The sequence below is a fragment of the Jaculus jaculus genome, chromosome 11 (assembly GCF_020740685.1).
Source record: "Jaculus jaculus isolate mJacJac1 chromosome 11, mJacJac1.mat.Y.cur, whole genome shotgun sequence".
NCBI lineage: Eukaryota > Metazoa > Chordata > Mammalia > Rodentia > Dipodidae > Jaculus > Jaculus jaculus.
Window position 1 is genome coordinate 25,759,011 of NC_059112.1, and position 119,729 is coordinate 25,878,739.

Below are 119,729 nucleotides of genomic sequence, written 5' to 3' on the forward strand. Positions count from 1 at the left end.
GTCATATTTTAACAATTATTTTTTATTTATTTTTTAATTTTAGGGAGTGCGAATGAGCATGAGAGACAGAGACAGAGAGAGAATTGGTGTGCCAGGGCCTCAGCCACTGTAATGGAACCCCAGACACTTGCACCACCTAGTGCACATGTTTGACCTTGAGCTTGAAACCTTTGTGCATCTGACTTACATGGTGTGGTGGCTTGAATAAATGGCCCCCAATATATTCAGTTTTTTTATTTGTAGTTTGTATCTGCAGCCACCTGGCTGGAGGCAGTGTCACTGGGTGGATCTTAAGGTGTGGTGGTGGGTTTCAAATTTCAATCTAAAGATATGCAAAGTGTGCCTAGCTGGAGTTCCTGAAGTGTGCCATGGCTTTTGGCTGTTAGGCTTGTGCTTCTCTCTCTCTGCTTGGTCCTGTGAAGGCAGGCCAGCTTCTTCTGCCAGTTATGGAACTGTAAGCTTCAATAAATCCCTTCTTCCATAACTGTGCTTGGTCTGGAAGTTCACCTCAGTGAACCTGAAGCTGTCTGCTACACATGGGATCTGGAGAGAGATCAAACATGGGTCCTTAGGCTTTGCAGGCAAGCCATCTCTCCAGCCCTAGTTTCTAATTTAGTGCTTCTCCAAAGCTAATCCTCATTACCTACTCTGAAACAGACATGGGCCCGTCCCTCCTTTGCTAGGTGCCACCGTCAAGCTTTATCAATGGAGGGCCATGGAGACATTGCAGGAAGAAGGGGAGAAGCACTCGGTCACTGGGCCTCAGTGTCCCTGCCCAACGGTTTACCTGGGTTGTGTCTGCGGGGAGCAACCTTGAGGACTCTGGCTGAAAGGACTGGATTCCCCAGCTCAGTGTGTACCACTTCCTCTCCTGGGATCCTTTGCATAGTTCCTATGGGACTTGAGGAGCAACTGACCCAAACATGATAACTGTACAGATAACTCTATAGAATGCGTTCTTTGTCTCTACCCCACGGGGTTCCTCTCTAGCAGCCATTAAACAGTAACTAACCTATCATCCGAAGTAGGGCGAGGCAAATCCAACACTCAAGCCCTGACAACCAGCCCGTCCACGCGAATCCAGCCTTCTGTTGCCTCCCACAATTCTTTAAAAAATTTGCATTTGGGCTGGAGAGATGGCTTAGTGGTTAATCGCTTGCCTGTGAAGCCTAAGGACCCTGGTTCGAGGCTCGATTCCCCAGGACCCACGTTAGCCAGATGCACAAGGGGGCGCACGCGTCTGGAGTTCGTTTGCAGTGGCTGGAGGCCCTGGTGCGCCCATTCTCTCTCCCTCTCTCTAACTGCCTCTTTCTGTCCCTCTCTGTCTCTCTCAAATAAACAAACAAACAAACAAAAATTTGCATTTATTTATTTGAGAGAGGGAGAGAGAGGGAGGGAGAGGGAGAGAGAAAATTGGCACACTAGGGCCTCCAGCCACTGCAAATAAACTCCAGACACATGCATCACCTTGTGTATCTGGCTCACATGGGTCCTGGGGAATTGAACCTGGATCCTTTGGCTTTTCAGGCGAGCAGCTTAACTGCAAAGCCACTCTCCAGCCGCACACAATTCTTTGTGGTAAATGTTCCTTGTTCAGTTAACTGTGTGGTTTCTGTCTCCTGATTTGCCTATTATGGATAGGCAGAATTATCTCCCTCACATAACTATGTACTTTCCTAGGAATGTTGCAGCATTTGCCTTGTTGAAGTTCTATTACGCTTCTAATAATAGATTTATGACTTCTTGCTAGTGGCTCGTTTCTATTCATTACGGCTCTCCTCAGCAGCCATACTCTTTTCTCTATTAATAGCAGCAATGCTTCTCTGCACCCGGGTCATTAAGTATGCCATCCTCTCGAAAATGCCCTTCTTTTGTCCTTTACCACAGAAAGGCATGTATTAAAAAAGGTTTGTGTGTGTGTGTGTGTGTGTGTGTGTGTGTGTATGTGCGTGCGCATGCGCGTGTGCGTGCATGCGCCTATTCACACACATAATGGGCAGAATTATAGCCTGTTATTACTCACAGAAAGTAAAAAACTTAAAATGGAGCACACACGTGTGGGAGATCACAGTTCCAATATCTGACCTTGGCATCCTATCTGCTCGAGACAGCTTATGTTCATCTGCATGCAAAAGTCTTGCCAAGATTTTGAAAAGCCTCTGAGGTCACGTAAGTCTGGTTGTTCATGAAATTTGGCACAATCGTTTGCTAGCTAGTTACAATGCCATTAAGTGGGAATAATCCTAGCTATCGAATTGGGCCATTGTAAAGATTAAATGAGTTCACAGATGCATGAAAGGCTTAGGAAAGACTCAGCCACATCATCGAATTGATGAAACTCCCTATATTATAGTCAACAGATGATGACTCTAAGATGATTTAATCAAACATTAATTTTTTAGTATAATTTTGTGGAGATGCCTTACCAGCCAGGAGTCCCTAATCTAATCTGCATAACAATAAGAATTTATTTGTGCCAGGCGCACTTGGGAGGCAGAGGTAGGATTGCCATGAGTTCAAGACCACCCTGAGACTACATAGTGAATTCCAGGTCAGCCTGGGCTAGAACCAGACCCTACCTCGAAAAACCAAAAAAAAAAAAAAAAAAAAAAGAAAGAAAGAAAAAAAGAATTTATTTGAAAAATAGCTCGAGGGGGCTATTTACTGGCCTCACATCTATACTTTTCTCTCCCTCCCCTCCCTCTCTCCTTCCCTCCCTACAACTCTGATTTTTGGTGTGTGTGTAGTATGCATGTTGTGTGTATGCATGTGTGCACATGCCAGAGGAGGCCAGAGGAGAATGTTGGGGGGGGGGGTCTCCTCTTTCCCTTTGTCCCTGTGTTTCCTTGAGACTTCCGTCTTTCACTCAACCCAGGACCAGTGAGCCCCATTATCTGGTCTCTGTACCCACACCCCACTGGGGTTACGCGTGGCTATGCCCAAATTTTTATGTGGATGCTGCTGAGCCAAACTCAGTGCTGATCAACCCCTCATGCTTGCCTAGTAAATGCTCTTACCTGCTGAGCCATTTTCAAACACCCCAATCCCCGAATTTTTACGGACCTTCGTTGAATAGTTTCACCTGGCCTCTACATTGTCCATGTGAAGTCTAGCCTGTCCTAAACTCTGAGCCTCTTGCCTTAGCCTCCCAAGTGCTGGGATTATGGGCATGCACTGCCATGCCAAGCTCTTTAGCTCAATTTTTGTGGTTTTTTTTTTTTTTTTTTTTTTAATTGAGAGAGAGAGAGAGAGGCAGAGAGAATAGGTCTGCAGCTGTGAACGAACTTCAGACACGTGCGCCCCCTTGTGGGCATGAAAGGTATTGCACATTTGCGTCACTGTTGCGTCTGGCTACACAGGAGGAGATCCCAAGGTTTCCAACAGGAATTCTGGGGCTTAGCAAGAAAGCGCCTTAACCGCTAGGCCATCTCCTCAGCCCCTTAGCTCTTTTTATTTTTTTGATTTTTCAAGGTAAGGTCCCACTCTGGTCCAGGCTGACTTGGAATTAACTATGTAGTTTCAGGGTTGCCTCGAACTCATGGTGATTCTCCTACCTCTGCCTCCCTGGATTAAAGGCATGCATCACCACGCCCCGCCCTTAGCTCTATTTTAAAGAGCAATGTAATTAATGGAAAAGAGGATAGTGTGCTAAATAACATTAAACCCTACAGTGTTAGAAAACAACCTAGAATCGTGAATCAGCATAATTTTTAATAATTTGATGTGATATAAAATGTCACTGGATGCATCACAGGAAAATTGATATGAACAATTTTTATTACCAACAAAGCAGAATGATTAAAAATTGTCATGAGAATGTTTAATGCTACTAAGTCATTATTTGCCTAGGTCAAAATGCTTGCCATCATTCTGCAGTCACAGATGTACTGTAACTTTTGATTCCTGAGAATAAGTTATTATTTGATATTTTGTATGTTTTGTGACACTTTCTAAAATGAGCAAACCTTAAATGTCACAATAACAACAATGGCAAACAATATGTGTGAAATATAGAACAGAGAGTTGGGCTTGGTGGTGCACGCCTTTAATCCCAGCACTTGGGAGGCAGAGGTAGGAGGATCGCTGTGAGTTCGAGGCCACTCTGAGACTCCATAGTAAATGGTAGGTCAGCCTTGGCTAGCGCGAGACCCTACCTTAAAACAAAATTAAAAAAAAAAAAGAAAAAACAAAAACAACCCCCTCCCCCAAAAAAGACTAGTCAAAATTGGAGAAAGTCTTCAATTTGTTCCAAATTGTTGCAGAATTACCCAATATAATGTAAGTGGTAAGTACTAGCTAGCATTGTTGAAGGTAGTGTGATTTAGAGAAATGCTTATTTTATTTTATCTTATTTTTTGGTTTCTCGAGGTAAGGTCTCACTCTAGTTCAGGCTGACCTGGAATTTACTATGGAGTCTCAGGGTGGCCTTGAACTCATGGCGATCCTCCTACCTCTGCCTCCCCAGTGTTGGGGTTAAAGACGTGGACCACCACGCCCGGTGAGAGAAATATTATATTGAAATTGTATGAATATGTCACTCATGGGAATTTCTGCATATAATTTCCTGAACACTTATGCTGTTCAGATATCTGTCAGAAAAGACAGTCCTGAGCTGGAGAGATGGCTTAGCAGTTAAGTGCTTGCCTGAGAAGCCTAAGGACCCCGGTTCAAGGCTCGATTCCCCAGGACCCACGTTAGCCAGATGCATCTGGAGTTCGTTTGAGTGGCTGGAGGCCCTGGCGTGCCCATTCTACCTCTCTCTCTCTGTCTGTCACTCTCAAATAAACAAATAAGTAAAATTTTTAAAAAGCCTTTTCCTTTAAAAAAAAAAAAAAGATAATCTTAGGCCTGGGGAGATGACTCTGTGAATAAAGTTCTTGGTGTACAAGCATGAGGTACCGGAGTTCAGACCCCGGCACCCACACACATGCCAAGCAAATGTGGCTGCTTGCCTGGAATCCTAGTGCTTGGGAGGCAGAGACAAGAGCTCCCCTGGGCAAGCTAGCTAGCTAGATAGATTAGCCAAATCCACAAGCTTTGGGTTCAAGTCCCATGCCCAACCTCGCTAAATAAGGGTAAGAAGGATCAAGGAAGACACTCGGTGTCAACCTTTGGCATCTGCATGCATGCACACATGTGCAACTATGCGTGCCACACAGACATATACGTTCGTGCAGAAAAAACAAGGAGTCTTCCTTGACTAATAGAATCACCAATGGAAAAAAATATGTAGGGGGCTGGAGAGATGGCTTCGCGGTTAAGGCACTTGCCGGCACAGCCTAAGAATGCTTGTTTGCATCTCCAGGTCCCAAGTAGCCAGATTCCCAAGTGACATAAGCATGCACTGTTGCACATGCGCACAAGGTGGGGGGGGCACGGGTCTGGAGTTCATTCAAAGCCACTGAAAGGCCCTGCCGCACCCATTCTCTCTCTCTCTCTCAAATAATAGGGGCTGGAGAGATGGCTTAGCGGTTAAGGTGTTTGCCTGCAAAGCCAAAGGATCCTGGTTTGACTCTCCAGGCCCCATGTAAGCCAGATGCACAAGGGGATGCACACATCTGGAGTTGGTCTGCAGTGGCTAGAGGCCCTGGAGCACCCATTCTCTCTCTCTCTGTCTCTTTCTCTTTTCAATAAATAAATAAAATACATTTAAAAAATATGTAGGCCTAGAGGTGTCTTTGTGGGAAGAGGGTCTTTAAATCAATAATGGACTATTCAGATTTTCTATTTCTTTTTCTGTATTTGTCAATCTATAGTTTCATAGCCATCCTGGCTTGTGGTTCCATCTTCTTAGAAGCTCCAAAACATTTGTGCTGTGTGTGTGTGTGTGGATCCTGACAATGGAGCCCATTGGCTGTTTCCTTTGCTTGCCACTGCCCTAAAGGTATAGTGTTTGTAGGGTCCAGCTTCACTTAGGTGAAATCTCTTCACCTTGAGCATGCCATAGGTTTCTGCCTCTCTATTCTGTCTTCCGGAGCCAAGAAAAGGGACAATGTGTGTTTATGGCCAATACTCTCAGGACAAGAGCTCCGTGTTTTGCTTATCTTTCTCTTTTTTTTTTTTAACCTAGATTTTTAGCCTCCTAATCCTGAAATTCTGTCTGTTCATCAGTGCTTTGTAGGAAACATATTTTATATTTTCTCTAGAATTTTTGGTTATTTTAATTAAGCAGGATGATCCATTAAAAATTTTTACTTATGGGCTGGAGAGATGGCTTAGCGGTTAAGCGCTTGCCTGTGAAGCCTAAGAACCCCGGTTCGAGGCTCGGTTCCCCAGGTCCCACGTTAGCCAGATGCACAAGGGGGCGCACGCGTCTGGAGTTCGTTTGCAGAGGCTGGAAGCCCTGGCGCGCCCATTCTCTCTCTCTCCCTCTCTCTGTCCTTCTCTCTGTGTCTGTCGCTCTCAAATAAATAAATAAAATTAAAAAAAAAATTTTTACTTATATCTTATCCCAAAACAATGTCTTCTCTGCATTATTCATGTTTTTAAAATTGTATTTTATTTTATTTTTTCAAGGTAGGGTTTTGCTCTAGCCCAGGCTGACGTGGAATTCACTATTTAGTCTCAGGTTGGCCTCAAACTCATGGTGATCCTCCTACCTCTGCCTCCCCAGTGCTGGGATTAAAGGTGTGTACCACCACACCTGGCTTTTAAATTTTACTTTTTGTTTTAGACTATCATAAACATTTAAAGTATCTCTGATAAAAGTATTCTGCTTGTTCTACAAAAATGCTTTATTTTTCAGCTTCATAAGTTTGGTATGATTTGGGTAAAGTTATCTAAGTTAGTGAAAACCCCTAAATAGCATGGTGTTTTAAAAGAAGTTAAACTTCTTGGCTGGAGAGATGGTACAGTAGTTAAGTGAACTTTCCATGCAAATATAAGGGGACTTGAACCCCCAAGTTTGAATCTCCATTCCATGTAAACAGCTGGGCATGGCCACCCTAGTAACCCTAGTCCTGCAAAGGAGGGCAGGGAGCAGGCAATCACGTGGGTTCATGAAAAACTACAAGTTCCAGTATCAAGAAGAGGCTCTGGGATGGCTTAGTGGTTAAGCGCTTGCCTGTGAAGCCTAAGGACCCTGGTTCGAGGCTTGATTCCCCAGGACCCACGTAAGCCTGATGCACAAGGTGGCGCATGCATCTGGAGTTCGTTTGCAGTGGCTGGAGGCCCTGGTGTGCCCATTCTCTCTCTCTCTGCCTCTTCCTCTCTGTCACTATCAAATAAATAAATTAAAATAAAATAAAATAAAAAGAGGCTCTGGCTCGAAATGAGAGTGGGGGGAGAGATGGAGTGGGATGCCCAGTGTTCTGTTTTGGCCACTGTAGGCAAGCAACCCCCTTGTAGGTGACCTCATAGGGAAATGCACACACATAACACACACACACACACACACACACACAAGCAAATACATGGAATTAAACTTCTCACACATGCTTGATAAAATTTGTAAGGTAACTGCCAGTGGTCCCCAGGAAACTTAGGCAGATATAATGATTTGTAATCTCATAGTGATGTGAGCAAATAACTCTTCTCAAAGTATTTGGGGGTGCTTGAAAAAAAATGTGCATTGGAAACCTTGGTCTGAACAATCTGGTGGGTCAGTGTGGTGGTTTGTTTCGGGTGTTCCCCCATAAATTTAGGTGTTCTGAATGCTAGGTTCCCAGCTGATGGAGATTTGGGAATTAACACCTCTTGGAGGCAGTGTATTGTCAGGGTGGGCTTATGGGTATTATAGCCAGTTTCCCCTTGCCAGTGTTTGGCACACTGTCCTGTTGTTATTGTCCACCTGATGTTGGCCAGGGGATGATGCCCACCCTCTGCTCATGCCATTGTTCTCCCTGCCATCACAGAGCTTCCCCTTACAAAGCCTGTAAGCCAAAATAAACCTTCCTCCCCCCCCCCACAAGCTGCTCTTGGTCAGGTGATTTCCGCCAGCAATGGGAACCTGACTGCAACGGTCACACTGTCTGGAAGGAGCATGTGCCACTGTTGTGTGGCAAAGGGTGGGGCATGGATCTCCGCTGTGCTTGCATACCAGAATCATCCGGGTTCTAGCTGAGGCTGACATCCCGCGATGCCAGGTTTGGCATGAACCTCAGCCATGTATTTCAGAATTCTTCACTACTGCTCACGTGACACCGCGGTGAGGATCACAAGACTAGGCTGGTGAGGCAGTGGGAGGAGAACTCCTAGAACATTCTGGCTTCCAGCTGGGTGTGATATTCAAATACCGTGATGTCATCGCTGGAGGGCTGAATTTACCGCATGTGATATCCAACCTACATTTCAAAATACTGGAGCCTGAAAGGTTCTGGAGCAATCAATCATCTAGTATAATCTTGGTAATGACTATTTCTTATTGTGACTTCCTTATTCTGTATGTCACACAGGGTAACCAATATTCCTACTACTCAAATATTGAGTGAAATGGACCATACATTCGAAAATGTATTGTAATATTACTGTGAGGCAAGGAAACAGACCACCTTGCTTATATATGCATCATATATATATCCAAGAAGTCTTAATAAAACTGAGCCACTGGGGACGCCCATTCAAGCTACCACAGTGACCATCAGCAGTGTCTCCATATATTTTGAGTCATGTGCAGACTGAAGGGATGACAGGCATCCTAATTAAAAAAACTTTTTTTGTTTTTATTTTTATTTATTTATTTATTTTTATTTTTTATATTTTTTTTGTTCATTTTTTATTTATTTGAGAGTGACAGACACAGAGAGAAAGACAGATAGAGGGAGAGAGAGAGAATGGGCGCGCCAGGGCTTCCAGCCTCTGCAAACGAACTCCAGACGCGTGCGCCCCCTTGTGCATCTGGCTAACGTGGGACCTGGGGAACCGAGCCTCGAACCGGGGTCCTTAGGCTTCACAGGCAAGCGCTTAAGCGCTAAGCCATCTCTCCAGCCCTTATTTATTTATTTGAGAGCGACAGACAGAGAGAGAAAGAGGCAGATGTAGACAGACAGAGAATGGGCGCGCCAGGGCTTCCAGCCTCTGCAAACGAACTCCAGACGCGTGCGCCCCCTTGTGCATCTGGCTAACGTGGGTCCTGGGGAACCGAGCCTCGAACCAGGGTCCTTAGGCTTCACAGGCAAGTGTTTAACCACTAAGCCATCTTTCCAGTCCCTGACATTCCTAATTTTAACCAATAATCCCAGACTTAGTTAACAACATGATGGATTGGTAAAGTAAGAAGTTAGCAGGCAGTTTCCTCCCCCGCCCCTCCACAGATGTTCTCAACTGCCCCTGGCTTCCTGACCATGAGCTGGCTTCCCCATTCTTGCTTCCCACCCTCATCCTAGCCCACCTCCAACCCCAGGACACAACAAGGAAACCATATGATTTCATTTTTGGGAACCTCTAAGGCCACATACCTCAGGTATGTTACACTTCAAATACCATCTATTTATGGGCCGGAGAGATGGTTCAGTGGCTAAAGTACTTGCCTGAAAAGCCTAAGGACCCAGGTTGGATGCCCCAGTACCCACATAAAGCCAGATATACAAGGTGGTGCATGTATCTGGGGTTTGTTTACAGTGGCTGTAAGCCCTGGCGAGCCCATTCTCTCTTTCTCTCATAAATTTATTTTATTTTTCTCATTTATTTATTTATTTTTTTATTTTACAGAGACAGACAGGGAGACAGCCACTGCAATCGAACGTCAGACGCTTTCGCCACCTAGTGGGCATGTGTGACTTTGCGCTTGCCTCCCCTTTTTTGTGTCTGGTTTATGTGGGATCTGGAGAGTCCAAGATGGGTCCTTAGGCTTTGCAGGCAAGCACCCTAACCACTAAGCAATCCGTGAGGCTCTTTCTGATCGGACAAGTGAATGGTGTGACTGATATAGGGTGTGAATGGGTGTTAGAAACAAAGGATGTCGTGGGCATCCAAGTAATGAGAAACTCAACTGCATGACAGAGTGCTATTTTTGGATGAGTGACAGCTGTTTTGCACAACACGGTGGAGGTCTGCTGATGTCTTACAATCAATGAATGATGCCTCTCATCATAGTTCTGCGCTCCACCCGCTCTCTCATGAATTAAAAAAAATACTGTCTATTTCATATTTGTGTTCAATGAAAATTAAGGAGAGTTTTTTATTCAAAGACATCGCAGATGAAAGCTAAATGTCCTAGAGTATAAAACATACCAAGTAAGTGACCCCAAGCAACTAGCAAGCCCTCTGCTCCTTTGCTCTGTGATCTGTTCACGTCAGATCTCAGCCTTCCTGCTGTTTGGCTCCATGTCTTATTGAGCAGAAAGCCTGAATCCTCTGTTGGATTCATTCCCTCCCTCACGTACTTCTCTGAAAACTTTGCTACCGAGTTTCTGAGACAAATAAATAGGTCAGTTTTTGCCAAACTCACTACCCAGCGCTTTCTCTATGACGTTCTCACACAACGCTGCTATTCTTGTTGTTGTCCAGACACAGGTCTGTCCATGACAGCTTTCCCTGACTTCACAGCTCCGCTTGCCACAGAGCAACCACACACGTCTTCCCACAAAATACGCTTTTCCTGTGCCTTTATTGAACTCGGTGTATCAAATATTTATAAAGATGTCCAACTTCTTTTTTTGAGGCAAGCCCAACAGACTGGCCTTTTTTTTTTGTTTGTTTTTTAAAAAAATATTTTTTGGTTCATTTTTATGAGAGTGACTGAGAGAGAGACAGAAAGAGGCAGGTAGAGAGAGAGAGAATGGGCGCGCCAGGGCCTCCAGCCACTGCAAATGAACTCCAGACGTGTGCGCCCCCTTGTGCATCTGGCTAAGGTGGGTCCTGGGGAATCAAACCTCGAACCGGGGTCCTTAGGCTTCACAGGCAAGTGCTTAACCGCTAAGCCATCTCTCCAGCCCTGTACCTGCCTCTATTTTCTGTATCTTTCTCTTAAAAAAAAAATACATTTTTAAAAAAGAAAGTAGAAAGAGGGAGTTCAGCACTTGCCTGTGAAGCCTAAGGACCCTGGTTCGAGGCTCAATTCCCCAGGACCCACATTAGCCAGATGCACATGGGGGCGCATGCATCTGGAGTTCGTTTACAGAGTCTGGAAGCTCTGGCGTGCCCATTCTCTCTCTCTCTCTCTTTCTCTCTCCCTCCCTCCTTCTCTCTGTCGCTTTCAAATAAATAAACAAAAAAAATTTAAAAAAAAAGAAAGTAATTTGTTACTTATTTATAACTGAATGGCCCTGTTTAATCTGTGATTTTTTTTTTTAGCATTTTCTTTTTTATTGACAACTTCCATCATTGTAAACAATATCCCATAGTAATTCGCACCCTCCCCTACTTTTCCCTTTGAAACTCCACTCTCCATCATATCCCCTCCCCCTCTCAATCAGCCTCTCTCTTATTTTGATGTCATCATCTTTTTCTCCTATTATGATGGTCTTGTGTAGGTAGTGTCAGGCATTGCGAGGTCATGGATGTCCAGGCCATTTTGTGTCTGGAGGAGCACGTTGTAAGGAGTCCTACCCTTCCTTTGGCTCTTACGTTCTTTCCGCCACCTCTTCCACAATGAAACAAAGGATGTCCTGGGCATCCAAGTAATGAGAAACTCAACTACATGACAGAGTGCTATTTTTGGATGAGTGACAGCTGTTTTGCACAACACCGTGGAGGTCTGCTGATCTCTTACAATCAATGAATGATGCTTTGGAAGGTGTGATAGAGATGTTTCAGTGCTGAGCACTCCTCTGTCACTTCTTCTCACTGTGTAATTTTTTGTTTGCTTGTTTGTGTTTCGAGGTAGGGCTTCACTCTGGCCCAGGCAGACCTGGAACTCACTATGTACTCTCATAGTCTCAGGGTGGCCTCGAAATCTCACCTCAATCCTCCTACCTCTGCCTCCTGAGTGCTGTAATTAAAGGCATGCGCCACCATGCCCAGCTCACTGTGTGATTTTTTTTACACAATTTTATTTAATTAATTTATTTGAGAGATAGAGAGAGCTCTACATGAGTCCTGGGGAATCAAACCTGGGTCCTTTGGCTTTGCTGGCAAGGCCTTCACTGCTAAGCTATCTCTCCAGCCCCAGTGTGACTTTTTTTTTTTAAAGGCACAAACTTATTATACAAGCAGTATTAATGTAAAAATATGCAGACTATTTTTTAAACTTTTGCAAACATCAGAGCCGGGCCTTTAATCCCAGCACTCAGGAGGCCACCCTGAGGCTACATAGTGAATTCCAGGTCAGCCTGGGCTAGAGTGAGACCCTACTTGGAAAACAAAACAAAATAAAACTTCAAACATCGTTTGTTATCTACAACGAAATGTGATCCAATGGAACTAACCTTAGCACCAACTTTGTTCCCTAAACGTCCCTGGTTTTGCTCTTCAGACTGTACCTCATTGTTCCAGAGGAAGTTACCACCTAGGAGTGAGAGAAATGAGGTGTCAGGACAGGTAGTCATGATGCCACTCCCCTCAGCCATCACTCCTGCTTCTTTTCAACAGTCAGAAGGCAGGAGGAGAGACTGAGTTAGAGAAGCGGGTGCGTATCTGTAAGTCTGTAGACGTTAAGACACAGAAGGATTAAAATATCCGAAGTATGTTTCAATTTTTCATGGCATGTGTGTTTTACTCCAGTTACAATGTGAAATATAGTGAAAGTAACACATGGGAATGTATAATCCATTTACCAGATGCCACTGTATTTAATATTGGTTCCTAAGAGGTATTACCAATAATTACAAGTAAGAGGATGGAGCGATGGCTTTGCAGTTAAGGAGCTTGCCTGCAAAGCCTAAAGACCTCAGTTTGATTGCCCAGGACCCATGTAAAGCCAGATGTACCAAGTGGCCCATGCGTCTGGAGGTTACAGTGGCAGGAAGCCCTGATGCACCCATACTCACTCTTTCTGTCTGCCTTTTTCTCTCTCTCTCTCAAATAAATAAATAAAAATTTAAAAATAATTGCAAGTAACATATAGAATTAGGAAATGATATCTGTTGTGACTTTAAGATCCCATACTGAGTTCCAGGTCAGCGTGGGCTAGAATGAAATCTTAACTTGAAAAAAAAAATTCTGTTTGGGATGCCTATAAATCCAAAAAATTTAAAAAAATTTTTATTTTGTTTATTTTTTATTTATTTATTTGAGGGTGACAGACAGAAAGAAAGAAGGGGAGAGAGAGAGAATGGGCTCTTGAGGGCCTCCAGCCACTACAAATGAACTCCAGATATGTGCACCTGGCTTATGTGGTACTGAAGAATCAGGTCTTAAATCAGGGCCCTTAGGCTTTACAGGCAAGCACTTAACCGCTAAGCCATCTCTCCAGTCCAATCCAAAGTTTTAATCCTAGTAATGTGTATTATTATGACATTTAAAGAATAATTTATAGTTTAATAAAACTTTTCAAGAATTATTTTAACATATGTATAAAAGTTAAGTAGTGACATTTTCAATATATTATGAACCTACTGCCACTAATTAATTCCAGAACATTTCATCATCCCCAAACGAATTCCTTACTTATTCCTACTCCTCCTTCCTGTTTGAGAACCACAAATCTGCCTTTGGTACTGGTTTGTCTATACTGGTATTGGCTAGAAAAGGAATTATACAAAGCACGGTTTTTGGTCTGGTGTCTCCAGTTAGCATAATGCGTTCAGGGTCCGCCTGGGTTGTAACATCTCTCAGTACTTCATTGATCTGCGCGGCTGAAGAGATTCCATTGTATGTCTGCACACTGTTTACACAGCCATTAGCTAGGGAACATTTGGGCTATTTCAACCTTTTGGTTGTTGTGCCTAGTGCGATGTTTTTGTCTGAACATGTGTTTTCAGTTCTTTTTGACACATGGCCAGGAGTGGAATTACTGGGCTGTAGTTTCATGTTTAATTTACTGAGTTGCTGACAAACTGTTTTCCATAACAGCTGCACCATTTTTCGTTCCCACAAGTTCCAACGAAAGCCCCAATTTCTCCACATCCTCTCCAAGACTTCTTTTCTGTTTGTAAAATTATAGTCATTCTAGTGGGTGTGAAGTGCCATCTCATTGTGCTGTTGATTGGCATAATGATCAATGGCAGTTGAGTATCTTTGTGCTGGGCTGTCATTTGCATCTTCATTGGAAATGTCTATTCAACTCCTTTGCCCATTTTTAATTGGATCATTTGTCACTTTTTGTTATTGAATGTGGGAAATCCTTTTATATTCTGGATACTAGTCCCTTACCAGATATATAACTTGAAAATATTTTCACCTTTGATATACTGCAGGTTTTGTAAATATATATATATTATAAATATATATATAGTTACTGATAGTTTTGGTGTCTTATCTAAATGTGTGACCTATTACATAATAAAACTTTAAGAGAAAGAAAAATCTGTTGACTGAGAGCTAGGTGTGGTGGCACATGCCTTTAATCCCAGCACTCAGGAGGCAGAGGTAGGAGGACCACCGTGAGTTCAAGGCCACCCTAAGACTACATACATAGTGAATTCCAGGTCTGCCTGGGCCAGAGTGAGACCCTACCTCGAAAAACAAAACAAAATCTGTTGACTGTAGTGTATGCACTTAGGCTTACTTCTGGACTCCTAGTCCTGATCTGCATGTTTATTTACATATCAGTACCACACTGCTTTGATTACTGCAGCTTTGTAAAAGGTTCTGAAATTGGGAGATGTGAATCCTTCTAGTGCTCCTTGTTGTTCCAAGACTGTTTTTGTCCTTTTTGGGTCCCTTGCAATTCCTTATGAGTTTTAGGATTAACATTCCCAATCCTGCAAAAAGGTTATTTGGGATCTTGATAGAGATTGCATTGAATTTGTAATTTTGTAACTGGGTGTTAGGGGTTCAGGAAAGTCTTTGATCCACAATCCCTGGATTTGTGCCTATTTTTAATCAAAGAATTGAATAAAATAAGACTCAGAAGGATAATTAATTATTAAATTATTATATTTATTTAGGGAAATACAGAACCAAGGGAAGGAAAATGAATACATCCACATGACTTGAAAGCCCCACATAGTGTGCCTGGGAAAACCATGGAGAGGACAGAAAAGAAAGTTCAAAGAGCTCCTGCCATGTGGCATTCAGGAGGGGTAAAGAGCCCATGTAAAAAGCAGGGGTTTTGTGGGGGGTCACCCCTTGGCTTGGCCCAGCTGAGCTGAGCTGAGGGGAAACTCACCAGAAGAAATGAATGGGCTGCAAGAAAAGGAGGCTTGTCCCCTTGCCCACATCTACTTATAACCTTATGGTGGAGGGCCCGCCCTACCCGTGGCTCAGGTGAACCAGAGAGACAATGACTGGTCTGGGCTAGGGGCTGTCTCAGCAAGAGGCTAGCCATGACAGCAAGTGCTGGGGGCTGAACTTGACCAACCACAATGTTTAATTTAAATCCTAGGAAAGACCTTCCTCCTAGGAAGGGCCCAAGTTGTTAGTGGAAAAACAGATCTAGGGAAGAAATAGGAAATTAGATCATCCTGGGATCTCCAGCAAAGTGGAGACTGCAAGGATAGGCCCGAAGACATTCCTGCTTCTTACTTTCAGGGACACAGTCACCCTAACTGACTAACAAAGCAACCTGACTCCCTCCCATTCCCCCCACCGTTAAGAAGACACTCTATCAGCTGTTAGAGCAAAGAGGACGACTGGTCAGTCTTTTACTGCTTCCAGCTGAACGAGCGTGTAGAAATATGGCAATTAGACTCTCCCAGAGAGGGGAACTATTCTTTTTAATTTTATTTTTATTTTTATTTTATTTGAGAGTGACAGAGAAAGTGGGGGCGGGGGGGGGGGGAGACAGAGAATGGGCACATCAGGGCCCACTCCAGCCACTGCAAATGAACTCCAGATGTATATGCCACCTTGTGCATCTGGCTTATGTGAGTACCGGGGAATGGAGCCTCGAACTGGGGTCCTTAGGCTTCACGGGTAAGTGCTTAACCACTAAGCCATCTCTCTAGCCCTTTTATTTTTTAAAAATATTTTTGTTTATTTTTATTTACTTGAGAGGGACAGACAGGAGGGGAACTATTCTAAAAAACTTTGAAAGTATACTGATGGAGTGCAGGAAGGCAGTCTTGGAAGAAAATGTTGGGGGAAAAGAATAACAGCAAGGAGTTCAGGGGTAAAGTAGGCATACAGCAAACTGGTAGCCCTGACTGCCTAACCAAATTTCTATCTCCTATCAATTTTAAGAATAGTGGCATCTTAACAGAATTAAGTTTTCCAACCTAGGAACATGTTCTCCACTTAATTTAGGTTTTCATTTCTTGTGGTAATGTTTTATAGTTTTCACTATACAAACCTCATGCCTCCTTGGCTAAATTTATTCCCAAGTATTTTATTCTTTTTCATATTGCAAACAGAATTGTTTCCTTTCTAGACTTTTGTGAGTGTAGAAATACAACTGACTTTTGTGTGCTCTTGTATCCTGCAATATTTTAAGTTAGAGGTTTTTTTTTTTGAGTTTTTGAGTTTTCAATATATAGGACTACATTTTCTGCTAATATAGATTTACCTGTTTATAACTTGATTTCCTGTTTCTTTTCCTAATTCCTCTGGCTAGAACTTGGAGTTCAGTTTGACAATCACCAGAAGGGTCATGATGTCAGGGTGAAGTCTTCATTATGTTGTAAGCTGTGGGTGTTCATCAATGCCTTGCATCAAGCTAATGAAATTACCTTCTCTTCCCAGTTTACTTTTCTTTCTTTCTTTCTTTGTGTTCCCTGGAGGTGGGTTTCAAGGTAGGGTCTCATTCTAGCCCAGACTATCCTGGAATTCACTATGTAGTCTCAGGTTGGCCTCGAACTCATGGTGATCCTCCTACCTCTGCCTCCCGAGTTGCTGGGATTAAAGGCATGCGCCATGCCTGGCTTTTTCTTTTTAATAAAAAAGCCAACTGGATGTTGTGACACACACACCTTTAATCCCAGCATCCGGAGGTTGGAGAATTGCTGTGAGTTTGAGGATTTGTCTAATGGTTTACTTTTTTGTTTTGTTTTTGTTTTTTGAGGTAGGGTTTCAGTCTAGCCCGGACTGACTTGGAATTCACTATGTAGTCTCAGGGTGCCCTCGAATTCATGGCAATCCTCCTACCTCTACCTCCCCAGTGCTGGGATTAAAGGCATTTCGTTGATTCCTCAGATCTGTAGTCATAAGGGACATTGGCCTGTGAGTGTCCCGTGAGGTCTTTGGCTTGGGTAGCAAGGTAATGCCTACCCTATAGAATGTGTTAAAAATGTTCTCTCATCTTTATTTTCAGAAGGGTTTGACACTTGGTGTTAATTCTTTCTATGTTTGGTAGCGTTTACCAGTGAACCCATATAGTTCTGGACTTTGTTAGTTTTTTTTGTTTTGTTTGTTTGTTTGTTTTGTTTTTCAAGGAAGGGTATCACTCTAGCCCAGGCTGACATGGAATTCATTATGTAGTTTCAGGGTGGCCTCAAGCTCATGGTAATCCTCCTATCTCTGCTTCCCAAGTGCTGGGATTAAAGGTGTGTGCCACCATGCCCAGTTCCTCTTTGCCAGTTTTTTTTTTTTTAAATCCTTTATTCATTTGAGGAGAGAGTGAGAGAAAGTGAATGGGCACACCAGGGCCTCCAGCCACTGCAAATGAACTCCAGACGCATGCGCCCCCTTGTGCATCTGGCTTCACATGGGTACTGGGGAACTGAACCTGGATCCTTTATTTTACTCCCCCCCCCCCCCCCCCGAGGTAGGGTCTCACTCTAGCCCAAGCTGACCAGGAATTCACTATGTAGTCTCAGGGTGACTTCAAACTCACAGTGATCCTCCTACCTCTGCCTCCCAGTGCTAGGATTAAAGGTGTGCACCACCTCACCCAGCTGAACCTGCGTCCTTTGGCTTTGCCACCAAGTGCCTTAACCATGAGCCATCTCTCCTGCCAGTCTGTGATTACTGACTGGAGCTCATATGTTTCAGATGTATTGAGATATTTCATTTCTTGAGTCAATTTTGATAAGTTATATATACCTATGAGTTTTGTTCATTTCATCCAAGTTATCTAATTTGTTGAAATTAATACTTATCGTTTAGTTTTTTGAGATAGGGGCTCACTCTGTCCCAGGCTGACCTGGAATTCACTATATAGTCTCAGGGTGGCCCTGAACTCACAGTGATCCTCCTACTTCTGCCTCCTAAGGATTAAAGGCGTGTGTCACCACACCCGGATTAATGCTTATTTTTACAAATTTGTTTATGATTAACTCAATATATTATGCAATTTAATATTTACAGAATTTGAAATGCCATGCTTTATGCATTTACTTTCCCTAAGGCAAACTGTATAAAATTCTATAAAAGACTTAAATAATGTGTTTGCTTCTTCTTTTTTGGTTTTTCGAGGTAGGGTTTTACTCTAGCTCAGGCTGACTTGGAATTCACTATGTAGTCTCAGGGTGGCCTTGAATTCACAGCAATGCTCCTACCTCTGCCTCCCCAGTGCTGGGATTAAAGGTATGTGCCACCACGCCTGGCCAGAAATAGGTTTCTTTAATAGTATCTGTGAGAGGAAGCCCTACTGCAAAAAGAAAGAAAGAAAGACAGACAGACAGACAGACAGACAGACAGAAAGAAAGAAAGAAAGAGAAAGAAAAAGAAAGAAAGAAGAAAGAAAGAAAGAGGAAGAAAGAAGAGAAAGAAAGAAAGAAAAAGAAAGAAAGAAAGAAAGAAAGAAAGAAAGAAAGAAAGAAAGAAAGAAAGAAAAGGAAAGTGTGCTAGCCAGGCCTTTGCCAGAGTAGCAAATCCACAAAGGAAAGCAAGTCCGTGAGAGAAGCCAGTTCCTTCACTTTAACATGAGCCTGACCTTCCCTGTGGGCCTTAGGGAACCAGAGTGAATAATGAGTGTTCCAGGAATGATCACAAGTTTTCAACCTCCTTAAGGAGGTAAGAACTGAGGACTGCACTACTGAAAGTTTTATTTTGTTTCTCACATCTTTCCCCCATCTCCCTTGCCCTAAATACATACATATACTATACCCCAGGCTGGTCTCTCCTTCTTGGGAAAAGAAGTGAATTTATACCCATTATATAGTGAACGTATGAGAGAATTATTCATAAGAAACCCCCACCACTGTAACTTTCTCGGTAATCACGCGGTGGAGCGACTACAAGATCTGATGTGGGAATACTCACTCCATACTTCCCGAGGTGGAAACTTTCATGTACTTTCAAAACCAGCTCATTACAGAAAGACGAGACCTTGTTTCTGTTTTTAAAGAAAATAACTGAAATCAAGGCTATACTGATAGAAAATAATCATATATTAGTTATAACATTGTATTTTTAAAGATGGGAATTTAGTTTATACTCATTTTATATTAAGTTAATGATTTATACCTTATAGGAAATTTAACAAAATGTTACTGCCCAGTGCCCTTTTGCATACAATAAACAATTCATGGAGAGAATTAACATTCACATATGTGATCAGAGTTTACAAATGTACAAAACTTTAGGTAACAAACACTTTAAGCTTATTTTTCAAATATTCACTTAGCCCATTCCCCCAAACTTTTTGATAACAAAGCACAGTGGATTACTAACTATGGCAAAAATTTAAGAAACAAGGCAGGAAACATAAACCCAGAAAGGAGAACATAAGATTATCCAAACAATTTTGTCAGTATCAAAAGACAAGAACAGACAATCTTTTGTAATAGAAAAAAATCCATATAATTAAATACTAGTTAGGTGAAACAATATTATAGATTATATTATATTTATTTTTCTACATAAATTTGCATATCTTATACTTAATGTAAAACATTCTATTTTAATTTCAATTGTAATCTATCACACATAGAGTTCTTGGTTGAGTTCAGATGTAATGGAATGGATACTTAAGTAGGACTCAAATATCATAATCAGATTTTTTTTTTTTTTTTTTTTTTGAGGCAGGGTCTCACTCTGGCTCAGGATGATCTGGAATTCACTACATAGTGTCAGGGTGGCCTCAAACTCATAGTGATTCTCCTACTTCTGCTTCCTAAGTGCTGGGATTAAAGGCATGTGCCACCATGCCCACTTCATACCAGTTTTTATTTGGTCATTTTTGTTTTAATGCCTTAGTATTTTTGCTTATTCTGTCTTTCTCTAGGCCAGTTTTAACAGTAAAGCATATATAATGTTAGGTGTTTCTAAAAAACTGAACAATATAATCTTTAGTGTGTCATTACAATATGGATTGTAGTTAAATAAAAATTATTGCAACTCATATATGATAAACTTATAAAATAATATTTTAGAAGTATGATATGCATGCACTGTCATAAATCTGGAGAATGTGAGAAAAATGTCTTGACTATGAATAAATGAAGTTCCCAGTCAGGACTGGATTGTTCTGGAAAAGTATATTTCTTCTCATATTTTCTATCAAGAAGATATGTTCATGATCCACCACTATGGTTTGATTTACTAAGAAATGAAAGTATTTCATCCTGGTCCCTCCACTCCTTCCTCCTTTCTCTTAGCATCTTCATCTTGAGATGAGGCACTTTGTGCCTAGGAATGTGGCATTGCACATTTGCTAAAAATGCATCTACTGGTTGTAGAATAATTGTACTATGTTAATAAAGGAAGAAGATCTCTTCATTTAGGAAATGAAGCACTAAGTTATAATTTCACAGTCACAACGCAAGCTCCAGCTCTTCCTAGGCACAGTGGAGCAACCTGAAAAACAAATAAGAGATGCATTTTGGAGTTAGAGGGAAAACGTGGCTACTATCACACCGTTGGTGCAATGCTGAAGTAACCAGCACTGGTGACCGAGGCCTACTACTGCCGGCCCCTGGCCAAGACCCCATCTCACACCTTCTCTTAAAGAAGAAATACTTTTTATTTACTTACTTATATGTGCATGTGTGTCGGGGGGCGGGGGGAGAAAGGGAGGGAGGAGGGAGGGAGAGAGAATGAGAATGAATAGGTGGCTTCTTGCTGTTGCAAACAAATTCCAGATGCATATACCAGCTTGTGCATCCGGCTCTATGTGGGCACTGAAGAATTCCTCAGTACCTTGGGCCGGCAGGCTTTGAAAGCAAGTGCTTTTAATTGCACAGCCATCTCCCCAGTTCTACCCTTTTCTTGTTGGCAGGGTCTTGCTTTAGCCCAGGCATTCTTAGGTACTTTGATGTAGCAAGTGACACAGCATCTAAACAAGACAGTTATGCAGCCAAGGTCACTGACTTTACGTTCAGAGTGATTAGCATGAGTGAGTATTTATAACTAGCCTCACGCTGGCCAGTGGGCTGCTTATAAGTGGCCTACAGGCATAGTAAGTTAGGTACATCTTGGAAAGAGAGTCTTGCATCTCTTTTTGGGCTCCATGACTGTCATTCACATCTACTTCTGGCACGGTCAGAGTCCACACGAGGTAATCAGGCGATACTATATGAAATCCTACAGTTTTAATTCAAGCCTCCAGTTTTACCCCTTCCAGCTTCCACCTGTCACTTAAGAAATGAGACTGAAGTCGTATGACCTAAGTCCCTTTATCCTCTGCTTTCTTTCACCTGAAAACTCGCTGTACCTGTCCACACTTGTGTTCCCATCTTTTCCTCAAGTCTGGTGTGAGGGTGCATCTTCACTGTCACCTTCAGTGCATTTCAGAGTCACCTAGGAAACATACTTCAGGGGGAGCCTGTGAGGTTGTCTCCAGAAGTTTCATGAGCAGACTGGCGGTGGATGGGGGTGAAGCCACTGCATGGGCTGGCACCCTGGGCTGAACTAAAATGGAGAAAGGGAGCCAAGCACCAGCACTTACTGCTCTCTGCTTCCTGCCTGCCACAGGACACACTGTGACCTGCTGCCTCACCCTCGAGCCACCATAGTGGACTGCCACCCTTAAACTGTGAACCAAAATAATCCTCCCTCCCTCCCTATGGAGTTTCAGGTAGCTCGTCACAGCAACAAGAACAGTAACTGATCCAATCTGCGCCCCAGTTCTGTTGTCTCTCCCTTCAGGAGGTGCTCTCCTCCGGTTTGTCTGTCACGCTGGAGCAGCTGGAACGTCTCCACACTCTCACCCTCAAGTCCCACTGCATACTGAATCAAAACCACCTGGACTTACATGCTCCTCCGGCACTTAAATTTTTTAAAATACATTTTATTTATTTATTTCAGAGCGAGAAAGAGGTGGGGGGCAGGGTAGAGAATGGGCGCACCAGGGCCTCCAGCCACTGCAAACAGACTCCAGACGCATGCGCCACCTTGTGCATCTGGCTTATGTGGAACCTGGGGAATCGAACCAGGGTCCTTTGGCTTTGCAGGCAAGTGCCTTAACTGCTAAGCCATCCCTCTAGCCCCATCACTAGTATTTTTAGGTGCTGCACACAACAGGCAGGTATTCTACCATTGAGTTATATTCTAACCCAGAAATTGTCCTTTCTCTACAAACTTTCTGAATTAGATAATTTTTTTTTCAAGTAGGGTCTCACTCTAGCCCAGCAGACCTGGAACTCTCTCTGAAGTCCCAGGCTGGCCTTGAACTCATAGCAATCCTTCCACTTCTGACTACTGAGTGCTGGGATCAAAGGTGTGTGCTACCATGCTTGGCAAATTAGATTGTTTTTTACCAAGGCTTTGTTTAAAAATCCTACTTTCTAACTGAAGCCTGTCTCCTACTAAAATAATGGGGTTTTTTGGATTGCTCTGAAAAGATATTTAATGTCAACTGCTTCTAGGTTACCCTCTTACGGTGCTGGGCGTCTGCATGCTAGGGAAGCATACTACCACTGACCTACAGTCCCAGGTAGTTTCTACATTTTTTTTTTGTTTGTTTTTTTTTGGTTTTTTGAGGTAGGGTCTCACTCCAGCCCAGGCTGACCTGGAATTCACTATGTAGTCTCAGGGTGGCCTCGAACTCACGGTGATCCTCCTACCTCTGCCTCCCAAGTGCTGGGATTAAAGGCATGCGCCACCACACCCGGCTCATTTTTTTTAGTTTGGAGACAGGGTCTTGCTTGTTAAAACTGTCAAGCCTGACCTTGAACTCACTCTGTAGCCCACGCAGACCTTGAACTTGTGGTCCTCTTGCATTAGCCTCCTGGGTAGATCCAGTTACTTTTATATAACTTACATAATTTGCCCATCTAAGAAGCCTAATTCTGTGACAACAGGGACATCTGTTTTCTTAAAAATATCTAGCACTGCTCTCCTTAATATAAAAAAAAATCTTGGCTCAGGTAAACATTTCTTGAGTCTTTTATGTACCATGTATTGAGTTGGGCATTACAAGCAAAAATCCTGTCTAGTCTTGTGATGAAGGAAGCAAAGGTCTCAAATGCTCATTGTTACATGCAAAGGCCCTCTCAGAAAGAGATCGTTGGAAGTCTTTCTGTCAATGAACTTGCCAGGTCAGGTTTCTTACCTGTTAGTGAAATGTAGGGTTTCCATTTTCATTAGGTTATAACCAGAAATGTAATCTGTTCCCAAACATCAATGATTTGAGTATTTAGAAATTATTGCTCATGAACAGCAAACTGTTAGACACTGTCTGACCACTGAACTTGCTTATTTTCCAGCATCTCCCTCCCTTTTGTGCAGCTCTTCTGTGATCCTAACAGCTCACCAATGCCAGAGCATTTCACTAAATGAAGAGTGAGGAGTCAATTAATAATCTCTCTGAATACTAGCTTACACTTCAAAAGAATCTGGGTTTTAAGCCAGATGTGGTGGCACACGCCTTTAATCCCAGCACTTGGGAGATAGAGGTAGGAGGATTGCCACCCTGAGACTACATAGTAAATTCCAGGTCAGCCTGGGCCAGAATGGAACCCTACCTCAAAAAAAAAAAAAAAAAAGAATTTGAGTTTTGTTATAACATTAATAAAATTAAGTATTTCCTTTAGTATTCTCATTTAGTTAGAGATGACATCATCTACTTGTGTGACCGTGTCAACACTGGTTAAAAGTGGAAGGCTCTTCCTTACTAGAAGTGCCTTTGTGATAACTGAGTGTGACAGTGAAAAAGGGAAGGCCATACCTGGGTCCATTCGTTTGTCTGGGGGTCGTACGCCTCCACTGTGTTAAGGTAAGTCTGTCCATCATACCCTCCAACGGCATACAACTTGTCTCCAAGTAAACAGACCCCCACTGCGTCTCTGCTGATGCTCATAGATGCCACGGCCGTCCACATGTCTGTTTTGGGATCATATCTGAAAGAAAATTTTAGAACTGGAGTTGACACTGCTCTTGAAATAATTCACGTCAAAATAGTTTTGTCCTTCAAATCTTTCTTCTGTCCTATTTTCTGCTATATCTATAAAATATATTGAATCAGATTAACATTTTCCTACAAACTTCTAACTTGAAGTATTATAGATTCATGTGATAGATGTACAACACTTAAAAGGACCTCACATAAACATAATACTGAAAATTGCTTCAAGGCTTGACAGCGGCTGTTGAAACTTTGGGCCAATCAATATACTAAGCTCTGTGCAAGATGACTTAAATTCTGTTATTGTAGTGTCCATTTTTGGATTTTCTTTTTTTAAAGAGTTTTAATATTTTATTTATTTTTATTTTATTTGCAAGCAGAGAGATAAAGAGGGGGGAGAGAGAGAGAGAGGATGGATGGGTATACCAGGGCTTCTAGTCACTGCAACAAGCTTCAGACACATGCGCCACTTTGTGCATCTGGCTTTTAGGTTGGCACTGGGGAATCAAATCTAGGTTGTTAGTTTTTCAGGTAAGCACCTTAACTACTGAACCAGCTCTCCAGCCCCTGTTTTTGGACTTTGTTGCTCCTTTCATGAGTACCATAACTAAGGCTTCCCAGTGCTATCCATCCAAGATTATATATGTCATGCCAAGATTACTTGTATAGCTTCTGTTACTGCTGGCATTGGTAACAGCCTTGTCATTGGATACAGTAGTACAGTGAGCCGAACTTATGGGGCAAAACACATGAAAGACTTCCCTATCCCTCCTTGGATTAAAACATGTAACAAGCATAGTCTGAATTATTTTCTCCCCACTACAGGTGAAATGTGGGTGTAACTTATCTGCTTTTTCAAGTCTGGGAATTATTCCAGAGAATATTTAGAATCATAACAAACCTTATTCTTCTAGTTAGTTATAATATACTAATTAACGTCACTATTGACTATAAGATACACTGCAGCTTTAGAGATGGTGGACCCTGAGAGTTGTATAACTGGCCAGCAGGCAAGATGGGCCACTGGTGCAATAGTGGCATGATCATTATGGAGAAAGCAACTGCTCTCTGATCGGTTCTGAGGCCTGCTCTATGGAGGGCATTTATGCTTGGTACTGAGAACCTAGTAACAAGTCTATGGCTGGAAAGGTCATAGAACCCCAGGCAGAAAACAACTACTATTGTCTGGCTAAATGGAAATGTGCCCACCACACTGCCCTCTAAAAATGCTCCTGCCCACCAGTTAGTGGTGCTCTCACTTTTGGGCAGAGACCCTTCTCTTTGCAAAGGGGAGGAGACTCAGCACTCATCACAGTGCTAGAGTAAGTGACTGTGGAGTGCCAGCACTAAGTAAGACTTGTCCCTCACTCCCTCCAAGGCTCAGGGACACTGCAGAAGAGGGGGTACAATGAATGCTGGAGACAGAGGCTGGGGAGGAGTATTTAGAAACTCTATCTTCTGGACATGAAATGGTCACTGTTTCTGACCTCACTATGACTGCCACTGCCTGCACGAGGTCTGCATAACTGGACCCATCAACATGTCACCATGAATGATGGAGGAGAGTAAAAAAGGAAAAAAAAAAAAAAGACATCAAAGTGGGAGAGAAACTAGTTGGAAGGAAGAGGGCTTCAGTGGCAGGTGGAGATGGAAGATGGGGTGGGAGGCAAAAGAATGTAATGGGTAGGAGTTATGATCAAATCATTATGTTTATGTATGGAAATGGTCAATAAAAAAAAACTGACCTACCTTTTCTCTTTGGCGCTCATTAACTTCCTACAGCTCTTTGAAATCCAAAATCTTTATTTATTTTTAAATTTTTATTAGCATTTTCCATGATGAAATCCAAAATCTTGAATAAGGCCTCGACACTATGTGATCTGCCTCCTTTCCTGCCAGACTGCCCTTCACTCTTTGTTCTATGGCCACAGCAGCTGCCTTTCCATTTCGTCTTCCATAGGCGCTATATTATTTTCTGTTTTGATATGTCCATACGTGCCTTTACAGATTCTTTCTCTAAAATGCATTCAGTTCTCTCCATGTCTTGAGCTAGCCTGAACTACTGGATGGAAACCTGACCTACCATGTACCCATGTAAGCCACATGCATCTGGAGTTTGTCTGCAGTGGCTGGAGGCCTTGGTGTGCCCATTCTTTACCCTCTCTGCCTGTCTCTGTATCTCTCTCAAATAAATGAACAAATGAAATATTTAAGCCGGGTGTGGTGGCGCACACCTTTAATCCCAGCACTTGGGAGGCAGAGTTTGGAGGATCCCCATGAGTTCGAGGCCAGCCTGAGACTACATAGTGAATTCCAGGTCAACCTGGCCCAGAGTGAAACCCTACCTCAGGAAAAAAAAAAAAGTATTTATTTGAGAGGTGGGGAAAAGAAGGGAGGGAGAGAATGAGTGTACCAGGGCCTCTAGCCACTGCAAACAAACTTCAGATACTTGTGCATTTGACATATGTGGGTACTGGGGAATTGAGCCTGGGTCCTTTGGTCTTGCATGCAAGCACCTTAACCACTGAGCCATCTCTCCAGCCCTCCTTTTCATTTTAAATATTTTTTTTCTGAGTTATTTATTTTATTTTTATTTTTTTTGGTTTTTCGAGGTAGGGTCTCACTGTGGTCTGAGTTATTTATTTATTTACTAGAGACAGAGAAAAGGAGAGAGAGAGAGAGAGAAAGAGAGAGAGAGAAAGCGGGGGGAGAAGATGGGAGAGCCAGGGCCTCTAGCCACTGCAAACAAACACCGGATACATGCACCATCCTGGGCATCTGGCTTATGTGGGACCTGGACAATCGAACCTGGATCCTTAGGCTTCCCAGGCAAATGCCTTAACTGCTAAGCCATCTCTCCAGCCCTCTTTTCACTTTTTATTTGGGTTCCAGTCCAGAATTCATTCTCTCTGAAATTCAGGGTCTCTTTCCCTTTTCTGATGAGGTGTACTGTTCAGTCCAAAATAGGCACAAGATAAATGCCCATTATATGATTCAACAAATCCATTATCATACAATGTATCCCAAGGTAAAACTTGATACTTTTGTTTTGTTTTGAGGTAGGGTCTTACTCTAGCTGGAATTCACTATGTAGTCTCAGGGTGGCCTCAAACTCTCAGTGATCCTCCTACCTCTGCCTTCTGATGGCTGGGATTAAAGGAGTGTCCCACCATGCCTGGCTAAAAATTGATACTTTAGGTGGGTAAACATGAGGATAAGGATCCAAGTAGGCTGTTTTGAGACAGATGGAGAGATGGCCAGAGCAGACAATCTAATGTGCACAGAGATCTTTAGAGAACAACTTGCATGAGACTGATGCTCATTAAAGGGTCTTTAATTTGTTTAGAAAGTATATGCTCTGCGTATTTCTTCACAGAAAATTACCTCTCCACACAATCTGAGAGTCTGGAAGTCAAGTTGGATGCAGGGGCATCATGTCCTCCAATCGCATACAGCAATCCATTCCAGGTCGTGACTCCCACTCCACCTCTCCTTTTTGACATTTGTGCACACAGAGTCCACTTATTGGTATGAGGATCAAAGCATTCTACCGATTTGAGACAAGAACTTCCATCACGACCACCGACTGCATAAAGTCTGTACAAAGAAGAAATGAAGGGACACATAGGAAACAGTGCTGTTACCACACTTAACACAGAGGCCGTTCACAGCGTATCACTGAATTTAAGGTGTCAACTGCATGACATGCTGAAGTTCGTGTCATTAACAAAGAAGACAGGGGTGGCAGAAATGTCTCCGTGTTTTGGTAAAGCACTTGCTCTGCAAGCCCAGAATCCACATAAAGCTGGACGTAGTAGCACATGAGTCTGTAATCCCAATGCTCCTCCAGCAAGATGAGAGGTGGGGCAGAACTCCTCCTCACGTGCAGAAGGTGAGCATCGATCCAGAGGTTGTGCTTTGACCTTCACCTTCGTGCCACGACATACCTGCCTGTCCTCACTTGTGAGCACACACGTGTCATGGATACACATGCATACCAAATTAAAAAAAATATTTTTACTTATTTTCAAGCAGGGAGAGAGGGGAAATAGACACATCAGGGCCTCCTACCACTGTAATGAATTCCAGATGCATGTGGCACTTTGTGAATCTGGCTTTATGTGGGTACTGGGGAATCGAACCCTGCAGGCTTTACAAATACCTTTAACCACTGAGCCGTCTCCTCAGGCCTACACCAAGTTTTTTTTTTTTTTTTTTAAAGAAGATATAGTACCGATTAAATGACACATGTGACATTATATGTTACTTTGTGTGTACATGAAAAGGAAAACATAATGAACATGAAGAAAGTGACAACTATTTAAAACCTGGGTAAGTCACCATTGATTGTAACATGTACTGCAATTTTAGAGATATTAAAATGTGCCTTAAAATAGATAAAATACAAACATACAACAGCCTTTAAGGACCCATCCCTACCCTATTAACATGGGTCTTCACTATGAAAAGCAGCAGTCCAACTGTAAGCCTTATGATTGGCCAGCCAGGCCAAATGAGCAAATGGGTGCAATAGTGACATGTCTGTCATAGAGGAAACCAACTGCCCTCTAATTGGACTGGAAGCCCGCCCCATGCACAATATTGAAAACCTAAAACAAGGGTAGTTATGACCCCTAGGGGTGTAACGTCTGCTGTGTCTGGCTAAATGTATATCCTATGCTCATCAAACTGCCCAGTAAGCACTTCTCTTAGTGTTCATACCTATATATTAATGCTATTCTCACTTTTGGTAAAGAACCTTCTCTTTTCAGATGGCAGTGACCTTGGGATGACTCAGAAGGCATCATGGTGTTGGAAAGAAGTGACCGGAGTGCTCAGCACTGCAATATCTCTATCACACCTTCCAAGGCTCAGGGTCTATTCCGGAAGAGGTGGCAGAAAGAATGTAAGAGCCAAAGGAAGGGTAGGACTCCTTACAACGTGCTCCCCCCAGACACAAAATGGCCTGGATATCCATGACCTCACAGTGTCTGACACTACCTACACAAGACCATTATAATAGGAGGAAAAGATGGTGACATCAAAATAAAAGAGAGACTGATTGAGAGGAGGAGGGGATATGATGGAGAATGGAGTTTCAAAGGGGAAAGTGGGGGAAGGGAGGGCATTACCATGGGATATTGTTTATAATCATGGAAATTGTTAATAAAACAAAAAAGTGGTAGTCCAATGATCAAGAACATGAACTCCTGAACCACACTCTCTGGGTTGAATACCTCTGTGACTGTGGACAAGTTACTGATCCTTACTCTGCTTGCAGTTACACTTACAAGCCCTGCCTCCCAGGATTATTGATAACCAAACTTAAAGTACTTTGAATAGTGTGTAATATGTAGTAACCATGGTATAAGTACTCAGACTGAAAAAATTCTTTGTATTCTTTCAGGGATCTTAAAGTAAATAAAACAATGAGTTAATATTAAGAGTTAAGTTGTATTGGTAACACTTTTTTTTTTTTTTAAGGCAAACCCAACAGATTGGCCTTTTTTTTTTTTTTAATGTAAGAGAGTGAGAGAGTGACAGAATTGGTGTGCCAGGGCCTCCAACCACTGTAATCAAACCCCAGATGCGTGTGCCACCTTGTGTGCATGTGTGACCATGCATGCTTATGTCACTGTGCGTCTGGCTTATGTGGGATCTGACTAGTCAAACATGAATCAGGCTTCACAGCCAAGAGCCTTAACTGCTAAGCCATCCCTCCAGCCTGGTAACACTTTTTGAAGTGTGTTTTATGTCAAGCAATGCTTTAGCCTTTCTTCTTTCAGTACTGGAGCTCAAACCTATGGTCTTGCACATGCTAGGCCAGTTATCACCAGCCACTGCAGTCAGTTTTAAACCATGTTCTAAAAATAGATCCTGTTGAGGAGCTCAAAGAGTCCTCCAAATGGTTAACTTGAAATTCAAGGTTTTAATTTTCAAAAACATCACTTGGGTCAAGTAAATGCCGTGCAATGCCAAGAGCTCACTTCTCTTCCCTATCACAGTACCTATTACAATAAAAACCATACATAAGGTAGCATCAGCTACCTTAAAATAAGGGTTACATCTTGGCTGACCTCTCTCTCCTGCACTCCCCTTTCCTCCCTCTACTTCTTCCTCCTCCCATCCTCTCTATCCCAGGCTGGCCTGGAACTATAGGCCTGGCTTGCCTTGAGCTGATGGCCATCCTCCTGCCTCAGCCTTCTGAAGGCTGAGATTGTGGGTATAAGCCTATCTTTTAAAAATATATTTATTTATTTGCAAGGAAAGAGGCGGGGGGAAAGAAAGAAAGAGAGAGAGAAAGAGAGATGGGTGCACCAGGGCCTCCTGCCACTGCAAATGAACTCCAGATGTATGCACCACTTTGTGCATCTGGCTTTACATGGGCACTGGGAATTAAACCCAGGATGTCAGGCTTAGCAGACGGGTGCCTTTAACTGCTGAGCAGTATCTCCAGCCTCTATCTATGACTTTTAAAATTATGACCAGGAATACAAGTAGTTATTACTGATAATATTTGAGACTGAATTTAGAAAATAAGTTTTCTATTGCTTTAACACGAGCTAATTAGGGCTGGAGAGATGGCTTAGTGGTTAAGTGCTTGCCTGTGAAGCCTAAGGACCCTGGTTCAAGGCTTGATTCCCCAGGACCCATGTTAGCCAGATGCACAAGGGGGTGTATGCATCTGGAGTTCGTTTGCAGTAGCTGTAGGCCCTGGCGTGCCCATTCTCTCTCTCTCTTTCTCTCTCTCTATCTGCCTTTCTCTGCCTGTCGCTCTCAAATAAATAAATAAAAATAAGCAAAACAATTTATATAAAACGAGCAAATTAACGAAAAAATTTTCAAAGAATCTAATGATACTTCTCTAGCAGGTAAAATAATTGTTAATCATTTCAGTCTCTTATCTATGAGTCAGGATTTTTGTTATACTGGACAAAACAGAAATAAGTTGAGTGCTCTTAAAACTCATTCTTTGCCGGGCATGGTGGTGCACACCTTTAATCCCAGCACTTGGGAGGCAGAGGTAGGAGGATTGCCGAGAGTTCAAGGCCACCCTGAGACTACACAGTGAATTCCAGGTCAGCCTGGGCTACAATGAGACCCTACCTCAGAAAACAAAAAACAAACAAACACTCATTCTTTTCCCATTAATTCTTATAACTAAAACTTATGAACTTAACTGCATGCCTTTAATCCCAGATCTTAGAAGGCAGAGGTAGGAGGATTGCTACGAGTTTGAGGCCACCCTGAAACTACATAGTGAATTCCAAGTCAGCCTGTGTTAGAGCAAGACCCTACCTCAAACAACAAAAACAATCAACCAACCAACCAAAAAACAAACAAAAAACTTATGAACTTAAAAGTTTAAGAAAGTTTAGAAAAAGCAACTCCCCTTTGTCATAAATATTGAGGCTTTGAAATATTTCATTTAAAAGAAAAATTCTATTTTTTTAAAATATTTTTTGTTCATTTTTTATTTATTTATTTGAGAGTGACAGACACAGAGAGAAAGACAGACAGAGGGAGAGAGAGAGAATGGCCGAGCCAGGGCTTCCAGCCACTGCAAACGAACTCCAGACGCGTGCGCCCCCTTGTGCATCTGGCTAACGTGGGACCTGGGGAACCGAGCCTCGAACCAGGGTCCTTAGGCTTCACAGGCAAGCGCTTAACCGCTAAGCCCTCTCTCCAGCCCAAAAGAAAAATTCTATTAAAATATTTGACAGCAGTGATTTAAAGGTAGCCCAAGCAAGAATAAGTTCAAATAAAGCTTTCTTTTAAACATGATAGACATGCTGGGCATGGTACCTTTAATCCCAGTACTTGGGAGGCAAAGGTAGCAGGATCACTGTGGTGGTTTGATTCAGGAGTCTCTCATAAATTTAGGTGTTCTGAATGCTATGTTCCCAGCTGATGGAGATTTGGGAATTAAAGCCTCCTGTAGGCAGTGTATTGTTGGGGGTGAGCTTATGGGTGTTAAAGCCAGTTTCCCCTTGCCAGTGTGTGGCACACTCTACTGTTGGTATTATCTATCTGATGTTGGCCAGGGGGGTGATGCCCACCCTCTGCTCATGCCATTGTTTCCCCCTGCCATCATGAAGCTTCTTTCCCTTTGAAGCTGTAAGCCAAAATAAACCTTTTTTTTTTTTTTTTCCCCTACAAGCTGCTCTTGGTTGGGTGATTTCTACCAGCAATGTGAACCTGACTGCAATAACCACCATGAGTTCAAGGCCACCCTGAGACTACATAGTGAATTCCAGGTCAGCATGGACTTAAGTAAGACCCTACCTCAAAAAAGTGAAACAAAACAAAACAAAAAACAAACATTGTAGAAACACCAATGTGATGGTGCATACCTTTAATCCTAGCACTTAGGAGAATGAGGTAGAAGGACTGCTGAATTCAAGGCTAGCCTGGGCTAGAATGAGACCTTGGTTCAAAAGAGTCAAACATGGTAGAAACAACAATACATTTTTCTGATCATTAAAAAACATTTTGGGGGGGACTGGAGAAATGGCTTAGCAGTTACAACATTGGCCTGTGAAGCCTAAGGACCTGGGTTCGATTCCTCAGGACCCACGTAAGCCAGAAGTACAAGGGGGCACATGTGTCTGGAGTTCGTATGTAGTGGCTAGAGGCCCTGGTGTGTCCATTCTATCTGTCTCTTTCTCATAAATAAATAAATAAAATATTTTAAAAATTTTTATGTGTTGCTGGGGACTGAATCAAGGCCTAATATATGCAAGGCAAGCACTGTTTCAAGAAAGCTATATATTCCCAGCCCTCTAATGTTTTTAAATTATTATTATTATTATTTTTGGTTTTTTGAGGTAGGGTTTCGCTCTAGCCCAGGCTGACCTGGAATTCACTATGTAGTCTTCGGGTGGCCTCAACTCTTGGGGATCCTCATACCTCTGCCTCCCGAGTGCTGGGATTAAAGGTGCGTGCCACCATGGCCAGCTTTTAAATTATTATTATGTGTGTGGTGTGGATGGCATATACATGTGTACAAAAGAAGTCAGAGGAGAATGTCAGATATTCTCCCCTATTGCTCTTTTGCCTTATTTCCTTGAGAAAGAATCTCTCATTGAACCCGAGCTGACATCTTATAGTCAGACTGGCTAACCAGTGAGCCCCAGTGATTCTCCTGTTTCCACCCTCCTCTGCACTGGGGTTTCAGGCACATGTGGCCACATTCTGCTTTCTATATGGGTGCTGGGGATCAACTTAGCTCCTCGTGGTTATGCAGAAAATGCTCTTACCTCCTGAACCGTGAAAATGCAATGAGTTTTAAAGCTACTTCTTTATCCTGAACAAATGAGGGGGATGGAAAGCTGACACATCTATGAATAGTTTCCACTATCTATCAACTGTGATGGTGTGTACATAAACAACAAAAAGCAGAACTTAACTGATAGGCCTCAGGAAGTAAGACCTTAAGCCATACAATATAAAAATGCTTTCTCAGCATTAATAAGCAGGGGACCCTGCAGACTATGAAATCAATCAGCCAGACAAGAAGTACACACTTGTGCAATAGTGGCACACAGCCTCTATGAGTAACCAACTGTTCTCTGACTGGACATGAGGCCTGCTCTGTGGGGGAGCAGTCATATCTGGTACCAGAAGCCAAGTCAGAATCCCACTGTCATGAAACTCAGACTCCAGGAAAACCAAAACCAAAACCAAAACCAAAAACACTGCTCTCTGCAGAACAAGAGTAGGTTCTCAAGTAACCTTGCATACCCCCTTTAATTAACCTAAGCTGCTCTCACTCTTGGTTGGAGAATTTCCTTTACTTTATTTTATTTATTTTTAAATATTTTATTATTTGTTTGACAGAGAAAGAGGGAGAGAGAGGTACAGAGAGAGAATGGGTGCGCCAGGGCCTCCAGCCACTGCAAATGAACTCCAGATGCATGCGCCCCCTGTGCATCTGGCTAATGTGGGTCCTGGGGAATCAAACCTGGAGCCTTTGACTTTGCAGGCAAACACGTTAACTGCTAAGCCATCCCTCCAGCCCTCCTTTATTTTATAGATGCCAGAAAAAATGAAGACGAACCAAGATCCGTTGATAAGGCAGAAGACAGCTGACTGCCCACCACGAGATGTGCCACCTCTACAATGCTGGCCTGTGCCCAGGAGAAATTGTAGAGAAGTGGTGACATGAACACTGCCCTTACTGCTAGCCTGACATCCAGCTCCAGGGTGATGACAGACATGGTGATCAACCACGACCTATCAAAACAGAAATCTAAAAACTCAACACTGAATCAGACTGCCAGTAGGCCTGCCATAGCACAGAGAACATTGCTGAAGAGGGAGTGGAAAGACTCTAAGAGCCACAGAATAGGCAGGAATACCCTGAGGCACTGCCCCCCACAGCCCAACAGGAACTGAGGCCTCCATGACCCCAGCAGTGAATACTATACCCACTGAGGAGGGCACCCAGGGCAATGGAGCAGGGGCAAGGAGATAAAAGAGCATAACCTGGGGCTGCAGAGATGGCTTAGCGGTTAAGGCATTTATCTGTGAAGCCTAAGGACTCAGGTTTCATTCCCCAGAACCCATGTAAGCCAGATGCACAAGATGGCACATGTGTCTGGAGTTCTTTTGCAGTGACTAGAGGCCCTGGCATGCCCATTCTCTCTCTTAAATAAATAACTATTTTAAAAAGACTATAATCTGTTATAATATATATAATAAAATGAAAAAAACTTTGCTAATGTTTTCTGTATTTTCTTATAACACAGTTCTATAAATAATTTTGTCTCTATTTTGATTCCTTTGTCTCTAGATTGATTCCTTCCTCTTTTTTACATACTTTTGTTTTTGAGGTAGGGTCTCACTCTAGCTCAGGCTGACCTGGAATTCACTATGTAATCTCAGGGTGGCCTCAAACTCTCAGCAATCCTCCTACCTCTGCCTTCCAAGTGCTGGGATTAAAGGCTTGCACCACCACACCTAGCTGCTATTTTATTTTTAGAGAAAGAGAGAGGAGACAGACAGACAGACAGACAGACAGACAGAAGAAGAGAGACAGAATCAGCACACCAGGGCCTCAGCCACTGCAATCCAACACCAGATGCTTGCACCTCCTAGTAGGCATGTGCCACCTTGCTCTTGCCGTACCTCTGTGTCTGACTAACGTGCGATCTGGAGAGTAGAACATGGGTCCTTAGGCTTTGCCGGCAAGCGCCTTAACTGCTAAGCCATCTCTTCAGCTCCCTTTCCTCTTTTTAAAAAAATATTTTAGGGCTGGAGAGATGGCTTAACAGTCAAGGCACTTGTCTATGAAGCCTAAAGACCCAGGTCTGATTCTTTAATACCCATGCAAGCCAGATGCATATGGTGGTGCATGCATCTGGAGTTTTGTTTGTAGTGGCTAGAGGCCCTGGTGTGCTCATTCTCTCTACTTGCTTCTTTTTTTTTTCCTCTCTCAAAAAAAGGAATATTTTATTTATTTGCAAGGAGAAAGAGAGAAAGGGACAAAGGAACATGGGTGCATCAGTGCCTCTAGCCACTACAAACAAATTCTAGATGCATGTGACACTTTGTGCCACTGGCTTCATGTGGGTCCTGGGGAATTGAACCTGGGTCATTAGGCACTGCAGGCAAAGGCCTTAACTGGCTAGGTCATCTCTCCAGTCCCAATTTCTTCCTCTTTCTGGAAATGGTATTACAAAAAGAATGAATCAAATCATTTTCATTACCAACCATAATGGGCTTCTTTGTATGGTGGGAAAGAAGTGTTGTAAAGGATTCATATTTAGTTTTTGAGTAACTAAGAGGAGGCCCTACTTAAATCTGTTCATTTAGAGTAGATAAGAGGCAAACAAGTGCCTTTCCATTCTGGAACCACCAGTTTACCAAGATAAGAGAGAAGAGAAGCAAAAGTAAAGATGCACCAGGAGGAAAAATGGAAAGAGGGCTGGGATGGCCAAGTAAAGTGCTTGCCACCAAACGTGAACACGGGAGTTGAGATCCTCAGTACCACATAAATACTGGGCAGGCGAGCCCACCTGTAATCCCAGTGCTAGGAAGCTGGAAGCAGGATCCCCAGGGCAAGGTGTCTATCTAAAGTAGCCAAATCAGAAGCTCTGGGTTCAAGCAAGATGCTCTGCTCAGTAAATAAAGAGAAGAGTGATCAACACAGACACCCGACATTAACTTCTGGTTTCCACATGCACACATGCATCTCTGAGTACACACAAACATGGGAAGAAAAGAATAAAAAGGGAGGGATAGAGGGATGGCTTAGCAGTTAAGGCACTTGCCTGCAAGGCCAAAGGACCCAAATTTGATTCCCCAGGATCCACATTAGCCAGATGCATAAAGGAGTGCAAGCATCTGGAGTTTGTTTGCAGTGGCTGGAAGCCCTGGCGTGCCCATTCTCTCTCTCTTTCTCTCTCTCTGCCTATTTCTGTACCTCTCTCTAAAATAAATAAATAATAAAATATTTTTAAAAAGAATAAAAAAGGGAAACATTGAAAGAGATTATATTACTTTTAAAAATAAATAAAAAGGCCTGGAGGGATTGCTTAGTGGTTAAGGCATTTGCCTGCAAAGCCAAAGGACCTAGATTTGATTCCCCAGGACCCACATTAGCCAGATGCATAAGGTAGTGCACACATCTGAAGTCTGTTTTCAATGGCTGGAAGCCCTGGTGTGCCCATTCTCTCTCTCCCTCCCTCCCTTTTTCTCTGTCAAATAAAGAAAGAAAATATTAAAAACAAATAAATAAATAGATTTTTAAAGTCCATTTTAAAGGTATTTAAAGCAGTAGAATCTTACTGTACAGTATCAGATAGCTACATAAACTTTCTTAACTCATAATAACAACTAGAAACAACATTGAGTTTATATTTAGAACTATTATAAAATAGTTATTTATATCTACCTTATATAAAATAGTCATATTTTAAATTCTTCTTCAAATCAAAGGATTTTTTTGTAATAATGAATTTCATTTACTGGGATTGAAATGGGACTTCAAATAGCTCCTTACTTTCCACTCAGTACTGCCACACCTACTGTGCTCCTGGGGGTGGACATAGGGGCAACAAAATTCCACTGGCGAGCCTGAGGGTCCCATCTCTCCACTGTATTCAGATAGCTCCAGCCATCATGGCCTCCTACTGCGTACATGGGGCCTTCTAATACAGCCACGCCTACAAGGATAGGAAAGAGACAGGACTTAAGGTTTGCTCAAAAATCATATTTTAATTAAAATATAGGCACAATAAATCTCAAGCATGCGACTTAACTAATCCAAGACTTATGCTGTAGCTATTTGAATCCTCATTGCTCTTCTTAGTGGGTAGAGCTGAAATAGTACTATAGTTCTATTGCAAAATGTTTCAGAGGCAGTATTTTGTGGTATTAACACACAGGAGAGCTATTTTAAAACTATACCACATGCATATATTACCACAATTTAAATCATTTTTCCAAAACTTGGACTTAAGACATTTTAAAGAACAGTTTTATTTTCCCTTCTAATACTTCAAATTCATAAATTTTACCAGAGTTAAATTTGATACCACAACTTATCAGGCATGAGTTATCATTGGAGAACTAAGCCAGACTCATTTGTTAATTTATTCAACAAACATATATTAAGTTCCTACTAAGTACCAGGCACTCAACAGAACATAAAGATAAGGACTGTACCCTCACGGATCAATCCTGCTTTAGTCAGGAAACAGATACCAAACACATGCCAGGTATTGAAAAGTGCTCAGTTAAATAGTGGAGCTAAGTAAAAGAGCAGCAAGAGTCAGAAGAGAGACGATAAGGTGACATGTGAGCAGAAGTGTGACGTCGTTAGGAGATGAGGTATGATAATGTTTGGGGAAGAGACGGTGAGGCACAGAGCAGCACGTGAAGTCCTGAGCTGTCCATAATGTGTCTGAGGTACAGGAAGACGCTCTACTTGGCTGAGCAGTGTGACTGAGAGGGAGGGGGAGGAGACGAGGAAGACTGAGAAATACGGAGTCTGAGCTTATCACTTGTAAGGGCTTGCTATGTAGCCTAGGCCAGCCTTGAACTATCTATGCAGCCCAGATAGGCCTTGAACTCATAATCTTCCTGCCTCTGCCTCCCATGTGCTGGAATATAGGTGTGCATACCTGGCCAACTAGAGGTTTTTGAGAGGTATGACATAATCATTGTCAGCTGAGATACGCATCACTCAAGGGCCAGCAAGCACATAAATGACTCTTCTAATGTGTGCAATCAAGGGAGGGTAAGATAACATTATTCATCAGTTATATATGACCCAAACCACACATTATTTCACTTGTGTCCTGTATATTGTGCCCCAGCAGTATTGGCTACTGAAGACACACACATATACACACATCACATTTATGTACAGGTTGCTAATTTTATAGAAGATATAACCAATTATATGTACATGCATATATAAACCATGTAATTAATCAAAATGCTAGAAGGGTCCATGTAGCCTAACCTCTTACAGCAATGGCTTTGAAAATATAATTCAGCAATGGAATCCCTTTTTCGATGAAATCTTCATATAATTCCCACATATGAAGACATTTAAAAGTGCTTGAGTTTATAAGTTTAAATTTATAAAATTATTGTAAATTATTGAAGTGTTTACTGAGTGAAAGAAACAAAAATTTTAAATTTTGGCTTTAAGAGGAGTTTGAATTATTGACCTCTGACCATGCAGCAGTTTGATGATGTCTGTCGCTGGGCACTTAGAGCCTAATGATAGCGTGCCGCATACAGTCTAATTGCTCAAAATAGAGACCACAGCAATCACATTCTATGAGGATCTATCCTAAGTTAAAATAAAGTTCCTTTTCCCATGGTAGGGGAGGGGGAGTATGCAGCTGAGCTATAATGACCCTAAGTTTTATGGTGAACTCAAATGGATAGGCTTTTTTCATCTATAATATATACTTTGCAGGCTGCAGGCCTGTGTCAGGGGAGGAGGGCTTAGCATACACACTATCTCTGAGCCTGAGCCCCAGCACTGAAAAGCAGAAAGACTGGGAGTGGGATGGGGTCTCATCTCGTAGGTTACATCTAATCCCCATCCCGTTGGCCTTGTCCTCTACCTGCCAATACACTGAGCTTTGTTCCTAGGCAGTTTTCACTTCTGGCCACTAGCTTTTTCTCAGCTTCCTCACTCGCGCACAACGTGGCCTAAACTCAGCTATGCTGTTACTGCCCCTCTCCCGTATTTTATGATGATCTAGCAGATTCTTCATCGCAAAACTGAGTTTATGTCTTTTCACAGTGTGGCTGCAGCTCCTCCCTGAAGGCCAGGCATCCATTTCTTCCCTTTGGAATCTGGGCTTGCCCAGCTGGCTCGTTTTGGCCAGGGAGACATTAGCAAGCAAGATGCAAGCAGAGGCTGGAGAGGCCTTGCAATGGGGCGTGCCTTCACCCACTGCTTTTGAAACCCTAGGCTTCCACTGCGTCAAGGAGACTCAACCAGCCAGCCATGTGGCCTCACTGCCTCTGAAGCCCCGCCTACATCTAGATGTGTGGGCGATGCCATCTAGATCATCCAGCCACGTACTGCACAGATTCATGATAACCCAGCAGATACTACCCAAAGCAACAGTTTGTGGAAGGCAGCCAAGACAGACAAACTGACCAGCTGACCCGCAAGCCCATGGACGATGGATCGTGATGCTGCCGCTGTAAGCTTCCCAGTTTCGGAGTGTCCTATCACGCAGCAAGAGCTGGGAGATACACAAGCCCGAGCCGACTTTATTTCCACACTGCTCTCATGCAACAACTTTCTCTCCTAGTTCACTGAGGGAGCTCTGTAAATCCACACACTTAAATTCGTGCATGTTCACTTCCTCCAGGATAAAGTGCCTTCCTCATTTGTACACCTACAGACCAAAGGGCAGGTGAACTAGTGCTGCTCGGCGAGGTATTGAACAATACCAAAATGAACCTCTAGCTGGGTGTGGTGGTTTGTGCTATAATCCTACCACTCAGGAGGCTGAGGCAGGCCATCACCATGAGTTCAAGGCCAGCCTGAGCTAGAGTGAAACACTGTCTCAAGAAAGAATAAAAAAGAAACTGAAAGTCTGTATTTTTTATGTTCTCTGTGTCACTTAAAATTTACAGAGGTGGGGAGGGAGGTTTCTAATCATTACTGCTTAAAAGCCAGAATATTGGGCTACAGAGATGCCTCAGTGGTTAAGCACTTGCCTGTGAAGCCTAAGGACCCTGGTTCGAGGCTCGATTCCCCAGGACCCATGTTAGCCAGATGCACAAGGGGGCGCATGCGTCTGGAGTTCGTGAGCAGTGGCTGGAGGCCCTGGTGTGCCCATTCTCTCTATCTATCTGCCTCTTTCTCTCTCTGTCTGTCGCTCTCAAATAAATAAAAGTAACAAAAAAATAAAAAATTAAAAAACCCAGAATATTATGTAGCTTTTAGGATTTTACTTAGGTCAGATAACATTAATTGCCAACATGAAGCACATACCTAGAAAGACGGCTTTCCAGGCCACCATGCTGAATACCTTACACAGTCATGCTTTCCCTGTACTGACTGAGCCACGTTTAGGTAAGTGCTTGTGATCTCTGCTCTGCTGCTTCTCAGGTAATAGGAGCACGGGAACGAGTGCTTGGTTCTGCCTGGTAGGAACAGCGAAATGCTGTGGAAGCCTACAGTATGAGTGACTCTGCAGTTACACTTACCAAGGCCATGTCTATGCGTGGACATAGGAGGCATCACACTCCAGGTTTTTGTTTTGGGGTTGTAGCACTCCACGGTGTTCAAGGTCTTCAGTCCGTCTCTCCCTCCAACCACGTACAGTTTATCATCTAACACTGCAACACCGAACTGCAGTCTCCTCCCATTCATGTTGGCTACAGGCGTCCACATATTTGTACGAAGATCGTACTTTTCAATGCTGGTTGCTCCTTAATAGTAACACACAGAAGTTATGTGAATAAAAGACAATCTGATGGAATTATACATACAGAAGTATGATTTGAATTAGCAGGGACAGCTACACTCTTATATCCCATGAAGACTGTGCATAGGCTGGGCCTGGCCTACTTCCAGGACCTCTTCTCCCACCACTCTCCCAGGCATCGTTGTGGAGAGGTTGAGAAGCAATACTTGGAAGTGGGGGAGACGCAGGAGCTTAGTACCACAGAAGCCAAAGGCACATTTACAGCAGGTGGGTCGGCTGACGGTATTAAACACTGTTAGAACCCCAGACAAGGCAAGGACGGAAGCACTACGGGATTCAGCTGCAGGGCTCACGGAGGGCTTCAGGGAGAGTGCTTATTTGAGTGGCTCAGAGGTGACGGCAAGGTGAGGAAATGAGACTTCTGAGAAGTGTGGCCATAAGACGGAGCAGGAACAGACAGAAATTTCTAGGTGAGTTGGGGTTTTGTCTTGCTTTTAGTTGGAAAAGGTTGGATGGGTTTATAAATGCTAATGTAAAGGATTCTAGTTGGGAGGAAGACTATTGAAAATTCAGGAGCTAAAGGAAATTGTAATTAATATGAGAGTTTCTGGAGGAAGTAGGAAAGGGGTGGTTGGCTTTCATGGGAAGAGCGGGGGAGCCATCATCTATTACAAGGAGTAAGGAAAAAAGGTTATTTCCTAGCTTTTCCTTTTCAATTTTGCATCTTAAATTGTTCCTTTTAGATCTAGTTTACTAAGTGGTGGTATATTGTTATGAACTAGGAACTAGAACTTTTGCTAATTTCATATATAAAATGGTAAAATCACAACTATGTATCTTTAAAGCTGTGTGTGTGTGTGTGACATGTTGTTGGGTACTGAACCCAGAACTTTGCACATGGAGGTCAAGCACTCTACTGCTGAGCCACACAGTCCAGTCCCAGGTAAAGATCTTATAGTCTTTGCTCCTATGATTAAGTAACAACACAACACTTTCAAATATTTTATTTTTATTTTTTTTATTTGAGAGAGAGAGATACAGAAATAGGCAGGTAGAAAGAGAGAATGGGCACACCAGGGCCTCCAGTCACTGCAGATAAACTCCAGATGCATGTGCCCCCTGTGCATTTGGCTTACGTGGATCCTGGGGAGTCAAACTTGGGTCATTTGGCTTTGCAGGCAAGTGCCTTAACCACTAAGCCATCTCTCCAGACCCACAACACAACACTTTCAAACACAGCTCATAATTTTATGTTCCCTAAAAGCTACCACACTGGAGAGAAATCTTTACATGTGATTAATGTATCAAGGGCTTTAGTTATCAAGTGATCTGAGAAGTGGCAAGGGAAATATACTAGTGAACAAAACAAACTCCCTGCTTTTCTGGAGCTTATGGGGTGGGAAGAAGTAGACCATGAACACATGCATCAGATGCTATGAATAAAGAAGTGGTTGGCAAGAGGCAGCTATCAGAAAGTGGAGAAAAGAAGTCTGAGTGACTAGTTTCTGCTAGGAATTTCTGGTATGCAGTAAGACATTTGGCATGTTAGCTGAACAAGAAGGCCAATGGGGCCAGGCGTCGTGGCGCACACCTTTAATCCCAACACTCGGGAGGCAGAGGTAGGAGGATTGCCGTGAGTTCGAGGCTACCCTGAGACTCCATAGTGAATTCTAGGTCAGCCTGGGCTAGAGTGAGACCCTACCTCAGTAATAAAGTCAATGGTATAAAATTAAGAAAAATGGGAGACTCAGACTTTGTTCCAAATTTTGGTAAGATAAAGAGAAATACCAATTATTAAAACATACCATCTTGGATGTTTTATTACTATAGAGGTCATAACTGATACAAATGGGAAAATGTTAATAAAGTTTATAGAGTAAATACTAGCATTGCAAAGTGTTAATTTCTGAATTTCAATGGTTTTATTGTGGTTTTATAAGACAATTTATTGTTCTGAGGAAGATACACTAAAGTATTCAGGGATGCAGAGTCATCATTTCTGTGACTTACTCATTAATGGTTCAGGAAGAAAAAAAAACACATACCTAAAAGCATACACAAGACTTCAACATTCAGAAACTCTTGGTCAAGACATCAAGGAATACTTTATGCCTTTCTTGCAACAGTTATTACTTGTGGTAAAATCTACATGGGCCATCCACATTGCCCTCTGGCTGCCAGTGATTATGCTAGAAACTTTCTGTATACGTTGATCTCTATCCATACTCCTAGCGCTAGTAGTCCGCAACCCTGAACTCACTCTTTAGCCCAGGCTGGTTTTGAACTCATAGCAATCCTACTTCTGCCTCCTAAGTGCTGGGATTATAGGCACTAAGCCTGGGTGATATTGACATTTTGAATGCTCCAGACAGACAAGTGATTTCATGGGCTGCCTGGCGCTTAGCTTTATTGCCCCTCGGGACTCAGGTTAGGTTTGTGGCAGGCAATCACGGACTGCTGCCGAGCTCTGCAGAGAGCATCTTTTTGGAGTCACGCGCTGCTGTTTGCTCTCATCACTGGCAACACCCGCTTTCAGCATTTGGTTAAGAGACTGCGTGTCAGTTTTCACCACAGTAAAAATACTATTTTACATTCTGTAACCAGCAAGCTAGACGATACTTTGAGCCTAAATATCCTGTTCTCAAAGTCTCACCCTTTCTTACTCTTGACTGAATTAGGCATTACAGGTTGACCATCTCTTCTCTTATTCTTATTTTTTGGGGGGGGTGGTGGAAAGGGTTTATTTTGATTTACAGTCTTGAGGGGAAGCTTCGTAATGTTAGGGGGAAATGCCAGAGCAGAGTCTAGACGTCACAGTCGTCTGACAGCAGGTGAAAAACACAGCAAGAGAGTGAACATAAACTCTGGCAAAGGGAAGCTGGCTATAACACACCTAAGGCTACCCCCAACAACAAACACACCTCATCCAACAAGGCTCCACCTCCCATATTGCCACCAGCTGGGAACCAAGCATTTAAAACACGTCTTCTCTTATTCTTTTAAAAAAATATTTTATTTTTATTTATTTATTTGACAAAAAAAGAGGGGGGAGAGAAACAGAATAAATGGGTATGCCAGGGCCACCAGCCACTGCAAATGAACTCCAGCCACATGCGCCCCCTTGTGTATCGGGCCAACGTGGGCCCTGGGGAATCGAACCTGGGTTCTTTGGCTTTGCAGGCAAACACCTTAACCGCTAAGCCATCCCTCCAGCCCTCTTCTCTTATTCTATGTATAGGACCAGAAGTGTTTCAGGTGATGTTTTTAGAGTTTTGAATATTTTCATAGACCTCCCTGACTTAATATCTCTAGTCCAAAAATCCAAATTTGGAAGTACTCCAAAATCTGAAACTTTCTTTTTGGTTGTTGTTGTTGAGACAGAGTCTCATATAGCCCAGGCTAGTCTTGAACTTGTTATGTAGCTATTGATCTCCTGATACTTTTCCTCTACTTCCTGAGTGTTGAGATTATAGGTGTGTGCCACTGTGCCTGGTTCATGTGGCACTGGGGATGAAACCCAGGGCTTCCTGGCCAGGACTCTACTAACCGAGCTTCAACCCTAGAAACTTTTCGAGTGTCTTATATTGTCCAAGTTTCTGACTTTGGAGCACTTGGATTTCAGATTAGGGATACTCGGCTTGTATTTTGATAGTTGTCAAATGGTGATATTTTTCTCATCTCATCTCACCTCTCCTTTTACGTTAGTTGGTACTATGATGAAGGGAAGGGCTTCCCTTTCCTTTTTCTGTGTCAGTATGAACTCATAAACACTTACTGGGTTAACGTTATATTCATCTACTATCACTGCATACATTGACGTCCAAATTCCCCCAGACTTAAGCCAATGGAATCCCCTAACAAGAGACTTCCTGCATCTTCTGGCTCCTCTCCACCATCCTTTGAGCATTGTCTTACTTTCTGGAATTAGAGTTGTATTCTAGGCTCACCTTGTACTTTTCCTGCCCTTGCCCTGCAACCAACCACATTTCTCTAAAGTGCTCTTTGCTCATAAATATTATTTGTTAAAATGCTCCCCCCACCAAGTTCCTCCAAATAAAAGATCATCCAATACCTTTGGTTGAATCCATTCCTCCGACAGCAAATAAGGTACCAACAGTTGATTTCCTAGGTTTTGTCCGAGGACTCTGTAACATAGGTCGTCTCTCTGGTAATAAATGATACTTCATTGCTTCCATAATAAGTTTCTGACATTCTATGTCATCCCGGAAAAGTGTATTATTTTCCATGTCTGCCAAGAACTAAAAGAATAGTAAGTATTATGTATACTGAGTGACTAACAGTAGGTTAAGAAAGAAAATAAGGGCTGGAGTGACGGATTAGCGGTTAAGCGCTTGCCTGTGAAGCCTAAGGACCCCGGTTCGAGACTCGATTCCCCAGGACCCATGTTAGCCAGATGCACAAGGAGGCACACACATCTGGAGTTTGTTTGCAGTGGCTGGAAGCCCTGGCGTGCCCATTCTCTCTCTACCTATCTAACTCTCTCTCTCTCTCTCTCTGTCACTCTCAATAAATAAAAATGAACAAAAAAATTTAAAAAAAAAAGAAAGAAAATAAGTGATACAATTTGCAAATGGAAATTACACAATTAAAAATTCAAGTCTGGGGGCTGGAGAGATGGCTTAGTGGTTAAGCGGTTGCCTGTGGAGCCTAAGGACCCCAGTTCAAGGCTTGATTCCCCAGGACCCATGTTAGCCAGATGCACAAGGGGGCGCACGCATCGCATCTGGAGTTCATTTGCAGTGGCTGGAGGCTCTGGCGCGCCCATTCTCTCTCTCTCTCTGCCTCTTTCTCTCTATCTGTTGCTCTCAAATAAATAAAATAAAAATGAACAAAAAAAATTGAAGTCTGAATAAATTTTAAACTAAAGCATGATAGCTACAGATTTACATTTAATCTCATGGAAAACAAAGGATCCTAGATGGTATTCTCTGAGACCTTAACAGTATCACTATGAGGAGCAGGAACACTAGGACTTTTTAATGATTTAATGGAGGGTCCGGGAGATGCACTTCAGGGCTTCCCAAACTGACCATACTCGCAGCTCTTATTCAGTTTCAGGCAGTCAAAGCCATGGGAACTCTGAGCATAAGACAGCTCACAAGTGTGCATCAGATCACATCATGAGTTGTTTGTTTACATTTATCCAGAAATTTTTGGAGAAGCTGTGAGTTTCCTGTCTCCAAGAAGCTCCACCCAAGGGACATAGTCTTCTACGTCCCCAGGCTTAGCCTGTGCAAAGATTAGCCTTTTGCCAATCAGCTTGATCTGCACAGAAATCACAACCAGTATTAGCTTCCACCAGTATTGGGCCAGCTATTTATTGTCCCTCTGCATGATTACATTTTCCATTGCAGTAATGTTGAAAGGTGGCAGAGGTGTACTTAGATTACTAGGGAGTACCTTTAATAGAGCTGGAGAGATAGCTTAGTGTAAGGCACTTGCCTATAAAGCCTAATGACTCAAGTTTAGTTTCCCAGTACCCAAGAAAAGCCAGGTGCAGTGGCCATGCATCTGGAGTTCAAATGCAGCAGCTGCAGGCCCTGGCACACCCATTCTCTCTTTGCTTGCAAATAAAAATATTTTAAAAATTTACCTTTAATAAATTTCATCAAATAAGGTGACCATGGCTCTTTTAAATAACCTTAAAGCTAGCTCAGTGGGTCACAGAAAAAGAGAATCAGGGCTGAAGAGATGGCTTAGTGGTTAAGGCATTTGCCTGAAAAGCCTAAGGATCCAAATTTGATTCTTCAGTGCCCATGTGAAACCAGATGCACAATTGAACCTAGGACCTTAGGCTTTGCAGGCAAGAACTTTAACTGTTAAGCCATCTCTCCTGCTCTGCATCTTATGTTTTGAGACAGTGTCTTATGTAGCTCAAGTAGGCCTCAAGTTTGCCCCGCAATTGAGGATAACTTTGAACTCCTGTTCTTCTTGTTTCTACCTCGGAGTGCTAGGGATCAAGCCCTAGGCAGGCACTCTACCTACTGAACCACATCTCCAGCTCTTTTTTTTTTTTTGTTGTTGTTGTTGCTCATTTTTATTTATTTATTTGACAGTGACAGAGAGAGAAAGAGGCAGATAGAGAGTGAGTGAGAATGGGTGTGCCAGGGCTTCCAGCCTCTGCAAACGAACTCCAGACCCGTGTGCCCCCTTGTGCATCTGGCTAACGTGGGTCCTGGAGAATCAAGCCTCGAACTGGGGTCCTTAGGCTTCACAGGCAAGCGCTTAACCGCTAAGCCATCTCTCCAGCCCTCCCCAGCTCTTTTTATATTTTGGGCATTCATAATATTTTTCTTCCTTTGTTTTCTTTTTTCTATTAAGTTGCTTAATTTTGGAAAATGTCAAAAGTTCCTTATATAGAATACACATACGCAAACCCTGTATTTTTCAATCATGTTTTTCTAGGTTTATTACTTCTCTATGAAGTTGTTTCACAATACTTTAATGTATAAGCTTCATTTTTAGTTCGTGGATGTTTCTTAATTGGGGCTGGGGAAATGACTCAGCAGTTAAAGGCACTTGCTTGCAAAACCTGCCAGACCAGGTTTAACTCCCCAGTACCCACATAAAGTCAGATGTAGAGTGGCACATGCATTTGGAGTTTGTTAGGAGTGGCAAGAGGCCCTGGCACACCCATACTCATCTCATTTTCTCTATTTCTCCAAGTAAATAAGTAGATTAAAACAAAGAAGAATGTCTTTCTATTCATGGTCTCTGAATCTCCAGAAAAATGTCCTTTTGTATCAGCTTGTAGATACAGTCTTTATGACTATCTGCCAGGATTTTACTACTTTATTTCTTTCATTTAAGTCACTGATCCATTTTAAATTAATATTTATGAATTCAATTTTTAAATAGAGTATGAGTGGAGGAACATTTTATTTTTCTCCAGATAAATATCCAATTTTGTATCATTTCCCTCACTTCAAATGAACTGAACCTTGACCAAATGATATTACATTCTGATAAACAGATCTGAACACATATAAGATAGAAATTTTGAATCATTACTTTGTTCTATGGATTTACTTGTCTATTTTATTTTTTAGAGAGAGAGAGAGGATTGGTATGCCAGGGCCTCCAGCCACTGCAGTTGAACTCCAGATGGGTATACCACCTTGTGCTCTTGCATCACCTTGTATGTCTGGCTTATATGGGATCTACAGAGTAGAACATGGGTCATTAGGCTTCACAGGAAAGCACTCTAACCACTAAGCCATCTCTACTTGTCTATTTTTTTTTAAATTTTTTATTTATTTATTTGAGAGTGACAGACACAGAGAGAAGGACAGATAGAGGGAGAGAGAGAACGGGCGCGCCAGGGCTTCCAGCCTCTGCAAACGAACTCCAGACACGTGCACCCCCTTGTGCATCTGGCTAACGTGGGACCTGGGGAACCGAGCCTCGAACCGGGGTCCTTAGGCTTCACAGGCAAGCGTTTAACCGCTAAGCCATCTCTCCAGCCCTACTTGTCTATTTTTAATAAATCTATTTTCTTTCTCTCTCTTTCTTTCTTGACAGGATCTCATGCAGCCTATGCTGGCTTTGAATTTCTGATCCTACTACCTTAGTCTCCCAAGTGCTGGGATTATAGGCATGAGCCATCACACATAGCTAATTAGTGACTTTATAGTATATTCTAGTATCTGTTATGATAAGTTTCCCCTCAATGTGAAGTTTCATAAATTTTTGTTTGTTTTTCAAGGCAAGGTCTCACTCTAGCCCAGGCTGACCTGGAATTCACTATGTAGTCTCAGGATGGCCTTGAACTCACAGCGATCCTCCTCCTTCTTCCTTGTTGGCTATTTTTGAGCTTTTATTTTTCCATATCAACTGAAGACAAATTAATCTAGTTTCTTTTCATTATCTTGATTCTCTTGGTATTCTAATATGAATTGTACTATGTTTTTTAAATTACCTTTTTTTGTACTGGGGGGATGGCTTAGCAGTTAAGGTATTTGCCTGCAAAGCCAACAGACCTAGGTTTGATTCCCCAGGACCCACATTAGCCAGATGCACAAAGTAGCGCATATGCCTGTAGTTTGTTTGCAGTGGCTATATGCCCTGGCATGCCCATTCTCTTTCTCTCTCTCTGTCCTTCTTGCTGTCAAATAAATAAATAAAAATATTTTAAATTATTTTTTTTAGGCAGGGTCTCACTGTAGCCCTGGCTGACCTGGAACTCATTCTTAGTCTCAGAGTGTCTTTGAACTCATGGTGATCCTCCTACCTTAGCCTCCTAAGTGCTGGGGATTTAAGGTGTACGTTATGACGCATGGCTAAAAATTAATTTTGAGAGAACATATGTTTTATGATGTTAGGTCTTTCTGTTCAAGACTTTTCCATTTGATGGGCTTTCTCCATTGTCTTATGCTTTTCTTTTATTAAATATATACTTACACATTTTATTATTTTGATTGCTACTTTTCATTTTTATATGTTTTGCTAGAGGAGAGAAAATCTATTGATTATTATACTTGTATTATAATCTATCACTTTGCTATAGACTGTGGTCAGGCTCTAGCTGCCACATACCCACTCATCACCAAACAGAATCACTTGACACCTTCTCCTGCGTGGATGCCAATAATTTTAGTTCATGTTCTAACCACTCTGCCATGATCTTCAAAGCAATGTTAAGTGGTGCTGTAGAAGCCCCTCTTTCTGGATAGAGCAGATATGGTAGAAATGCTTCAGCATTTCAGATAATAGTTGGTGTAGCACTGGGCAGCCCATATTTACTATATTTTGGTTGTCTCCTCTCCCTATTTCACTTTAAAGTTTGCAGTTAGGAATGGTTGCTATGAATAGTATGTTTTATAAATTTATTGATATGATCATATGTCTTTTTATAAAACAATATTTATTTATTTAAGACAGAGAGAAAGAGGTAGAGTAAGAGAGACAGAATGGGCATGCCAGGGCCGTTAGCCACTGCAAACGAACTCTAGACACATGTGCCACCTTGTGCATCTGGCTTTATGTGAGTCCTGGGAAATCGAACCTGGGTCTTTTGGCTTTGCAGGCAAATGCCTTACCCACTAAGCCATCTCTCCAGCTCCTATGGCCTTTTCGGTTGGTGATGTGGTGACAGGTTTTACGATAATTGCTTTTGTCTTTTTCCTGAAAAAAGACCTTCCTGGTCATAGTGTTTTATTTTGTTTATACATTTATGGGTTGTATTTGACAATATATATTTTTATAGTTCTACTAAAGCATATTTAAAATATTACAATTGATACCTTTCAAGTAAACAATTTAATGAGTTTTAGCTTATTTACCAAACATTACCACAATACATTTTTGGAAAATTTGTATCACCTCAATTAGATCTCATATGCCCAATTATGTTAGCCCCCATTTTCCATCTCCCTACCATCTGTCCCAAACATTAATGTATTTCTATACATTTCCCTTTGCTGGAGAGTTCATACAAATAAAACCATACAGTATGTGGTCCTTAGGTCTTATCTGATTCTGCATTCTTTTAGGTTTACCCATGTTATAACATGGATTCTTATTATATTTTCATTAATTTTATTACTGCATACTATTTAATTATATAGCTTAAACTGAATTCATTCTCTAACTGATGGACACTTAGGCTGTTTCTGGTCTAGGGCAACTATAAATAAGACAGCTAAGAAAGTTTGTGGGGGGCTGGAGAGATTACTTAGTGGTTAAGGCGCTTCTCTGCAAATCCTGAGGATCCAGTTTTGACTCCCCAGTGTACCCACATAAGCCAGATGCACGTGGTGGCACATGTGTCTGGAGTTCGCTTGCAGTGGCTAGAGGCCCTGGTGCACCCATTCTCTTGCTCTTATGTTCAGATTTTGGTAATTGCAGAGTACAAAGCTTCAAACAAGTTACCATAAAAAAGCTTGTGCCATTTGGGAAGTAAGCATAGTGAGCCAAAGCAAGGAAAAAAAATTCTAATTAAGATATGACTTTTGTCAGAGTATAAATTCTAATGTTTCCAGTTTTCTCCATGCATAAAAATATAGACATGCCACAGAAGCCATTAGTGAATATACACTGAACTGGCTCATTTAGATTAATATTAATGCTTATATTGCTTCTATTATAATTACTTTAGTCCTTTCTAAATAAAATAAATGCGAAATAAATGTAGAAAGTAAAGTCTCTGGAGACTTTATAGTAACTGTAACTTGAAATAAAATATATATTTCTTGGCATACTAATAGCCTCTATAATTTATTAAAGTGGATATTTAAGTAAAGAGATGAGAATAATAGAATAACTGCAAAACTATTAATTTAGGAATAACATTAATCAACTAAAGTATAATAGGTATCATTCAGAAAATTATTCAGTATGCACTGACAGAGACCTATGAAATATAGATTCAAATATACTTTTGCATTTTTGATGAATTTGAAATAAAAGAGTGGAAAACCATTAAAATAAAAGTAGTTTGAACAGAGGAATCTTTTTATTTTATAAAATTTTTGTCCTCAGTTTTATACTTAATTGACATGAGCATTTCATTAAAATTGCCCCCCCCCCAATACATGTGGAATGTGAATGGGTTATGAACTGTATAGACTTTTAAAAAATGCTTTGTAATCCAAAATGTATTAACTACAGTGATGCTAAAGATAAATACTGACTCAGTTATACTTCTGACTTTTAGTCACGACAGAATGGCAGAAACCAAGATAGTTGCAATTTAAGCTATCACAAAGTTGCTAATAAACATTAACAATTAATGTGTCGAGATCTTTTGAATAATGTGTATATATCTGGTTATTTATACACTGCTTAAAACTTGATAGATCAAGGGGATGGAAAGATGGCATAGCAGTTAAGGCGCTTGCTGGCAAATCCAAAGGACCCAGGTTTGATTCCCCAGTAACCATGTAAAGCCAGATGTGAAAAGTGGTGCATGCATGTGAAATTCCTTTGCAGTGGCTAGAGGCCCTGGTGCACTGGTTCTCTCTCTCTCTCTAAAATAAATAAAATATTAAAAAATTGATAGATCTAAAAGTTTCTCTTCTCTATAGTCTGATAATTTTAGCACTTCCTATTTCTTGAACTTGAATAATTTTTTTTTTTTTTTTTTTTTTTGGTTTTACGAAGTAGGGTCTCACTCTAGCCCAGGCTGACCTGGAATTCACTATGGTGTCTCAGGGTGGCATCGAACTCACGGCGATCCTCCTACCTCTGCCTCCCAAGTGCTGGGATTAAAGGTGTGCGCCACCACGCCCGGCTTTTGAATAAATTTTTAATAGGACTCAAAGGAAAAGTAAAACAAAATGACCATAAACAGCTGTCTTTTTTGATTATTCCATTTCTATTTGTGTCTGTGTATTGTGTATGTTCCGGCACATGTATGTGCTTATGTGTGTGTGGAGGCCTTTGGTGTTAGCTTCAGGAATGTCATCCACTTTGAGGCAGAGTCTCTCACTGTCTTGGAGCTCACTAATTAGAATAGAGTGGCTGGCCAGTGTGCTCCAGACATCTGCCTGTCTCTGCCTTCTTAGCACTGGGATTACAGGCATATTATCACTGTGCTTAGCATTTAATGTGGGCACTGGGGACGGAACACAGATTCTCATGGTTACAACCTCAGGTGGTCTTCTTCACTGCTCTTACCTTATTTTTTGAGAAAGGATTTCTCGTTGAACCTGGAACTCACCAATTCAGCCAAAGTAGCTCACCAGCATCACTGCTACTCTTGGAATTTCAGGGTGAGTCAAGGTCAGTGAGTTCATTAATTAAATCACAAGTTGCTAGGGCCCACCTCAGAGTTTCACATTCAGCAGTTGTGGGGTAAGGCCTAATTCCCAGTTGTTGCTGATCCCATACTTTAGAGAGCCATTAGGTTGCTCTACTGAATTTTCCTTCCTTAGTTTATTTGCCTCTCTGTAGCATTTGATGTTAACACTTCCTCCTTTTTAAACTTGGAATCAGTTTTTTCAAAACACTCTAGTCATTCAGCTAGGCTTGAGAGTAACCACGAAGTATTCATGTTTTCTGGGCTCCATCCCTAATACTCTTGTGTTCTCGGCCAGCATCATTCTCTCGCCCTTGGCTTCCAGTCTAAAAACTCTTATTTTCAAATTTGTTTTTAGTAAATTCTGAGGATTGATGGTGCAAAGAAGTTTTGGGGAAGATGATTTCACAACTTCTTTCTCCATTCCACAAATGAGCTCCTCATCTATATTCCTTGTCTCATAACCTTACTGCACAAATTAGAATAATTCTGGGTCCCTCTTGTAATTTGTACCTGTCACAATTTAGCCAGTCATTAAGTTGTGCCACGGTAATTTTTTCCTAGCGCTGTCTGAGATTGCCTACTTCACTTGGCTGAACTCCAACTGCCTTCCTAACGGGTCTCTGGCTTTGACCTTCCGGTCTGTTCTCTGCACTGCAGTTATAGTTGTCTTCCCCAGACAGAAGTACAGCTATGCCATTCCTATTGTCAAATCTTTTAGTTCTTCCTAGCTGCTTTTGGGATAAAGCCAAAATTCCTTGGCATGACTGGGGTTCTTCAGGAGCTGCTTAATTTCCCCTCCACTCTCATCTCTTGATGTTGTCCCCTTTATTTCTGCCCTCTTGTCAAGCAAATTTCAAATTATACCAACAATATACCCACCCACCCACTCGTGATTCTCTCTTCGGGACGGTGAGCCTCTCCTTTAGGTGGTTAGCAGAGGCACAGGTCAGGTGGCACTTAGGAAGTTCTTCCTGCTTCCCTACCATTTGGGGTTTTGGGATGCTCCTGTCACTTTTATGTCAAGTTTATAATCTGTAAACTATATCATAATCACATGCAATGTGCTTTCTGTTGCTTCCTTAACCTTCCCACATCCAGCAACTTTACACATAGGACGTTCAACAGGCAGAATGGTTTAGTGGAAAAGGCACAGAAACGGACTTGGGATCAAACCTCAAGCAAAACTACAGTCAAGGACAAGAATTTATGCAATTACTTTAGGATTTGAATCTCTGATTTTATTTTTTTCCTGCTACTTAGGTGTTGGACTAAAATCTCTAATGACTTATAGCTATGTTCTGATTCCTAAGTTCCTCACAACAGGAATTTTAAAGGTCTATGAGAGTCATGCAAATAGTTATCATAAATACCTAAAACTTCAGAATGAAAATAAATTTCCAGTTTCCTTAATTGTACAGGTTCTTTTCAATATAAGTTTTTTTTTAAGTTAGAAAAAAATCTGCTAGGAAGCAGTAAAACCATTAAAAGGTCTTTTTAAATCTGATTAAGAGAAATATTTTATTGTTAGTGAACTGACATCAATCCATGCAGTTTCACTCCCATGAATTCACACAGTATCCTATTTCTAGAGAGAAGGGTCTCTTTATTTGTTTATTTTTTTTTATGAGAGAGACAGAGGGAGAGTTGGTGTGCCAGGACTTGTAGCCACTGCAATCAAACTCCAGATGCATGTGCCACCTTGTGCCCATGTATCACCTTATGCTTCTGGCTTACATGGGTTCTGGGGAGTCAAACCTAGATCCTTAAGCTTCACAAGCAAGCGCCTTAACCACTAAGCAATCTCTCCAGCCCAAGAGGAAGTTCTTTCTTATAAAGCATTAGCATTGAGTTTTATCTTTGTAGAGTGAAAACAGGAACTTTCATTCATAATAGCAGGAAATAAATTATCTTCAGAATTAATATAAACAAGGCAACATTAATGGTACTTTATATAAGGGAAAAGGAAAATAAAGCATGGCCTTAAATAGTAACAGCTTTCTCTCTTCTTTGAAGGCCTCATCATAAGTGACAAAACATGCTATATATTCTTGTAAAAATGTGAAAAGATAGGCTGGAGAGATGGCTTAGCAAAGGAGCTTACCTGCAAAGCCTAAGGACCCAGTTTTGATTCTTCAGGCCTCATGTAAGCTGGATGTACACAATGGTAAATGTGTCTGGAGTTTGTTTGCGGTAGCTAGAAGCCCTGGCACACCTATTCACACACACACACACACACTCTCTCTCTCTCTCTCTCTCTCTCTCTCTCTCTCTTCCTCTCCATCTCTAATAAATAAAAATTAATCTTGAAAAAAATGTAAAAAGATGGGGTGTAGAAATGGCTTAGCAGTTAAGGCATTTGCCTGCAAAGCCAAAGGTTCTCGGTTCGATTCCCCAGGACCCTTGTAAGACAAGGCGGCGCGTGCGTCTTGAGTTCATTTGCAGTGGCTGGAAGCCCTGGCGCGCCCCTTCGGTCTGTCTCTCAAATAATTAAATAAATATATAAAAAAATTTTAAAAGATGTGAAAAGAGGAAAGTAAGCATGTAACTGTGTTAGGCTTGATGGCTTTTAAATAAAAGTATTACTTCTAGCATATTTTATGTCATAGAACACATTTCTGACTCGAATGATCCTGTGATATAGTCAGAAAATTTATTGCCTCTACTTGATCAGAAATGACACTATCTCTAGTTGACCGATGAAGAAACTATGGTGAATGAGTCAGTCAAGTCACAGAGTTTAAAATGTCAGAGCTGGAACTATTGCCCTAATTATTAATCTAAGATCATAGTATCTAGTAGTTAGGACACTTAATAAAAGTGTGACAAATGAATTCACCTCAAATTTCTGGTTATGAAGAGTCCAGTTTTTCTTGTATAACTGTTCTCTAGTTGACAGAATAACTTTCTAGCCGAGTGTTACTTAACTGCTACAGTTTAGACAGCTACTCTAGGTTCAAAACACAACCAGGAATTGGGTAGTTTACTATCTTTTCACCTACATATTTCCTAGAGACTGATGTAAAATTATTCTGATAGAAGAGGGAAGAAAAAGACCTACGGAGCTGGAGAGATGGCGAAGTGGTTAAAGGTACTTGCTTGCCAAGCCAGCTGGTACAGATTCACTTCTCCCGTACCCACACAGAGCTAGATATACAAAGTGGTGCGGGTGTCTGGAATGTGTCTGGAGCAGCACGAGGCCCTGACATGCTCCCTCTCCCTCAAGTAAATAAATAAAAGTGATTTTTAAAGAGAAAAAGGCCGATCAACAAGAGCCTATGAATTACCTGTGGTGCAAGAAGAGGTAGCCTAATGTAAGCCAACAGTTTACTGAGATCTTTCCGCCTCTGCTCCAAATCGTGACGCACCCAGGTGAGAAGAGCGTTCAGGATCGTCTCCTCATTAGGGATGTTCATGTCATCACTCGCCAAGAGCTTTGCAATTTCACTGGCTGGAAGTAATACAAATTCCTGGTTTCTGATTACTTCCATGAAATGTTCCTAGGGAGGAAAATAAATAATATTGTTCCTTTTAGCCATTGCAGTTTATGTAAAAGGTTAAATGATCTTTGTTTTTATTTTAAAAAAATATTTTTAGTTATTTGCAAGTAGAGAGAAGAAAGAGAGAGAATGGGCATATCAGGACCTCTAACCACTGCAAATAAACTCAAGATGCATGTGCCACTTTGTACTCTGGCTTAGTGTGGACACTATTGAGTCAAACTCAAGTCATTAGGCTCTACAAGTAAGCAACTTAACCACTGAGCCATCTCTCTAGCCCTCAAATGGTTTTTCAAAAAATATTTTATTTATTTATTTGAGATAAAGAGAGAGAAAGAGAGACAGAGAAAGAATGGGCACACCAGGGCCTCCAGCCACTGCAAATGCTCCAGATACATGTGCCCCTTTGTGCATCTGGCATATGTGGGTCCTGGAGAGTTGAACTGGAATCTGTTGGCCTTGCAGGCAAACGCCTTAACCGCAAAGCCATCTCTCTAGTCCCCTTAAATGTTCTTTACTTTTAGGCATCCAAACATAATTTTTTAAAATTGTTTTTGTTTATTTTTATTCATTTATTTGAGAGTGACAGAGAGAGAGAGAGAGAGAAAGAGAGAGAGAGAGAGCAAGAGCGAGGGCGAGCCAGGGCCTCCAGCCACTGCAAACAAACTCCAGATGTGTGCACCCCCTTGTGCATCTGGCTAACGTGGGTCCTGTGGAATCAAGCCTCGAACTAGGGTCCTTAGGCTTCACAGGCAAGTGCTTAACTGCTAAGCCATCTTTCCATCCCCCAAATATAATTTGTACTTTAGGTCTTACAATGTATTACCACCTGGTAACCAGAAAGAAGTAGCAAAAAGAAATATTTAAACTACAATTATCTTTTCTTTCTTCAATTTTGTTGGGGTAGGGTCTCACACTAGCCCGGGCTGACCTGGAACTCACTCTAGTCTCAGGCTGGCCTGGAACTCAGGTGATCTTCCTACCTCTGCTTCCTGAGTGTTGAGATTAAACGTGTGTGCTACTTTGCCCAGCTTAGACCAAAATTATCTTGTTAAACCTGCATAAGTAGAATTAAAGTGTTATTTTATTTACTACAAATAAAAAAATGGACTAACGTCAGAAGTTTGTTTGGATTTCGGCTGCTGAGGAACATAGACAGCAGTGAAGCCAAACTATATGGGTGAGTGTCTAGTTATTTCTCGTATCCAGTAATCATCTCCACACTGCAGAATTCTCAAGACGATTCTAGATCAAAGCTTTCCCATGCCCTGCCAAGGCACAGTGTTTCCAAGGTTATTCTAACAGAAGATGGACCTTTAACTGCATGTCCTGCTTTGTTTTAGACACAGTCTTGCTATATATCAGCCCATGCTGGCCTTGAACGTGAGCTTCTACTGTCTCTGCCTCCTGAGTACTGAGATGGTAAGTATGCTACCACACGGTGCTCACAATTATTTCAAGGATGGGATACCTTTCAGTGAGTTGTTGGCCAGGGAGGTCACTAATACCCCCAAAACATTACAGGCCATTGCCAAGGCCCTTTGTTTCCCACCAGGAATAGATGATAAAACCCTATTGCTGAAGACTCCACATACTTGGGCTGCAAGGCCACTGAGAAATCCTTCTGGAGCTGAGCTGTAAACCTCCTCCATGTAGACCAGCTGACAGAAAGCTGGAAGAAACCATTCTGCATGCAGTTCAATGGGAGAGAGAGAAATCACCAGTGAAGATACTCAGCAGTGGACATTGCAAGCCTTAAATTTATCCAGCCAGGTCAAATGAACCAATGGGTGCAATAGTGGCACATCTGTTATGAGGGAAACCAGCCACTCTCTAATTGGACTGGAGGCCCACTTCATGGGAGGGAATACATGCCGGATACTGAAAACCTACAACAGGGGTAATCATAAGCCCTTGGGGTATAATATCTGCTGCTGTCTGGCTAAATGTATATACTATGCTCACCAAACTGCCCAGTAAGCACTTCCCTTAATGTTCATACCAATATATTAACATTCACTTTTGGTTAGAGAACCTTCTCTTTTCAGATGGCAATGACCTTGGGATGACTCAGAAGGCACCATGGTGCTGAGAAGAAGGGACAGAAAAGTGCTCAGCACTGAAATATCTCTATCACACCTTCTAAGGCTCAGTGTCTATTGCGGAAGAGGTGGCGGAAAGAATGTAAGAGCCAAAGGAAGGGTAAGGACTGCTTACAACATGCTCCTCCCCAGACACAAAATGGCCTGGATATCCGTGACCTTACAGTGACTGACACTACCTACACAAGACCATCATAATGGGAGGAAAAGATGATGACATCAAAATAAAAGAGAGACTGATTGAGAGGGGGAGGGGATATGATGGAGAATGGAGTTTCAAAGGGGAAAGTGGGGAGAGGGAAGGAATTACCATGGGCTATTGCCTACAGTTATGGAAGTTGTCAATAAAAATAATAAATTAAAAAATTATTTTAATGATATTTATACGATCACCCAGGATTTTAGGTTTGTTTTGAAAATCTGAAACTCTTACACACAACATTCTTTCATTTATAGGAAAAGAAACCAAAGCAAAATTGTTAACCTAGAATGTACTAAGACCAGGAACTTGGACCAAAGATGACTCAGTCCTGGCTGTATACCGGCATCAAGCCCTCTATCATTAACACGGGATATTAGAAATTCCCTTAAGTGTGAGATGTCTGTTTCTTTTTTTTTTTTTTTTTAAGGTTGTGCTAAGTAATCTGGAGAGAAGGAAATTTTACCTTCTCATTTGAAGTTTACAAGTCTGAATGTATAGTAGTTTACACTGAATATAAATGCAAATTGTAGACATTTGATGCCATGATGTTTTTCTTATACTTCCTGATGTATTATCCTTGTCCCAGCATACAGTTTTAGTACAATAGCTAATGCTGTTTAATCTACAGTGAGAAGTAAGGTCTATCAATAACTATTTTCACATATTAAAATTAAGAATTAGCCTGTGGTAACCCAAGCAAGATACTGAACTAAAACACACTGACATTCCTTTAAGTGGAAAGTTTTAAGGGAAAATCCACTCATGAATAATTAACTAAGTTCAATTGCTCCAATTCATCATGATTTGTTAAAAGATTATCTAATGCATCCATTTTAAAATTTTATTTATTTATTTATTTATTTATTTATTTGAGAGCGACAGACACAGAGAGAAAGACAGATAGAGGGAGAGAGAGAGAATGGGCGCGCCAGGGCTTCCAGCCTCTGCAAACGAACTCCAGACGCGTGCGCCCCCTTGTGCATCTGGCTAACGTGGGACCTGGGGAAACGAGCCTCGAACCGGGGTCCTTAGGCTTCACAGGCAAGCGCTTAACCGCTAAGCCATCTCTCCAGCCCAAATGCATCCATTTTAAATGATTATCATTTTCAAAAATATATTTTAATAAAATTTCAGTACTGGAATGGCAAGCAAACTATTCTACTTAATTGGCATACAGACATTATAAAATGATTTGGCAACAAACAAGAGATATAAAATATTAAAACTGGTCTGAGCATGTAGCTCAGTGACAAGGTGTTTACCTGGCATGCATAAGACCCGGGGCTCAATTTCCAGCAATCAATCAACCTCTCTATCTGCTTCTTTTTATTATTATTTATATTAGTTACATAGCCAATAGTGTGAGTGTATGCGTAACCCAATTCTTTGTATGTTAATAAAAATAATTTAAAAATACAGCTTAAATGTCAAACATAGGAGGTTATAACTCAGAGGACTATTAAATAGGCAACAAAAGCTTGAAGGACAAAGATTATAAAGATCCTTGTAGTGCTGGGAAGATGGATCTCTGGGTAAAATGCTAGCCATGCAAGCATGAGAGCCTGAGTTCAGATTTCCAGCACCACCTTAAAAGCCAAGTGTGGTGGTACACGCCTGGAATCCCAGTATCTCACAGAGACAGAGGAACTCCAAGACTTGCTGGCTAGGTAGTCTAGCAGAATTGGCGAGTCCCAGGTTCAGTGGGAAACTGTCTCAAGAAAATAAGGTGAAGATCTGGGAAGATGGCTTAGCGGTTAAGCACTTGCCTGTGAAGCTGAAGGACCCCGGTTCAAGGCTTGACTCCCCAGGACCCACGTTAGCCAGATGCACAAGGGGGCGCACGCGTCTGGAGTTCGTTTTTTTTTTTTTTTTTAAATTTTTTGTTCATTTTTTATTTATTTATTTGAGAGTGACAGACAGAGAGAAAGACAGATAGAGGGAGAGAGAAAGAATGGGCGAGCCAGGGCTTCCAGCCACTGCAAACGAACTCCAGACGTGTGTGCCCCCTTGTGCATCTGGCTAACGTGGGACCTGGGGAACCGAGCCTCGAACCGGGGTCCTTAGGCTTCACAGGCAAGCGCTTAACCGCTAAGCCATCTCTCCAGCCCTGGAGTTCGTTTGCAGTGGCTGGAGGCCCTGGCACAACCATTCTCTCTCCCTCTCTCTATCTGCCTCTTTCTCTGTCTGTTGCTCTCAAATAAATAAAAATATTTTTTTACAAAAAGCAGTTCGTTACAAAGCCTACCAGCAAGCCGGGCGTGGTGGCACACACCTTTAATCCTAGCACTTGGAAGGCAGAGGTAGGAGGAGGACCACTGTGAGTTTGAGGCCACCCTGAGACTACACAGTGAATTCCAGATCAGCCTGGGCCAGAGTGAAAGCCTGCCTGGAAAAAATCATAAAAACAAAAACAAAACAAACAACAACAACAACAAACAAAGCCTACTAGCCCAGGTTCAATTCCCAAGCTACTCATGTAACTAGTACAAGCCTTGGGGCGCCTATGCACACTTACACACACATGCGCACAAACAAAAACATATGCATGCACACACAAATAAATAAAAAAAGGTGGAAGAGCAGCTGAAGAAGACTCTTGACAACAACCTCTGGCCTCCAGATCTTGTGCACACAGTGCACATACACCCCCACATGAATCCATATACACAGAGAGGCACACACAAACCAAAAAATACTTATATATTGTTAGGTAAAGAGTCTCTAGACATCAAAACACTATACGCCCAGGCTTGGTGCCACTCACCTGTACCGTCAGCACTCAGGAGGCCGAGGCAAGAGGACTGTGCACTTGAGGGCCGCATGGGATATACAGTCCCAATCTCAAAAAAGCATATTCTATAAAACTAGTATCAGTATTGTTATATTTTCTAATGGCATTAATTGCATTTTATTAGGAAGAAAAAAGGCTACTATGTAAATATTCACTTGATGAATTGCTGATTATCTATTTTAGAACAATGACCTTTCCACTCCAGTATTATTTATCTTTAATGAAAAATAAATTTTTCAGTAAATTATGAATACTACCATACTCAAGTTTAAACATAAAGTTGTTTTTAAAAGCATTTTGTTTCAAAGCAGCTAGGTTAGCACAGTTCAATGATTTTGTAAGTTTTCTAGACAGAGAACAAATTTTAACTTGAAAATTAAGTGTTTATAATTGTTTCATAAAACTATGACATTAAGTAGTCTTAATGAAGTCAGTCTAGACTTCTTTAGGGGCTTGAATGAATTGTTCCAGGCAATCCATCAGAACCAAAGCAGAGCTCCCCAGGCTGTGGGATTCTGGAAGGAACTCCTTACCGTCTCCTACCTGTGCTTGTGTAGGACTGGTGAACATTGCTGGCAATGCACCACTCACTACGGGGAACTGATGGGCACAGCTTATGTTTACCTCATAATTTAAATCTCTTTTATGATTCTAGCAAATGTCAGGCTACCAAGCACTCACCAGAATCGCCCTTTCCCCCTTCCAAATAGTTGTTAAGCAAATGAAATTACTGATGGATTTACTTAAACTGAAGATTGAATTTTGCTATACATTTTTATTCAGTTTCCATAGCAACAATTCAAGTCAGACAATCTGTCTCTAAATTACTTATTGTTATTAGAATTCCATTTCATGTCTCTGTTGAAACTAAGTAATGTTGAGTAATGACCTTGACAAAAAAAATTCTACCATAACTAATTGGCTATGAAAATAGCTTTAAAAACATTCAGCTAATTTAAATTTCATTTATGTCTAAGCCTTAAAGCAGCAATTATGCCTCTACTGTAAACAAAAGGAGTGACCTAAATGCATATAAATGCTTGCACATGAATAAAACTCCCTCATATGAAAGCAATTAAATTATATACTTATTAGGAAGACAAAAAGAGAGTTTGATTTTATTTATATATTTATATTCACCTTATTCCTGAATGTATTTGAAACTGCAGGTATAAAGTTAAAATGATAAATGACATCTACAAATAAGTATAAAAAGATTGGTGATGGACATTCAAATGATTTAGTTTAAAAACATTACCTATGCTGGGCGTGGTGGCGCACGCCTTTCATCCCAGCACTGGGGAGGCAGAGGTAGGAGGATCACTGTGAGTTCGAGGCCACCCTGTGACTACATAGTGAATTCCAGGTCAGCCTGGGCTAGAGTGAGACCCTACCTCAAAAAACAAAACAAACAAACAAAATCAATATATTAGCTAGGTACCATAATATTTTGTCATGTTACTCTCCTTACACATCCTTTATTTTTTCATTTGAGGCCCTTTATAACAATCATAATCAAGAATCTTTCCTGTGAAGTGATTATACCACAAGGAGAAAAGCCAATTACAGACGTTGGGGTTTTGTGTGAGGGCTTCCATTTCTAAAGATCCTTATAGCTTTTCCAAATTTCTATTTCTCTACTGAAAATTCTCAGGCATGGCCAAGCTCTTCCCAGATAAAGCAGATCAACAGAAGCGTGGAAGATGAAGGAAAAAAGGGTAGACAAAAGAGCATTTTCTAAATCTTGATGAGATTGGTTATATGAATTAACTGCATGTATACTTGTGAATGTTCATATTCTTTCTTCTCTTCGGAGTTATATTGCCCTAGTTGAAACACTTACAGCACTCTTCAGCCATGGCCTTATACTATGGGAACATGGTCACTTCTTAAAACTCCACAATTCTCCTCTGTATTTTCCTCCTCTACTGAAACTGTGAAGATTGGTCCCAATGAGATGCCATCAATATACTTTGATTTTGTTCTCTGGATCAATATATATTCTATTATCTTTCAGCTACTTAATCAGAACCTCCTCTATGACTTTTTAATATTTCATTTTATTCAATTTTTTGAGAGAGAGAATGGGCACACCAGGGCCTCCAACTGCTGCAAATGAAGTCCAGACACATATGCCACCTTATGCAACTGGCTTATGCGGGTATTGGGGAATCAAACCTGGGTCTTTTGGCTTTGTAGGCAAGCGACCTCAACTGGTGAGAAATCTCTCTAGCCCTGTGACTTATTTCAAGCACATAATTTGTAACAATTAATAAGAACATTGTTCTGCATGGCAACAAACACTTCTTGCATGTAATGAGATTCGTACTCTAATCTTTTTTTTTTTTTTTTGGTTTTTCGAGGTAGGGTCTCACTCTGCTCCAGGCTGACCTGGAATTCACTATGTAGTCTCAGGGTGGCTTCGAACTCAAAGCAATCCTCCTACCTCTGCCTCCTGAGTGCTGGTATTAAAGGCGTCGCCACCATGCCCGGCTCATCCTCTAATCTTTTATATTAGTGCTGTACCAGTACACTACAGCCATTATCACCACTTCCCATCAGTGAATATGGGGTGATTATATAATAACTTAAGGCTTGACTTATCTGTTGGGAGAGATATTGCTTGTTTACTTTTCCCTCATAACACAGTGAAAATAAACCACCTGAAAACAGTAACATGTAGATTAGTGGTCAATAAGAAGTAAGACCGGACTAGAGAGATGGCTCAGCAGTTAAGGTGCTTGCCTGCAAAGACTAATGACTTGGGTTCAATTCCCAAGTACCTACGTAAAGCCAGATGCACAATGTGGCTCATGTATCTGGACTTTGCTTGCAGTATCTAGAGATCCTGGCTTACCCATTCTCATTCTTTCTCTCTTCTCTGGCTCTCTCTGCTTACAAATAAATAAAAAACAAAAATAAACAAGTAAAAATAAATAGGACCATGTTTTTTTTTTTTTTTACTTTCAAAATATACATACCATAGTGTAATTGTGAGCCACCTTATGTAAATCTGTACAACCTTGGGCATCAGCAAAAGAGCGGATTCCGAGACAGTTGGATGGATGAAGCTGTCTCATTAAAAACTTGCAGCATGCTTCTACAACCTGAGAAAGCTGGAGAAGGCAGGCTGTAGACAACAGGCACTCAATATTATCTTCTTTTAATTCAAGTCGGCCTTAATGAAAAAAAGAAATTCCATTAGTTACGGGCCTGCATGAACCTTGTTTTTATTAAATAACTGATGCTAACAGCAATATTTCTAAAGAGCTCCTTATATGTATTATAGATTCAGGAGGCTTAAGACATTCAAAAAAATTACTTCCTTATGACCTTTACTTGCAAAATGAATAGTTTAGCACTGGAGAGATGGGTTGGCGGCTAAAGTGCTTGCCTATGAAGCCTAAGGACCCAGGTTCGATTCCCCAAGTCCCATAAGCCAGCTGTACATGGTGGCGCACGCATCTGGAGTTCATTTGCAATGGCTACAGGCCCATTCTCTCTCTTTGTCTCAAATAAAAGTAAATACAAAACAGTTTATTTTCAGAACTTTTAAATGGTGCAATCATTAGTAACTATATAACTCAAGTTTTAAGTGTTTTTTTTTTTTTTTTTTTTTGCTTTTTTGAGGTAAGATCTTGCTCGTTGTAGCCCAGGCTGACCGAAATTCACTATGTAGTCTCAGGGTGGCCTTGAACCCACAGCAACCCTCCTACCTCTGCCTCCTGAGTGCTGGGATTAAAGGTGTGCACCACTGTGCCCAGCTCTTAAATGTAAAATTTTGAGTACATTATATAATCCATATAATTATACTAGTATTTTAATAAATCATTCAAGTGTTTAGTTATGATAATCATTAATTTTTGGCAATTATTATTTTTTTGAGGTAGGGTTTCAGTTTAGCCCAGGCTGGCCTTCAACTCATGGTGAACCTCTTACCTGTGCTTCCTGAGTGCTGGAATTACAGGCGTGTGCCACCACTCCCAGCTATATAATTGTTTTTAAAGGCTTTAATTATGGAGATTTTAACCTATACAAGGTATCATCAAGGGCAGAGGTAACAAGAGCAGAATTAACTGGGCCACAGCATGCTGTGTTAGAAGTAATTTATGAGCTACTATAGTCCCAAGCTGGTGTCACCATACCTCAGCATAGCGTTAACTGCCTTTCAGATTTCCTGTCTTGATGAGCTGATTACTTGCCACTTCTACCTCAATCATTTGTTAATAACACTCTTCATGTGTGTTTCAGATACAGTTCCAAAAGCCAAAAGCACTACGGAGACTCCAGGACCCAGAAGAGGACCACTGGGCCAAGATGTTTTACAACGGGTTCCTGGATACTGCTCTCTCCAGAAAAACCCTAACTGCTCTGGCCTAACATCGCACCCATCAGCATGAAGCAGTTTTGAGTGGTCAACGCTCCATTTCCCTAATAGCAGTAAGGAGGGCTTCTGAGAGGGGGATGGGCAATATTGACAGCCCTCTGTGTTAGGCAGATCAGGGAAGAAATCCTTGGTAATACAAGATGGTGAAGGGGCTGGGCAGTGACTTCCTCTTCTTCCAAACCTGCCTTGGTGGGCTGACCTGACACACTCCGAGACCCACACAGTACTAGATGCACCATAAGCTAGTGAGCACATCTCACCTTTACTCAAACTGACCAATCATATACTTGGGATTGGGCAGGCTTTCCCTTTTCAATAAAGGTTCAGTTCCCATGGAAACTGTGGGTGTTCCAGCTCTGGAAGCCCCCTCCTCTTCCAGGATCTTACTTGCTTTCCCTTTCCTTTCCCTCATATGATCTAAAATAAACTTTATTCTTACAAAGAAAGGGGCTGGAGAGATGGCTAGTGGTTAAGACGCTCACCTGCAAAGCCTAAAGACCCCTGTTCAACTCTTCAGATCCCACGTAAGCCAGGTGCACGGGGTGACAGAAGCGCACGAGGCCACACATGCGCAGTGGCTGAAGGCGCTGGCGCCAATCCTATCTCTCTCATAAAAAAACACAAAAAGCAGAAATCTGAAATATAATAATATAAATCTTGTATTTTTCTGACTTATTACCTGTATATGCATACTGAATCAATGACCACAATGAGTTTGGTTCGACACCTTCCATTTTTATTTCTTCTTGTCGTGCCTCTCTGACATCATTAGTGAACATAGCAGCAAAATAATCTGAGACAGAGGAGAGCACCAGCCTGAAAACACGTTAGGAAAAATAATCTGAGACAGAGTATAACGTCAGATTGAGAATATAGTAGAAAAAATAATCTGAGGGCTGGAGGGATTGCTCAGTGGTTAAAGGTGCTTGCTCGCAAAGCGTGATGGTCTGAATTTGATTCCCCAGTACACATCGTAAAGCCACATGCACAAAGTGGTGCAGGCATCTGGAGTTCATTTGCAGTGGCATTTGTTGCAGGCCCTGGCATGCCTATATTCTTTCTCTTTCTCCCATTCTCTCTCTCTGCTTGCAAATAAATAAAAAAAAATATACATTAAAAATAATCTGAAAGAGGAGAGTGCCAACCTGAGAACACTTTAGAAAAAGAAATCAATGACCCCATTAAAGTTGATGCTCATTAATAACTGCTTTTTTCCTTTCTTTTGTTACAGAGCGTACATGACACTAGGAAATGCATTTTCAGTTTGACAAAGCACTTTATACTCTACTTCCTTCCTCTGAATAATAAATTATCATTAATGAAAATATTGTGCTGAGATAAATGATTTATCTGCTCAGCTCAACTGCCACTTTATGACACCTAGAACAAAAAAGCTGCAAGCCTTTAATAGTTAGACAACTATATAAACAAAGGAAAAATGTAAAGGCTATTTTCTGTTTATCATTTAAAAACGTAATATAGTTTGAGTAAAAGTGAATATGTGGGATTAATTTGAAAATGATTTTGCAGGCAAGTGCCTTAACCACTAAGCCATTTCTCCAGCCCTAGCAAGTGATTTTTTAACTTTTATTGTATTTTTATTGTCATAGTATATTATAATAAAATTATAGTATTACAAAGCTGTTTTAGCACATACTAGCTAAATCTCTGTCCAATTAAAAAAAATTTTTTTTTAAATTTATTTATTTGAGAGCGACAGACACAGAGAGAAAGACAGATAGAGGGAGAGAGAGAGAATGGGCGCGCCAGGGCTTCCAGCCTCTGCAAACGAACTCCAGACGCGTGCGCCCCCTTGTGCATCTGGCTAACGTGGGACCTGGGGAAGCGAGCCTCGAACCGGGGTCCTTAGGCTTCACAGGCAAGCGCTTAACCGCTAAGCCATCTCTCCAGCCCTCTCTGTCCAATTTTGAGTCACATTTACATATTTACAAACACACACACCCCCACACACATATATATACACAGAGAAACATGTACTTTCATTTATTATATGTCTTGACATCCTAAGATTTATTTATTTACTTTTAGTAACACTTAAAATTTGTTTATTAATTTATTTGCAAGGAGAAGGAGAGAGAGAGAATGGGCATGACAGAGCCTCTTGCCTCTGCAAATGAATTCCAGATGCATGTGCCACTTTGTGCATCTGGCTTTACATGGGTACCGGGGAACTGACCCCAGGCCATCAGGTTCTGTGAGTGAACAAAGGTCTTAATTGCTGAGCTACCTCTCCAGCCTCATTTTATTTATTTCTTAAAGAAATAAAAAACTATGGTACAACTAGTGAATAAAGCTTTCTCCCTTCTTAGGAGATGCACTTCTGAGCCATTAAGATTTGCCAAACTGTTTTCCACGATGCCATACCAATTTCAACCCCCAACCAGCACTGTCAGATACGGAAGTCTTTGGTTACTTGCGAAATGTCAAATGACTGTTTTAATTCTTATTCATCTGATAGCTAGTGTGATTGAAGAATCCTTCAACTATTCGCTATTGATGCACCTTTTCAAAGAACTGTGTATTCACTGATTCATTCATTTTTTTCATTCATTCATTCACCAAATAAGTACTGGTGTACACCTAACAAGCAGTGAGTGCTGCTCTAGATAACTGAGATCTGTCTGTACACAAAATAAAGATCCTCTGCTACTAGATCTTATGTTTTAGAAGGAAGGAGAACAAGCAATGAGCAAAATAAGAAAATGCTATAATAAATTAAAAGGTGAAAGAGCCACAGGGAAAAAATATGGGTAAAGACAAATGGTGAGTGGATGGTGAGTTTAATCAATGGTCTCAACTGGTCAAAGGCATTATTATTATTGCTGCTGCTGTTGAAGGAGGTAAAGAACTTCAGGTACATGGGAGTTGGTTAAAGGCATTATTGTTGTTGTTGAAGGAGGTAAAGAACTTAAGACATTCAGGAAAATGGGAATTGGTCAAAGGCATTATTATTGCTGTTGCTGAAGGAGGGAAAGAACTTTAGACATTCAGGACTTGGGCAGAAGGAGCAGCCAGTGCAGTAGGCCCACAGCAGAGGATCCATAACGGGCCCATGAGGCACCTGCAGTGAGCAAGGACAAAACATCCTACAGATAAAGCCACTGGGTGTATTTCAGCTTTCACACTCAGTAATATGAGGAGTTACTGAAAGGTCTAGTCATGGGAGTGTCTGGACTTGGGTTCCATGTTCAAGAATCACCCAGGAGTTGTGCTGAAAACAGAATGCAGGGTAAGAGGTGGAAGCAGGGAGACGTGTGTGTGTGCAATCTATGTGAGATGGTGATGGTTACACAGGTGTGTCAGTGAAGGTACCGAGGTCAGTCTTAGAAACACTATAGACTTTTAGATGCTGCTATGAAATTCTAATAATCTCATGCTCATAACAGGAACTTTCAATCATAGTATATTAGAAATGTGTCAATAAGTACACAGCAATTGACAAGTATAAATCTAAATTTATTCTTTCTAATGATTTTCTTTTTACACTGGAGCATTTTACAAAAACCTTTGGAACAGTATTAATTACTGCTCAAGATCATTAAAAGGCTTTTGGACCACAGTAATGATTAACAATGAATAACTGAACAAATGTAGAATTATCAGAAGAAAATGAACTATTCTTTGTTGAAGTTCTTTTTAATTTTTTTATATGAACAAATAGTGTATCAGGCTAAAGTGATGGCTCAGCAGTTAAGGTGCTTGCCTGCAAAGCCTAGCAACCCAAGTTCAATTCCCTAGTACCCATGTAAGCCAGATGCACAGAGTGGAACATGCATCTGGAATTCATTTGCAATGGCTGGAGGTCCTGTGCATCCATTCTCTCTCTCTCTCTCCATATCTCTCTGCTTGCAAATAAATTTTTTTAAAAAATTTTTATTTATTTATTTGAGAGTGACAGACATAGAGAGAAAGACAGATAGAGGGAGAGAGAGAGAATGGGCGCGCCAGGGCTTCCAGCCTCTGCAAACGAACTCCAGACGCGTGCGCCCCCTTGTGCATCTGGCTAACGTGGGACCTGGGGAATAAATTTTTTTAAAGTTGAAAAAAGATAATATATCATTTGGGTTAATGGCTTTTATCCCTATCCCTAGTACCACCTTTCATAATTCATAGCGACCATCAAACAAAAACTGAATGGATGGGGCTTTAAAAAACTTGCTAGGGGCTAGAGAGATGGCTTAGGAGTTAAGTGCTTGCTTGTGAAGTCTAAGGACCCTGTTCAAGACTATATTCCCTAGGACCCACATAAGACAGATACACAAGGTGGCGCATGCATCTGGAGTTCGTTTGCAGTGGTTGGAGTCCCTGGTGTACCCATTCTCTCTCTCTCTCTCTCTCTCTGTCGCCCCCAAATAAATAAACAAAAAAATTTAAAAACTTGCTAGTGGGTAAGGGTGTGACCAAGTGGTTAGGGAGCATGCTAAGTGTGCATATACTTGGGTTTTTATTCCATAGCATCAAAATAAACAAACTGTTAAGATTTTAGAAACTCTATTTCGCATTTGTTTTTGCTTTTAACTACCCACAGATTCTAATTCTCACTATACTTATCTAAAATATTTAATAATTGCCAGCATGGTGGCATGCTCCTTTAATCCCAGCACTTGGGAGGCAGAGTTCGGAAGATCCCTGTGAGTTCGAGGCCACCCTGAGATTACATAATAAATTTCATGTCAGCCTGGGCTAGAGTGAGACCCTATCTCGAAAAAAAAAAAAAAAATAACAAGAAAAAAAAACTATTTTAATAAGACAACTACGGCATGAAAGCTGTTTATAGTAACTGAAATCTATAGCAGATAATACTGACTGATCTGAACCTGTGTGGTTTTTGTTCTACTATAAAGAAAAACAAGGAACATTTAATATTTAGTAATTCCACAAACACTGTATTCTTTGTGGAAATGCTATAAAATATACTCTTTCCCAAAACTATAATAGTCAACTAGAGTAAATTACCTTACCACACATAACTAGAGTACCTGAAAAATCTTTCATTTATAGAGAAACTTTGTAAACAGTTTACCTGTGAGCTGGAATTCTGCGATCACCAGCAACTAAAATGACATCACATAGCTGTTTATGTCTCAAGTAGTTTTCCATTTTTTTAAATGTTTGCTCAGCATGGTTCAGGGCTTGAAAAAATTCATCTGACGAGCATGGCTCCATAGTCTGGCACGATGACAAGGTCTGGCTACTGTTGGAAGTCCTGAAAGAAAAGCACTCAGGTCAGCGACAGCAGAGAAACTGTCTCCCAAGTCCTTTCAAAGCTCTCACCTATAACAGAGGAAACAATCCAACCTATGTATATCCATCACTTTTCCCCCCGTTTTGCTTCAAACCTAGTCATCCCACCTTACTATACCAAGTCCTGGTATTAAAGGCATGCACTCCCATGCTGAGCACTTCCTCCTTTAACTATATATATTTTTTATTTTTATTTATTTATTTGAGAAAGGAAAAGATACAGAGGGGGGAGGGAGGGAGGGAGACAGGGAGGGAGAGAAAAGGCATATCAGGGCCTCCAGCCACTGCAAATGAACTTCAGATGCATGGGCCACCATGTGCATTTGGCTTACGTGGGTACTGGGGAATCGAACCTGGGTCCTTAGGCTTTTTTTTTTTTTTTTTCGATTCCCCAGTACTCACATAAGCCAGATGCACAAGGTGATGTACAAGGTGATGATTTAGAGTTAGTTTACAGTGGCTGGAGGCCCTGGCATGCCCATTTTCTATCTATCTGCCTCTCTCTCAAACAAATAAATAATATAAAAAAATAATGATGACTGGGGTTGGGAAGATAGCTCAGTGGCTAAAAGGTACCTGACTACAAAATTAATTATAGCTCAAGTATGTGTAGTGTGACCTTTTAACAGTGTAAATGAATGTGTAACCTATCAGTTAATAGCCACACTTATTCTTTGCAGTGGTATTTTTATTTTATTTATGGGGGGAGGAGGCAGATAGAAACAGAATGAGCATGCCAGGGCCTTTAGCTGTTGCAAACAAAGCCCAGATGCATGTGTCACCTTATGCATCTGGCTTATGTGGGTCCTGGAGAATCGAACCTGGCTCCTTTGGCTTTGCAGACAAGCACCTTAACTGCTAAGCCATCTCTCCAGCCCTGTAGTGCTATTTTTGAGGTGCCTGTCAAGAGTGGCAGTCTGCTCATGGCCGCAGGGACAGCTACATGTTTAACAAACTCCTGAGAGTATAGCCAGACTACTTTTCCCAGCCTCTCTTGCAGGTAGATGTGGTTTTGGGGGGAGAAGGGAGGTGACACCACACACACATTTATAACCTATGAAAGAAAATCCAAGTTTTTTTTTTTTTTTTTTTCTCCTGCTAGCTCAGGCTGACTTGGAATTCACTATTTAGTCTCAAGGTGGCCACGAATTCATGGCAATCCTCCTACCTCTGCCTCCCGGTGCTGGTATTAAAGGTGTGTGCCATCTCGCCGGGCAAAAATCCAAGTTTTTTAGTCACAAATTCTTTCAATAACAGAGTAATTCAAGCACTTCTTTTTTAGGGTTCCTGTATTTTCTAGCACATTTCTTTATTTTATTTTAAATTTTGGTTTTTCGAGGTAGGGTCTCACTCTAGCCCAGGCTGACCTGGAATTCTATGTAGTCTCAGAGTGGCCTCGAACTCACAGTGATCCTCCTACCTCTGCCTCTCAAGTGCTGGGATTAAAGGCGTGCACCACCACGCCCGGTTCTTTCTAGCACTTTTCCTATCCTTCAACTTAAAATAATGGCTAACCAATGAGTTAGTTGAATGCCGCACACGTGTGTGTGTGTGTGTGTGTGTGTGTGTGTGTGTGTTTCTGTGTGCACATGTGCATGTGGAAGCCAGAGGAACTTAGTGTTGTTTCTCAGGTGTTGTCCACAATTGGTCTCTCACTGGTCTGAAACTTACCTAATTAGACTGGTTGGCTGGTGAGACCCCCAGGGACCCACCCTGTACCCATCTCTACTCACACCCCTCCTGGAGTCTAGGCATTGGCTGAGGTCCTCATGCTTGCGAGGCAAGCGCTTTGCCAACTCCCTGCATGTCTTTTAGTGTTGCACAGGCATCATCCAAACACAAACACTAGACAATGTCAAATTTTGAAGGAATGAGACTTTCTGATACGATCACCAGACAACCACTGCCACCTACTCTGACGTTGCTATAAGCCCAAGTAATAAGCAGACATACTGTTGATCCTGTCAGGAGCTCTCAGGGCATTTTCATTCAGAGCCTGAACCAAATCAGGATAAACTGCAGATGGTCTGTATTCAGGGCCTTACTCCCTGAGACTATTTCACTACGTTGAGGTGAGGTACAGACACACTCGTTTTCAGAGGCCCTGCAGGTGGTCCTAACCCCAGTCACAGGCTAAGGACCACTGGGGTACACTTTGAGGAAGAGGGTATGTTACAAAAATCTGTGTACGGTGAACACACAGTTCAAAACGCTGATTAACACAAATGGGTAATTCAAATATATGTAAACCAAATTTCCTAGCATAAAGGTTTTTTTTTTTTTTTTGAGGTAGGGTCTCACTTTGGCCCAGGCTGACCTAGAATTCACTATGTAGTCTCAGGGTGGCCTCGAACTCACAACGATCTTCCTCCCTCTGCCTCCCAACTGCTAGAATCAAAGGCGTGCACTAACATGCTCGGAAGCAGAAAGTATTTTTAATGCACTAGTGGAACTTAATGGAATATTTACTTTCAATATGAGCATATAGGCAAAATATTTTAATTATGCATGTGTATAAGCATTAACAAAAACTTATGCTTCTACGGTAACACTTCAAATGAGTACATTAATTCACTCAATTTTTGGGTATATAGCACTCATCCCACTGTTCCAAATGAGAGGTCATAAGAAGTTCAGGATTCTGATTTGTATCCCAAGGAATGTAAAGCCATGTTCATAAACTGTGAACAAAAGAGTAACAGAACCGGGCATGGTGGTGCATGCCTTTAATCCCAGCACTCGGGAGGCTGTGAGTTCGAGGCCACCCTGAGACTACATTGTGAATTCTCGGTCAGCCTGTGCTAGAGTAAAACCCTACCTCAAAAACAAACAAATAACAACAACAAAAACAGAGCTATTTAATAGATTTGAACAGCTGTACAGGTACCAATTATTTTTACATATTTTTATTTTTACAAATATTTATTTATTTGAAAGCAGAGAGGGGGGGAAGAGGAGAGAGAGAGAGAGAGCAAATGGGCACACCAGGACCTTTAACTGCTGCAGATGAACTCAATACATGCACCACTTTATGCATCTGGCTTTACATGGGTGCTAGGGAATTGAACCCAGGAGTTAAGCCTTGCGGGCAGGTGCCTGAACCACTGAGCCATCTCTCCAGCCCTGCTTTTATTTTTTAAGACATTTGTAACTTCACAATTTTTTTTTCATTTTTTTTTTTTTTCGAGGTAGGGTCTCACTCTGGTCCAGGCTGACCTGGAATTAACTCTGTCATCTCAGGGTGACCTTGAACTCATGGCAATCCTCCTACCTCTGCCTCCCGAGTGCTGGGATTAAAGGCGTGCGCCACCACGCCCGGCACTTCACAATTTTAATAGAAATCTTTTTCAAAAAGACAAATTTAAAAAACATACATTCAACTACAGGATATTAAACTATATACATTAAAACTGCTATACACAAGAGTTTCAAACTAGAAGAAACATACTCAGGTGTTTAGTCCAATTATTTCATTTTGCAGATGAGAGAATTTGAGGGCCCGAAAGGCCAATGTGACCAACTGAGCACACAGGGCAGCCAGTGACAAGGCAGGATCAGAAGGTATTCAGAGCTAGTCAGAGCCTCCACGAAGCAGTGGGGATTTGCATTTACCATTACACAAACCCAGTGAGTCCAAAGCCTAAGGGGATGGAGGAGGAGGACAATTCAAAAGATGTTAGATGGAAGCCCCTGTACATGACTGCTCCTTAACTAAGTGCAAGCAAGAGTCTCTCAGGTTCCTGTGGGATAGAGATCACATCCCTGGCTCTAGCTAGAGAAATTGCTTTGGGAGGGGGGGGGTCAGTAATTAAAAGGCACTTGCTCCACAAGCCTGCCAACCTGAGTTCAATCCCCAGCAACCATGTAAAGCTGGACACAAAGAGAGCATGTGTATGTGATCCCTAACTGCCCATGGCAATGGAAGACAGATCCAGAAGAAACCAGAAGCTCAGAGGCCAGCCACACTAGCCTTTCAGTGGCAAAAAGCAAGAGACCCCGTCTTAGAATAAAGTGGACAGAGAGGATTGACACACCGAGGTTGTCCTCTGACACATGCACCAATTTAACAAAGAGAAAATGTTTGTCTCTCTGGTCCTTCTCACAGACTGGATTGCCAGGGGAGCTGATGAAGCGCTAGCCATCCAGAAAGGATAAGACGCCACCAGGCACGTTGAAAGGGTACGACCCCACCAGGCACACTGAAAGGGTAAGACCCCACCAGGCATATTGAACCTGTGGCCCACAGGCCACATCCAGCATAATATAGATATGAATGTGGTCCAACACAAAATCATAGCCCTACTTAAAGCACTATGAGCTTTCTTTTCTTTCTTTTTTTTTGTAAGTTCATGGCACAGCTCATGAGCATGAATTTTGTAGACAAGGTTGTATCACAAAGTCAAAACACTGGACAGGTCTGTGTGACACAATGGAGAAAAACATGGAAGGAATATGGGCCTATCAGTGAATCTGCGAGATGGAGCTGCCTATCTGCCTTTGACCATTTTCCACTTGCCACCTGCATTTCTCTGAATTGCTTTGCTATATCATCTTAGCCTATGACCTACGAATATAATGCTTTCTATAGTTAAACATCCAATGATATGGTGTTTGTCTATGTGGTGCTGATAGAGTGTTGTACATGTATGTGTGCATACACAGGTGTACTATTGTTTTCATGGCTATTGCTGCTAGCTTCAAATGGAATACAAGTGGGCTGGACAGATGGCTCAGCAGTTAAGGCAATTGCATGCAAAGTCTAATGACCAGGGTTTGATTCCCCAGTGCCCACGTAAAGCCAGACGCACAAGGTACATGCAAGTGGTTTATGTGCAGTGGCTAAAGGCTCTCTCTGTCTCCCTATGCTTGCAAATAAATAAATGAATAAAAATAAACTCAAATGAAATACGAGTAAAGTAAAATGTGATTAGTAAGTGTCATACATACACTGGTTTTTCTTCTTTAACAAGTTTGGAGTTAAGCCAAGTGTGGTGGTGCACACCTTTAATCCCAGCATTCGAGAGGCAGAGGTAAGAGGATTGCTATGAGTTCAAGACCACCCTGAGACTACATAGTGAATTCCAGGTCAGTGTGAACTACAGTGAGAACCTACCTTGAAAAACCAAAGGAAAAAAAAGTAGTTTAGAGTTAAAAGATCAGTTGTAGCTGGGCATGGTGGCATATGCCAATAATCCCCACACTCAGGAAACTAAGGCAGAAAGATCTTGAGTTCAAGACCAGCCTCGTTACATATTAAGAATCTAAAAAAATCAGTCTAGACAGATGGCTTAGCAGTTAAGAAACTTGCCTACGAAGCCTAAGAACCCAGGTTTGACTCCCCAGAACACATGTAAGGCAGATGCACGTGGAGGTACATGCATCGGGAGCTAATTTGCAGTGGCTAGAGGCCCTGGTGCACCCATTCTTTCTCTGACTCACTCTCCAATAAATATGTAAAAATAAAGTATTTTAAAGTAAAAGAATCTAAAAAACAACAAAAGCAAACAGGAGCCAAGATTTCTTTTTTTATTTTTTGTTTTATTTTTATTTATTTGAGAATGACAGACAGACAGAGAGAGAAAGAGGCAGAGAGAGAGAGAATGGACGCATCGGGGCCTCCAGCTACTGCAAATGAACTCCAGATGCATGCACCACCTTGTGCATCTGGCTTACGTGGGTACTGGGGAATTGAGCCTTGAACCGGGGTTCTTAGGCTTCACAGGCAAGCGCTTAACCACTAAGCTATCTCTCTAGCCCCAGCAGCCAAGATTTCTAGAGTTGAAACAAAGGGTTTAAGATGATCAGTAAGATATTTCTGAAGACTAGTTAAAGAGTTGTATGCAGGTAGCTAAAAAAACTATATCTGTAACCCAACAAGGTTTGGCTTTCTCAAGCCAGATGAAGAGAATTAATTAGGGAAAGAAAGTAAACTCATGAGAATGCATTATTAGATATTTAAGGTGAACAATGATGGAGAAGTATGTACCTGTATGTAGGAAGTACTGGGTATTTGGTAAAGTGCATGAAATCTCTAACCCTTGTTTGGGTTAAAAAAATTACCAAGTGATCAAGTGATAAGTTACTAGTATATACTCTTGGTAAAATATGTGAGGACAACGATAGTTTTTAGAAATGGTATTCATCCCCAAACTCGTAAACTGTCTAATCATGAGAAAATCATCAGACAAAACTACTGTTTAAAGTTCCTCATGACATTAAAAAACAAAGTTTACATTTCAATACCAAAGCTAACTCCCACAGAGAAAGAGCAAAAATGTATCATTTAGAAGGATGGCAGCAAAAATTACCAGAAGCCTAATACGCAGGTATTTCTCTTTGCTAGACAGAACGTGTCACCTGCATATGATGCTTGTCCAGGAAATCATCCAGATTCACTGTGCTTATGACTATTTACAGAAGAAATCAGTCTATCATATGTATTTCCCCATTATGCCTTTAACATATTCAGTCACCACTTTTCCTATTTTCAAGTATATAATTACTGTCAAGTATATAATAAAAATAGTTGTTTCCAAGTTACATGCAAGAATTTGCTGAACGTCACTGTCACTTCTTTTGACACTAACATTGACGGGCTTTAAATGGACAACCACTTAGAGGTCTGATTGCTCACTTAAAAAGCTGAGGGGCAAATAAATGTATCCTTATGACAAAGGTTAAAAACTCAGAACCACAGGACTGACAGAAGATAAACGAAAAAGATAGATTTAATTTAAAATATGGAGAAGTGAAAGACAAAAGACATTCTAAAGTCTTTTTTTCCATTTGGCAATAAGATGTTAAGACTGAAAATTTAAACCATCAGGAATTTGGAACTGCTTTTACATGTTTCCCTTATATCAAAAAAAATCAAGAGATATTTTCCTTTATTACATTTTATTTTATTCTTTAGATTGTTTTTTTTAAAAAGTTTGGTTTCTAAGGATGTGAAATGTCTATTCTCATCTTTTACCAATATTCTTGATTGGCATTAAAAATATATTACTTTTAGATTTTTAAAGGATTTTATTTTATATCACCTATAAATAAAAATGGCAATTTAAGATTTTTGAAGAATGCACATATTCTCTCAATTAAAACAAAAAAAATCTTTTTTTCCACAATGAGTACTCCACCAAGATGATATTTAAATGTGCATACCAAAAACAGAATAAACTACACTAATCATTAGCTAATGCAAACTATCTCTGTTGTATAAAAGTAAATTATAGTGACCAAGATGTGTATAATTTTTTAACATTATATATGTATATAAATTTTATATTCACACAATTTCTTTAGACATTACATAAAGAATTTTTATAATCTACGCTGGTAAAGAAACAAATAATTTGTTTTCTATTTTTTTTTACAAATATTTTTGATATTTTGGTTTTCAAATAGATTGATGATTACTCTAATTTCCCACAAAAATTATAAACCATGAAACTTAATATAAGTTATTCTTTGTATGGCAACAAGTCCCCAAAGGAAATACAAAATAATATGATTATATTGCTCAATTGATCACTACATTAAAACCATTAGTGGCTTGTATTCCCTGAAGATGTCAAGTTATGACCTAGTTTAAAATTTTTCACAATTAAATGCACTGTTTACCTAGGTAAAGACACTTCCCTCTCTCGAGTATACAAATGACCACAGATGACTGGTATATGTTTTTTAGCATTCCAACACCACAGCTCAGAGTTCCATGTTATGAAGGTTAGAAAAGGAAAAGGGGGTAAGTATCCCCAAGTAAGCGACACCTGATGATATGAACTCATTTTATCTTCACCCTCTATGGGGCCTATGTTAATAACTTACAAATTATAAGTATAATCAAACCCTGCAAAGAAATTCTAAGAGAAAAAACCAAACTGCCAAATGATAAGCTTCTATGCCTTGAAAGAGTTAGAAATATTCTTGAGTAAAGATGATTGAGAGATGATTTTCATGTCCTAACTTGTTATCAAACATGTTAAAGTGATTAATAAGAAAATTCATTTCAGTGATAAAGACTCCAAGGAGGAATTAAGTCATTATGAAATTGTCAGGTTTTTTCTTTATTTTTTATAACTCTTCCCCTTCCTGTCTCTTTTTTACCAGTTGACCAAATCTAGTTCCTCTACGTTCCCTTAAACTCTCCTAAGAATATCCTTTATTTCCCTAAATAGTATGAATTTCAGTGGCAGTGAAGGTAACAGTAGTAGGTGTCATCTTAGAAAGAGACATGTTACACAGAATTCTCTGTATTAGTGTCTAAGAGCTGCAAAATAGACAGGACAAAGAAAAGTAACCACAGAAAAGCATTATTGACAACTAAAATGGTGTCAAAAAATTGGCAACTATAATGTGTACTTCTGCAAAACCTTTCATTTTCACTAACTTAAAAATTATTCTATAATCTGTTATAAATCAAATTATCACAAAATTGTATACTATAGAAACATCTTTTATAGTTTTGCTATAATATAGAAGGTAAATGAATAAAGCAAACCTCCAAGGATGCATAAAATTGCCACCATATATTTTCAAAGCAGAGCCAGATCTATGCATGAAACACAAGGTATTTCAAAATGAAAGGTATTTGTTGTCTTTAAGTTCCAGAATGCTAGAACGTTTTTTTAAATCCCAACAAATGTGCATGTTCATACCATGATACTATGAGTGTAGATACCACATATGCATGCAGAAATACGGATAATGCCAGACTGTAAATAATCAATTACTGTAACATGTTATCGAGACTATACCCCACACCCCACTGCTAACAGTAAGAAAATAATCAACCTGCATGAACTGGAATCAGATTCATTTTCTTCTTCACTAGTGCCATCATCCACTTCTGGTCTATCCAGCCAATGTGCACCGCCACAAGCTTCTGCTGTAAACTCAAGTGCGGGGACTTCAGAGGTGGATGCCATTGGCCAAGAAGGTGAATTCTGAAAATCCAGTTGGCTGGACCTTCGGTAACCAATTGAAGCCAAAGGCAATTGTAGGCTACATGGATCTAAAAACTTTCTCCCAACGTTTGCTCCAGTCTGTCCTCGATTCCAAAATTCTCCCTGCTGGCTGTCAACCGTAGAATTAGGAGACGATGCTTGATGGCCAAACCACCTCCATCTGATTTTCAAAATCTGTTTCACATCAAACTCTTTACGAGAACCAGACATCCTCAGAGAAACCAAGTGATCGTCTAGGCAACGGGCAAAAAGCACTGCACACAGATTTGTGCATCCAAGCAAGACAAGAGAGGTATCTGCCCTGCTGTACACAACAAACAGATTTAAAGGAAAATAAATCACATTCACATAGATCTACATTTACTTTTATGCCAATATATCAGATTATAAAGAACAAAGGAAAATGAATAAAGATGAGACGCGGTGGAACATTCCGTTCAATCAGAGCAAACTCTGATCCACCTATCCGGAAGCAGCTCCACCACTTTCCCTGCTCTCCTTCCCATACTGACCATTAGTCTCACAAACACTGACAGCATTCATTAAAGGTCCTTTCAAACGCAGAACGCCACCCCCTTTCCTAAACCACAAATGACAGAGACAGAAAGCACTATCCCAGTGCAGAATCCCCGGCTCCACAGCGTAGCATGTTAACTCTTTGATTGCTGAAACATTTTCCTTTGTACTTAAAAATCACCTTGCCACTAAAACATTTTAAACCATGTTCCTCAATGAGATATCACAAAATAAGTTTTCAGTCACACATTTATTTGGGTTAGTTTCGATGATTCTCAGGCTGTGCTCCCTGGGTGAGGGTGAGGAGAAAGGAGAACAAGGTGGGGCTCCAGACCATTTCCTCCCTCCTCAATCATCTCTCTTCAGAATGTATGCAACTAATACACTACATCCTGGGACGGTTTCACCTGAATTAGGAGAAAAAGTTTCAAAACTAGGAAGGGTCAAAATATGGTACTACTTACTCTTTTTCAAAGAAATAACCTGATGCAATATTGCTGCATAACTGAAATAAGGCCACTTCCATTGAGTGTAATCTTCAAATTCTCTCAGACACTACTTAGGAAAGGGCAAGTGTATCTCCAGAAGGCTGCTAAGGACTGAAGCAGGACTGTTTCTCAGTTGTACAGTGCCCTAATGGTGCCCTCTGTTGTTAGTAAAACAAAGCAATAGTGTGAATATGGGTACAGTTAAGGAAAATTAGTAATGTAAGTAAAAATCAATCACTCTTATAATGCCCAAGATAGTTACTGTGAACAATATATTCTGCCAGGAATTGTGGGAGACACACAAATACACACACATTGGTTCTTAAGACTCTGCAATGTTCAAATCCAGTTATGAAAACAAAACTACTGGGCTGGAGAGATGGCTCAGCAGTTAACGATGCATGCATGCTTACAACAAAAATAATTGGCAAGTTAAAATAGAACATCAAAAATGTTGCAAGTTAAAACTTGTGGTTTACAAATGCAGAACTTTGTTTTTCAGGGTGCAGATCCATTTCTGTATCAAATAATTTTCATACCTATATTGGTTGATTAAAAAAGACAAAAAGCTACTTCAGACACTTAACAAAAATATTGTGGGGTGTGGATCTCAACCTCACACAGCAATGTGAAATAAAAATTATTCTGGAAAACAGCATAAGAAACATGGAAAGCCATATATAGTTGTGTGCTAAGTATGGTGGGTAAGAACAAAACAAAAAAACAAAAAGAACCAAAAAACAAAATAAAAAGTGAAAGGAGGCACCAGGCAGGCGTGGTAGAAGCTTCTAAGAATGGTAACAAGTCGTTTAGGCAGAATGATGGCAGAGCTATATGAACTAAATGACAGTAGTAAAAGCAGGAAGCAAGCATACTGACAAGGAAGGCAGAGGGAACACCATATGGATCAGCCAGCCAGCCATACCTAATTAATTTGAAGGAACAGGAGATAAAGCAGATGAATCAATGAGATAAAATGCTTTGAGCACCAAGTAAAGGAGTTATTAAGTAGACCTGATGAGAGCGGTGTTTGAGCAAGTTAATTTGTTGTGGTACACAGGATGATCTGGGCAGTTCATCCACTTTCTGCTCTCCCCTCAGCACGGTGCTCCGTTTTACAACACAAACACACGGCTTCCTTACCCAAGACAGTCTACATGTTTGTTTCTCTTCTTTTGTAATGCTGTGTTCCAGTTGCCCTGTTTTTTGAAATCCTCATCCTTTAAGGTTACTCGAGACTTGCAGTTCTGAACAGTGGTAGCAAAATCCCACCACAAAGACTTCTGGAAACTGGGGAGGAGGAAGATTTCAGTGGTTGGAATGACCAGTGTGCTGTAAACACTGAGTGGGAAGGGATCAAATGTGAACATCATCTTGTAAAGCATGCCACAGGCTGACATAATGAAAAACTGCCACTACAATAACTCAAGTGACCCTCTTGATTCAGGTAAGAATTTGCCAAACATATGTATGTACAAGGCACCACAAGAGACTGATCAATCAGTAACTTTTTTTTGGATTTCTGAGGTAGGATTTCACTGTAGCTCAGGCTGACCTGGAATTTACTATGTAGTCTCAGGGTAGCCTCAAACTCATGGCAATCCTTTTAACTCTGCCTCCCGAGTGCTGGGATTAAAGGCTTAAAGGCGTGTGCCACCACACCCGGCTAATCACTAACATTTAAAAATGTTTAATTTAGGGCTGGAGAGATGGCTTAGCGGTTAAGCGCTTGCCTGTGAAGCCTAAGGACCCCGGTTCGAGGCTCGGTTCCCCAGGTCCCACGTTAGCCAGATGCACAAGGGGGCGCACGCGTCTGGAGTTCGTTTGCAGAGGCTGGAAGCCCTGGCGCGCCCATTCTCTCTCTTTCCTCCCTCTGTCTTTCTCTCTGTGTCTGTCACTCTCAAATAAATAAATAAAAAATTAAAAAAAAAATGTTTAATTTATATACATATTATTTGCATGTGCAAGGAAGTGGGGAGAGGCAGAATGGGCACGCCAGGCCTCTAGAAACTGCAAACAAATTCCAGATGCATTTTGTGCATCTGGCTTAACATAGGTATTGGGGAATAGAGCCTGGGTCCTTTGGCTTCACAGGCAAGCACCTTAACCACTCTCTCCAACCATTAAATTATATATAAATATAAATATAAATATATATATATATATATATATATATATATATTTAATTTTTTTAAATATTTTATTTATTTGAGAGGAGGGCTACAGAGAGAGAATGGGTATGTTTGGGGCCTCCAGCCTCTGCAAATAAACCCTAGACATATGTGCCACCTTATATATTTGACTTTATGTGGATACTGGGGAACTGAACCTTGGTCCTTTGGCTTTGCTGGCAAGTGCCCTAACCACGCCCTAACCACTAATCTCTCCAGCCTAATATAAAAACCACATATATATATGTATGTATGTATGTATGTTAGTTTTTCAAGGTAGAGGCTGACCTGGAATTCACTATGTAGTCTCAGGGTGGCCTTGAACTCACAGTGATCCTCTTATCTCTGCCTCCCAAGTGCTGGGATTACAGGTGTGTGCTACCACCCTGGCTTTTAGTTTATATATATTTTGTTGTTGTTATTGTTTGGTTTTTCAAGGTAGGATCTCACTCTAGCCCAGGCTGACCTGGAATTCATATGTAGTCTCAGGCTGGCCTTGAACTCACAGTGATTCTTCTACCTTGGAATTAAGGCACTGAGAAATACTAGGCTTCTTTTTTTTTTTTTAATTCTATTTATTTAATTATTGGAGAGAAACAGAGTTAAAGAGGCAGACAGAGTGAGTAGGGGTGTGCCAGGGTCTCCTGCCACTGCAAACTCCAGATGTATGTGCCACTTTGTGCATCTGGTTTTATGTGAGTACTAGGGAAATGAACCCAGTCCATTAGGCTTTGCTAGCACCCTTAACCAAAGAGCCAACTCCCTAGTTTGGAGGCTGTTTTTTTTAAACTTATTTATTTGAGAGAGAAAGGGTGTGGGTGCTAGAACCCCTTGCTACTGCAAACAAACTCCAGCTGTGTGCACACTTTGTGTGTCTGGCTGGGGAATCAAACCCAAGCCAGGAGGCTTGGCAAACAAGTATTTTTAAAGTGCTAAGCCATCTCTCCAGCCGCCTCACATTTTGCTCTTTTAAAACATAATCATTGGAGCTCTCAGCTCAGTTTCAGCTTGGTTTCTTTACTTTCTGTCACTGACGTGTGAGGTGTCTTAAGCAATAAGGGACTTACTCTCTAGTTTCAGTGGGCAACCAAGAGGAATGGCAATACCCAACACTGTTTAGGGGCCTCTGTGGTATCTCTGACCAACAACTCATCAGAAGGTTAACACTTTTTGGTACTAGGGTTTTTGATTAATGCCCTAAGGCTTTTGGAAGCATCTTTATTCATCCACGTAGAGGACCTTCACGTAAACATTTTAAAAAATGTATTTTAAGTGAGCTTACCAAGGAGTGGGCTTATTCACATGTCCTTAGTTTTGGATCATGAATCAAAACTAAGGATTATTTTTCTTCTTTTTTTTTTTGAAGCAGGGTGTTACTCTAGGCCAGACTGACCTGGAACTCACTCTATAGCCCAGGCTACCCTTGAACTCAAAGGGATCCTCCTACCTTACCCTCCCAGGTGCTGGAAATGGCTCAATGGTTAAAGGTGCTTACTTGCAAAGCTTGATGACCTAGGTTCAATTCCCTAGTACTCTTATAAAGCCAGATTCACAAGGTGGTGCAAGCATCTAGAGTTCATCTGCAGTGGCAAGAGGCATTAGACATGGTGGCCAGGTAGTAAGGAATCAGTCTCGTAACTGAAGATTGTGGGTTCAAACCTAGTCTGTGCTGACAACTGGAGGTGTTGCAGTGACAAGAGGTCCTAGCATTCCTATCCTCCTCCTTTCTCATTCCCTCTGCTTGCAAATAAATAAATAAAAATATTTTAAAAAAATTTTCAATTACACTTTGAGAAATAAAAGTTAAATATTATAAAAGAATAAATTTTAACAAATGTAATTATACATAAATAAAATTTTAAATTAGATTCAAGTAATCAATATGAGAACACTTACCAGAGCTTTGAAGTACAGTAAACACTAGCTCCAACAGCGAGAAATGATTTTAATTGTTTTGTTGACACACTAATGCCTAAAGTTAGCAGTGGCCTTCACTGAAAAACACTGAGATATGAGAAATTTATTCAGTATTTTCTATAAGACAAACTAACACTTAGGAGCTATGATGCCCCTATTTTTCAAGCGGATCCAAATGCCCTTTTTATCAGAGACTGAGGTATATATTGAATAAATTTATACCTCTTTAATATAGTAGCTATTTCTGAATAGGCTGCAAGTGGGAAATCAGTCACTAAACTAGGGTTCATACTTCTAATGAGACTCCAGGATCATGGAAGCCAACTAGAAGTACTTAACTGCTACTGCGTGTGTACGTGTGTGTACACAACTCAGTTCTTGCCTCTCTACCACGTTTGTGGCAGAGTTTCTAGCTCTGGATTCTCACTCTCATGATCTTTGCAGCACTAGCTACAAGCTTCCAGGAAATTCTCCTGTCTCCACCTTCTGTCTCATAGTCAGTACCATTTAAAATTTTTTTTTTTGTTTTATCTTTATTTATTTATTTGAAAGTCACATACAGAGAAAGAGGGAGGAAGGGAGGGAGGGAGGGAGAGAGAGAGCGAGAGAGAGAGAGAGAGAGAGAGAGAGAGAGGGAGGGAGGGAGAAAGAGAGCGAGAGAGAGAGAGAGAGAGAGAGAGAGAGAGAGAGAGAGAGGGAGGGAGGGAGAGAGAATGGGCACGACAGGGCCTCTAGCCACTGCAAACAAACTGCAGATGCATGCGCCCCCTTGTGCATCTGGCTAACATGGGTCCTGGGGAACCGAGCCTCAAACCGGGGTCCTTAGGCTTCACAGGCAAATGCTTAACCACTAAGCCATCTCTCCAGCCCATCAGTACCATCTTGCTGGGGCTATAAAGACAGAAAAATTTTTGGTGTGGGCCCTGGGTTCAAACTTGGGTACTCCAGATTTGAGTGGCAAGCACTTTACCCACTGATCTATCACCCTAGACTCCATTTTGGTTTGTTTTTTCTTTTTCCCAAGGTAGGTCTCACTCTAGCCCAGGCTGACCTGGAATTCACTATGTAGTCTCAGGATGGCCTCTAACTCACAGTGATCCTCCCACCTCTGCCTCCTGAGTGCTGGGATTAAAGGTGTGCGCTATAACGCTGGCTGCTGTTGTTTCTTGAAGTAAGGTCTCATTCTAGCCCCAGCTGACCTCAAACTCACAATGCTCCTCCTACCTCAGCTTCCTGAGTGCTTCCACACCCAGCTACAATTACCTTTGGAGACAAAATCTCTTCAAGGGCTAGAGAGATGGCGTAGCGGTTAAGCGCTTGCCTGTGAAGCCTAAGGACCCCGGTTCAAGGCTCGGTTCCCCAGGTCCCACGTTAGCCAGATGCACAAGGGGGCGCACGCGTCTGGAGTTCGTTTGCAGAGGCTGGAAGCCCTGGCGCGCCCATTCTCTCTCTCTCCCTCTACCTGTCTTTCTCTCTGGGTCTGTCGCTCTCAAATAAATAAATAAAAATTAAAAAAAAAATCTCTTCAATATTTTTCAACTTGAATGAAGATCACAGTATACTATTCTCAAATTTTATTTTCTCTATTTCATTCTTCCTGCATAAAATAACCACTTTGAAATCCAAGAGCTAACTAGCAGTTGTCTTTGCAAACTGACATGCACTTTCTTCAAGCTAGTTAATAAGACTATATTCTGTACTTCTCTTTTCTCTTGTCATAATAACCATACTTTAGTTCAAGATACACTTGGGCTACAAAAGCTCAGACATTATTTAAAATAGTAATGTCAATTATGAGTACATTTTTCAAAAATTAATGGACCCACTTGAAATTTTTGCTTGAAATTTGCTCAAATGTTAGTCTGTGAATTTAAAAGATGACACTACTCAGTACTACAATAGCGACAATAAATGCCATTATAAATGATGAACCCACTTCAACAGAATGGCTTTCAAAGCTGTGGCTAAGAGTGCAATATGCTCAGGCCTTAGGCATGTGATTAGTGCTCTATGTTCTGTTCTCGACTGCTGAGCCATCTCTCCAGCCCTGTGAGTTCTTTTCCCCTTGTTGCTGCTGTTTGTATTTCTCCTTTTACCTATGGCTGCACTCAAGAATTAGGATCACACATACCTGGTAAGTGGTTTAGAAGGACAGTCATCATTAGAAAGATCTCACTTCAGGGCTTGAGAGATGGCTTAGTGGTTAAGATGCCTGTCTGTGAAGCCTAAGGACCCGGGTTCAATTCCCCAGTACCCATATATGCCAGATGCACAAGGAAGCTCATGCATCTGGAGTTCATTTGCTGTAGCTGGAGGCCCTGGCATTCCCATTCTCTCTTTTTCTATCTGCTTCTGTCTCTCTCTCAAATAAATAAATAATATTTATTCATTAAAAAAAAATCTCACTTCATCTAAGAGCTTTCAGGTAATAGTTTTGTGATCAGTCACTTTTAATGGGTCTGTACCTGAGGTTTTAAATGTGACACATAATAAAAATACATGGGGCCGGAGAGATGGCTTAGTGGTTAAGGCACTTGCCTGCAAAGCCAAAGGACCCAGGTTTGATTCTCCAGAACCCTTGTAAGCTAGATGCACAAGGCAACACAGAGTCTGAAGGCCCAGACACACCTATTTCATCTCTTTTTCTCTGTCTGCCTCTTTCTCTTTCTCTCTCAAATAAACTAAAAATTTTTTTTTTAATATACAATAGAAACAGTAAGAACTAATTTCATTGTATCAACCCAGCAGCACATACCTTTCTACTTTTGCTTTTACTTCAGCTAGAAAATAAATGACTTATATCACATGACCATGATTTCTAAGAGCCCTCTAAAGTTTAATAATCCCAGAATATTTTTTCTGGTGTGTGTGTGTGTGTGTGTGTGCGCGCGCGCGCGCGTGTGCATGTGTGTACTGTGGTGTGGTGCGCACAGATGTGTGCACTACCATGGGAGTATGTCTGGAGACCAGAGAAGAATGTGGGGTGTCCTTCCTCTATCACTCATCTATGTTTTCCTTTGAGACAGAGTCTTTCACTCAACCCAGAGCTGATATTTCCTGGTCAGCAAACCCCAGTGATTCTCCAGTCTTGCCTCCCACCATCTACAGAACTAGGGTTACAGACATACATGGCCATGCCCAACTTCTTATATGGGTACTGGGAAATCAAATTTGGTGGTCTCATGCCCACACACGTGCAGGCCAGGGGAGTACATTGAATGTCCTCCTCTACTGCTGTTTTGTCTTATTTCCCTGAGCCAGAGTCTCTGAAGACATCAATTTTCAATTACTCTGGCAGACAGCAAGCACCAGTGATCTCCTGTCTCTGCCCTCTATGGTGCTGGTGTTCCAGGTATGTGTTGCCATGCCTGGCTTTTTTTTGTTTTAAGTATCTTTTTTTTGTTGTTGTCTTTTGTTTTTTAAGGTAAGGTCTCACTCTAGCCCAAGCTGACTGGAATTTACTATGTAGTCTCAGGCTGACCTTGAACCCACGGAGATCCTTCTTGTGCCTGGCTTTCAGTGGATTCTGCCAATCAAACTCAGGTCTGCATGCTTGCACAGCAAGCACTGAGCCATCTCCCAAGCCCCACTGTTGGTTTTTGAGAAAGGGTCTCACTATATACCCAAGGCTGCCCTTCAACTTAACAATCTTCTTGCATCTGCTTGCCAAACACTGGTATTACAGGCATGTAACACCATACCTGGCTTAAAGATATGCTTTGAAATCTCAAACTCTGATTATTAGCACAATATTAAATAATAATAAAGAAGTAATAAAAAATAACTAGGGGCTGGAGAGATGGCTTAGTGGTTAAGGCATTTGCCTGTGAAGCCTAAGGACCCAGGTTCGATTCTCCAGCACCCACGCTAACCAGATGTACAAGGTGGCACATGCATGTAGAGTTAGTTTGCAGTGGCTGGAGGCCCTGGCATGCCCATTCTCATTCTCTCTCTCTCTCTCTCTCTCTCTCTCTCTCTCTCTCTCTCTCTGTGTGTGTGTGTGTCTGCCTCTTTTTCTCTTTTGCTCTCTCAAATAAATAAGTAAATTAAATTTTAAAAATTGGAAAATATTCTCATTTAATCAGTAAATTAAAAGTAAAAGCAAATGTTGATTTTAAATCTAGCTGCAACAAGTCAAGGAATTTTACTTTTGTAAGGCTGATTAAAACCTCACAGGTTAAGAACTCCAGGATACACTGAAAACTTTCACATGGATTTACGGTCTAATTGGTCTAATAAAGAAAGTTCAATTTTGTGTGTGTATTTCCTAAATAAGAGCATATAGCTGGGTGTGGTTGCGCATGCCCTTAATCCCAGCACTTGGGAGGCAGAGGTAGGTGGATCACTGAGAGTTTGAGGCCAACCTGAGACTACATAGTGAACTCCAGGTCAGCCTGGACTAAGTGAGACCCTACCTCGGGGGGGAAAAAAAAAAAAAAAGCACTATAAGATACAGGCTGACAGGCGTGACAGTGTACAACTTTAATCCCAGCAATTGGGAGGCAGAGGTAGGAGGATCGCTGTGAGTTCAAGGCCACCCTGAGACTACAGAGTAAATTCCAGGTCAGCCTGAGCTAGAGTGAAACCCTACCTTGAAGCCTGCCCCCCGAATAATTAATAATAAGATACAGGTTGTGTATATGGAGTACATTTTAACTGTGAAGCCAAATTCTGTACTCTTGCCATATCCTACTGTGTCCAATAATAGTTGCCTAGATTAATTCAAAATTTCAATCATATTCACTTACTATTTCCTCTCTCAAAATCACAGAAAGGACTAGAGCTTTCAAAGCACTTATAATTCAGAAAATGACAGTAAATTTAAAGCTGTAATATAGTATGCTAAAACCAAAATGAAAGGCAGACAGAAGATAAGCTAAGGTAGTTAGGTAAGCTAAGATAGCTGCAGACGTCCATGATACACTTCTAATCAGCCTTGAGCTCAATATAGTGAAAGCCCCTCCCTTATCAGATGAAGCCTGTGATTGGTACATTAATGGAAAAGTTAGTCATCGTAAAAATGACACTTATACACCACTCAAGATCTTATTTTAATCTGAACATATAGACACACATCCATTCAGAAATCTTTTGATATGTAGCTAGTGCCATCTACTTGATGTATCTCCTATTGAGTGTGAATCCACTTTCTTGCATAAGCCATGCCAATTATGATCCATCATCTCTGATTTCCACTTATGGTTTCTATAATGGAGAAAAAACTTAAAAGCATTTCTGAAAGAATATGACTCCATTAGCGCAGTGGCCTGACCACCATGAAAAATATTATGCCAGATTATAAATTAAATTCATCATGTTCTTAAAGGATAAAGTATTATCATGCAATAAAAGTCAGCTGAGTCGGTGTACTAAGTGATGCAGTTAATTTGTATTCTGTTGCGGGCTCCTTATTTCTTTGAGCAGGACTCTCAACTGTGACGGATTTTCTCTTAGTCATTTATAGTTATCCAACTTTCCTTCAATTTGTTAGCAAAGTTTTTTTTATTTTTATGTTTTTGGTTTTTTGAGGTAGGTCTCACTGTAGCTCAGGCTGACTTGTAATTCACTATGTAGGCTCAGGGTGGCCTTGAACTCACAGCAATCCTCCTACCTCTGCCTCCTGAGTGCTGGGATTAAAGGTGTGTGCCACTATGCCCGGCCCTGTTAGCAAAGATTTTTTTTTTTTTTTTTTTTTTGAGGTAAGGTCTCACTCTAGCCAAGACTGACCTGGTATTAGCCTCAGGGTGGCCTCGAACTCCTACCTCTGCTTCCTGAGTGCTGGGATTAAAGGTGTGTGCCACCACCACCCAGCAGCAAAGTTTTAATAGCTCATTTATATTAGACATACCAAAGCATTCAACTTAATTTCTGGAGGAAGAATTACCTCCACAGGCATCAATTTAAAGTTACATGCTTAAAGTTTTATAACTATTGTAGCATTATAACTGTTGTGAACAACACAATCAACTTTTAGTCAATACCCAACCTGTCAGGAAAGTACAGGAATGGGTGGATCTGCCATGGAGCAACCCACTCACCCAGGGGTACTCAAGTGAGCCTTGACATTTTAGAGGGAAAAGAGGTCATCACACTACAGTTATGAGTCAGTTTGGAGGTAGTGGGAGTTATACTATTGCTTTCCTGCATGATCAGTTAGTGGTAGCCTAAACAATGTCATAGTTAAGATCCTGGGAGGCTAGAGAGACGGCTCTGTGGTTAAGGAGCTTGCTTGCTTGCTTGCAGAAAGAGCCGGGGTCAATAGGTAAGCCATTCCCTTGCTAGCTGTATAATTTGGGCAAATCACCTCCTTGATTCTCAATGCTATCTGCAGTAAAATAGGACTTGGGGGCTGCAGAGATGGCTTAGTGGTTAAGGCACTTGCCTGCAAAGCCTAAGGACACAGGTTCTATTCCCCAGTACCCATGTAAGCCAGATGCACCTGGTGGCACATGCATTTGGAGTTCGTTTGCAGGGTCTAGAGGCTCTGGTATGTCCATTCTCTCCCCCTCTTCTCTCTCTCTCTCAGAAATAAATAAAGTATTTTTAAAAATAGGACTTAGTGCCCTATTGTGTCAATATAAGTATTAGATTTATAACTGCAACTACTACTTCCTAAATGCCTCAGTGTATACAATATGTGAATTACTTTGCATTGAATGGGGGGGGGGGAGCATTTAATGGTCAGAAAAACTGGAAAACAGGAGTTACCTTACAGATGAGGACTCTCAAGTGAGGTTGAATTGACTCTAAAGGCCACATTCAAATACACCACACTGCCTCTTGCTTTTCGTGAGTCTTATTTGCTGCTCACAACTACTTTATGAGGCAAGTGGTTATTAACCCCATTGTACAAACAGGAAGCAGATTCAGAATACAAGTGGCATACACAAGTTCAGGTGTTCAGGTGTCCAATAAAGTGAATTGAAACTGTTTGCCACCATGATCTTGTCCAACTAATAGTGAATAAAGCACTAAAAGACTACTTGGAGAACAGATCAATTCTTGTATAAAAATACCATTCATTAAATAAAATTATCTTTTTGTTTATTTATTTGAGAGAGAGAGAGAAAAAAAAAAAGGCAGAGAATGGGCATACCAGGGCCTCCAACCCCTGCAAATGAACTCCAGATGCATGTGCCCCTTGTGCATTTGGCTTATGTAGGTCCTGGGGAATTGAACCAGGATCATTTGGCTTTGTAGGCAAACACCTTAATTGCTAAGCCATCTTCTCCAGCTGTAAAGTATCTTTTTTTAAAAAGGCTGAGGAGATGGCTTAGTCGCTAAGGCACTTGCCTGCAAAGCCTAAGGACCTAGGTTCTATTCCCCAGTACCCACGTAAGCTAGATGTACAAAATGGCGCATGCATCTGGAGTTTGTTTGCAGGGCTAAGGACCCTGGCACACCCATTCTCTCTCTGTCTGCCTCTTTCTCTCTCAAATAAATAAATAAAATAAAATGTTTTAAAAATGCTGTTCAGTTGGTCAGAGTTACAATTGAAAGTCAAAATGGCATGTACTGACTAAATAGAAGTTCCTCAGATATCTGCTTACTAGTTCCTTCCAACTTTTGTCACTTTCCTATAAAGCCAATGCCGACGTACAACATCAACGGTGCCATCCACCCTATCTGTCACACTATAGTAAAATAAACAAATTCGCTACATTAATGATATATCCCTTATCTTCCCACTCAACTATAAAAGATCAATTAATATTACATTAACAATAACATGATTATAACAAAATATTTGCTTTGCGAAAGTCATTTAGCTAGGTATGACTGTGCCTGCAATCGCAGCACCTGAGAGCCTAAGGCAGGAGGACTGACTTGAAGTCAGCCTATGATATATGGTGAGTCTCAGGTCTGCCGGGGCTGAGTGAGATCCTGTTTCAAAAATAAACACATACAGGGGCTGGAAAGATGGCTTAGCGGTTAAGCGCTTGCCTGTGAAGCCTAAGGACCCTGGTTCAAGGCTCGGTTCCCCAGGTCCCACGTTAGCCAGATGCACAAGGGGGCGCACGTGTCTGGAGTTCGTTTGCAGAGGCTGGAAGCCCTGGCGCGCCCATTCTCTCTCTCTCCCCCTATCTGTCTTTCTCTCTGTGTCTGTCGCTCTCAAATAAATAAATAAATAAATTTAAAAAAATAAATAAACACATACAAAAACAAAACATAAGCCTTTAAGGCTGACGGTAGAGCTAATAGGTAGACGGTGGACTTAGCAAATGTGAGGCCTTCAATTCAATTCAATTCAATTCTCAGCACCCAGAAAAATAAAAATAAAAATAAAAATCAGGGCTGGAGCGATGGCTTGGTGGTTAAGGCACTTATGTACACAGCCTAAGGACTCACACTCAATTCTCCAGTACCCATGTAAGCCAGATGCACAAAGTGGCAAGTGTGTCTGGCGTTCCTTTGCACTGGCTAGAGGCCTAGGTGCACATGTTCTTCACCCACCTTCTGCCTTTATCTCCCAAATAAGTAAATAAATAAATACATTTTTTTAATTTTTAAAAATCAAAATCAGAAAATAGCCATGTCATGATGACTGGTAAGAGTAAGAACACCTCGTCAGAGAGAATGGGCTGCGCGCACCAGAATATATATATATATATATCACCAGAATACATACATACATACATATACACACACACATACATACATACATATATATTCTGGGCACAGGGACAGAAACTGAACTACCACAAAGATGGTGGGAACAACTAACTTCTCTGATCCATTTTTTTTGGAATGTAATAAACACCAAGGTATCTTTTGTGCTATAAAAAATTAACAGTCTGTTAACCATACTGTTTCTATTACTGACCTGATCCAAATCCAGAAGTGTGTCTGTATTCCATGTGGCTTTATGGCAATGGAGGCAGAAAAGGTAATCAATCTCTAGGCACAATTAAAAGCAGTCACAGTTGCCTGGGGCCTCTGAACACATAATGAGAAAATCACAGATCAACTTGATTCTGCTGCAGGACGAGTGAGATTTTAGAAGGATTTATGTTAGCACAGCATACACCTGGCAAGGCAAGGGTAGGAAAGGTTAATGTAAGCAACAGAGAGGTGGAAAATGTGAAGACTACTTTCTCAACTGCATGTGGTTAAACACAGTTAATCACTTCACTTGCTAACTAAACCAGTTAGCCATTAAAGAACTCCCTGGCTTGCCCTAAAGTGAAACTTTTTTAAAAATGAGAAGTTTTAAAATCCACCAATAAACTATTCTATAATTTAACTCCAACACAATGGGGGAGTTGGGGAGATGCCTCAGTGGTTAAAGGTGCTTGCTTACAAGGCTGCCACCTCTAGTTGGACCCTTGTCAGGGATCACACAAAGCTGGCCACAAAATGGTGCAAACATAGCAATCCCAGAGCACCTAAGGCAACATGAGGCAGAGCCAGGAGAATTCAGATGCTCTCAAGCAGCAGTGGCAAAAGGAGAGTCTGTCTTAAACAAGGTAGAAAGAAGCCGGGTGTGGTGGCGCATGCTTTTAATCCCAGCACTTGGGAGGCAGAGGTAGGACGATCACCATGAGTTCAAGGCCACCCTGAGACTACATAGTGAATTCCAGGTCAGCCTGAGATGGAGTAAAACCCTACCTCAAAAAGTTATTTTATTTATTTATTTATTGGGGGGCTGGGGGGAGAGAGAGAGAGAAGAAAAGAAAGACAGGTAGGTAGGTAGGTACAGAGAATGGGCTGGGCGCACCAGAGCCTCCCTGAATGCACTCCAGACGCATGCACCACCTTGTGCATCTGGCTTACAATGGGTACCGGGGAATTGAACTTGGGTTTTTAGACCTCATAGGTAAGTACCTTAACTGCTATGCCATCTCTCCAGCCCCTCACACACACTTTTTAAAAAAGCAAAATGGGACAAGCAAATAAATGAAATGGCAAATCAAGAGAAATCAATGGAGGCTAGAATTTCTTTTTCTTTTTATGTATATGTGAGTTATAAACTGAAATACCACAAAGATGCTAAGAAACTGCTTCCACCTTGATCCATTATTATGGGGAGGGCTGATACCCAAATCTCTTATGGTCATATAGAGTAACAGTGTGATCACTATCTTTTCTTTGACCCAAACCAAATCTAGAAGTGTATGTGTGTGGGTACACACGAATATATGTGCATATGCGTGTGAATACCAGACATCGTGTGTCTTCCTCAACTGCTGCACTTTATTTTGTGTGACAGGATCTCTTACTGAACCCAGAGCTCACCAGCAAGCCCTGGGGATTCTCCTGTCTCTTTCTCTCTGGTGATGGGATTACACTCACTGGCCACCGTGCCTGGCTTTCTCACTTTAAGTGCTAAATTCCTTCATGCTTGCACAGCAAGCACTTTACTGACTAAGCAGTCTCCCCTGACCCTGAGTTTAGGATTTCACAGTGTTAATTGTACATTAGGCTAATGCCAATGTTCTTTAGAGGCCCTTCAGGGTGGTCCTCTCAACCTCCAATAGGGTAAGGAATTACAAATAATTCACGACAAGCCGGTTCAAGCCTCTAAAAAGGACCATGCTGAAACCTGCCCACCAATTCTAAACTGACGCACACAGATTTGAGTATTATTTCTTTTGGCTTATCAGAGAAATAGCTCTCCCAGATAAAGGCAAATATTAAGTGGAAATGAACCAAGAAGCCTCAAATCTACATCTCCCACCCACTCTCCCTAGTATAGTAAAGGAACTTTCTAAAGAGCAACCTCGAACTCCAGAACGCTGGGGGTGCAGTGTGCACCACCACACCCCACTCTCATTCAAAGCTTTTACTCACCTTCCTTTGTTGTTTTTCTGGGGATCCCCTCTTTCAGGTACCACATCACCTCCTCGTAGCTATCTGCTGAGATGAAGTTATAGGTATTTTTGGACTGGGAAGAAAGGAGAAACTTATGGGTAAAGACTACAAGAAAACTGTGCTAGAGAAGCTAAGAATATATATAGCTGATAGAAAAGGAGTGAACATTTATTGAGCGTAAAAATAGATTAAGGTGCTGGGGAGATGGCTTAGGAGTCAAGTCCTCACCCACATGAGAACCTGAGTTTGGATCCCCAATGCCCATATAACATGCTGGATGTGGTGGGGGGTTTTGATGTCTCTATACTCTCAAGCTTGACTGCAAGCTATTAGAATTCCCCTCTTTCTCTATTATAACATTGCCAATGACCCACACTTGTTTTACTTTAGAGGCAACTCCACTGTTTCTAAACTCTTGACAGTGGTTAACTTAAGGGCTAAGCAAGACATGGTTCTTGCAAGACTCCAGCTCTGCTGGCACTGCTAAAGGCTCTAGTTTCAAGTACGTGAACTCTTAGGTTAAAGTACTCAGGCTGCAGCAAAACAGAGAGGAACTAGTCAGCAGAGAAAATAGAACAATGAAAGTTGGGCATGATGGTGCACACCTTTAATCCCAGCACTAGGGAGACAGAGGTGGATATCAGAGGTAAGAAGATCTCCATGAGTTCGAGGCCATACTACATAGTGAATTCCAGGTCAGCCTGGGCTTGAGCAAAACCCTACCTCAAAAAGCCAAAACAAACAAACAAAAAAAAAAAACAACAAAAAAAAACAATTAGGGCTGGAGAGAAGTGACTTTGTAGTTAAGGCACTTGCCCAGGTTCAATTCCCTAATACCCACATAAACCAGATGCCCAAGGTGGTACATGCATTGGGAGTTGCAGTGGCTACAGGCCCTGGCATGCCCTTTCTCTTTCTCCTCCTTCTTTTCTTTTTTTTTCCTCTCTCTCTCAAATAAATAAATAAATAAATAAAATATCTGTGTGAAAAAAAAGAACAGTGAAGTATATGTGCAGAGAACGACTGACAAGGAATCAGAGGCAGGGGAGGGGGGAGGAGGGAGAAAGAACTGCTCCAATTTCTGGGTTTCTATTATTGATGCCACTTGCCTGAGGCCCAGCTTCACTTCTTGCTCCTGAACTCTGACAAAACACACTGTTGCTTAAGTTAGCACAAGTAATTCTGTATAATTTGTAAGGAAATAATTCTTAAGAGAAAAACAAAGGGTTGTGTGTGTATGTTCTATCATACTGTAAAACATTTTCAATGTTGCCTTAAAGAAAAAGGAAGAGGGTTGGGGAGATGGCTCAGCAGTTAAAGGTGCTTGCTTGCAGAGCCTGTCAGTCAGGGTTTAATTCCTCAGTATTCACTGTAAAGCCAGATGCACAAAGTGGCTCATGAGTGTCTAGAGTTTGTTTGCACTGGGGCAAGAGGCCCTGGTGCACCCATTCATACCCTTCTCACTCAAATAAATAAAAATATTTTAAAGAAAAAGGAAGAGAAAACTCAAATTATAGCTATTTCCCTAGTAATTATAAACTCCCATTCACCTTTTGATAATCACAAGACCTAACAATGAATGCCTTATACATTTAACAAATGCTTGTTATCCCCTCACAAGACTTAACAGTGACTTATACACGTTTAACAAATGTTTATTGATTGGACATACAACTCAAAAAGAAATCCACTTGACAAAACAGTACATTTAATTGTAGGGTTTTCAACAGCATTTCATTTCAAATTAAGATGTTCTTTATGACTCTCATTAGCATAATTCTGTCTAAACACACACATGCACAAAGAAATGCTGTTTTCTATTTTGTTAGTAGAATACTGAAAACCACAGTCTGGGCTTGATTTATTCAGAACTTGGGGTAACTCTTAGAACTCTGAAGTCTGCTTAGCATAGTAGTACTCCTTAAGTCTGACTGCTCGCAGACTTTCCCAAGTCTCTTCTGTCTGGGCAGAAGGTAAAACTACATTTCCCTACTTCCTTCAAGGTAGGTGCAGTCACATGATGACTCTGGCCAATGAAATGGCGATGCAAGTTAACATTTCACTTTCAACTGGAAGCCTTTAAGGGCCAGTGTACCATTATTCACCATGCCCTTGCCTCTCCCAACAACTGTGGAAGAATGTGTTGAGCTACAGTCTTGGACAGTCTGGGGCTTCATGTGACCACCTGGAACACAGCCCTTATACTAACTCTCACTGGGCATGTAAATAAGACAGAAATAAACTTTTGGTGTTTTAAGCCACTAGGGTGAAGTTTATTTTTTTTACTACAGCATATCCTGTCCTGTCTGATATGCTCAGCAGACAAGTTTCTTAGAAATAGTGTGAAAAGAATGATTAGCTCTGAATTTTTCAGAATGGCGACATTTTGTACACCAATACAAAAGGTATTACTTTTGTATACAAGTGTGACACTTCATACAAACACAAAAACTGAATGGATTCGGATAAATTTTCAAAGAAATCCTACATCCTCTTAATGCTTATGACTTGACACTTAAAACTCAGGAAGCAAGTACATTTGGATAAGGTGCTAATGCTTGTTCTCCAAACTCTTGCCATCTGTACCCAATGTACTCTTAAAGCTGTTTTTCTAATATTCAGTGCCTAACATTCTTGGCATTTATCCCACGCACGATGTGTGTGCTATAATCACATCATTTTTACACATCAGAAAACAGATTAGGACATTCATAAACTTGCTAGAAACAACCTGCACATTAATAGCACAATTCCAGAGTTGTTTGGCTTTAAATCTCTTTAAACTCTTTCTACTATATGCCATGTTTTCTAAGATCTCTTACAGCTATAAAATTTAGGATTTCATAGTAAATTAACAGTACATATGGTATTTGTCATATATCATGCCAATCACATGTTTACATTCAAGAACTAAAGAAAGTACTCTTTCTCTCTCTCTTAAATAAATAAATTTTTTAAAAAGACAGAATTAAAGACACTCCTCAAGGATTTCTACTTGCCTCAGCCTACTCTAATTCACAAGTAAACCCAGAGATTATTTGGTCAAACAGGCAACTTGCATTAAATTAGAACTGTGAAATGTGACAGAATTCAGGGAGGAAGTAGCCTTTTCATTTGAGGTGAAGCATAAAGTTCTAACTTTTGGATTATCATCACATTGGCCCTTGCCAAGGTAGCTAAATTAAAACAGTTTGCTCTCCAGTTTTTAGCAAAGCTTAGTTGTAAGAGATACTCATGAGGAACTGCCCGATATGTAGTCATTCTGCTAGATTTGGGAATGGTTACAAAACACATTCTTCTTTAATTTTTTTAATACATTTTTATTTATTTATTTGAGAGTGACAGAGAGAGAGAGAGAATGGGCGCACCAGGGCCTCCAGCCACGGCAAACAAACTCCAGATGCATATGCCTCCATGTGCATCTGGCTAACGTGGGTCCTGGGGAATCGAGCCTCGAACCGGGGTCCTTAGGCTTCATGGGCTTAACCATCAAGCCATCTCTCCAGCCCACATTCTTCTTTAAAATAGTCAACTTAAACAATAGTGTTGTAAATTTTCAAGAAATTATGGGTCAAAAATTACTACTGAAATTTGTCAGGGCTGGAGAGATTGCTCAGTGGTTAAAGGAACTTGCTTGCAAAGCCTGATGGCCCAGAGTCAATTCCCCAGTACCTATGTAAAGCCAGATGCACAAAGTGGCTCATGTGTTTGGAGTTCATCTGCAGTGGCAGAAGGAAGGCTCTGCCTTGCTCGTAGCACCAATACTCTCTAACTCTCAAATAAATAAATATATAAAAAATAAGTTTGGCTAATATAGCTAACTCAAAAGTTATTTGAGCAAAGAATCTTTTTTTTTTTTAATCCTTTGTCTTGGAAATCAAACCCAGGATCTTCCTCCCTCCCCACAAGGTAGGGTCTCACTCTATCTAGCCCTGGCTGACCTGGAATTCACTGTGCAGTCTCAGGCTGGCCTCAAACTCACAGCCATCTTCCTACCTCTGCCTCCTGAGTGCTGGGATTAAAGGCGTGCACCACCATGCTGGGCCAAACCCAGGATCTCTTGCAGAACAGACAAGTCCGCTACCAGCAAACTACATCTTTAGCCCCCACATTTAGAATCCTGTTCTAAAACCCAAATTAATTTATCATATTTATAGCATGGTTTGGGAAATAATAGTCCAGATCACGACAACACCCTCTTACAGAACTTCTCCTTTGAGTTTTGTTACTGCCCTATGCCAAAACACATTTTGTGCACAGGGACCTTTTAAGGGTGCCGTCAGCTGCATCACAAACTCTCAGTTGTATTACAATCTCTTCTTTATTAGGGCCCATGAGAAATTGTCCCTCCCAGGCCTCATTACTAGAAGATGCCTTGCTTAGGCAGGAAACTTGTTTTTAAAAAAACAAAAAACAAAAAAAAACTGGAATTAGAAACACACTGAAGCTTGTTTTGTTCACTCTGTCCCTTTCCTGGGCTCCCAGGAAGCCTAAAGCCTAAACTATGACTCACTCTGCTACAGGATGTTTGTTATAGTATATGCAGTGTGTATTACCCCTACCCTCTTGCTTTGCCTCAATATTCATTAGTTGGCTTACCCTGTTGTAGTGCGTGGCTATTAAGTTGTTTCAAATATATATGTGGAGGTAGCTACATCCACTCTTCTTAACAATTGTTTTTTTTTTTTTTTAATTTTTCGAGGTAGCATCTCACTCTAGCCTAGGCTGACCTGGAATTCACTATATTATGTGTGCCTGGCCCCGAACTCATAACGATCCTCCGACCTCTGCTTCCTGAGTTTTGGATTAAAGGCATGAGCCACCATGCCCAGCTTTCTTCTTGACAATTTTATAAGGATTTTTCTCCCTGATAACCTAAAAATGTCAAGAGTATTAACCTTTATCTCAAAGTTCTTACTTAAGTCCAGACATGGGACATAAAAACATTCACAATGGCAATCAAGCCTGAAAATGTTAAAAATGGAGGGGGGGCGGGATAGGGGGAGTGGTTTTGTTACAGTGATCTACTAACCAGAAAGCTTATTAAACTGTTTCCTAAGAGGAAGACTTATCAAACTGTTTTCTAAAGAGAAAGGACAATTAACATTTATTGTGAACTAGTAAAACTGCTTCGCACCTAAGTAACAGCAGGTCCATTTTCACAGAAAGCTGGGGGTGGGGGAGGCATCTACATGTCCATCTCCGAATGGATGTACAAAGGATGCACCATGTCGTGGGGGATGCAAGAGTGGGTGGGGCGAGAGACACTCCTATTTCTTTTGTATCTGTAGGATTTGGCGACTGCCTCGACTAACCCAAAAAGTTTTCAGAAGCAGATGAGAACGATCCCAGTGGCCAACAGTTAACACTTTCAGAAAGTCGTGGGCACCGCAAACTTTTCCCATCCTCTCCCGATTCCGGAACACGCACAGAAACCCAATGCCTAAATGTGAGTTTCAAACCAGTTTCAAACCACGGGGACCCAAGACGCCTCGCCGATCTCTCTCCTCTCATAAGAGAGCAAGCCACTTTGGGGGGGGGGTGGAGAAAAAGCATAAACTTAAAAAAAAAAAAAGTACACTTCTGTGACTGTCCGCGGGTACCGACGAGGGGCTGGGGATAGGGTGCAGGGGGGAGGGAAATCCGGAATCGCGTCCAGCTAGTTTGCTCCGCCGGGATGGAGAACAGAGACGTGGGCATCTCCTCACCCCGGGGCGGTGGACGCCGAGAACTTGGAGCAACTTCCACGGCGGCCCGGGGTTCGACTCCCGGCAGCGCGGCTGAGGAGGAGGAGGAGGAGGAAGGGGAAAGAAGAGGGGAAACCCCGCATCCTCTCCCTCCCCGACACCTCGAGTTCCGGAGCCCCGCGCGCTTCGCCACCGCGGCCAGGCCGGGCCCGAGGGGTCGCCGAGGAAGAAGCGGAGTGGGTGTGGGGGGGAGAAACGGCGCAGGGGCGCAGCCGCCGGGGCGCAGGAGGAGGAGGAGGAGGAGGAGGAGGAGGAAGTCACACTTACCGCGCCGGGCGGGGCGGGGCCGAGGAGGCCGGCGCGCCCAGGACAGGGATGCTCGGCCCCTGGCGCGCGCCCGCCCGCCCGCCCCCCTTCACCCCTTCCGGACAAGTCTCGCTTCAGCCGCGGCCGGCCGGGGGACCCAGCCGCTCCTTTCCGTCAGGACGCGCCGGGTCAGGAACCGAACTCGTCCTCGCAGCCTCTGAGGAGGAGGAGGAGGAGGAGGAGGAGGAGGGCGGGCGGGCGCGCGCGGGTGGGGGTCGGCGACCCGTTCGCCTGTCAGGCGCGGCGTGGCGCGAGCGGCTCTCCGCCCCGCCCCCTGCGCCGGGCCACGCCCCGTCTCTGGCCACGCCCCTTCCCGGACCACGCCCCTCTGAGGCTCCGCCCCTCCCCTCGCGCTGGCCTGAGCGCAGCTGGAGATTGCCAGTTTCTTTCCTCCGCTGCTGGGAGAGCTCGAGCGCGGCCCAGAGACTAGGGGAGGGTGGGAGACGGGGAGACGGAGGAGGGGAGCTCCTCCTACGGAGGGGGAGGGGGTAAGGGAGGCGTCAGGGGTGGGGGGGGAGGAGAGGGGGCGGGCCAACATCTCAGTGGCTCCTGCCCCCTGAAACTGGGGTGAGGGGAATTCCTGGCAGGGGAAGATGAGCCCAAGGTCCTCCCGGCTGGGCTGGAAGGCCTGTGTGGTCTCCGGCTCATGGGGAAACCTGCAAACAAGCGTCCCCTCAGCCGGCCCCTGTAACCTGCCTTTCCTCTGGCAATATCATCTGATCGCTGTGACAGCTAGTAGCCTTGTGTCATTTCGTGATCGCTGGCCACATCGTTGTTTTTCAGTGGTGGGATACGGAAAACGTGTAAATTAATATGCTAGAAATCAAGTTTTTTGAGTGCTAGGTGCTGAGAGTAACAGTGCCCAAATGCCAAACACACACACACGCACACTACCTCATTAATAGGTTTGAACAAAACAGCTATTTCCCAAAAGAGTTCAGGATGGATGGAGGAGGCTTTTATCCTTCCCTCCTTGTCTCAGAGTAATGTGCAAATGAACTGCCCTGCTTTTGGGCACATGCATCTGGAGTTCGTTTGCAGTGGCTGCATGCCCTGGTGTGCCTACTCTTTCTCAAATAAACAAATAAAAATAAAATATCTTTTTAAAGAGAATGACTTATGGGTTTTTTTGTTGTTTTTGTTTTTGTGGATTTGGTGTTTGCTATTGTGACCTAGCTGGCTGATGTCCATAGTGTTTGATTGTGGCCACTGCCTACAAATGACATTTATTCAGGGGGTCTTTATAATAAAAGCCAAGTGCAAAGCAGTGGATTCGGAAGACTGATCATGAGATAACATAACCGGATTGTGATACCAGCCTGGAGCGTCTGGGAGTTCTATTTAGGGATGTTTTGGGAACTCCCACCTGGGGAAGAGGTTACAGAACACAGCAATGTAAAACCAGGAAACATTGATATGGACTCTGCTAACTCAAAGGGAAGCAGGGCAATTTAATCTTGTTACAATTAGGAAGGAGATACATCACCAACTTCCAATACTAGCTCCAACCACAAAGCCCAGGATACAATTGTCCTTGAATTTTTTTCAGAGCCACTTAGAGAATGCAGTTCCTCCATGTTGTGACGCCTACACACAAAAATTACTTCAGTAGCATTGTCTTGCTGTGCAAAGAGGACTGTGTAAACCAAACCCATGGCCTGAATTTGGGGAATTTGGATCTGTTTTGAGCTCTCACTTGTTTTGCAGTGTTAACATTTGTGCACATTAACAGCACATGACATTCTTCTCATTGTTTCTTCTTGCTCATATTTACTTCTTGTTCTGTTTTGGAATTTTAATTCACTATCTTTCTAGAAACAACGGAATCAGAATACAATTGAATATTGATTTTATGACATGGGAATTCTATACCATCTCCTTTTTTAATGTTGAGTATATTGCTTGTTCTATCCTGAAATCTGTTCCACTTGATTTACTAATCTGGATTTTCAGCTTATTTGTTCCATCACTCCAGTAGAAGCTAGGAAAACGTCTAGGGTGACCTGGTTCCCTCCTGCTTGCCTGGGCTCCCACTGCTTCCTCTCTTTCAGCTGTCCCCTGCGGGCGACTACTTTTCTGTTTCCATGCCAAGCATCTGTTAGTAGAGTCACTGTGTGTCTCCTGTCTGGCAGACTCTTAGCTTTTCACTCACCTGGCTCCTTCTTCCTTGTCACGTTTGCTGGCTGTCTTAGGGAAACCAACAACTCCATCCACCACTCCTTCCTTCTCAGCAGTTAGCACCCGAACACCTGACACATGCTGTTTGATGCTCTTACAGGAATGCAAGCTATACAAGAACAGAGCTTCGTCTGGATCATTGTTATGTCCCGGTGTCTATTACTCACTGTATCTGCATAAGTACATGCTTAATAAATGTCTTTGAATGGATGCGTGACTCCACATAGAAGAGCTAGCTTATATTCATCTTTTTGTAACTGCCAAAGACTTTCATACAATTTATCTTTTGAGTCATATAATTTCGACATATGCATAAAGTCTGAAACAGCTCAATTTTACTTGGTTTAAAACTAAAATCTGGAAAAGCTGGGCGTGGTGGTACACGCCTTTAATTCCAGCACTCGGGAGGCAGAGGTAGGAGGATCACTGTGAGTTCAAGAACACCCTGAGACTGCATAGTGAATTCCAGGTCAGCCTGAGCTAGAGTGAGACCCTACCTCGAAAAACCAAAACAAAACGAAACAAAAAACTAGAATCTGGGGCTGGAGACATGGCTAGTGGTTAAGACACTTGCCAGCAAAGCCAAAGTACTAAGGTTTGATTCTCCAGTACCTACATAAAGGTGGATGCACAAGGTGGAGCATGCATCTGGAGTTGATTTGCAGTGGCTAGAGGCCCTGACATGCTCATTCTGTCTCTTAAATAGATAAATAAAATTAGAATCTGATAAGGCCATTTTTTTTTCCTTCTTATGTCTGGCAATTACAGCAAAGAATCTGTCTGCGATCTTATAACCTGTCCCATATGTGGATGTGTACAATCAAGTAATGATAGATCAGGAAATGCTGGGGAAGTTATATAAAACGATGGTCAAGGCCAGGCATGGTGGCACATGCCTTTAATCCCAGCACTTGGGAGGCAGAGGTAAGAGGACTGCCGTGAGTTTGAGGTCACCCTGAGACTACATAGTGAATTCCAGGTCAGCCTGGGCCAGAGTGAGATCCTACCTCAAAAAAAAAAAAAACAAAAAACAAAAAACTATGGTCAAATAAATTTGTTATGCTTTTTTCTTGTTAGCTTGTCTTGTTGAAGAAATGTCAGTGATGGTCCTTTATGATGGTAGAAAAGGGTGACCTCCTTTCTCATCCTTGCATAATTGATATTTTAATCAGTTAAAGTATAACACTGATAGATTGTTAATAGAACCTAATGCTTGTCTGTACATGCCCTTAATAACAAAGTAGTTTGATTATAAATTTTCTGCTCTATTATTGAGTCTGTGGATAGAGAGGATTAAAAGATTTAACTGTGATTATGTCCAGTATATATGTTCAAAATCTAGATAAGAATGGGATTCCTTTTTGAAGATCTGGGGTTCCTTTTAGCATTTCTTCTGCTACCCATGTCTTGCCAAGAACAGCCTCTTGTCAAAATAGTCCCATTAAGATATGGAGCTACAGGGAACATTGCAGAAGAGGTGGCAGGGAGAATGTAAGAGCCAAAGGAAGGGTAAGACTACTTACAATGCAATCTTCCAGACACAAAACGATCTGGATATCCTTGACCTTGCAGTGCCTGGGACTACCTTCACAAGATCTTCATAATAGGAGGAAAAGAAGATGACATCAGAATAAAAGAGAGACTAATTGAGAAGGGGAGGGGATATGACAGAGTGTGGATTTGTGAGGGGAAAGTGAGGGTGTGGAGAGAATTATCATGGTTTATTGTCTACAATTATAGAAGCTGTCAATAAAAAAGTTTTTTAATGCCCACAAATGGTATTATAATACTTGCTTAGTCAAAGAAGAGAGACTAAAGAAGGGCAAGAATTTTAACAGTACAGAATTTGCCATCATTTCATTGCCTTGATTCTAACTGTTTGTGTCCTACGATGCAAAAGAAGTCAGTGGCTTTAACTGTTTATAATAGAATGGGATTGTAAGTGTACAGTCTGTTGTGTTTGAATTATGACATTTCTTCATAATAAACCATGACTTTTTGGCTGCTCAACATTAAAAAACATAGTTTTTTAAGGGGCTGGAGAGATGGCTTAACAGTTAAGGCCTAAGGACCCGGGCTCAATTCCTCAGGACCCACGTAAGCCAGATGCAGAAGGTGGCACATGCATCTGGAGTTCATTTGCAATGGCTAGTGACCCTGGTACACCCATTCTCTCCTATCCCTCTCTCTCTCTCTCTTTGCCTCTTTTTATCTCTCCCTCAAATAAATAAATGAGAAAGAAAAAAACAAAAACAATTTTAAAAGTTTTAAAAAAGCACGTTCTAGATATAGCATGCTTTTATTCATAAATACTTTAGCATAGTACTAGTGATAACTGAGTATCAACTAGTATTTATTTAGTTTATTATTAATAAACCATGGAAACTCTACTCCTAAAAAAAATGGCTGGAGAGATGGCTTAGTGGTTAAGTGCTTGCCTGTGAAGCCTGAGGACCCCGGTTTGAGGCTCAACTCCCCAGGACCCACGTTAGCCAGATGCACAAGGGGGCGCACACATCTGGAGTTTGTTTGCAGTGGCTGGAGGCCCTGGCGCATCCATTCTCTCTCTCTGCCTCTTTCTTTCTCTGTCTGTCACTTTCAAATAAATAAATAAATAAATAAAAATAAACAAAATGTTTTTAAAAAGTACAGTGTTAATTAAAAAAAAAAAGATATGAAGCTAGGCCCATTAGCATTCCCTGTTGCCTGCTTCCTGGTCCACAAAAGTGTGAAAAAGCAGCCTCACCCTCCTGTCTCCATTGCAAGCTCCTCCTGCCCCATACCTTCCACACCATGACAAGCCAGAATAAATCCTTCTCCCCTTAAAAAAAAAAAAACAGAGCTAGAGCTGAGGTTGTAGAAGAAACTCTGTACCAGCAGACATACATGGTACTTAACCAAAAACTTGTCCAACGATGGAGAGATGGCTCAGCAATTAAGGTGCTTGCTTGCAAAGCCTAACAGACTGGGGTTGATTCCCCAGTACCCATGTAAAGCCAGATGCACTAAATGGCACATGCATCTGGAATTCGACTGCAGCAGCAGGAGGCCCTAGAATACCCATTCTCTCTCTCACTCTTTCCTGCAAATATTTTTTTTTAATGTCTTTAAAAAAATTTGTCCACTTGAAGCTCACCTCAGAGTCTCACTCTGGCTTCTCTTGATTCCCTAGGATAATGTGTTACCACTGTTAACTTAGTTCAAATGGGAAACACACACACACACACACACACACACACACACACACACACAAGTTTCCTAAGAATTCTACCCTAGACAACTCAATCTAGAATTTTCCAAAAGGAACGTTACTAAAAATGTCCAGAATAAAAATGGAGTTGTGGGGCTTCAGAGATTGCCTAGTGGTTAAAGTGCTTGCCTGCAAAGCCTAAGGACTCATGTTTGACTCTCCAGGTCCCATGTAAGCCAGACACACAAGGTGAGGCAAGTGTGCAAGGTTGCACATGTGCACACGGGGCACACATGTCTGGAGTTCAATTGCTGTGGCTGGAGGCCTGGTACGCCCCCTCTCTCTCCCTTTCTCTCTCTCTCTCTCATAGAAAAAGACCAGTCTGTTGGGATTGCCTTGAGAAAAATGAAGTTGTGTAGGAAAAATAACGCCAATAACTTCATTTGTTTCACTACCCTTTTATATTTTCCATCCTTCCAGGAGCAAGCTTGCATGGTCGCAAGGAGCTATGCATTTGTAGCTCTGTGTCTGGTCTCCTTCTCTTCAGATTCTTCCTCCACTTGGGGAGTGTATTTTCCTGTCTTCCTTGGGAGAGCCATTGAGCTTGCCCTTGACACAAGTGACAGTAAAAGCACCGCATACTTCCTAGTCTCCATCTGGTACATGGTTAGCATAGTCCCAATCAAATTGCAGGATTGTGATGACTGACTTCTGGTGAGACTCACTCTTTGCCCATTAAAAGAAAAAGTCATTACCACTCCTTACAGTCCCTGGAGCATTCAAGTAACAACTGCCCCACGAGGTGCTGGGACCATGGGAAAGAATGCGCATTCTTTCGTGAACCTATTTCCATTCACCCATCTGCAAGTAGGTCTCTTATAAAAAAGACCACACTTTCCAACTGGAGGAAAACATGCAAAATTGGGGCCAAAGAGATGTTTAGTGCTTAAGGTGCTTGCCTGTGAAGCCAAAAGACCCAGGTTTGATTCCCCAATACCCACATAAAGCCAGATGCACAAGGTGGCAAATGAATCTGGAGTTCATGTGCAGTAACTAAGGTCCCTGGTGCACCCATTCTCTCTCTGTTCTTTCCTCTCTCTCTCTCTCTCTCTCTGTCTCTCAAATAAATAAATAAAATATATTTTAAAGATGCAAAATTGAAACCCAGCTGTTTATCCTGAAAGCTCCTGCCTGATAAGCTTAGTGACTGCCTTCGGGGAAACTAGAGCAAGGCTTTAGGTCCTTCTCCATCTTCCTCTGTCTGCCTCTCCAGCCCTAGGTCCATTCTGAACTATCTGCATGTTTAGACCAGATCATTTCTCCCACAATAACACCTTTAAGTCTGTTGTGTTTTATTTTGCCTAGCTCAAATCCCTTCTTTTCCATTGCTGACCTGCAAGATTCAAGGGTCACCTGCTCAGGAACTTTCCAAGCTGTGTTTTTCATGTGTTTCCCATAATACCCCAATGCCTCTCTAGTGTGGTACTTACTGGGCTATATATGCTGGATCACTTGTTTGTCCCTCTGATGAGTGAATACGTGAAGATGCCATTGGCCTACAGAGCCTTGAGCAATAACGACTTATTAGAATATAACCAGCTTTCCCCTGCACGTTATAGCACATACAGGCACACTATACTGCTGTGTTAACATGTCATGAAGATGTAGGTGCCGGGCGTGGTGGCGCACGCCTTTAATCCCAGCACTCAGGAGGCAGAGGTAGGATGATTGCCATGCGTTTGAGGCCACCCTGAGACTACATAGTGGATTCCAGGTCACCTCCAAAAACCAAAAAAAGAAAAAAGAAAAAAGGAAAAAGAAAAGAAAATGAAGAAGGTTTTGCATTTAGTATTCCATAAACTTCCAAGGGAATGAACAAAGTACTTGTGCTCATTCTCAGGTATGAAAAAAATTATTCCTGCACTGGAGAGATGGCTTAGTGGTTAAGGCTCTTATCTGCAAAGTCAAAGCATGTAGGTTCAATTCCCCAGGACCCATGGAAGCCAGATACAGAAAGCCTGGAGTTCGTTTACAGCAGCTGGAGGCACTGGCACACCTGTTCTCTCTTTCTCTCTTTCGCTGCCTCAAATTAATAAAAATAAAATATTAAAATATTAAAAGAAATTATTCCAAGCCAGGTGTGGTGGTGCATGCCTTTAATCCCAGCACTTGGGAGGTAGAAGGATCGCCATGACTTTGAGGCCAACCTGAGACTAAATAGTGAATTCCAAGTCAGCCTGGGCTAGAGTGAAACCCTACCTTGAAAACCTAAAAAATAAATAAATAAAATAGAAAAAAAAAAAATTATTTACCTTGAGGGCTGGAGAGATGGCTTAGTGGTTAAGCGCTTGCCTGTGAAGTCAAAGGATCCCGGTTCGAGGCTCGATTCTCCAGGCCCCACATTAGCCAGATGCACAAGAGGGCGCATGCATCTGGAGTTCGTTTGCAGTGGCTGGAAGCCCTGGTGTGCCAATTCTCTCTCTCTCTCTATCTGCCTCTTTCTCTCTCTGTCACTCTCAAATAAATAAATAAAAACGAACAATTAAAAAAAATTATTTACCTTGAAAAAACAAAACAAAACAAAATATTCCAATATCTCAATATACTTGTTATATTCTAAAGAACTATTTAAAAAGATTGTTAAGGGGCTGGAGAGATGACTCCATGGTTAAGGTGCTTGCCTGCAAAACCTAATGACCCAAGTCTGATTCCCTGGTACCCACGTAAAGCCATATGCACAAAGCAGTGCATGCATCTGGAGTTCATTTGCAGCTGCTAGAGTCCCTGCTGTGTGCTCCCATTCTCTCTCTGTCTTTCTTCCTGTTCACAAATAAATAAAAATAATAGAAGAAAAAAATTAATTCTTTAAAAAAACAAAAGACTGTTAATTGATGTTGATTTCTCATGAGTTAAAAAATGTCCCAGGATGCATCTTTGTAATTGATGCATTGCTTCCTGATTACTGTTTAATATACAAGAACAGCTTACTCATTCTGGTTTCTTTTTTTTTTTTTGTTTTGAGGTAGGGTCTCATTCTAGCCCAGGCTGACCTGGAATTCACTATGTAGTCTCAGGATGGCCTCGAACTCACGGTGATCCTCCTACCTCTGCCTCCCAAGTGCTGGGATTAAAGGCGTGCGCCACCACGCCTGGCTTCTGGTTTCTATTTTTATGCTCTCAAGACAGCAAGTTCCTAACCACTATACAAGTCTGAACGTTTAGGTGTGTGACTGTGGCTGAAGGTTTGCTTCTAGAATACTCATTCGACAACGTTTACCAAATGTCATGAACAGGTCTAGCGCACAGAAGGCAGCATGCTGCTTGGTATGGGAAAGAGAATGAACAAGGCTGAACCGGAGACATGGAAACAGAAACGTTCTTGTCGGTCTTTATACTTCTTTCTCCTCCATTTCATGCATCTTTTAAACACGTGTGCACCCTCTGAGTTCACACCTGCAGTCTATATTCAGTGCCTATACTTAGCCCAGGATTCTTGGGGAAAGATTCTATCTGTGTAATAAGCAGCTGACCTGACATACAAAAGCAGTGGGTGACTAGAAGATGCTGAACACCGTTAGAAAGTCTTCGCTACACTAAAAAGGAGAAAGCCTCTGGTCTTATCCACCTGTCCCCATGAAAACCGAGAAATGGGATTATTGAGATTTGGAGCCTGTATCTTAAAGATCTGATACTTTCTGACTTGAAGAAACAGACCTGATAGGGTGGTTATATTTTCCTAGCATCATGAAGAATGTTTGGATTACGATCAGGTGAGTTTGGTTATGTGTACAACTAATAAAATAAGTCAAAGTGGGGGGCTGGAGAAATGACTCAGCAGTTAAGACGCTTGCCTGTGAAGGGTAAGGACCCAGGTTTGATTCCCACGACCCATGTAAGCCAGATGCACAAGGTGGCACATGTGTCTGGAGTTCGTTGGCAGCAGCTAGAGCCCCTGGCCACACCACTTCTCTCTCTCTCTCTCTCTTTCTCTCCTCTCTCTCAAATAAATAATAAAAATGATTTTTTTAAAAAAAAAAACATAGCCAAAGTGGTTGCCAGAAACATTGTTCCCAGAGTCTGGAATATGACAGTGATGGAGAAATTATTCCAGGCCAGTTGTCACTTCTGAGGATTCTCCCTGGCCAGTTAGGTCTCACTCACAGTCTTTTTTAAAATTTATTTTTATTTTTATTTATTTATCAGCGGCAGAGAGAGGGTATGAGAGAATGTGTGTGCCAGGGCCTCTAGCCACCACAAACAAACTCCAGACGCATGCGCCACCTTGTGCATCTGACTTACATGGGACCTGGAGAATCAAACCAGGGTCCTTAGGCTTCACAGGCACAGCACCTTCACCGTTAAGCCATCTCTCCAAGCTCACTCACAGTCTTTTTAAAGGAAAGCAACATCATAGACCACCAGGTCAGTATAGCAGGGTTCGTTAGTGAAAACCAACCTTGCCTTCCAGTCACAGGTGATTGGGGGAGCACTAGCTTGTTGAGGAAACAACTCAGTATCTGGCTTAGGTATGAGAAGGTCCCTTTGCCACTCCTCAGGAGGCCTGAGGGCAGCGACACACAATAAAGGCAGATCAGGCAGAAAGGCACAGCCTGTGGTCTGAGCACTGCCTAGCGCCTTTTCAGTTCCTCTTGCTGCTCAAGGGCAAGCTCCCGTGTGCTCTCAGGCTCTGGCTAGCTGCACAGTAACCTCACCTCAGCCACCCAAGGTAGCCAGATGTCCCTGTATCATGTCTGCTGTCCACCTGCCCAGAGCCTCGCTGCGGATTGCTCCTCTATGAAGACCTAGCTCCCACCCAAGGGAGAACATGCCAGTCTTGGAAACAACGATATAGTTTCTCAATTTCTAGAATGGCAAAAAGGTTATAGTACCTGGGAGGAGAGAGGGAGGAAAATACAAACAGTAGAGTTATAATTTCCATATAGCTCTAGAATTTGGGCCGACTTAATTATCAGCATAATGAAGACATGGAACATTTCTATGGTCCTAAAAATCCCCCCCGTCCCATGCCCCTCTTTTGTTTCCTCCAGCTTCTGGCAACCACTGGTCTATTTTTCTGTCCCTCTGGTTTTGCCTTTTCCCAAGTGCCATGTGACTAGAATCATACAAGGCCTTCATTAACACTCTCATTTAACTAACCTGAGCCCTGCCCCCGCCTCCACCAGTTCACGGCACCCTCATACTTTGCCTGATAGTTTGTTGTTGTTGTTGTTAGTTTTTTAATGTAGGGTCTCACTGTAGCCCTGGAATTCACTATGAAGTCTCAGGGTGGCCTCGAACTCACAGCAGTCCTCCTACCTCTGCCTCCTGACTGCTGGGATTAAAGGCGTGCGCCACCACACCCAGCTTTGCATGATAGTTTTTGTGAGAATCCTGTACTGAACTACCTGAAAATCATTTTTTTAATTATTTCCTTGATTTCCTATATTACATTTGATGTCTATTCCCTGCTAGATAGTGAGAACACGGATGGATTTTGCCCGTTTGCTGCTGAATCTCCAGGGTTCACAGGGCAGCCCGACTGACGTAAGTGTTCAGTAAATATTTGTTGAATGAACTGAAAAATGAATGGGACTTCCTAGGACTCTCCCCACACGCAGACAGTCCTCGTTAAAAAGAGATTATTTTCCTTACAAAAATGTGTTCATCTAAGTAATGCAATTAGAAGTAATTAGGCCGATGTAGATTATGAGTTGTCTTTGAAATTCACTTTCTGGCTGATTAGATTACCCAGAATAGAACTGACCTAAAGTGAGGCAAAAGGATATACAATGACAGTAGCCATTTCGTGGGACTCTTTTTTTTTTGTAATCTTTTTAAAATTTTTTTATTCATGGGACTCTTGTGGGAACTAGATGACTTAATGTAAAGGAAATGTTTGCCTCAGTGGTTTCCAACTGGGAGCTACATTGTCGTCATTCCCTGCAAGCTCTCCAGAGACCTATGGCAGTGCCCAGAAATATTTGTTGTTGTCCAAAACTGGTACCCACTGAACGCTGTAGAATGTTCAGGTCAGTTCTCCACAGCACAAAATTATACAGTCTAAAATGTCAGTAGTCCCTCCAGAGAGGACCCCTGGGCTAATACAGTGCCGGGCACCTAGTGAAGGCTACATTTATATCTGCTGTTATTATTTTGTAAGTGATCCTTCCTGAAAAGTGTTCTCACATGGCCCGAAAGTAGAGCTACGAAACAATTGGAGTCAGTTCATTGAGTCTGGAGTCAGACTGCAGCATTTGAAACCTAGCCTTGCTCTGCATTAGGAATGCCATTGTTACCACTACACCTGTTCATTGATGGAACTGGATTAATCATAGATACTTCCTCAGAGGGTTGCCAAGGTGAACACGGCAATAATCCACATAAAGCCTTCAATTCCGCAACCGCACATAGTAAATGTTCAGTAAATGTCATCAGGCACTGCTGTTGTTCCTGACTCCAAAAAGATCTTTCCATAGAAGGTAATGAAGTTACTGGGGACAGTTGCAGTAAGGGAAAAAAATTGCTCTTATGAAATATATGCAAACGTTTGTTTCAATAGAACCACGCAAAATTTCAATGTAAATGATGTAAAATTGTTTTCATCGTGTGTGAAGAAAAACAGGTATATTTGCCTTCAGAAAAATGAAAAACTGTTTATCAATGTCTACCATGTACCTAGGAAGCGATCAGGGTTACCTCTTCGTTGGCGGGGGGGGGGGGGAGGGATGAGATTGGCCATTACTATATGAAATAAATGTTTATATATGCTTCATATGAGTAATATTTTCTTTTTTTTCCCCCTCTGGGACTCTTCCATCTCTCCTTTTCTTTTTTCTTTTTTAATTTTATTTATTTATTTATTTGAGAGCAACAGACACAGAGAGAAAGACAGATAGAGGGAGAGAGAGAGAATGGGCACGCCAGGGCTTCCAGCCTCTGCAAACGAACTCCAGATGCTTGCGCCCCCTTGTGCATCTGGCTAACATAGGTCCTGGGGAACCGAGCCTCGAACCGGGGTCCTTAGGCTTCACAGGCAAGCGCTTAACCGCTAAGCCATCTCTCCAGCCCTCTCCTTTTCTTAAACGCTATAATAAAATGTTTCCAAATTTCGCCCTCTACAGACTGTGGAATTCATTCTTTGAGTTCATAAGACAAGAACCTACCTCAAAGCCACTGACTCAGTGGCAATTTTGTGTGACCATGAATGTCTGACATCCTAACTCCTGGGTTAAAGCCCAACCAAGAGCTAAGAAAGCCTCTGTCAAGCTCAACTACACCCCAAATTCCCATTTCACCTTTAAGTTGAGTGATTTTACTGCACTGTTATAGTATCTCCTTCCACATCAGCTCTACCTTTTGTAAAATACCTGTTCCTAAGCAGAGAGCCAGAAGTTTGGACTGGATGCCCCGTGGGAGGAGAGTGTTCAGAATTTCAGGTCTGTCTTAGGAAGGAAAAGGTCTTGAACACGGCAGAATGTGTGTTTCAGGGCTGGAGAGATGGTCTAGTGGTTAAGGCACTTGTCTGTGAAGTTGAAGGACCCAGGTTCGATTCCCCAGGACCCACATAGCCAGATGCACAAGGTGGTGCATGCATCTGGAGTTCATTTTGCAGTGGCTGGAGGCCCTGGTGCACCCATTTTCTCTCTCTCTCTGTCTGCCTCTCTTTCTCTCTCTCTCCCTCTCAAATAAATAAAATATGGAAAAAAAAACTTTTTAAAAATGTGTGCTTCAAGGCCATGCAAATTATATATTCTGAAAGACAGTCCTTTTCAAAGGCAAAGTACCTGTCTACCTCGAGGATGTGGGCCCTGTGGCACAGGGCAGCAATCCATAGGTATAACTGCTTCCTTCCCATGCTATTTCTTTCCTGCCTCCTGGCTTAGGTACAACAAGGCTAAATCATTAATACATTCACTTATTCTTGATGAATCACAAACAAAAACCTACCTTGGTGGTTCATGCCTTTAATCCCAGCGTTTGGGAGGCAGAGGTAGGAGGATCGCCACGAGTTTGAGGCCACCCTGAGACTACATAATGAATTCCAGGTCAGCCTGGGCTAAAGTGAGACCCCCCACCTCAAAAAATAAAAAATTAAAAAAAGCCGGGCATGGCAGTGCACACCTTTAATCCCAGGAGGATTAGGATTAGGAGGATTTCCATGAGTTCAAGGCCACCCTGAGACTACAGGTTAGCCTGGGCCAGAGTAAGACCCTACCTCAAAAAACCAAAAAATAAAAATTAAATTAAATTGAATTTAAAAATACTAAATAAAAAATTAAAGAATTACAAACAATGACACTGGCTGGGTTTCATTCTTCCTTTTGCATCTAGGTAAGAATGTTCTTTCCCTACACAAATTTCATGTTCTGGTTTTGTTTCAAAAACTACAAATGCATGAAAACTAAAACATGAAATGTTAGGAGTAAAAGAATATGTATATAACATAGGACTCCAAAACCACAATATGAGGTAGTGAACAGCATGGCTTACCCATCACCCCCCCCCCATGCCCTCCCTAGAAGCCTTCTTGGGCACAAGAAGCCACTGCAAGGCCACCACAAGATTCCATGGTCATCAGGTCTAACAGTCACTTCTGAAACAACATCTCACACTAACACCAAACCTGGCTGTTCTCTCCCAAGAAACTCCACTGTGTTTATGCCAGAATTAGTATGCAAGGCAGACCCAGCGCCGGGGCATGGCTGTGGTTCCCCTAACATCAGAGTCGGGCTGAACACTCAGCTATGTCTGGAGACTGCCAAGAATCTGCTGAGCTTCCTTCCTCTTGACATTGACCCTGCATCCGGAATCTTGGGCTCAGCAGTCTCCAGGCACAGATGGGCTAATCAGGACAACACAAAGGTAGGTGGCTTTTTTTTTTTTTTTTTTCCTAGAAAAGCCAGCTACGGGACCTGGCAATGGCTCTTGGTTTTAGAAATGAGATGTGTTAAGGTTTTTGTGAAGTGCTTTGGGTTTGTATTCCTCCTCCGCCTTCTAAGTCTATGGCTCTGGTTGCTCCACACTAAGGACGTGTGAATGTGGAAATGTCTCAGATGCTTCCCTCTTCTGCAAAGTCGGGCTTGGAACCAAGCTCTTTTCCATTGCTGGTCAGGGGATAACTGCCACCTGCCACTGTGACTTCATGCTGCTGTGCAGGGGCCACCAGAAGCGGAAGATCAAGCAGAGAGGCCTAGTTTATTTTTATTTTATTTTATCTTATTTTTATTTGAGAGAGAGAGAGAGAGAGAGAGAGAGAGAGATTGGCATGCCAGGGCCTCAGCCACTGCAATTGAACTCCAGACTCTTGTGCCACCTAGTGGGCATGTGTGGCCTTGCGCTTACCTCACCTTTGTGCGTTTGGCTAACTTGGGATTTGGAGAGTGGGAACATGGGTCCTTAGGCTTCTCAGGCAAATGCCTTAACAGCTAAGCCATCTCTCTGGCCCAAGGCCTAGGTTTTATCCTTTGAAAGTTAAGTTGCTCATGCTTTCCAGCCCCAGCATACATTTATTTAATTAACACTGAATTTGGGGTGCTGGAGTTCAAATTGTGGAGTTTGCAGGCTCCAAAGCAAAAGAGAGGGAATACTTGGAGCTCTGAGTAAGAGGAGGAAGGAAATTTTGAGAGCTATCAAGAAGGGGGATGGGAACTGCACTGTGAGGGACTCAAGCCTATTGATGGAGGGTGGGGGCAGGATTTCTTTTCTGGGTCTGGATTTTATGGGTAGTTTATGTGCCTGCCTCAGGGAAGTGAGGTTTGGATTGCTACGTTGTTGCCCAGGGCCACAGGTGACTGGGAGGAGGTTTCATTCCTCATCTAGGTCCTGGGGCATTGAAGCTTAGTCAATTTTCTGAACAGCACAGAGAGATGATCTCGTCCTGGGCACACCTGTTGGCAGGTGTTGGGCAGGACAGGCAGCTTTCTTGAAATCTAACAATAAATATAATGGCAACAAATTTTGTTTCTCAGCATAAAACTTCCATGAATGGGACTAGAGAGATGGCTTAGAGGTTAAGCGCTTGCCTCTGAAGCCTAAGGACCCCGGTTCGAGGCTCGATTCCCCAGGACCCACGTTAGCCAGATGCACAAGGGGGTGCATGCATCTGGAATTTGTTTGCAGTGGCTGGAGGCCCTAGCATGCCCATTCTCTTTCTCTCTCTTTCTCTATCTGCCTCTTTCTCTGTCTGTCGCTCTCAAATAAATAAATAAATAAATAAGTAATTATTTAAAAAAAACTTCCATGAATGCATTGCATAATATGTTATAATCTGTTACAAGAGAAGTAATTAGAAATAAAGCCTCTCACCATATACAGAATGAAAAGACAAGTAACAATTTGGCAAAAGTGTTTGAACATAAATGACAAAGATACATATTCCCAGTAGAGAAAAAGACCTAGAAGTCAACAATAAATATATGAAGGCAATTCAAAAGAGAATAAATTAAAATTAATTCTTTTTTGGTTTTGCTTTAATTTTTTTTTTTTTATTTCTTTGAGAGAAAGAAAGAGGCAAGTAGAGAGAGAGGAAGAGAGAGAGAGAGAATGGGTATGCCAGGCCTCTAGCCACTGCAAACAAACTCCAGATGAATGTGCAACCATGTACATCTGGCTTATGTGGGTACTGGGGAATTGAACCTGGGTCCTTAGGCTTCACAGACAAGTACCTTAACTACTAAGCCATTTTTCCAGCCCTGTTTTTTCTACCAGCAAAGCAAACCTGACTGCAACAGTAAAGTGGTACTGAGGAGTGGGATTGCTGCTAGAATCCTGACTGTGTGGCTTTGGCCTTTTGGAGCTGATTTCAATGTTTACTTTTAAATTTTATTTTAGAGAGAGCAAGACAGAGAGAGAGAGAGAGAGAGAGAGAGAGAGAAGGAGGGAGGGAGAGAGAATTGGCACACCAGAACCTCAGCCACTGCAATCTAACACCAGATACTTGACCCACCTAGTGGGCATGTGTGACCTTGTGCTTACCTTACCTTTGTGCATCTGGCTAACGTTGGATCTGGAGAGTTGAACATGGATCCTTAGGCTTCTTAGGCAAGTGCCTTAACTGCTAAGCCATCTCTCCAGCCCTTTAAAGTTTTTATTTATTTGAGGGAGAGAGAGGCAGAAAATGGGCACATCTGGACCTCCAGCCACTGCAAACAAACTCTAGACATGTGTGCCATCTTGTGCACCTGGCTTACATGGGTACTGGGAATTGAACCTGGGTCCTTTGACTTTGCTGGCAAGTGCCTTAACTACTAAGTCATCTCTCCAATGCCCTGTTTTCCTTTAAAAAAAAATATTTAAAAATATCTATTTATTTGAGAGAGAGAGAGAAAGAGAGAGAATGGGCATTCAGGGCCTCTAGCTGCAGCAAATGAACTCCAGAAGCAAGCACCACCATCTGCATCTGGCCTCCATGGGTACTGGGGAATTGAACCTAGGTCCTTTGGCTTTGCCAGCAAGCGTCTTACCAGCTAAGCCATTGCTCCAGCCCTTCATTTTGCTTTTAAAGTTGCTGAGGCTTGAACCCAGGGCCTTGAACATGTTAGGTAGGCAGTACTCTGTTAGCTTTAGGTAGAGGCACTGAGACTTGACTTTCCTGGGGTAGTGAGGTGTCTTGAGTGGTTCTAGGAGATCTGGAAATATGAACCTGGGCGACCTCAGGCCCTGCCCTCACCAGACCCCATTCCTCTACCCTCACAGGCTCTCACTGTGGTGCAGGATGCTCCCTTAGCTGCTTAGCTCAGCTCCAGACTTTTAGTTTTTCTGGAAGGCTGTTGGTTGGGTGAATTAACCATTTCAAAAACATTGATCTTAGTTATTGCACTCTATAGGTGAACTCAGAGGTTTATATATGGGAATATCCACACTATGGTGCTAGGTATAAAATTTTAAATGATTAAAATTAGAGTATGGTCAAATGAATTATGATCTGTGGACCATTATGAATTGAAGGAAGTCTTTTAAAAATATTTTATTTATTTATTTGAGAGAGAGAGACAGAGGAAGAGGCAGAGAGGAGGAGAGAGAATGGGTGTGCCAGGGCCTCCAGCCACTGCAAACGAACTCCCCTTTGTGCATCTGGCTTTCGTGGATCCTGGGGAATCGAACCAGGGTCTTTAGGCTTTGCAGCCAAACGCCTTAACCACTAAGCCATTTCCCCAGCCCAGAAGGAAGTCTTTATGACTTCTGCAATGCTTTCAAGCTTGGGTGACCGGAGGGGAAATGAATACAGGTAGAAGAAGCTATGAGAGAGCAAAACACAGAAACATGAGCAGATATACAACAGGCAGGCTGAACCTTATCCAGGCTCGGGTTCTGAGCGGCCCCTTTGGCGCCCCACAGTTCCTTAAATAAATATGAACATTAAATTCAAAATTTAAA

At 41.8% G+C, this 119,729-nt stretch overlaps 1 protein-coding gene across 7 annotated transcripts; it reads right to left on the bottom strand.

The window, feature by feature from the left end:
• Positions 1-19,226: 19,226 nt before the first annotated feature.
• Klhl5 (kelch like family member 5) lies at positions 19,227-102,017 on the bottom strand. Of its 7 annotated transcripts, none has more exons than XM_045161662.1 (17): positions 101,948-102,006; positions 95,913-96,006; positions 93,946-94,149; positions 85,101-85,208; positions 82,177-82,323; positions 81,010-81,191; positions 79,857-80,333; positions 70,843-71,025; positions 66,478-66,614; positions 64,393-64,589; positions 56,104-56,316; positions 45,131-45,317; positions 40,838-41,062; positions 37,149-37,311; positions 27,527-27,739; positions 23,966-24,137; positions 19,227-20,655 (listed from the first exon to the last, which is right to left on the bottom strand). In XM_045161662.1, exons 6-17 carry the CDS (start codon positions 81,069-81,071, stop codon positions 20,599-20,601), a joined length of 2,286 nt encoding a protein of 761 aa, XP_045017597.1. In that variant the 5' UTR covers positions 81,072-81,191; positions 82,177-82,323; positions 85,101-85,208; positions 93,946-94,149; positions 95,913-96,006; positions 101,948-102,006; the 3' UTR covers positions 19,227-20,598. The 7 variants fall into 7 exon arrangements, with proteins under 7 accessions (XP_045017597.1, XP_045017599.1, XP_045017598.1 ...); XM_045161664.1 differs by lacking the exon at positions 101,948-102,006 and adding an exon at positions 101,642-101,658; XM_045161663.1 differs by lacking the exon at positions 85,101-85,208.
• Positions 102,018-119,729: the final 17,712 nt, after the last annotated feature.

Bases quoted from the DNA above. Each gene is read 5' to 3' on its own strand.
- Klhl5 (XM_045161663.1), bottom strand. From the start codon at position 81,071: ATGGAAGTGGCCTTATTTCAGTTATGCAGCAATATTGCATCAGGTTAT. The intron at 80,334-81,009 runs GTAAGTAGTACC...TGTTGTGTACAG, and splicing joins GGTTATTTCTTTGAAAAAGA to CAGGGCAGATACCTCTCTTG. The intron at 45,318-56,103 runs GTAATTCATAGG...CTATTCTTTTAG, and splicing joins TACCTCTTCTTGCACCACAG to TTCTTGGCAGACATGGAAAA.